Source organism: Stomoxys calcitrans, chromosome 3 (genome assembly GCF_963082655.1).
Source record: "Stomoxys calcitrans chromosome 3, idStoCalc2.1, whole genome shotgun sequence".
Taxonomy (NCBI): Eukaryota; Metazoa; Arthropoda; class Insecta; order Diptera; family Muscidae; genus Stomoxys; species Stomoxys calcitrans.
The window spans coordinates 175,996,204-176,129,956 of record NC_081554.1 but is presented as its reverse complement, the minus strand read 5'-3'; the positions used below and the strand labels follow the sequence as shown (position 1 = coordinate 176,129,956).

The window sequence follows — 133,753 nt, the reverse complement described above, 5'->3', positions numbered from 1 at the left end:
AGCGTATCGTCGTCTAAACGAAACGCTCCAGTAGAGAAGCGAAGGAATCCAAATAAGTAAAAGGGAGTTAAGTTTGGCTGAGCTAGGCTTAAAAACCCTCCACCATGGATAGCATTTGTCAAGTTCTTTGCCCGGTATCCCTTTAAAGCCAAACATGGGAAAATGGGTAAAAATTGCCATGCTATAGAGGTATATCATGTTATGGACCGATGTTGGAGACCTTAGTAGAAGCCATTGTGGAAAATTTCAGCGAAATCGTATAAGAGTTGCTCAAGAAGTTAAATCTGAATATCGGTCTATATGGGAACTATATCAGGTTTTTGACCGATTTAGACCATACCTGATGTAGTTTTTGGAAGTCAAAATTAAATATCTCATGCTAAATTTCAGCCAAATCGGAAAATAATTGCATGCTTTAAATGCGGTTTGGAACATACTTAGCACAGTTATTGAAAGTCAGCCAAATCGGATAAGAATTTCGCCGTCTAGGGGCTCAAGAAGTCACAGTCCGAGATTAGTTTATATGGTAGCTATATCAAAATATGGAACGATATAGCCCATTTACAATCCCAATCGTCCTACACAAGTAGGAAGAAGATGTGTAAAATTTCAAGCGTCTAGCCTTATTCCTCGGAAAGTTGGCGTGCTATCGACAAACAGGCGAACATGACCTAATCCACTTAGAATATCGAGACGAACATGAATATATTGGGTTGCCCAAAAAGCAATTGCGGATTTTTTATATAGTTGGCGTTGACAAATTTTTTCACAGCTTGTGGGTAATTGTCAGTTATCACCTGTTACTTTTAGCTTGCTTTAGAAAAAAAGTGTAAACAAGTAAAAGCGTGCTAAGTTCGGCCGGGCCGAATCTTATATACCCTCCACCATGGATCGCATTTGTCGAGTTCTTTTCCCGGCATCTCTTCTTAGGCAAAAAAGGATATAAGAAAAGAGTTGCTCTGCTATTAAAACGATATCAAGATATGGTCCGGTTCGGACCACAATTAAATTATGTGTTGGAGACCTGTGTAAAATTTCAGCCAATTGGTATAAGAATTGCGCCCATTGGGGCTCACGAAATAAAATAGAGAGAACGATTTATATGGAATCTGTATCGGGCTATAGACCGATTCAGACCATAATAAACACGTTTGTTGATGGTCATGAGAGGATCCGTCGTACAAAATTTCAGGCATATCGGATAATAATTGCGACCACTAGGGGTCAAGAAGTCAAGATCCCAGATCGGTTTATATGACAGCTATATCAGGTTATGAACCGATCTGAACCTTATTTGACACAGTTGTTGAAAGTAAAAATAAAATACGTCATGCAAAATTTCAGCCAAATCGGATAGGAATTGCGCCCTCTAGAAGCTCAATAAGACAAATCCCCAGATCTGTTTATATGACAGCTATATCAGGTTATGAACCGATTTAAACCATACTTGGCACAGTTGTTGGGTATCATAGCAAAACACGTTGTGCGAAATTCCATTCCATTCGGATAAGAATTGCGCCCTCTAGAGGCTCAAGAAGTCAAGACCCAAGATCGGTTTATATGGCAGCTATATCAGGTTATGAACCGATTTAAACCATACTTGGCACAGTTGTTGGGTATCATAGCAAAACACGTTGTGCGAAATTCCATTCCATTCGGATAAGAATTGCGCCCTCTAGAGGCTCAAGAAGTCAAGACCCAAGATCGGTTTATATGGCAGCTATATCAGGTTATGGAACGATTTGAACCATACTTAGCATAGTTGTTGGATATAATAACAAAACACGTCGTGCAAAATTTCATTCCAATCGGATAAGAATTGGGCACTCTAGAGGCTCAAGAAGTCAAGACCCAAGATCGGTTTATATGGCAGCTATATCAAAACATGGACCGATATGGCCCATTTACAATACCAACCGACCTACACTAATAAGAAGTATTTGTGCAAAATTTCAAGCGGCTAGCTTTACTCCTTCGGAAGTTAGCGTGCTTTCGACAGACGGACGGACGGACGGACGGACGGACAGACGGACGGACATGGCTAGATCGACATAAAATTTCACGACGATCAAGAATATATATACTTTATGGGGTCTCAGACGAATATTTCGAGTAGTTACAAACAGAATGACGAAATTAGTATACCCCCCATCTTATGGTGGAGGGTATAAAAAGTATATTTGATTAAAGTTCATTCTAAGTTTTATTAAAAATGCATTTACTTTCTTTTAAAAAATCCGCAATTACTTTTTGGGCAGCCCAATATATACTTTGCTGGGTTTTAGGTCAATATTTCGATGTGCTACAAACGGAATGATGAAATAAGTATACCCCCATCCTATGGGGTGTAAAAACCACGTACAACAGATGCAGTTCATTGATAGTTTTATACCAGCCATCATGGAACGGGGGTTATATTCATGCTGAAATTTGGAATGGTGGGTTGGAGTAAGCCCCTCTAAGGCATCTGAAACAATATTGACCAAAATTCAACTATATTATGATTTTGCTGCCTTATAGACTAATCTCTGGAGTTTGGGCTTAGAGCCAATAAAAGGAGTACTTATCCGATTTCATTGAAATTTTAAACTGTTAGTCGTAGTAGAGTACTCGTCACCCTAGTTCAATATGGTGCGCATAGAACCATTTTAGAATTTAGTATACCCCCGTCTTAGGGGGGAGGGTGTTACATGCACGTACACAAGATTTGAAAATTTTATACCCGCCATCATAGAATAAGGGTTATTTGCATGCTGAAATTTGGAACAGTGGTTTGTTGCAAGCCCTTTTAAGACTTCTAACCCATGAATGGTTCAAATCGGATTATATTTAGAAATAGCTGCCATATAGACCTATCGCTGTATTTTGGATCTTGAGCCCATAAGAGGAGTGTTTTTCCGATTTCACTGAAATTTTTAACAGTAAGTTGTAGTAGACCACTCGTCACCCAACTCAATCTAGTACACATAGGACCATTTTTGGATATATCTTCCTTATACACCAACATTTTCATGAAGGGTCCTGAACGAATAATAGGCGGATTACGTGAATTCGGTGAAACTTGGAACAGTGAGTTCGAGTAGGTGTATTGTCTTCCTTTCCCAATATGGCCTTCATCGGACCATATTTAGATATAGCTGCCATATATACCGATCCTGAATTTTAGGTCTTGAGCCCACGGTTTCGCTGAAATTAAGAACCGTGGGTTTTAGTAGGCCAATCGCTATCCACACATCATATGGTTCAGATCGGACTATACTTGGATATAGCTGTCATATAGCCCGATCTTTCAATGTAGGGTCTTATGTCTAATACCAGAGTCTTGACCTGAATGTACCATGCGTCTTTGTTATTCCTTTCCTTCGCTATTTTCTTTGTCTCTAGTTTAAGGAATTCACTTTTGTTCACCGTCTAACTCCTAGGACAGAGATACTCTACCCGCAGGTCCTAGGCCGTAAATTGCTTTCATTGCGTTTATTTACATTTACTCCCACTGTTCCCAACCATCATTATCATGATCGTTGACAGATCATTTATGGCCTTTTTTTTCGTTCGTTTTTCCCCCTTCCAATGTTTTGTTTTGTATTTCTTGGTTTAATTGCCACATGATTACAGTCACCATAACTGTCAGATTTGAACAAGGAATTAATGCAGCAGTAACAGCAGCATCAACTTTGTTTTTGTTGCCAACATTTTGCCATCTGAACTCCTGCCTCTCGCTTTGATGGCAGCCAACTCATAACCAATCATCATCGCGGCAATTGTGTTTTAAAATTAATTCGATATTTATGTTAATTGCTTTTGTTTTATATGATAGCAATACCCCAGTGACACACTGATAGCCGTAGTGAAAAAAAGAGAGGGAGATTTAGAGAGTGGAAGAGAGCGTTCTTCATCATTTAAAGGTTTTTATGGAAATTGATTGACACAGAGAAGCGTATGGTAGTTTTTGTTGTGGTTAGAGGAGTGATAATAAGACTTTCTAAAAAATGTATGGCCAAATTCGAAAGGCATGCCACAAAGCGACATCTTGTGGAACACCGATCAGAGCACAGATGGAAGGTGCTCAAACTAACCACTTTGACAATAGTCTTAGTATGAGAAATATTCTATCCAAAATAGCATGTAGACCCCCAGTGTGCGGATTATATTGTAATACCTCTAAGATTGGAAAGAGTCGATCGAGATAGTAATCAGTTATAGCATTATAGCCAAATAAAACTTTTGCCACTATTGCAAGACTTTGAGACAAGCGCCGTCAATTTGTAAGAGACTACTTTGTCTGGTATTGAATTAATACCAAATGGTATTAAAAACCAGTAAATAAGGGCAAAAGTCGGGCGGTGCCAACTGTATAATATCCTACTCCTACCCTTTAAGTACAATGTGGGAGTTATATCCAATTCTGTACCAGTTTTGATGGACTTCGGCGGATGTTTTCAGAAGGGTTATTAAACAATTCGTATCAAATCTGGAGCAAATGTGTTCAATTTGTTATAACTACGGTAGACAAATGACAACATTATTGCAAATTATCCAAAATCTGACGAACATATTTATGGAAACTATATCTACATCTGAACCGATTTCGAGCAATCTCAGATATTGTGGTAGTCGTCGTGGAAAGCGTTTTGGAAATTTTTTGGCAAGATTGGTCAATAAATGAGCATGCAGTGACTTTTGGAGTGAAAATCGGAAGATATACATATATGACATCTGAACCGATTTCTATGAAATTCACCAGTAATATTAATAGTCATAAAAAATCCTTCCTGCCAAATTTCGAGAGAATCGGTTATCAAATGATTACTTTATTGCAATATTTTTCAAAATCGGACGAACATATATATGGGAGCTATATCGAAATCTGAATCGATTTCGACTAAACCTTACGGATATAGTGGAAATCTTCTTGGAAAGCGTTGTACAAAATTTTGGAAAGATTGGCCAATAAATGCGCTTGCAGTGGCTCTAGGAGTGAAAATCCGGCGATATATATATGAGAGCTATATCTCAATCTGAACCGATTTCTATGAAACTCACCAGTAATATTGAGAGACCAGAGAAATTCGAGACAATCGGTTATCATATGACCACTTTATTGCATTATTACAGGAAATCGGACGAACGTATATATAGGAGCTATGTCTAAATCAGAACCGATTTTTGCCAAATTCAATAGGCTTCGTCTATAGGTCGAAAAACATGCCTGTGCCAAATTTGAAGACAATCGGATGAACATTGCGACCTGTAGTTTGTACACAAATTTACATGGTCAGACAGACAGATATAGCTAAATCGAATCAGAAATCAGTTCTGAGTCGATTGGTATACTTATCAATGGGTCTATCACTCTTCCTTCTGGGTGTTACAAATAAATGCGCTAAGTTATAATTCCCTCTACCACAGTAGTGGTGTAGGAAATAATGATGGGAATATAACAACAGCTTTGTTCAAAGTACCGTCTGTTTTTACCCTTCACCATAGGATGGCGGTACACTAATTTCATCATTCCGTTTGCAACACATCGAAATCTTGACCTATGACCCAACAGGGAATATGTATTCTTGATGGACTTGCCATTCTAAGTCGATTTAGCCATGTCGGTACGTCTGTCAAAAGCACGCTAACTATCGAAGGAATAAAGAAAGGCGCTTGAAATGTTGCAAAAATACTTTCTATTACTACTACTTCTACTATGAAAGCCACCGTAACGCTGAACACCTGGGTTCAAATCCTGACGACATCATTGGAAAATAAATTATCTGCGGTGGTTATCCCATCCAAATGCTGGCGACATCTGTGAGGAACAATGCCTTGCAGCGCAGAGGTTAGCATGTCCGCCTATGACGGTCAGAACAAATTTTCAGCGGTGGCTTACCCCTCCTAATGCTGGCAACATTTGCCATTTGCCATAAGAGGCGCATTTATTCTCCGATCTTGCTGAAATTTGAAACAGTGAGTTGCACTAGGGGCCTCAAAATCCGTCCCGAATATGGTGTATATCGGACCATATTTAGCGTCTTAAGCCTACAACAGGCGCATTTATTACCAGATTTCGCTGAAATTTGGCAAAGTGAATTTAAATAGGACCTCCAATATCCGATCAAAAAAAGGTCCAGATCGAAACATATTCGGATATAGCTGCCATAAAAACCAATTTGCCTATTTAGGGTCTTAGGCCTATAATAGGCGAATTTATATCCCGACTTCGCTCAAATTTGAAACAGTGAGTTGCACTAAGGCCTCTACATCCGACCTTAATATGGTGTACATGGGACCATATTTACATATAGCTGCCATATAGACCGATCCGACGATTTCGGTTCTTAGGCCTATAACAGGCGTATTTATTACCCGACTTCGCTGAAATTTGGAACAAAGAGTTGTATCAAGACTTCCGCCATCTCTCCCAAATATGGTCCAGATCGGGCTTTATTTAGATATAGCTGCCATCCGAATTAGGGCTTAATCATAAGAACGGCACTAATTACCCGATTTCGGTGAAATTTCTTGTTTTTATACCCACCACCGAAGGATGGGGGTATATTCATTTTGTCATTCCGTTTGCAACACATCGAAATATCCATTTCCGACCCTATAAAGTATATATATTCTTGATCAGCGTAAAAATCTAAGACGATCTGGCCATGTCTGTCCGTCCGTCTGTCTTTTAAAATCACGCTATAGTCTTTAAAAATAGAGATATTGAGCTGAAATTTTGCACAGGTTCTTTTTTTGTCCATAAGCAGGTTAAGTTCGAAGATGGGCTATATCGGACTATATCTAGATATAGCCCCCATATAGACCGATCCGCCGATTTAGGGTCTTAGGCCCATAAAAGCCTCATTTATTATCCGATTTTGTTGAAATTTGGGACAGTGAGTTGTGTTAGGCCCTTCGACATCCTTTGTCAATTTGGCTCAGATCGGTCCAGATTTGGATATAGCTGCCATATAGACCGATCCTCCGATTTAGGGTCTAAGGCCCATAAAAGCGACATTTATGGTCCGATTTCGCTGAAATTTGGGACAGTGAGTTATCTTAAGCCCTTTGACATGTTTCTTTAATTTGGTCTAGATCGGTTCAGATTTGGATATAGCCCCCATATAGACCGATCCGCCGATTTAGGGTCTTAGGCCCATAAAAGCCACATTTATTATTCGATTTTGTTGAAATTTGGGACAGTGAGTTGTGTTAGGCCCTTCAACATCCTTTGTCGATTTGGCTCAGATCGGTCCAGATTTGGATATAGCTGCCATATAGACCGACCCTCCGATTTAGGGTCTAAGGCCCATAAAAGCCACATTTATGGTCCGATTTCGCTAAAATTTGGGACAGTGAGTTGTCTTAGGCCCTTTGACATGTTTCTTTAATTTAGTCCAGATCGGTTCAGATTTGGATATAGCTGTCATATAGACCAATCCTCCGGTTAAGGGTCTTAGGCCCACAAAAGCCACATTTATTATCCGATTTTGATGAAATTCGGGGCAGTGAATTTTGTAAGGCCCATCGATATCCTTCGTTAATTTGGCTCAGATCGGTCCAGATTTGGATATAGCTGCCATATAGATCGATCCTCCGATTTATGGTGTAAGGCCCATAATAGCCACATTCATTATCCGATTTTGCTGAAATTTGGGACAGTGATATGTGTTAGGCCCTTTGACATATTTCTTCAATTTGGTCCAGATCGGTTCAAATTTGGATATAGCTGCCATATAGACCGATTTTTTGATTTATGGTTTTGGGCCCATAAAATGCTCATTTATTGCCCGATGTCCCCGAAATTTGGAACAGTGAGTTAGGTTAAGCCCCTTGACATACTTCTGCAATATTGCACAGATCGGTCCAGATTTGGATATAGCTGCCATATAGACCGAAGTCTCGATTTAAGGTTTCGGCTCCATGAAAGGCGCATTTATTGTCTGATGTCGCCGAAATTTGGGACAGTGAGTTAAGTTATGCCCCTTGACATACTTCTGCAATATGGTACAGATCGCTCCAGATTTGGATATAGCTGCCATATAGACCGATCTCTCGATTTAAAGTCTTGGCCCCATAAAAGGCGTATTTATAATTCGATTTCACTGAAATTTGACACACTGACTTATATTATGCTTTTCGACATCTGTGTCGTATATGGTTCAGATCGGTTTACTTTTAGATATAGCTACTAAAAAGACCAAAATTTTGTTATACACAATTAAACAATGACTTGTACTTATTAGTATTTGGTCCAAATCGGACCAAAACTGTGATTTCTATAGTCTTTAAAGGCCATACCGGTGGAAGATATAGGTAGGGGCTATATCTAAATCTAAACCGATTTTTATGAAATTCTACATACGTATTGGGACACCCAAAAAAACATCTCAAGCAAAATATTGTTAAGATAGGATCAAAACTGTGGCTTCTACAGTATTAAGGCTGCAGAAGCCAACGTTTTCATATCGGATGAAAGATATATTTGGGAGCTATTTCCAAATCTGGACCGATTTTTTTCTAAATCAAGGCCATATTGGGTGAAATTATATATAGGAGCTTTACCCTAATGCGATCCAATTTTGATGAAATTTTATACTTGTATTGGGACTTTGAATAAATACTTCACGCCCAATTTTTGACCAAAAATGTGGCTTGTGCAAAATTGTACGACAGTCGGACAACAAATGCGACTTGTGCCTCGAATACAAAAATACATGGACTGACAGACGGACAGACGTACATAGCTATATCGAATCAGGAAGTGATTCTAAGCCGATTTTCCTTCTCAGCAGTGCAAAGAAATGCACGAAGTTATAATACCCTGTATTACAGTGTTGGTGTAGGGTATAAAAAATACCCACAAAAATACCTACAAAAGGTCTTTGAAAGTCAAGTAGACCGACCACAACAATAAGGGACAGAGATGATTAACCTTTAAGGGTAGAATACGAACCTGATATCACAATTTAGAGCCAAGAGTCTTGAAGTCGTCCAACTCCCAAAAATACCCTCAAATGGACAAGTAGGCCAAGCAGGAGTCAAATGGAAGATCCATGGATGAGCTCATTCAAATTTGGAATTTGAACCCAAAAATTATTAAAAATACAAAAGCTTCAAAAAAGGTAATCCAAATACTAAAAGAATTTTCCTTATTTAAGCCAACTTTTCATTTTAAATTTCAAAATCATTGTGTTGTCCAAACCTGCTCTCATTTAATTAACTACTCGTATGTGGCCAATTAAAAGCGAATTTTGCAAAATTTGTTGCTTAATTGACTTTCTCTAATTTCCTTCTTCTAACAACTAGGGTGTGTTGTCTGTATGACTTCAGCTAGCAAAGCTGAATGGTAAGGCGTATTAAAATGAAAATTAAAGTTTAAACCCGAATTGTGACTAAGCCGAAATTAGTTAGGCATAAAAAGCAGGCGATTTGCAAGGCTTGCTAATTTTTCAAAAAAATGTTTTCCCGTCTTTTTTTATAACTGCAGCCCGTCCATGCATGACAGCGTGTTGTGTTTCAGATATTTTGACAATTTATCCCCAAATGTGGGAGTGTGTGGACATGAAACACTTTCGTACATGCAAGTTTCAAATATGTACGAGAAAAAAAAAAAAACAAAGAAACCAGTTCAAAATCTGTCATGTTTTAGCCAAAATGCCATAAAACTTAAAAACAATCTAATTTTTTGTTGATTTTTTTTACTAATTTTGCTTTATTTTGGTTATTGGGGAAGCTTTTTTTTGGCAAACTGGAAAATAATGAAATTTTGATTTTTGTTTAATTGCTTTTTTAGTAGTAAAAAAAAATTAAAATTTTAATCTAAAGGGTGGTCCTTAAATAAAGCTTGATATTAATTAGAAACAAGTAAAAAGGCATTAAGTTCGACCGGGCCGAACTTGGATACTCACCACCTCGGGTATATATGTAAACCCCCTTTCGTCACAATCCGATAAAAATTGGATAACTTATGCACCCAAATTCGCCACGGACATTGAGTGGTCTTATAAATTTAAGACACCGATGAATTTTGTATTTAAATTTTCAACAAAATCGGGGAATAAATAAAGCTTTTATGAGCTTCATACCCTTAACCGGCATATCGTTCTATATGACAGCTATATCTAAACACAATCCTGCTTTGACCATATTTGGGGCGGATGTCGGCAGACCTAAAACTACCCACTGTCTCAAATTTCAGCGCTATTGGGTAATAAATAGGGCTTTTATGGGCTTCTGACAACAATATCTGATGTCTGATGTTGGTAGGCCTGGAACTATTCACTGTTTTAAATTTCAGCGAAATCGAATAAAAAATAAAGCATTTATGGGCTTCAGACCCTTTATCGGAAGATCGGTCTATATGGCAGCTATATCTAAATATAGCCCGATCTGAACCATGTTTAAGTTATATGTTAGGAGGCCCGAAACTACTCGCTGCCTCAAATTTCAGTGAAATTGGTTTAAAAATAAAGCTTTTATGGCCTTCAGGCCCATTATCGGGAGGTCGGTCTATATGGCAGCTATTTCTGAATATAGTCCGATCGGAACCATATTTGGGTCAGATTTTGGTAGGCCTTAAACTACTCATTGTTTTAAACTGCAGCGAAATCGGATAACAAATAAAGCTTTTATGGGCTTCAGATCCATTTTCGGCAGATCGGTCTCTATAGATCGGTCTCTATATATCTTAATATTGGGTTGCCCAAAAAGTAATTGCGGATTTTTTAAAAGAAAGTAAATGCATTTTTAATAAAACTTGGAATGAACTTTAATCAAATATACTTTTTTACACTTTTTTTCTAAAGCAAGCTAAAAGTAACAGCTGATAACTGACGGAAGAAAGAATGCAATTACAGAGTCACAAGCTGTGAAAAAATTTGTCAACGCCGACTATATGAAAAATCCGCAATTACTTTTTGGGCAACCCAATATAATCCGATCTAAACCATCAGATGTTGGGAGGCTCAAAATGAATCACTCTTTAAAATTTCAACGAAATCGGTTTAAAAATAAAGCTTTTATTGGCTTTAGAAATTTTATCGGGAGATCGGTCTATATGGCAGCTATATATAAATATATTTCGATCTGAACCATACTTAGGTCAGAAGTCGGGAGGCTCAAAATAACCCACTGTTTCAAATTTCAGCGAAATCGGTAAAAAAATAAAGCTTTTATGGGCTTCAGACCCTTTATCGGCAGATCGGTCTATATGGCAGCTATAGCCAAATATGGTCCGATTTGGCCCGTTCAAGAACTCAAACAACGTGCATCAAAAAGACGTATCTGTGCCAAATTTCAGCTCAATATCTCAATTTTTGAAGACTGTAGAATGATAACAACAGACGGACAGACACCCTGACATCGTTAAATCGTCTTAGAATTTTACTACGATCCGAAATATATATATTTTGTAGGCTCGGCAATTGATATTTCGATGTGTTGCAAACGGAATGACTAAATGAATATACCCCCTATTGTACGGTGGTGGGTATAAAAACTAAATTTTTAACTAAAGGATGGTGCAGAACGAAAACGTGATATTAATTAGAAAAAAAAGTAAAAGCGTGCCAAATTCGGCCCGGCCGAATCTTATATACCCTCCACCATGGATCGCATTTGTCGAGTTCTGTGCATGGTATATCTTTATAGGCAAACAAGGAATATTGCATAAGAACTGTGATGCTATTGGAGCTATATCAAGTTATAGTCCGATTCGGACCATAAATGAATGCCGAATATTGTAGAAATCATTGTGTAATATTTCAGTTCATTCGGATAAAAATTGCGCCTTGTAGGGGGGCTCAAGAGACAAAATCGGGAGATAGGTTGATATGAGAGCTGTATCAAACTCGATCGATGATCGATTCAGACCATATTAGACACGTATGTTGAAAGTCATGAAAGAAGCCGTTGTACAAAGTTTCTGCCAAATAGGATGAGAATTGCGACCTCTAGAGGCTCAAGAAGTCAAGATCCCAGATCGGTTTATATGGCAGCGATATTAGGTTACGTACTGTATTGCGCCATACTTATTGGAAGTCATAAAAAAACACCTCATGCAAAATTTCAGCCAAATCGGATGAGAATTGCCCGCTCTAGTGGCTCAAGAAGTCAAGATCCAAGAACGGTTTATATGACAGCTATACCAGATTATGAACCGATTTGAATCATACTTAGCACAGTACTTGGAAGTGATACCAAAACACTACGTGCAAAATTTCAGTCCAATCGGAAGATATATGCGCCCTCTATAGACATATGAAATCAAGACCCAAGATCGGTTTATATAGCAGCTATATCAAAACAGAGACCGATTTGAACCATACTTAGAGCAGTTGTTGGAAGTGATACCAAACCATCACGTGCAAAATGTTAGTCAAATCGGACGAGAATTGCGCCCTCTAGAGGCTCAAGAAGTCAAGACCCAAGATCGGTTTATATGGCAGCTATATCGAAACAGAGACCGATTTGAACCATACTTAGAGCAGTTGTTGGAAATGATACCAAAACACCACGTGCAAAATGTAAGTCTAATCGGACGAGAATTTCGCCCTCTAGAGGTTCAAGAAATCAAGACCCAAGTTCAGTTTATATGGCAACTATATTAAAACATGGAGCGATTTGGCCCATTTACAGCCCCATCTGACCTACACTAATAACAAGTATTTTTGCTTAATTTCAAGAGGCTAGCTTTACTCCTTCGAAAGTTGGCCTGCTTTTGACAGACATACGGATGGATGGACAGACGGACGGATGAACAGACGGACGGACGGACAGCAGGGCGGACGGACAGCAGGACGGACGGACAGCAGGACGGACGGACAGCAGGACGGACGGACAGCAGGACGGACGGACAGCAGGACGGACAGCAGGACGGACGGACAGCAGGACGGACGGACAGACGGACGGATGGACAGACGGACGGACGGACAGCAGGACGGACGGACAGCAGGACGGACGGACAGATGGACGGACGGACAGACGGACGGACGGACATGGCTAGATCGACTTTAAATGACATGACGATCATGAGTATATATACTTTATGGGCTCTTAGATGCATATTTCGAGGTGTTACAAACAGAATGACAAAATTAGTATACCCCCATCCTATGGTGGAGGGCATGGGAAGTTATACGACAATGATCATATCTTAAAGAGGTTTAGAGATTATGTATGAAAAAAATATCGTCCCAAGACTTACCACTTGACTTTAATTCTAACCTCCAATAAACATCTTGCGCTTTGGTTGCAACACCCTTTCTTTAGAATAGCATTTTGAAAAATCATAAATTTTGTGTAAAAACGGAATACTAGTTTTTTTACTACATAAATTTGTTTATTTTCAACCAACTTTGTGGTTTTGTCCAGTGATACACTTTAAACGCAAAAATATCAGGGAGATTAAAACAAAAATGCTTGTAAATTTTATTTTATCCAACAGCGAATGCCTGCTGTTTTTTTGTTAGCTTCGTTAAGAGCTTGTCCAACAATTATCACAAACAATTTAGAGCGGCGATTTCTTTATGACATCGCCAACATTTGATGCAATTCGCGGTAGTTAAATATGTGACGCAATAAAGATATGAATAAAAGTTTTTTTTTTTATACATAAGAAAAAAATTAAGCTTTAAAGGATGGTGCTATAAAAAATAAGCGCTGGACGACTTCAAGAGGACGTGCAACATTTAAAGGGAATCCTATAGGCAAGACATACGAAAAAAAGGAGTTAAGTTCTGCTGTGAGTTCTTTCGAAGACAATTGTCTGCTTGAGAATGGATAACCGGGGAGATTTGCAACATTGGAAATCTTCCGTATTGGGTAAGAGGAGATATAACGGAGGACATGTTGAGGCTTCTGATGAAACCACATTTTACACCGTATACGACGGAACAAACAAAGACACCGGAATCTAGGAAGGCTTATCATTAAGGACTTTAGGGTAGTAAATGGAGCCTTAAGGAGCTTGCAGCCATTTATATCACTCGAACGTAATGGAATATTTACTACAGAAGGAGTTGGACTACCTAGCCCCATCTGGCCGTTATATTCACAGCGTGTCTAGGATTTACATATACTTCGAAACTCAGGCAAAAGGCAATGCAACACCAAAGACTCAGGCAAAAGGCAATGCAACACCAATATAACCAAAATTGCTTATTTTCCCATTAACATTAGAGACAAATTTCTCACATATAAGGGGCCTACTTTTTATAGCCGAGGCGGAACGGCGTGCCGCCGGATGACACCTCTTTGGAGAGAAGTATTTACAAGGCATAGAACCTCAAAAATATCGCCAGCATTAGGAGGGAATAACCACCGCAGAAAAAAATTATTTCACACCTTCCCAACCGGGCCCGCTCCGCTGTGCTTTCTTTTCATTATATAGAACAAAATTATCCTCTGAATATTTATTTTCAACTATTAAAGAGCTTTTAGTGAAATACCATGCTACATAAATGGTATGTGTATATCGTTTGACTAACAGTATAGCAATATAAATGATTTTATTTGCATTCCCTATGATCTTTATTGGTCTACGAATTCGCTTGAAGCTTGGATGTTAGATCTACTTCTAAGGCTAATTTTGCCCATGAACGTTCCACTAAGGAACAGGGGCAAATTTCTCACATATCAATGAGTGCAGTCCGATTAAAGTTTAAGCTCAACGATAAGGGGCCTCCTTTTTATAGCCGAGTCCGAACGGCGTGCCTCAGTGCAACACCTCTTTGGAGAGAAGTTTTACATGGCATAGTACCTCACAAATGTAGCCAGCATTAGGAGGGGAAAACCACCACTGAAAATTTTTCCTTATGGTCATGCTAGGATTCGAACCCAGGCGTTCAGCGTCATAGGCGAACATGCTAACGGTGGCATCCACATTAGATCTACTTCACTTTTTAAAAAACTTTATTTGATCTCGATACTCTCATGGGAATTTTGGGTGTGGGAAGGCCCCCAGGCTGGTGGTTTGTGAAATAGGGGGTGGTATTGTACCCCAGAAACTTGGCCCCTAAATTGGGTATCAATGTCGTGTTTTTGTCCCAAATACCTTTTGTTTGGGCCCCCATGGTCGGTAAATGTGTATGTCCCATTTTGTGGCTGTTTTGAGGGGTGGGTTGGCCCCGCAGGCACTTAGCCCTGAAAAACTATCAGCATCGTGGTCTACTCTAAAATACCACTTATTTACCTCCATACTGCCATCTGTTTCTGGGATGAGGCGTCCCCCAAACACGTGACCCCAAAAAAGGTAACCAAATTCATTATCTAATCTCAAATACCTCTCATTTGAGGTCCTTATTGCAATCGTCAGCAAATATGATCGGTTTGAGGGGTGGGCCCTAAAAACTATTAACATCGTGCTCCACTCTTTATAAGCCCCAACATGTCATGGTGAACAATAACGTAGTATTTGGTGTTTGTTATGGGGGTGGGTGGTCCCCTAAACAGTTAGTCCCGAATACTGACATCAGATTCGTACTCTACTCCCAAATACCTTTGAGCCTCATATTTCCGTAGTCGGCAATCATGTCCAGTTTGAGATTGTTTTGGGGGTTGGTTGAGGCGACGCAGTGACTTGGCACTGAAAATATATATCAGCTTCGTATTCTATTCTAAAATACCCATTATTTGAGCCCCATATTGCTAAGGTCGGTACATTTGCTCTCTTTGGGGGGGTTTCATTGGGGGAAGGGTGGCCATATTGGCACTTTTTACCGAATGTTGATATCAGACTCATGCTCTACTCCCAGAGACCTTCCATTTGAGCCACATATTGCAATGGTCAGTTCTCTTCGGGTGTTGTTTTGGGGGAGGGGCGCTCGTTATCTACTCCTCAATACCTTTTATTTGAGCCCCATATTGCCATGATCGGTAAATAAGTCCGATTTATGGGTGTTTTGGGGATGGGACGGCCCCCAAACACTTCATTCCATATTTGAACATCATATTCTTTTTCCACTCTCAAATACCTTTCATTTGAGTCCCATATTGTCGTGGTTGGTCTTTAAATATATTTGAAGGGTTTTTGAATGGGGCGGCCCCCTTTGGTACCCCATCCGAAATTTGCATATCAAATTTTTGGTTTTAGGTTACTATAAGAGAGCGCACAAAATTTCGCTTAAAACGCACCACCCATCTTCGAGATCTGGCGTTTCTGGTAATTAGGGTAAGGGGAGGGTCCACACCCCTTCAAATATCAAAAAATTTAGTGCCCTATTTTCATCACGGTACCCTATATGCACCATCTGTGAAAATTTCAAGAAAATCGGTTAAGCCGTTTTTGAGTCTATGCGGAACAGACAAACAAACAAACACAAATTGATTTTTATATATAAGAATATGAATATATCGCCAGGATTCGAACCTTTGCTATGCGGTTCCTTAGCATTGGATAAACCACATTCTAAGGAGCTGTTGAATAAATTTTTGGTTTATGACGAAAAGGTTAGGAGGAAATTGTCACAGGGCACGACAGTATTGACAGAGAAGTCGATACTAAAGGTGCTAAATGTGTTGGGGTATCAATACAATACCGTCTGGTATGAATAAAATATAAAATGATAAGTACCGTTTGGTATTAGATTCATTACCAAAGAGGTATTGCTTTTAATACCAAAATGTGGTTTTAAACCAAAAAAACCAAACCAAGATTATTTTAATACCATTCTTGCTATCACTAGAATAGTCCACCCCTATTGAATTAAACGAAATACACGGTGCATCATTTTCATGAAAAGGACATCGGCAAAATGGCTACCCTTATTGAGAATACTCTGATTTAGTCGAGTTTGGCTGCAGAAATTCCGTCCACTATCTGCAGCATATGTATCTGTATGTTGGCAACGGCGTCGAGAATGTTTCTCTTCAGGTGTTCTATGGTCCGTTGTCGATCGACATAAACCAGGGACTTAAAATAATCCCCTAATAAATAAAAGCGTGCTAAGTTCGGTCGAGCTGTATCTTATATACCCTCTACCATGGATCGCATTTGTCAAATTCTTTGCCCGATATTCCTTTATAGACAAACAAAGAATAACGGATAAGAATTGCTATGATATACAGTGTCATATTAGGCGCTGTTGTTGATGGTCAAACAAAAACGCTTCATGCTAAATTTCAGCCAAATCGGATAATAATTGAGCCATTTAGAGGCTCACGAAGTCAAGACCCGAGATCGGATTAAATGGGAGCTTTATCAGGCTATGAACCGATTTGGACCATGCTTGGCGTAGTTGTTAGATGATAGAGCTAATCACTTAATGCAAAATCTCATCCAAATCGGATAATAATTGCGCCCTCTATCGGCACAAGAAGTCAAGATCCGAAAACGGTTTATATAGAATATAGATCAGGTTATGTACCGTTTTGAACTATACTTGGCGTAGCTGTTAGAAGTTAGAGCAAAACACTTAATGCAAAATTTTTGCCAAATCGGATAAGTATTGCGCCCTCTAGAGGCCCAAAAAGTCAAGATCTGAGAACGGTTTATATGGGAGCTATATCAGGTTATGAACCGATATGAGTCATACTTAGCAAAGTTGTTAATGGTCAAACCGAAACACTTCACGCAAAATTCGGAAATCGGATTAGAAATGGACTCTTTAGCGGTTCGAGAAGTCAAGATCCGACATCGGTTTATATGACATATTTCAACCGATTTCAACAGTACCCTGTACAGTTGTTTAAAATCACAACTTAACACCCCATTCAAAATTTCAGCCAAACCGGATAAGAATTGCGCCCTCTAGAGGCCCGAATCCAGATCTGATATCGATCTAAACATACAAAAACATGGACCGATTTGGCCTTTTTACTATCCCAACCGTACTGCACTAATTTGAAGTATTTATGGAAAATTTCAAGCACCTAGCTTTACTCCTTCGAATGTTATCGTGCTTTCGACAGACGGACGGACATGGCTAAATCGACTCAGTATGTCAAGACGATTAAGAAAAAACAAGTAAAAGCGTGCTAAGTTCGGCCGGGCCGAATCTTATATACCCTCCACCATGGATCGCATTTGTCGAGTTCTCTTCCCGGCATCTCTTCTTAGGCAAAACAGGATATAAGAAAAGATTTGCTCTGCTATTAGAGCGATATCAAGATATGGTCCTGTTTGGACCACAATTAAATTATATGTTGGAGACCTGTGTAAAATGTCAGCCAATTCGAATAAGAATTGCGCTCTTTGTGAGCTCAAAAAGTAAAATAGAGAGATCGATTTATATGGGAGCTGTATCGGGCTTTGGTCCGATTCTGATCATAATAAACACGTATGTTGATGGTCATGAGAGAATCCGTCGTACAAAATTTCAGGCAAATCGGATAATAATTGCGACCTCTAGAGGCTCAAGAAGTCAAGATCCCAGATCGGTTTATATGGCAGCTATATCAGGTTATGAACCGACTTGTACTTTATTTGCCATAGTTGTTGAAAGTAACAATAAAAAACGTCTTGCGAAATTTCAGCCAAATCGGATAGGAATTACGCCCTCTAGAAGCTCAAGAAGTCAAGTCCCCAGATCTGTTTATATGACAGCTATATCAGGTTATGAACCGATTTGAACCATATTTGGCACAGTTGTTGGATATCATAACAAAATACTACGTGCCAAAATTCATTCCAATCGGATAAGAATTGCGCACTCTAGAGGCTCAAGAAGTCAAGACCCAAGATCGGTTTATATGGCAGCTATATCAGGTTATGGACCGATTTGAACCATACTTGGCACAGTTGTTGGATATCATAACGAAACACGTCGTGCAAAATTTCATTCCAATCGGATAAGAATTGCGCCTTCTAGAGGCTCAAGAAGTCAAGACCCAAGATCGGTTTATATGACAGCTATATCAGGTTATGGACCGATTTGAACCATACTTAGCACAGTTGTTGGATATTATAACAAAACACGTCGTGCAAAATTTCATCCCAATCGGATAAGAATTGCGCACGCTAGAGGCTCAAGAAGTCAAGACCCAAGATCGGTTTATATGGCAGCTATATCAGGTTATGGACCGATTTAAACTATACTTGACACAGTTGTTGAATATCATAGCAAAACGCTTCGTGCAAAATTTCATTCCAATCGGATAAGAATTGCGCACTCTAGAGGCTCAAGAAGTCAAGACCCAAGATCGGTTTATATGGCAGCTATATCAAAACATGGACCGATATGACCCATTTACAATACCAACCGACCTACACTAATAAGAAGTATTTGTGCAAAATTTCAAGCGGCTAGCTTTACTCTTTCGGAAGTTAGCGTGCTTTCGACAGACAGACGGACGGACGGACGGACGGACGGACGGACGGACGGACGGACAGACGGACGGACATGGCTAGATCGACATAAAATTTCACGACGATCAAGAATATATATACTTTATGGGGTCTCAGACGAATATTTCGAGTAGTTACAAACAGAATGACGAAATTAGTATACCCCCCATCTTATGGTGGAGGGTATAAAAATACTTTGCTGGGTCTCACATTGATATTTCGATGTGTTACAAACGGAATGGAAGCTTTAAAAAAAATCGCACGGACTCATATATGGACAGCGTGCCGGCAATTGAAGATCTCCTCTCAGAGAGATAATGCGGTCAGGGAGTCCATCTTGCTGAAACCACACGTTCTACTTTCATTTATTTGAGGAAGAAAGAAGAAAAAGCGTGCTAACTTCGGACGGGTCGAATCTTGGGAACCGACCACCAAGGATTTTGCTAAAATATGGGAGCTATATCTGGTTATAGACTGATTTGGACCGTACTTGGCACAGTTGTTGAGAGCCGTAACAGAACACTTTGTGACAAATTTCAGCCAAATTGGATAAAAATCGGGGCTTGTAAGGGCTCAAGAAGACAAATCAGGAGATCGGTTTATATGGGAGCTATATCATGTTCTTGACCGATTTGAACCGTACATGACACAGTTGTTGGATGTCATAATAGAACATCGCATGCAAAATTTGAGCCAAACCTGACAAAAATTGCGGCTTGTAAAGGCTCAAGAAGTTGAATCGGGAGATCGGTTTATATGGGAGCTATATCCAAATCTGAACCGATATGGCCCATATGCAATTCCCAACGACCTACATCGATATAAAATATCTTGACGTATTTAAACTGTACTTGGCACAGTTGTTGAAAGTTATAACAGAATACTACATGCAAGATTTTAACCAAATCGGCTTGTAAGGGCTCAAGAAGTCAAATCGGGAGATCGGTTTATATAGGAGCTATACCAGGTTCTTGGCCGATCTAAACTGTACTTGGCACAATTGTTGGAAGTCATTATAGAACACTATATGCAAAATTTAAACTCAATCGGACTATTGCGGCTTTCAGGGGCTCAAGAAGTCAAATCGAGCGAACGGATTATATGGGAGCTATATCCAAATCTGAACGGATATGGCCTATTTGCAATCCCCAACGACCTACATCAATATTTAGTATCTTTGCAAAATTCCAAGCGGATGGCTTTACTCATTCGATCGCTATCGTAATTTCAACAGACGGACGGACATGGCTATATCGAATCAGAATGTCGAAAAGAACCAGAGTATATATGCTCTATGGGGTAGCAGATCAATATTTCAATATATCCTATGGTGGTGGGTATAAAAAGACATAATCCCCAAAGAATCATATACGCCGTCATGACTTTGTAAAGCTGTTTTTATACCCACCACCATAGGGGGTACAAAAAATTTCGTCATTCCGTCACCCTGAAATATGCGTCTAAGATCCCATAATGTATATATAATCTTGATCGTCATTATATTTTAAATCGATCTAGCCATGTCCGTCCGTCTATCGAAAGCACGTCTACTTTTGAAGAAGTAAAGCTAAACGCTTGAAATTTTGCAGCCTCTAGAGGGCGCAATTCTTATCCCATTCAGCTAAAATTTTGCACGTGATGTTTTGGTATCACTTTCAACAACAGTTCTAAGTATGGCTTACATCGATTCATAACCTGATATAGCTGCCATATAAAACGATCTTAGGTCTTAAATTTTTGAGCCTCTAGAGGGCGCAATTCGTATCCGATTTGGATGAAATCTTACACATAACGTTGAGAAATGACTTCCAACAACTATACTAAGTATGGTCAAAATCAGTTCATAACCAGATATAGCTGCCATATGAACACATCTTGGGACTTGACTTCTTAGGCCTCTAGAGGGCGCAATTCTTATCCCATTCAGCTGAAACTTTGCACATGATGGTTAGATATCACGTTCACAAACTGTACTATGTATGGTTTAAATCGGTTCATAATCTGAACTATCTGCTATATAAACCGATCTTGGGTCTTGATTTCTTGAGCATCTAGAGGGCGCAATTCGTATCCGATTTGGCTGAAATCTTTCATATGACGTTGAGGAATGACTTCCAACAATTGTGCTTAATATGGTCTAAATCAGTCCATAACCTGATAAAGCCGCCACATAAACCGATCTCCGGATAATACATCTTCAGCTTCAAGAGAATGCAATTCTTATCAAACTTTGTAGAAATTTTGCATACATAGTTTTGGTATGACTTCCAATAACTGTGCTATGTATGGTCTAAATCAGTTCATAACTGCTGTATAAACCGATCTTGGGTCTTGAACTTTTGGGCCTCTAGAGGGCGCAATTATTATCCGAGTTGGCTGAAATTTTGCACGTGATGTTTTGGTATCACTTCCAACTACAGTGCTAAGTATGGCTCTAATCGGTTCATAACCTGATATAGCTGCTATATTAACCGATCTTTGGTCTTGATTTCTTGAGCCTCTAGAGGGCGCAATTCGTATCCGATTTGGATGAAATCTTACACATAACGTTGAGGAATGACTTCCAACAACTGTGATTAATATAGTCTACATCAGTCCATAACCTGATATAGCCGCCATATAAACCGATCTCCGGATTAGACTTCTTGAACTTCAAGAGGGCGCAATTCTTATACAACTTTGTAGAAATTGTGCATACATAGTTTTGGTATGACTTCCAATAACTGTGCTATATATGGTCTAAATCAGTTCTAAGGTGCTGCATAAACCGATCTTGGGTCTTGACTTTTTGGGCCTCTAGAGGGCGCAATTATTTTCCGAGTTGGCTGAAATTTTGCACGTGATGTTTTGGTATCACTTCCAACAACCGTGCTAAGTATGGCTCTCATCGGTTCATAACCTGATATAGCTGCTATATTAACCGATCTTAGGTCTTGATTTCTTGAGCCTCTAGAGGGCGCAATTCGTATCCGATTTAGATGAAATATTACACATAACGTTGAGGAATGACTTCCAACAACTAGGCAAACTATGGTCTAAATCAGTCCACAACCTGATATAGCCGCCATATAAACCGATCTCCGAATAAGACTTATTGAGCTTCAAGAGGGCGCAATTCTTATCCAACTTTTGAAAAATCCGCAATTACTTTTTGGGCAACCCAATATATATGGAAAGAGTAGTTCAAAGAACTTGACAAATGAAATCCTGGATGGAGGGTTTATAGAATTCGGCCCGTCCGAAGTTTTCTTGTTCTAGTTTAACTTACCTTGAATAGTATTCCATTAAAAAGACATCGATATTTGCAATTTTTTTAACTAATTTTATTTTTATCAGATATGTATATATATAATCTTAAAAACTTATTTGTATACCGAAAAAATAAAATAAATAAAAAATGGCTTTGATATTTGGATTTAACTGAAAATATATTCATCTTATAGACTTAATGTTTCGTATAATATAAAATGAATTTATATACAAATGCAGGATGAAAGTGTATAATTGGTATTAATTCATAATTTTTTTGTATTTAAATAAATGCCATACTGTACACACTAGTCTAATTATAAATAACAAGAGATTCTTAAAACTAAATGCTACCTATACATACAAACATTAAGGGATCAATGATGGACCGATTTCATAGATGATACATACATCAAAAGGTGGTTGTGGTCTAGGCTAAAGGGCAGAAAATTCAGTTTGTTTGAGGAACTTAAATGAAAATGGGGTACAAGGCACATAATTTATGAAGTCATATTCAGACGGTATTTTTTTTTTTAAATTCATATAAACAAGCTTTCTGTATAAAAGAAAACAAAAATTAAAAAAAAATAAAAAATAATAATAAAAATAAATAAACAAAAAATTCAATACAAATTAAACTCTTTGCCCTTTTTAGGCTTTTATAAATAATAATAAATAAAAATTATTTAAGTATAACAATAAAGCCTCTACTACTTAAACTATTGCATTTTGGGGGGGTTGGTTTTTTTTATATAAAAGCTAAGTTCTAAACCAAACAAAAAAAAAACTAAATACACTCTTATACATAATTCTTAAAAAAAAAACAAATACATAGTTGCAATAAACTGCAAACACTGGTAAAAAAAAAATATCGTAGACATCGATTTTGCATGGAAAGTAGTAACAAAAGGTAAATTTTCTTGTCAAAGCTTTTAATAATAAAAAGCTTTGGCAAAAAGCTTTTTTTCACAATCGTTGCCAGCAGACATAGAGCAAATAATGCATAGACATCTTGGAAAGGTTTTAAAAGAAACCGTCAACAGATGGCAGTACAGCGAAATAGTCAATTTGAGAGAGTGAATAATCGAGTATTACCTTAAGGATAACTTTGTGGCTAGCTTAGCTCGTAGTGACAGTAGGTAAATCAGAGTAAAAGTTTAGTCCAATCATATGTAGACTTCTTGCAAAGGTTTCAACAAATGGCGAAACAATAATTTCAAGTGAGTGAATAGTTGAGTGCCACCTAAAGCACAACTTTGTGATTAGATTAGCTCATAGTGGCAGTAGGAAATTCAGACTCAAAGTTTAGTCCAATCATATGTAGACTTCTTGCAAAGGTTTCAACAAATGGCAGTATATTGAAATAGGCAAGCTTAGTGAGTGAATAATGAAGCGCCATCTATAGAAGAACTTTGTGATATTGGAGTAGCTGAAAATGTCAGTAAAAAAATCGGACTCACTAAGGCAGATTTATTTACAGTAATATACAGGCGTTTTTGACGGGATTTAGAAAAACCCTAAACACATGATATTTTAATGATACAGACAAATATAGTAAGTGAATCATAGAACGCCATCTGTAGATGAACTTTGTGGTTAGATTAGTTTATAATGGATGTAGCCAAATCAGACTTACTAAGGCAACTTTTTGTCCATTGTGTTACCACAGCTCAGTTGTTGTAGCGGCAAAGCAAATACTTAGGGTAGAAATCGAACCCACTAACCCTGCACTAGTAAGCCCAGCTCTCTGCCAACTGAGTCATCAGGGTGCTTAACTTTGCAAAGAAGAAATTTTTCTTAATTTTTTTTAAATTTTTTCTTCAATTTATTTTATGATAACAAGGGTGCCATATATGTGAGAACTTTTGGATTTCTTAAAGAAAAAACTAACGGCCTTATTCACAAAACTTTATGAAGCCTTCAAATAGGTCCATTTCACAGTTCTATAAGGCAAATATGTCAAATAAAACTAGTAAGCCCTGCACTCTGCCAACTTAGTCATCAGGGTGCTTAACTTTGCCAATTACTTCGTTAAAAAACGAAATTTTTCTTTATTTTCTTTTTTTTTAGTTTTTTCTTTAATTTATTTTATGATAACAAGGGTTCTATATATGGGAGAACTTCTAGATTTTATGAGAAAAATCGAACGGCGTTATTCACCTAACTTTATGAAGCCTTAAAATAGGTTTACTTCACAGTCATATAAAGAAAATGTGTCAAATTATCCTATTTCAGATCTTTATGAAGTTTTGTGAATACCGGTGTAAGGGTTTATACAGTGCCCTTACAATTTTGCATTTTTCTCGTAGAGATTCACTTAAGATGTATGGTTAGGAGTACCAGCTTTACTGCATGTAGTCTTAACCGATCTAAATCATAGAGCGCCATCTATAATTGAGCTTTTGAATTACTTCTTTTACTTCATAAGATGGCAAAATTCGTAGACAAACTTCGTGTAAATGGAAAAATCATATGGCGCCATCTATGTAGGTAAGAAGGCGAATGACTCCATCACATAATGCCAACTATATATAAAAGCTTTTCAGTTACCAAAAGTACTCCATTACCTTAACCATTTTTCGTTAAGAAATAAACTTTTAAGAATGACCTGGAACTCATTTTGTTGGAGTTATGTATTCACAGGACGCCATTTGGGCAAGTAAGCAGGAAAGTAAATAAGTCATAGAGCGCCATCTATTGAATAACTTTTCAGTTATGGTAAGTACTATAGTTATGGGAAGTACTCTAGTTATGGGAAGAACTCTAACACCGTAACCATTTTTCGTTTAGAAAAAACTTATATATTAGACATACATGGAAATCGTTTGCCGAAGTTACGCAATCATAGGGCGCCATCTAGATAAGTAAGGAGTTAGGTGATTCAATCATAGATTGCCATATATAGAAGAGCTTTTAAGTAATTATCATTAAACTCACTGATAAAAGCTTATCATTTACTAACATTTTTTCGTTTAGAAATAAGCATTTATATGTGACATTGAACTTATTTTGTTAGAGGTATGCAATCACAGTACGCCGTTTAGGCAAGTAAGCAGGAAAGTTAATAAGTCATAGAGCGCCATCTATTGAATAAGTTTTCAGTTATTAAAAGCTCTCTAATCTCTTAAAGCTTTTTCGTTAAGAAAAAAATCTTTAATATATGCCATAAAACTCATTTTATTGAAGTCATGCAATCACAGGTAAATAAGCAAATGAGTGATTTAATTATTGAGCACCCTCTACCTAAGAGCTTTTCAGTTAATGGAAGTACTCAAACACCCCAGTCATTTTTCGTTTAGAAATAAGCTGTTATATATGACATACATGGATATCGTTTTGTCTAAGTTACGCAATCACACGACGCCATCTAAATAGGAAAGCCGGTAATTGATTTATAAAGCGCCATCTATAGAAAAGCTTTTTCTTTATTATAATTACATTCAAATTTGAAACCATTTTTCGTTCAAAAATAAGTTCTAATATGTGGCACAGTACTTATTTTTAAGGAAATTACCCAATTATAGGTTGTCCTCTATGATAAAGCTTAAAAGCTTTTTTTAAAGAAATATTCGAGGTCTATAAATTATTTGTTCTATGCCCAGCTTTAAATTACTCAAAACATTTTGCAAAGTTTTCTAGAAAGCTTTAAGAAAACCATTAAACTGTTTTGAGCAATGTTTCGCTTCAAAGCTTTTCTTAGCTTTTTTGTGAATATTAAGCTTTTATTTTAGATTTCAACAGATCTAAGCGTATATCTTTTGTTTTTTTCTCTTTACTATTCGTTTCGTTTGTTTTGTATGTATTAAAATTTAAGTATATGGCAGTTCTTTTTTTTTTAATATGGCATCACATTTCTATAGGCATCGTCTCTTTCTCATATCTCTCTCTCTCTCTTCCTCTAAGCTCTTTCAGCTCTGCTCAGCTATCAAGATTTCCCGATACTAGACACTCACTCAGCAGTACATTGTGCAGTACATCCATATCTACCCAATCTCGACGTTCATTGCGTATGGAGACATTACGTATGCAACCTTTGAAGTTTTCACGTGACAATAGGGAGCCACTGGAGGCGATATCTGAAAGAAGAGGAAGAGAAAGAAAAAAAATACAGAAGATGGTTTAAGTAAAAATTAATTTTGAGATGAGCTCTTACAAAAAATAAAAATTGTATATAACAAAAAGCTTTAAAGCAAAAGCTCAAAAGCTCTTGAACGTAAAAAAATCCAAGGCCTAAAAAAAATATGATTAAAAAATGTGTATGAAGATAAATTCCGAATAGAACTAGAAGAGACACAGACTTAATTAACAGAGCGCGAGAGAGAGTAACAAAAGAGTTAACAGATTTCCTCGAAAGCGTTAACAGAGCTCTGTTAATACTTTACATAACCAAAAAATATAGAAGTTTAATAATATTTAGTAATTTTTGTAAAGACTAGTAGGAAGAAACAAAACAAGTAAAAGCGTGCTAAGTTCGGCCGTGCTGAATCTTATACACCCTCCACCATGGATCGCATCTGTCGAGTTCTTTGCACAAAAACTTTAGAGTATTGCGTCAAAATCGTATAATTCATATCCAGAAAATATAACTTCATTAGTTTTGCAATCTTCAGAATTTTTCAAACACCACTAGATGGACGATTAGAGGACGAAACAATACTCTTTTCTGTTTCCTTCAAAACTTTGGAGAATTGTTTCAAAATCACATAATTAATATCCAAAATATTCAAAAAAACCAAAGTGAGTTTGCAAGTGCTGTAACTTCATTAGTTATGCAATCTTCACAATTTTTCAGACACCGTTGGATTTGTGAGGAAAAACTCTTTCCGTGAAGGTGCTGGATGAAGCAATACCGTAAAGTTTTCTGTAAAAAACATTGCTAAAACCAAAATTGTTTGGGCGTAAAAATTCAAGGTCGTTTTCAAGGCCAAAAACGCTGTAACTCCTTAATTTTTCCAATTTCGAAAATTTTCCAGCATTGCGCAATTCGAAATTCGAAGAAGATTCGAACAATTAACAAAATTACCTAAAATTTCACATTTTATTTTTTTTTTTGCATTTTTTTAGCAAAGGCTAACCCCTTATGAAAATTTGCAATTTTTGATGCGAAAAAATTTTTCGAGTTGAGTATACAGTATTGAAGATTATGGCAAAAAATTCGGATTAGTGCAACTCCTATGTTTTTTCTTCAAAAAACAAGCTCAAAATCGCATAATTAATATCCGAAAAATACTAAAAAAAAATCAAGGTGAGTTTCAAATTGTTGTAACATCTTTAGTTTTGCGAATTTCAAAATTCTGAGGACACCGTTGGATTCGCGAAGAAAATCTCTTTCCGTAGAGGTGCTGGATGAAGCAATACTGTAAAGTTTTCTGTGAAAAACGTAGCTAAAACCAAAATTTTTTGGGCGAAAAAATTCAAGGTCGTTTTTTAAGACCAAAAACGCTGTAACTCCTTCATTTTTTCGAATTTCGAAAATTTCCCAGCATTGCGCAATTCGAAATTCGAAGAAGATTCGAACAATTAACAAAATTACTTAAAATTTCACATTTTATTTTTTTTTGCATTTTTTTAGCAAAGGCTAACCCCTTATGAAAATTTGCAATTTTTGATGCGAAAAAATTTTTCGAGTTGAGTATACAGTATTGAAGATTATGGCAAAAAATTCGGATTAGTGCAACTCCTATGTTTTTTCTTCAAAAAACAAGCTCAAAATCGCATAATTAATATCCGAAAAATACTAAAAAAAAATCAAGGTGAGTTTCAAATTGTTGTAACATCTTTAGTTTTGCGAATTTCAAAATTCTGAGGACACCGTTGGATTCGTGAAGAAAATCTCTTTCCGTAATGGTGATGGACGAAGCAATACTGTAAAGTTTTCTGTGAAAAACATTGGTAAAACCAAATTTTTTTGGGAGTAAAAAAAAAAAGAATTTTTCGAGTTGAGTATACAGTATTGAAGATTATGGCAAAAAAATCGGATTAGTGCAACTCCTATGTTTTTTCTTCAAAAAATAAGCTCAAAATCGCATAATTAATATCCGAAAAATGCAAAAAAAATCAAGGTCAGTTTGAAATTGCTGTAACATCTATAGTTTTGCGAATTCTGAGGACACCGTTGGATTTGGGAAGAAAATCTCTTACCATAATGGTGCTGGACGAAGCAATACTGTAAAGTTTTCTCTGAAAAACATCAGTAAAACCAAAATTTTTTGGGAGTAAAAAAAAAAAAGAATTTTTCGAGTTGAGTATACAGTATTGAAGATTATGGCAAAAAAATCGGATTAGTGCAACTCCTATGTTTTTTCTTCAAAAAATAAGCTCAAAATCGCATAATTAATATCCGAAAAATGCAAAAAAAATCAAGGTCAGTTTGAAATTGCTGTAACATCTATAGTTTTGCGAATTCTGAGGACACCGTTGGATTCGTGAAGAAAATCTCTTTCCGTAGAGGTGCTGGATGAAGCAATACTGTAAAGTTTTCTGTGAAAAACATAGCTAAAACCAAAATTTTTTGGGCGAAAAAATTCAAGGTCGTTTTTTAAGACCAAAAACGCTGTAACTCCTTCATTTTTTCGAATTTCGAAAATTTCCCAGCATTGCGCAATTCGAAATTCGAAGAAGATTCGAACAATTAACAAAATTACTTAAAATTTCACATTTTATTTTTTTTGCATTTTTTTTAGCAAAGGCTAACCCCTTATGAAAATTTGCAATTTTTGATGCAAAAAAATTTTTTGAGTTGAGTATACAGTATTGAAGATTATGGCAAAAAATTAGGATTTGTGCAACTCCTATGTTTTTTCTTCAAAAAACAAGTTCAAAATCGCATAATTGATATCCAAAAAATGCAAAAAATTTATGTGAAAAATTGCTGTAACTTCCTTGGATTTTTTCTGGTTCACAAATCTGAACCGTTTTCTTCTGTTGCTTACTGTTTGTATTTTTCGAAAAATAAGCATACTACCATTTTTTAATGATTAAAAGTCCTATTAAAAATACTGCGAATTCTTTGTATTTTTGGAAGGCATTCTGGATGAGACCGCAAATATTCTTTGTTGGTTGAAGCAATACTTAACAATTGAAAGCTTTACATCAATCTACTATTCCAACTTTTCGAAGCTTTTCAGTCAAAGCTTTTGATTTTCCAAACCACCATGTTTTTTTATTTTTTCATATTATTCTTACCTGGAATCCCACCTATGTACAAAGGTGACTTCGTTTGTACCTTTCCAGCTGTCCTTTGCTGCGCCACCGCTATTGTTGCCGGCATTTGATCTATCCTTAAGGCAATTTGCTCATAATCGTACAGGGCCGATATATTATGCCATTTATTGTCACACAAAGCATATTTGGTGGGCAATAATGATTCGACGCGGAAGGGATTACCATCACCCAAATCACAAGAGAAGACCACCTAAAGAAAATTTTTAGTAAAGAAACAAGTAAAAACGTATTAAGTTTGGATGAGATGTACTTTAAAACCCCCTCAACATGATGAGGGCGGAGAGGAAGCAGTGAAATAGAGACACTGAAGGGTAAAAAATTGATGATGGGTACAAATAGTGAGATTTAAATCGGGACGTCGGCTTACATTGCCATTCGAAACTTACATTGCCATTAAAAATCTCTAGTGATAGAGCCGGAAATCCTGTAGACTCTGAAATACTTAATAATATACCGGAGAGTTCCGAAGTCCTAAATTCCATTTCTAATTCCAAATATTTGCCAACGTGGAAGTTACGTTCTATTATGTAATTAAAGAAAGAGAAAAGAAAAAATATGAATTAAAAAAAAAAAAAAACAAGTAAAAAGGCGTTAAGTTCAGCTGGGCCGAACTTTGGATACCCACCACCTCGGGTATATATGTAAACCACCTTTCGTCAAAATCCGGTGCAATACTAATACCTTATGTCCCATAGCAGAAATATGTGGAGGGGCTTAACTTAACTCTTTGTCCCAAATTTCGGCAACATCGGACAATAAATGCGCTTTTTATGGCCCCAAAACCTAAAACCGAGAGATCGGTCTATATGGCAGCTATATCCAAATCTGGACCGATCTGTGCGATAATGCAGAAGTATGTCAAGGGGCTTAACTTAACTTACTGTCCCAAATTTCGGCGACATCGGACAATAAATGCGCCTCTTATGGGCCTAAGACCCCAAATCGGAGGATCGGTCTATATGGCAGCTATATTCAAATCTGGACCGATCTGAGCCAAATTGACGAAGGATGTTAAAGGGCCTAACACAACTCACTGTTCCAAATTTCAGCAAAATCGAATAATAAATACGGCTTTTATGGGCCTAAGACCCTAAATTGGAGGATCGGTCTATATGACAGCTATATCCAAATCTGGACCGATCTGAGTCATATTAACGGAGGATATTGAAGGGCCTAAGACAACTCACTGTCCCAAATTTCAGCAAAATCGGATAATAAATGTGGCTTTAATGGGTCTAAGACCCCAAATCGGAGGATCGGTCTATATGGCAGCTATATCCAAATCTGAACCGATCTGAGCCAAATTAACGGAGGATGTTGAAGGGCCTAACACAACTCACTGTCCCAAAATTCAGCAAAATCGGAGAGTAAATGTGGCTTTTATTGGCCTTAGACCCTAAATCGGCGGATCGGTCTATATGGGGGCTATATCAAGATATAGTTCGATATAGCCCATCTTCGAACTTAACCTGCTTACGGACAAAAAATGAATCTGTGCAAAGTTTCAGCTCAATATCTCCAGTTTTGAAGACTGTAGCGTCTTCAAAAATGTCTAGATCGTCTTAGATTTTTACGCTGATCAAGAATATATATACTTTATAGGGTCGGAAATGGATATTTCGATGTGTTGCAAACGGAATGACAAAATGAATATACCCCTATCCGTCGGTGGTGGGTATAACAAGTAAAAAGGGTAATTTCAGTGAAATCGGGTAATAAATAATGCTTTTGTGGGCTTCGGACCCTTTATCGTCAGATTGGTCTATGTGGCAGCTATATCTTAATAAAGTTCAATCTGAACCATACTTAGGTCAGATGTCGTGAGGCTTAAAATAACCCACTGTTTCAAATTTCAGCGAAATTTGGCAATAAATAAAGCTTTTATGGGATTCAGACCCTTTATCGGCAGATCGGTCTATATAGCAGCTATATCTAAAAATAGGCCGATCTGAACTACATTTTGGTCAGATGTTTGTAGGCCTAAAACTACCCACTGTTTTAAATTACAGCAAAATCGGATAATAAATGTATCTCTTATGGGCCTAAGACCCTAAATCGGCGGATCAGTCTATATGACAGCTATACCCAAAACTGGACCGATCTGGGGCAAATTGAAGAAGGACGTCGGAGGGCCTAACAGGTTATAAGCCGATTTGAACCATACTAGGCACACATGTTAAAAGCCATAACAGAACACAATATGCAAAATTTCACCCAAATAGGGCAAACATCGTCGCTTCCAGGGGCTCAATAAGTTTCATTGGGACGTCGGTTTATATGGAACTATATCAGTTTATAGACCGGTTTTAACCGCTTTTGGCACATTTGTTGGAAGTCGTAACAGAACACCGTACGCAAAATTGTAGCTAATTCGGACAAAAACTTGCGGCTTGTAAAGGCTCAAGAGTCAAATCGGGAGATAGGTTTATATGAGAGCTATATCAGGTTATAGGCCGATTTGGACCGTACCTGGCACAGTTGTTGGAAATCATAACAAAGTACTTTACGAAAAATTTTAGCAACATTGGATGAGAACATTGAGGCCCTCTATTGGCTCAAGAAGTCAAGATCCACGATCGGTTTATATGGCAGCTATATCAGGTTATGGACCGGTATGAACCATACTTACCACAATTGTTGCAAGTCATAACAGAGAACACTTTATGCAAAATTTCAGCCAAATCTGATAAGAATTGCGCCCTCTAGTGGCTCAAGAAGTCAAGATCCAAGATCGCTTAATATGACAGCTATATCAGGTTATTAACCGATTTGAACCATAATTGGTACAGTTGTTGGAAGTCGCAACAAAACAATTTGTGCAGAACTTCAGCTTAATCGGATAAGAATTGCGCCCTCTAGTGGCCTATGAATTCAAGATCCCAGATCGGTTTATACGGCAGCTGTATAAGATTATTGATCGACTTAAGCCATACTATGCACAGCTGTTGAAAGTCATAACAGAACCCCTCATGCATTATTTCAGCCAAATCGGATAGGAATTGCGCCCTCTAGTGGCTCAAGAAGTCATGATTCCTGATCGGTTTATATGGCAGCTATATCAAGTTATGGACCTATTTGAACACTACTTAGCACAGGTGTTAGAAGTCATAACAAAGCACCATAAGCAATATTGCAGCCAAATCGGATGAGAATTGCGCCCTCTAGTGGCTCAAGATATCCAAGATCGGTTTATGCGACAGCTATATCAAAACATGGACCAATACGGCCCAATCCCACCGACCTACACTGATAAGAAGTATTTGTGCAAAATTTCAAGTGCCTAGCTTTATTCCTAAGAAAGTTTGCCTTCTTTCGACAGACGGAAGGTCGGACATGGCTAGATCGACTTCTTAAGGTGGAGGGTATAATAATATAAAATAATGTAAAACAAAATAAAATAAAATAAAATAAAATGAAATAAAATAAAATAAAATAAAATGAAATAAAATAAAATAAAATAAAATAAAATAAAATAAAATAAAATAAAATAAAATAAAATAAAATAAAATAAAATAAAATAAAATAAAATAAAATAAAATAAAATAAAATAAAATAAAATAAAATAAAATAAAATAAAATAAAATAAAATAAAATAAAATAAAATAAAATAAAATAAAATAAAATAAAATAAAATAAAATAAAATAAAATAAAATAAAATAAAATAAAATAAAATAAAATAAAATAAAATAAAATAAAATAAAATAAAATAAAATAAAATAAAATAAAATAAAATAAAATAAAATAAAATAAAATAAAATAAAATAAAATAAAATAAAATAAAATAAAATAAAATGAAATAAAATAAAATAAAATAAAATAAAATAAAATAAAATAAAATAAAATAAAATAAAATAAAATAAAATAAAATAAAATAAAATAAAATAAAATAAAATAAAATAAAATAAAATAAAATAAAATGAAATAAAATAAAATAAAATAAAATAAAATAAAATAAAATAAAATAAAATAAAATGAAATAAAATAAAATAAAATAAAATAAAATAAAATAAAATAAAATAAAATAAAATAAAATAAAATAAAATAAAATAAAATAAAATAAAATAAAATAAAATAAAATAAAATAAAATAAAATAAAATAAAAAAAAATAAAATAAAATAAAATAAAATAAAATAAAATAAAATAAAATAAAATAAAATAAAATAAAATAAAATAAAATAAAATAAAATAAAATAAAAAAAAATAAAAATAAAAATTTAAAATTTATTAATTTTATCTTTTCCATGTTCACGGTTTTTCTTTCTTATAAAGTTTTTAAAAGTTTTTTTTTTTCAAGAAAAAAGTAGCATACTTACTATATACCGCATAGGCATCTCCAGGAAAATAGGACCCTCTCTCTACCTTGGGGAAACATTGACCCACATGCAGATGTTTCCCAGGCTTAGCCAAATCTTGTGTGCTATTTGCTATGGAAAATTTCCTTAGGCAACCCTTGAACGGCTCTAAACGTACCAAAAGCTCTGAAGGTATTTTTGGCGGATTCTCTGGCAAACCTCCAACAAACACCACATTGGAAGCAGAAATCTTTTTGGGAACTTTCATCTGAGCCGAAGTCTTTTGATCTGTTCTTCCAATCTCCACAGACATGGTCACTTTGCGATCAATGCACAACAAGGTGACATGATGCCATTCGCCATCATTTAGCTTGGCATGTAAAGGCAATTCTTCTCTTCTTCTTCCGCGCACCACCAATAGAAGATGACCATCCTTGAGAACTAAAGCTAGATAATGTTTCTGCTTCTCTTTCATACCGGGGGCTAGAAAGATCAGACCATTCGGATAGAAGGAACGAAAATCGAAGGAAATATGGAAATTCTTTTGCCAATAGTTACGGATTGGAGTTTGCAATTGAGCAAAGCTATAGGGTTCATCGCCAAATTTAAAGGCATTTGGCTCGTAGGAATAGCTGCCCACCTAAAAACGATTTGGGAGAAACAATCAAAGAGAGTGAAGGGAAAAATTAGCAAAAATATAAAATCATGAGCTTTAATCATAGCAAATATTAAGCCAAAATCAAAGGTTTTTGAATACTGTTGGCGTTAAAAGCTTTTTTTTTTGTAAAAGCTAAGCTTTAAACTTTGCAAACTATAGTTTGCACTTTTACTTTAAAAGGCTTTAATTTTTTAAAGCTTTTTATTTCATGTAGCTTTTCCTGGTCTTCCAAAATCTTTTGCCTACTACCTGAAAGCTTTCAATGTTTGTTTATATTTAAAAGCTTTCCCACTTACCAAAGATCTTCGAGTTTTATATGCCAAAGCTTTGTCATTTACCAAAAGCTTTGTGGGTTAGTTAATGCTAGAAAGCTTCCCTTTTACCCAAGGCGAAATCCAGTGCAATTTAGTAGTGATGAAAGGCCAAAAGTGAGGTTAATATTTTTTGAAATAAAAACACTTTGTTTTGTGATGTTTTTGTTTTGTAAAATAAAAAATTTTATTTAATAAAACCAAAAATTAGGATTAGCAGGTTACTAAAAACAAAAATAATTAACAAAAAAAAAATAGTACAAAAATTTAAATTTGTTTTAAATGCGAAAACCTTACCTAATGATATATGAAGTAAATGACAATGAGATTTTTAAAATAATTATAACTTATCGAAATGATTAACCATTTTCTTCATTATAAGTATGAAAGCTTTTAAACATACACAAAAAAGCATGTCACAATAGAGAAGAGCTTAGTGAAAAATGTAAATGAAAATGAATATTAAAAAAACTTAAAACTAAATAAACTATATTTACATAAGGTTTAAATTAATTTTCTCTAAGGTTTGGGTTAATTTAATAATAATTGTTTTATTCGATGTAATTTTAGTCAAAACCACCAATTTTTATTTTAGGGTGCAATTAAGAAATCTAAATATTTATGGACATAGAGAGCTTATAAAATAATATTGGCACATATTAAATTGATATAGATTTGTTTTTGTTATTATTATTTTTGTATGTTTATGGTGATGAATTAATGTTCATGACAAAAATTTTGTATTACACCCCATTCGAGTTATTTATGTATTAAATTTTTTATTCGAGTGTATGATTTGGTTTTCTTTTGGCAGCAGTTAGTAACAATGATCGTATAGCTTAAAGCTTTTCTCTTAAATAAAAAAAAAACGAATTTGTGTTTTAATTGTGTGTTTGTGTTGTGTTTTTGTGTGCGACTTTTTGTGTGGATATGGATATTAACTTTGGATTAAATGCTTAACAACTAAAATCCTATAAAAAGAGAAAAAAAAATTTTGTAAAAATACAATTTTCATATTTACATGCAGAATTTTGGGAGACAAGTCTTGAAAGCTTAACAAAAAGAATGTAAGAAAGGTAAAAGCAACAAAGAAAGAAAATCAAGAAGTATATAGTCCTGTAGTTTGATTGGGAGAAAATTTTTCCCTGCCCTTCGGCTGGGATAATTTTAGTAAACTTTCCTAAGGGGAGTGGTATTGGTACCCATTCCTAGGAGAAAGGCTAGTTTTAGTACCTATTCCTAGCGGAGAGGGGAGTTTAAGTACTCTTCCCTCAGAGAAAGGGTAGTTTAAGAACCCTATCCCAAGGGCAAAGGTAGTTTTAGTACTATTTCCTAAGGGAAAGGATAGTTTTAGTACACTTTCCTAAGGAAAAGTGTAGTTTTAGTACATCTACCTTTCCTAAAAGAAGGGGTGGCTTTCGTACCCTTTCCTAAGGGAAGGGGTAGTTTTAATAGCCTTCTCTAAGGGAAAGGGTAGTTTTAATACCCTTCTCTAAGGGAAAGAGTAGTTTTAATACCCTTCTCTAAGGGAAAGGGTAGTTTTAGTACCCTTTTCTAAAGGAATGGGTAGTTTAAGTACTCTTTCCTAAGGGAGAGGGTAGTTTAAATACCCTTTTCTAAGGAAAAGGGTGGATTTAGTACCCTTTCCTAGGGTAAGGGTAGTTTTAGTACCTTTTCCTAAGCGAAAGGAAAGGGTAGATTACGTATCCTTTCATAAAGGAAAGAGTAGATTTAGTACCCTTCCATAAGAGAAAGGGTAGTTTTAGTACCGTTTCCTAAGGGAAAGGGTAGTTTTAGTACCTTCCCTAAGGTAAAGGGTAGCATTAGAACCCTTCCCTAAGGGAAAGGATAGTTTTAGAACCCTTTCCAAAGGGAAAGGCAAGTTTAATTACCCTTTTCTAAGAAAGAGGGTAATTTTAATACCCTTTCCTAAGGGCGAAGGTAGTTTTAATACCCTTTCCTAAAGGAAAGGGTAATTTTTTAAACTTTCCTGATGGAAAGGGTACTTTAAATACCTTTCCCTTAGGAAAAGAGAAGTTTTAATACCCTTTCCTTAAGAAAAGAGAAGTTTGAGTACTCTTTCCTTAAGGAAAGTTTAGTTTTAATACCAATTCCTTAGGGAAAGGGTAGTTTTAATACCCATTCGTTGGGGAAAAGGTAGTTTAAACACCATTTCCTTAGGGAAAGGGTAGTATAAATACCTTTTCCATGGAGAAAGGGTAGTTTTAATAACCTTAGGGAAGGGGTAGTTCTTTTACCTTTAGGATAATTAAACTATCCTTTTCTTAAGGAAAGGGCAGTTTTGGTACCCTTTCCTTAGGGAAAGGATAGTTTTAATACTAATTTTTTAGGGAAAGGGTTGTTTAATACCCTATCCTTAGAATAGGAGTAGTTTTAATACCCTATCATTAAAGAAAGGATAGTCTTAATACCCTTTCCATAGGGATAGTGTAGTTTTAATACCCTTTCCTTAGGCAAAGGTAAGTATTAGTACCCTTTCCATAGGGAAAGGGTATTACCTTTTCCTTAGGGAAAGGGTAGTTTTAATACCCTTTCCTAAGCAATGGGTAGTTTCAATACCCTTTATAAATACAAAGGGTAGTTTTGATACTCGTTCCTTAGGGAAAGGGTAGATTTAATTCCCTTTCCTAGGAAAAAGGCCATTTTAATACCCTTTTTTTTGAAAGGGTCATTTTAATACCCTTTCTTTAGGGAAAGGGTAGTTGTAATACCCTTTGCTTGGGGAAAGGGTAGTTTTAATACCCTTTGCTAAGGGAAAAGGTAGTTTTAATACTCTTTCCTTAGGAAAAAGGAAGTTTTAAAACCTTTCCTTAGGGAAAGGGTAGTTTTATTGTAGTACCCATTTCAATACCCTTTCCTTACGGAAAGTTTAGTTTAAATACTAAAGGAAAGTGTAGTCTTAACACCCTTTCCGTAGGGAAAGTGTAGTTTTAATAACCTTTCCAAAAGGAAAGGGTAGTTTTAGTACGCTTTCCTAAGGGAAAGTTTTGTTTTAGTATCCATTTCTTAAGAAAATGGTATTTTTAATACCCTTCCTAAAGGAATGCGTAGTTTTAACACCTTTTCCTTAGGGAAAGTGTAATTTTAATATCATTTTCCTGAGGGAAAGGGTAGTTTTAGTATTTAGGGTATTATGAATACATTTTCCTTAGAGAAAGGGTAGTTGTAGGTGTAAATACCCATTCCTAAAGGAAAGGGTAGTTTTAACAAACTTTTCTTAGGGAAAGGGTTGTTTTAGTACCCACTCCTTGTAATACCCTTTCCTCAAGAAAAGTTTAATCTTAATACCATTTCCTCAAGGAAAGTTTAGTTTTTATACCCTTTCATTAGTAGTTTTAATACCGTTTTTATAGTGAAAGGGTAGTTTTAGTACCCTTGCCTTAGGGAAAAGTGGTTTGAATACCCTTTCCTAAAGGAAAGAATAGTTTTGATACCATTTTCCAAAGGAAAGGGTAGTTTTAACACCCTTTCCATGGGAAAAGGGTAGTTTTCTTTAGGGAAAGGTTTGTGTTAATATCCTTTACTTAGCGAAATTATAGTTCTATTACTTTTTCCTTAGGGAAAGGGTAGTTTTAATACCCTTTATTTTTATACCCTTTCCTAAGCAAAGGGTAGTTTTAATATCCTTTATAAAGACAAAGGATAGTTTTGATACTTGTTCCTAAAGGAAAGGGTAGACTTAATTCCCTTTCCTAGGGAAAGGGCAATCTTAATACCCTTTCTTTAGGGAAAGGGTAATTTTAATACCCTTTCTTTAGGGAAAGGGTAATTTTAATACCCTTTCTTTAGGGAAAGGGTAGTTTTTATGCCTTTTCCTTAGGGAAAGGGTAGGTTTTACACCCTTTTATTAGTGAAGGGGTAGTTTTTTTAATCTTTCTCTATGGAAATAGTGTTTTAATACCCTTTCTTTATGGAAATGGTAATTTTAATACCCTTTCCTTAGGGAAAGGGTAGTTTGTTCCTTAGGGAAAGGGTAGTTTTAATTACCTTTTCTTATGGAAAGGATAGTTTAAAGACTATTTTCTTAGGGAAATGGAAGTTTTAATACCCCTTTCCTTAGGGAAAGGGTAGCTTAAATACTATGTTCTTAGGGAAATGGTAGTTTTAATACCCTTTCCTTAGGCAAAGGGTAGTTGTAATTCCCTTTTCTAAGGAAGTACCTTTTAGATAGGGAAAGTGTAGTTTAATACCCTTTCCTTAGGAAAAGGGTAGTTTTAATACCCTTTCTTTAGAGAAAGGATAGTTGTAATACCATTTCCTTAGGGAAAGTGTAGTTTTAATACCCCTTCCCTAGGTAGTACTTTTTTCTTAGGTAAAGGGTAGTTTAAGTGCCCTTTCCTTCGCGAAAGCGTAGCATTAGTACCCTTCGCTTAGATAAATGGAAATTCTAGTATTTTTTTCTTTGCGTAAGGGTAGTTCTAGTACCCATTCCTTGGGGAAAGGATAGCTCTGGTACCCCTCTCCTTTTTAAAAGGTAGTTCTAGTACCCTTTCCTTCCCCTTGGAAAAGGGTCCTACTTCATCACACCAAGTTAACTCATTTTAACCTAAATAGGATGAATATTTAGTGTCGTCTTTGGATCTTCTCTGACTCCCTATAACGAGTCTTTCTTCTTTTCTGAACAGCTTTCCACAGTAGCAATGATCTTTATGATGTCACCGTGGTGTTGAGGTGAGGGTGGTTAACTGTCTCATTAACCTCTAATTAGTGTTTGTGGTATTTGAAGGTTTTCAGCTGGGTAGATCTTTATTACGAAGCGGGTCTTTCAACGTTATTGTTGAGCAAAAAAAAAAACTCGCATAAAATTAACTGAGGTGGAAAAAGTTATACCCGTTTCTTAAAGGGTTATTCTTGGGAAAGTTTTGAATGTCCAGTGCTGGGTTTAGGATTGTCTTATGCATCAGATCATCCTTTGGGCTAACTTCCCACCTACTACCAAAAATTCTTCAGAAAATTTCTCACGCTGCCTAGGCAAATGCATTTCGCCTCCATCGACAGTTACAGAGTGTGCCATTTTGCAATAAGCAAGAATTTATTTAAAATTTTGAATCAAACTTTCAAAGTTTCCTTCCAAAGCTCTCAAGACTTTCTCCTTTACTATCCTAAACCATTTAACATGCCTTCTTCCAAGTTTAAAATTAGTAACATTGTCCTTGACTTACCCTTTTACATCCTTCGGGAGCTGCCGTAAAACTTTTACCAATCATGGGTTCAGTCTTCATCAAAATATCGCTAAGGCCATTCACACTACCCATAGCAGGGCCATTGCGTCCAATTTGCACATTGACAAACGATAAGGCTTGATTGAAGTTAATGGTACGATTATTGAAGACCACATCACGTATGGCCCCTTCCAACTTATTAAAGGTAGGAGCCAAGGGTGTATATTCCTCATGGGGAGGCGAACCCCCTATGTATAGACCACCAGCATCTCTGGGCATACTAACCAAGGTGGGAGAGCCCATAAGATTTTTACTCTCTTGCAGTTCATCATCAACCATCAATTCAAGATGACGACCATTCTTCAACAGATTTACAACATGAAATTCTCCATCATTAAGGGAGACATTGGATTTCATTTTAACCAGACTGCGTCCAGAGTTAACCCAAACTTGCAGATGACCATCTATGAGAGATATGGAATAGTTGCCCTTAATATCTTTGGCATCATAGTCCTCTTGCACTTCGGGAGGATAGGCGGCCAACATGAGCAAACAATCGGCTTGTAAAGTGCGGAAAACAAAACCAGTATTGGCACGCTTGCGTAGAGATTGAGAGGGCAGTTCTATATAGCCTTGGCCCCTGAAGCCAGCTCTAGAAATTGAAAGTAAAAAGAAATAAAAAGAAAAAAGCAACAGAGATTAGAAATTGAAAGAGATGTGACAATTAAGGGCCAGGACCCTACAAATATTTTGCTGCCCGATTTGATTGCCAATTCATTCCCTCCATAAAATCAGCTGATATTGATGAGCTGGTGAACAAAGCGAATTACAACATGTTAGAGGTCCTGACTCTCTCAAGTTTCGTTTGGTCCTTTTTTTGCCCTTTACTTACTTGGTTATCATTTCCTTGCAAGAAGACTCCACCCCGAAATGTGTGGAACCCTCCAAGGGATCATAAGTCTCACCATTAACCTGCACATCCATCATGCAACCCAAGAAGGGATTATCAGCCCCTGGAGCCTTAGAAGTGGCTGAAGTAAAGCCCGGTGGCACACCTCCCAAATAGTAGACAGCCTTGGAGAGATCTGGCAACATGTGACTCTTTATAGGCACAGTGGGGGAACCTGTTATGGGCCGATCATTGCTGACACGCAAAATACCATTCTCAGTGCCACGCTTGGGCACAAATTCTCTGGCGGCCTCGATTTTAACCCATTTGCCGGTGTTGTATTTATTGGTGGTATTGATTTCCAACTTGGATTCATCGCCATAATCTATGCGGAACATAATGCGACCACGACTAAGTGTTACAGAAACAGAGCGGTTCTACAAAAAAAGTTTTACAAGTTTAAGATAATGTTAAGCGAAAATTTCTACCCAAACTTACATTCTTATCATCCACTGCCAGGAATAGCAACGCATTCTCATCCAATGTCTTGAAGGTCATTTGTAAGGCAAACAAATTCTTACGATAAGGTCTTGGCCTTGATTTCTTAACTTCCGCATAGCCTAGGCCATTGAAATGTCGGGCCACTGAGGAGGAGGTTGATTCTTGAGCTCCTATCATGGCGCCTCCACATTTTCCCTCACTTGTGGCAAAATTCCATATACCCATGGGTTTATTATCCACCTCCACACTGTGGACCACCACATTTAGCCCTGGGTTGAGCTGCAAATCCTTGGTTCTTAAAATCTTGGGATAGCCACCCAAGAATATGCGATCCTCGGGGGTTTGTATAAAGCGTGTGAACTCCACATCTGTGCTGCCTGTCACCGGGGTCTGAGGCACCAGGGCTCCATAATTATTCATGCGCCTCACCAAAAGACTGCCCACATTCAGAGTGCGATTAACCTCCACATGATACCAGGCATCATCGTATTGGGGATCTCGTGTCTGTATCTCCAAGGGATGGGTGATAATTTCCGTAGCTCCTCCCAAATTCCACAGCAAACGCACATGACGCTTAAACAAATCCAAGGCTATGTAACGATCATCATTGCCTTGTATATACAACAGGGGAGAGTTGCCATTGCGATTGGCCAAGGCAAAGCTGATCTTTATGCTATTCGAAGTGGTCAGACCATAGGAAGTGGGCAAATAGGATCTGATACATTTAGGACCCATCGATTGTAGGGAAATTTTAATGGTCTCTGCCGCATGTTTGGCTTTGGTTATTTGATCACGCAGCTTCTGCATCTGCTGGGCCATGGTATTATTCCATACATCAAATTCATTTTGTTCCCTCACCGCCTGCTCCTCCACATAGGTCAGCGAGATATTGGCCAGACGCACATTGGTCTTGGTCAGCGAAATATTCTCCTCAGCCATGCCTAGTTTAATTTCAAAATCAGGTTCAAGTATGGCGAACTTATCGCGCAATTTTCTGATGTCCTCATGCAACTCTCGAGTTTTTTGGGTTACTGCTCTCATTTCTTCTGAGGTAGTGGAGGCGCTATCCAAACTTTCTACAGCATTTTTACGAGCCGTGGTACGCTGCATGGGTGGTATATAGGAGGAGATGTTGTTGGTGCGTATGCCAGCTTCCAAAATGCGTGATTTAATGGACTCGACTTTGTTCTCATGGAACTTTAAGCGATTATCTAGAACTAAGGGAACATAAAGGGGGAGAGGAAGCGATATTAGAAATTCCTAAAGGGTTGAAAAGGAGTTTGTGGGGAAATAGCCAAAAGCAGAGTCTTCTGCAATAATTTTGTTAGATGATCCCAGAAACTGGAATATGAAAAACGAAGTCCATCATCTGATATGGCTTAGAAATTCCTACAGGACTGAAAGGAATTTTCTAAAGCACAGTTGTTGGAAATCATAACAAAACACCTCATGCTAAGTTTATAGCAGCTATATCGAAATATGGTCCGATTCGGACCAAATTTGGCACGCACATTAAATGGTCTAAGAAGTACAAGCCATTGTTCAATTTTGTAGGACAAAATATTGGTCTTTTTGGGAGCTATATCCAAATATAGATCGATCTGAACCATATACGACACGGATGTCGGAAAGCCCAACAAAAGTCACTGTGTCCCAATTTAAGCTCTTGGGCCCATAAAAGCAGCGTTTATTACCCGATATCGCTGAAATTTGGCACAGTGAGCTGCCTTTGGCCCTTCATACTTAGTATGGTCAAGATCGGTCTATATTGGAATATAGTTGTCATACGTACTGATTTTTAGGTTTTAAGTCTAGAGGCCAAAAAAAAAATGCCCTGGCGAGTTTGGTTCAGATTTGACCATTTTTCGATATAGCTGCGGCAGTTAAATAAACATTTCCACCGGACTTGACGTAATGAGCTTATTAAGTATATCCGAAGTGGTGAGTATCCAAAGATCCGTCCGATCGACGTAATGATTTTTTATTTGTTTTAGTACCACTTCGAACTGTGTACCCACCACCGTAGTAATTTCGTAATTTGTCATTACGTGTGTAACACATCGAAATATTGCCCTGGGACCCAACAAAGTATATATTGTGGCTGGTCTTGACATTCATAGTCGATTAAGCGCTGCCCGTACGTCTGTCGAGAGCATTCTACCTTTCGAAGAAATAAAGCTAGGCGTTTGAGATTTTGCACGAATACTTCTTATTAGTCTAGGTCAGTTTGGATTGTAAATGGGCTATATCGGTCCATATTTTGATATGGCTGGCTTATAATCCGATCCTGGATCTTGACTTCTTGAGCCGATAGAGGGAGCAATTATAATCTCATTTGGTTAAAGTTTTTCATGAAGTGTTATGGCTTGACCATCAATAATAGCCCAAATCGGTTCATTACCTGACACTGCCACCATATAAACCGATATCGGATCTTCACAACTTGAGCGGCTAGAGGGCGCAATTGTTAACCGATGTGGCTGAAATATTGCAAAAAGTGTTTTGGTTTAACCATCAACAACTTTGCTAAGTGTGGTTCAAATTGGTTCATAACCTTATATAGCTTCCATATAAACTGATCTCGCACCTTGACTCTTTGAGGCGCTAGAGAGCGCAATTATTATCGGATTTGGCTGGTTGTTTGTTTTGACTTTCAACAACTGTGTCTATTGTGTTTCAAATCGGTTCATAACCTGATATAGTTCTCATGTAAACCGATCTTGGATCTGGACTCCTTGAGCCGCTATAGGGTGCAATTATTATCCGATTTGGCCGAAGTTTAGCATGAAGTATTTCGGTTTGACCATCAACAGCTGTGCCAAATGTGGTCTCATATAAACCGATTTCGGATCTTGACTTATTGAGCCGCTAGAGGACTCAGTTAGTATCTGATTTGGCTGATCAAGTGTTTTGGTTTGACCAGGAAAAACTGTGCCAAGTATAGCCTAATACAGTTCATTACCTAATACAGCTCCCAAATAAACCGATCTCGGATGTTCACTTCTTGAGCCGCTAGAGGGCGCAATTGTTATCCGATTTGTCTAAAATTTAGCATGAAGTGGTTTGTTTTGACTTCTAACAACTATGTTAAGTACAGTCTATATCGGTTTATAACCGGATATAGCTCCAATATAAGCCGATCTCCCGATTATACTACTTGAGCCTCTAGAGGGGGCCATTCCGACTTCATCTATAATCTTAAACGTACGAGTTAAATTTGGCCCGAATAGGTCCATAACCTGATGTAGCTCCCATGTAAACTCATTTCCCTATTTTATTTCTTGAGCCACTAAGGGGCGAAATTTTTATCCGTTTGGGCTGAAATGTTGCACACTGACTTCTACAATACAATGGTCTCCAACATTTAACCCAAGTAGGGCTCCAATCGGTTTATAATATGGTTAAGCTCAAATAGCATAGCAATTCTTATCCATTATCCTTTGTTTGTCTATAAAGAGATATCGGCCAAAGAACTTGACAAATGGGGTCCATTGTGTAGGGTATATAAGATTCGGCCTGGCCGAACATAGGACGCTTTTATTTGTGTTCACTCATATCGACTTCTATTTCTTATTTGCTTTAATTTAAGTAACATGTTATCAATATTCTGTAATATTTTATTAGTAAGGAGCAAGGGGAGATTCCCTGGGTCCTTGCTAAATTTCCCTTTGTTTTGAATTATTGAACTCATACTCGTCTTCTTAATGGAAATTTCCTTTACCTTAAGTACCATTTGGCCTACATTCTATACCACTTCAACAGGCAGGAGCAAGGGGGAAATTTGGATATCCCTTAGGCTGGAGCTTATTAATTTCCTTAGAAGAAGGACAATTGCTGGCGGTATGAAATAAGACCCTAATGCAATAAAGCCCAAAAGTGAAAATGAAATATAAACCCAAAAATCGGGCTTTACTGTATACTATAAAAAGACCACAAAATTAAAAATAAAATAGGGCCGCAAGGAAAAAAGTCCCCAACCTAAAATAAAAAAGGCCCCACAATTTGGGGCATAATTTCATATGAAATAAAGTCCTGATTTTAAAAATAAATAATGCCTCAATAAGTGGGCAATTGACTTATGTCTGGTAAATTTTTTAAGTTATGCTGCTCTCTCTGTTTTAATTTGTAATCTTTGTAAAACGAAATAAAGCCCCGAAAATTAGTTAAGGGGTTTGTTTCATATCCAAATTTGGGGTCCTATTTCATATGAAATTAAGACCTAGTTTTTAAAAGAAATAAAACCCCAAAAAAAACTAAATAAAGCCCCAATTATCGTTGTTTTTATTTTTTTGTACACAAATTTGGGACTTTTTTCATTTTTCGTTTGGGGCTTTATTTCATTTGGGGCCTTTTTTTATACAGCCCAATTATTGTATTTAAATGTTTTCTATGCCCCAAAAAGCTAAACTTCAAATCCCAGTTTCTGGTTTCATTTTCGTAGAGATTTGTAATTTTTTCTAATTTTTTCCACAATCTTCTCTTTTCCCACTTTTTTTAACATTTTTGGTTGACACCATATGAATACTTACCTCCTGTATCCTGAATCTTATCCATGGCTTGTTTCTTTAAAATCTGTGAATTATGCAAAGAGAGGCGGGCCCTTTCGATGACCGAAAGCCCCAGACGGGGATATAATTTATGATGGGCAGAATATACTTGCTCACGAGCCTCCTTGGAGGCCAAACGAGCGGCCTCAATGGCATCGGAAATATTTTTATGGGCAGAACTAAAAAACCATTAAAAAACTTAAACCCTTCCTTTTCAATTCTCTTTTTTCATTCTCTCCCCCCCAACTTACCTGGCCAACATGGCTATGCGTGCCCCCTGCCTGGTGGGCTGAAATTGTCGGGCATATTCATTGGATCTTTCCAGCAAGCGGGCAGCATGTTTCTGGGCCTTGGGCAACCAATGCTTGCGTACCTCCCTATGCATTATCTCATTGCTCTCCTGAGTTACATTCAACATGGTGCCTAGTTTGGTTACAGAATCCACGGTATCACTTAACAGCTCCAGGCGATCTATATTCAATTCTATTAAAACCGATGTCTGGGGCATAAGAGTCTGTTTGAGAGTGTCCTCCACCAAAGTTTGCTGATCCTGAATTTGTTGATAATCCTCCAAAGTGTAAATCTTGAGATTCTTTATGTGCTCCAGAACATCATCGATTTCGTTTTGCATTTCCACAGTGCGATCAGCCTGTAGACGCATATCCGATATGCGAAAATTAGAGTGATTTAGATCTCTCCAAAACATTTCAATTTTGCCTTTCTGATCGAAGGCCAAATCGGAGGCATTGCCAAATTTATAAAAATAATGCCAGGCACAAGCGGAGGCCGAGCGTATATCCTCAAACGAATCGCGATGCTGTTTAATGGAATCCAAATAGAAACGGGCCTGCTGCAAGGCGGAAGGTAGACTCAGATGATGAGCACCACGCCCATAATTATCCAAAGTGGCTATGTTTTGCAGAATGTCTGTCTTAACGGAGTCCAAGTCCTGGTACAAAACAGTGGCATCCTGCACCAGTATGGCCATGGCATAGGTACGCTTTTCCGCTGTGGCCAAGGCCTTGCGATTTTGAAATTTCTGATTTTCAGCATGAGAATCCAATTTCAGCAAGGCTTTGCTGTCATAGTTCAATAACAAACGGCGAGCATCATTGAAGTCCTGATAGCGAACATCCTCTTGATGAAACAGCAGCTCATATTCCTCCACTTTCTTGTAGGGCGCCGGTATGCCAGTCAAGTCCATGTTGTGCAAACCTCTCCTCAGCTTGTGGCCTATCAGTTGCACATAGTCCATTAGCAGTAGAGTGCAGTTGTCGCAGACTAAAAGGAAGCGGCTGGGGTCAGAGCTTATTTTTAGCTTAGCCTAGATTTACTTACTTTTACAACCCTTTTCCTCTAGATGATGGCGTTCCGCCATACATTTGTCACATTTTAGGCCTGTAATTCCAGGCTGACAATAACATTGCCCTGTTTTGGCATCGCAACCCTCCTGACTCACGCCATAGAGATTGCAATCACAAGGCTTACAGGTACTATTGGGGGAGGCCATGGGATTGCCATAGAAGCCAGGACGACATTGATCACAGAGTTTGCCCATATAACCAGGACGACAAACACAATTGACTTCACCCTGCCATACGGTGCAGCCTTTGGCAAAGTTACGATTTGTCTCGGGACAAGGACAGGCCTGACAGCCATAGGGGGAATTGGGATCACCATAAAAGCCCTCGGCACATTGTTGACAATGGCGGCCACCAGAGTTCTCAACACAATTCTAAACACAAAGGGTAAAGGTTAACCAAAAATAGGGAATATAAGGACATCAGAACTCCTTGGACCTACCATACATTCCCCAGTCTCTCGATTACATTGATTACTGCGCCCATTGCAGTTACAGGGTGCGGCCCTGCCTATCATCTCCTCTATGTATATGGTCTCTGAAATGGTTTCGGTGACATTGCGCCATCTGTAATAGCCCTGGCCAGGATCCTGGCAAGACAAACCATCATAGCGTTTGGGACATTTACATTTCTCCACACCTTTGGCCAGCATGCTGGTGGAGCCGTGGACATAAATTGCCGAGTCCATATGGACATTTTGCAAACTTTAAAACAAAATTTTCAAACCTTAAACTCAGCTCCCGAGAAAACAAAAAATTTTTAACTACTTACATGATCTCCGTAAAATCGGCAAAACAGGATCCTCGTATAAACACATGCCTTACATTCTGCAACGCCGCCATCAGTGTACTCCTATCCACCGCCTGACCATTATGATGCAGCTTCCAATAGGACTCATGCAAAGGCACTCTATATGTCTCATTACGCGAATACTCAAACGACTCATACTCATAGAAATCCAATATCATTCTACTATGGGCATGCATTTGCACTAAAGGATAACGCCCCAATATCTTACGATCCAAGGGCGTCGAGCCGCCCTCAGTGAGCAGAGTGAAATACAAGTTGCCACCATAACTGTTGGTACGATCACCATAAAATTGTGGCGGCAATTGGAAATACAGGGGATAATACAATTGGCTATACGAGCCCATGGTCACATTGCCCGTGGAGCGGGGTATCAAATTCAAGCCGTTCATATTTTGTATTTCGGCATCCTCGCGATATGTTTGCGAGCCACTCATTTGCACCACCACAATGTATTCGAACTCCGTGTTGGTGACATGCGAAGCCCTGACATATTGCACAGTCAAATTGCGGGCCTCAGACATACGCACATGACCCCAAGACCAATCACTCTGCTCACATTCGGTGGCTCGGCCAAAACAATAGCAGCGAGTACATCCCTCAGGGTTCAAGGCGGACAAGCCAAAGGTGGACTGCATACAGGTATCACACTTCAGGCCCACCACCAAACTCTTACAAGGGCACTGGCCATTCGCATCACAGGCTATAAGACCATCACTTCTCACAAACGAACCATCCACATCACAGTTACAGCGCCGACACTCGGGATAGCCAAAATAGCCTATGGCACATGAATCACAACGTCTGCCTGTGTAGCCTTCTCTACATTGACATTGCCCTGAAATGGTGTGACAATATTTTCCTATGGAACCCACACGATCACATTGGCATTCTCGACAGCCCAGCCTTGGTTGCCAACCCCAGGTACCACTCATACATTGGCTACAACCCAAACCTCTGCTATTGGGTGGGCAAACACATCTGCCATTAATGGGATCACATACTTGTCCCTCGCCCGGACAGGGTGCACACCTCTGACACCCATCGGTGGAGAAGCCAAAGAAACCATCGGTGCATTCATTACAGCGTTGACCTCCCACACCAATCTTACAATCACACTGACCAGTCCATGGATTGCACTCATGGCCACGCGATCCCGAGGGATCACAACGACAATCATGACATCCCACATTTTGTGTCAAATTCCAATGGCCCGATTTGCATTTATCACAACGGCGTCCGGTAACATTTGGCAGGCAAGAGCATTGACCCGAACGTTTGTCGCAGGTATTACCGATTGAGCCCAAATGACTGCATTGACATTCTGGAAAAAAAAGAGAGATGACCAAAAAGAGTATAAGATAAGGAATTTATAAAAAATAATGAGTATAATCAATTATATCATATAAAGTGAGGACAATTAACCCCATGTAGATAATCAAAAACCGGTTACATCACCAGTTTAGAAAAAAACATCAATTGCTCGGTTTCAAAAATCTAACCAAAGCAAATAAAAAGGCATAAATGTTGGCCAGGCCGTTAGTTTACTCACACCCCACCACAGATATATATTAACCACATTTCGAAAAAATCCATTGAAAACGCACCATTTATGGTGTAATTTATATCGAAAAAGCGTTCATTCTAGACCAAACACAAAATGAACATCGAGGATTCTACCATATCTTACTAGGCCTGATTTCAGAAAAATCGGGTAATAAATGGGCTTCTTATGGGCACAAGACCTAAAATCGGGAAACCGGAACCAGACCGGAATATAATCCGATCCTGATCATACTCGGTACTGATATTGAGGTTCTCAACTCGCTATGCAAAATTTCAGTGAAATTGGGTAATAAATGTGGGTTGTATGGGTCTTATACCCTAAATAGGGAGATCGGTCCATATGGGGGGTACATCAAGATATTGTCCGATCTCAACCATATTTGATGACGATGTCGAGGAGGACGACGGGGTCGCTGAAACCTCGCTGAATATGATCGCTGTCGCTGAATATGACTCGATAACACAAGGATCTCAAAGTTAGCCTGAGTGGCCGAAGACTTGTCTAAAAAAGATGGACTCTTGCTTGAGAGGACGGAGACCTGATAATAAGGATAAGTACGGTCTGCCGCAGGGCGCCCCGGTAGCCGTGTTGGTAGCGTGCTTGGATTACCAGTGCAGGGGTCGTGGGTTAGATTCCCGCCAGAAGCCTTGGTCTGTCGCTACTCTGGTATCACAATGGACTTAAAAAATTGTCTAAATGAGTCTTTAAAGGACTGCCACTCTTACCTTACCTAACCTAACCTAGGTCCGCCGCCACTGTGGAACCGCAATGGACAACAAATGTCGATGGGAGTCTTATAGGGCACTGGACTTTAGGTGCACTTTTATCCTTAGGATATAAGGCTAAAAGTGCACCAATCCTCGCAATGGCAGGACAAAAGACAGGATACCTAAGATGACGATTGATTACGGGTGTGAAGGCATAGAATCAATAATTAAAATAAGACCACAATTTCTATACAAGAAAAATTTTACAAAACTTCCTATGGAAATAAAACTTTTGAAAAAAAATGTATAGAAACAATTTTTGTTCGTGATTTCTCGAACAACTTCCAGCTCAAAATCATACTCAATGCTTTCTATTCAGAGAAAAGCATAGCAAAGAACTTATAAAAGTTGAACAAGTGTGTGTTATTATTCAAAACAGTTTGACTGGCTAGTGGGTCATGATTTCGGAAAACGGCTAAAGCGATTATCTTGAAATCTTCACAGATTGTGTGGGTCGGTGTGGAAGAAAACAGGCTATATACTTTTTTTGATATCGGGAGGGGGGCGGACCCTACCCCTTAGCTCAAAAGTACTACCCAAAAATAAAAGTGAACCGATAGGGGCAATATGGGACTTAAATGAAAGGTATGCAGGAGTAGAGTACGAATTTCATATTGAAATTTGATCCAAGAAACTGGGGGCCGCCCCCACACCAAAAAACACCCTAAAATAGGTTTATTGAACGATCATGACAATATGGGACTTAAATGATAGGTATTCGGAAGTAGATTGCGGATATGGGCAGGAGGGAGGAATAGGCTTTATAATTTGTTGATATCGGAAGGGGGCGGACCCTCCCCCGTTAGCCCAAAAAACCACTCAAAATCAAAAATGGACCTATCAGGACAATATGAGTATCAAATGAAAGGTATTGAAGAGTAGAATACGGATATGGTTTTAAAAGTTGGGTCCAAGTACCCAGGAAGTCGCCCCAAGCCCCAAAATTTCTAAAAGCAGACAAAGTGAACGTCTATATCAATATGGGGCTCAAATGAAAGGTAATCGGGAGTAGATTACGAATCTGGCATACAACATCAGGTCGACCCCCTAAAAAAAAGCTTTATGAGACTCGGTTTGTTTGTTTGTTACGTAGAATCAAAAACGGCTGAACCGATTTTCTTAACATTTTCACTTATTGTGTAGGTTTATGTGGAAGGAAACATAGGTTACATAATTTTAACATATCGTATTGTGGCGGACCCTCTCCCTTACCCCAAAAACGCCAACCAAAACCAAAAGTGTACCGATCGGAACAATATGAGTATCAGACGAAAGGTATTGGAGACTAGAAATCGATTGTCGTATTAAATTTTGGGTCAAATTACCCAGCGGGCCGCCCCAAACCTAAAACTCCTCTAAACATCCTACCAATATGGGATTCAGTTGAAAAGTGTTTGGCAGTAGATTACAAATATAGCATAAACAAGTAAAAAGGTGTTAAGTTCGGCCGGTCAGAACTTTAATACCCACCACCTCGGGTATATATACAAACCACCCTTCGTCATAATAAGAGAAAAATTATTCCCCCAAAACAGCTGTTTCGAAATATGGAACGATTTTGGACCAAATTCGGCAAGGACATTGTGAGTGGTCTAATAAGTACAAGTCGTTGTTAAATTTTGTAGAACAAAATATTGGTCTTTTTGGTAGCTATATCCAAATATAGACCGATCTGAATCTTATACGACACGGATGTCGAAAAGCCTAATATAAGTCACTGTGTCTAATTTCAGCGAAATGGAGTTATAAATGCGCCTTTTAGAGGGCCAAGACTTTAAATCAAGAGATCGAACTATATGGCATCTCTATCCAAATCAAAACCGATCTGGGCCAAATTGAAGAGGGATGTCGAAGGGCCTTCGGCAAAATCGGACAATAAATGCGGCTTTTATATACCTAAGACTTTAAATCGAGAGATCGGTCTATATGGTAGCTACATTCAAATCTGGACCGATCTGAGCCAAATTAAAGGAGGATGTCGAAAGGCCTAACACAATTCACTGTCCCAAATTTTGGCGTAATCGGATAATAAATGCGTCTTTTATAGGTCGACGGATCGGTCTATATGGCAGCTATATCCAAATCTGGACCGATTGGGGCCAACTTGAAGAATGATGTCGAGTGGGCTTACTTAACTCACTGTCCCAAATTTTCGGCGAAATCGGATAATAAATGCGCTATTTATTGCCCTAAGACCTCAAATCGAGAAATCGATCTATATGGCAGCTATATCCAAATCTGGACCGATCTGAGCCAAATTTAAGAAGGATGTCGAAGAGCCTAACACAACTCATTGTTCCAAATTTTGGCAAACTCGTATAATAAATGTGGCTTTTATGAGCCAAAGACCCTAAATCGGAGGATCGGTCTATATGGGGGCTACATCAAAATATAGTCCGATATAGCCCATCTTCAAACTTAACCTGCTTATGGACAACAAAATAATCTGTGCATAGTTTCAGCTCAATATTCTATTTTTAAAGACTGTAGCGTGATTTCAAGAGATAGACGGACAGACGGACGGACATGTCTAGATCGTCTTAGATTTTTACGCTGATCAAGAATATATATAAATACACTTTATAGGGTCGAAAATGGATATTTCGATGTGTTGCAAACGGAATGACAAAATGAATATACCCCCATCCTTCGGTGGTGGGTATAATAAATGTATACCCTGCTTCAGTGCTTAGCAACGGAAAAAGAAGCAAGTTAGACTACTCTTTGCAATAATACAGGCTCTGTGTCTCCCATTCCCCGTATCCTTGAGTAGTTTAAATCCCGGAACTCTTAGTCCACGAAACATTCCTCCACACTCCCATGGTTCCTGGATAAGGACCACGTCAAGTACTCCTGCCATCAGGAGGACCTTTAGTGCTGCTGAAGGGGCCTTACAGTGGTGGAGATTTATCTTTAGAAACTGGACTATAGTCAGGATTCATTACTTCCACCACTGTTGTGTTAGCCTCGTCTTCTGATTCCGCCAGCAGTTCATCCTCACAAGATTCGTTAGATCTTATCATAATGAGCTACCGTTAGCAAACAGGCGCAGGTGAGAAAGCAGCGGAATTACTCTTCCTCTTGACTCTGGACACTTACGGTGTGGACGATTCCTTCTTAGATACTTCAATAGCTGCTGCTGTCGAAGTACTTTTTGAGTTCCGTCCTTCTCCGCTGGCGTACACCTTGAGCCCAGTCCAACCGGATGACCCACGCACACAGAGCTTGTTGGGTCCCATTTCGATGCCTTCCCCTCCTGTCTCTATTGTACCAGGGGGATTTTCAGTATCCCGCAATCCGCCAGACTTTAGCGATGTGGTCTATAGTTCCTCAGGCAAGTGTTCAGCAACAACTGCTGAGTCGTCTTCTGATTCCCAACCCCACCGCCTCTATAGACCTTCAGTTTCAACTTGTTGAATCTGTAAGATACAAATCCTTCAGACTTGTTGAGGTCTGGAAGACAGCCGGAGTTTAGTACAAATACTGCATGTCTACGGTCACCATCAGCCTCATTCAATCTTTCAGTCGGTGGTTGAAAGATTGGGATTACATTTCCTTAGTCTTCCAAGTATGGATTCAGGATTTGAGGGAATCCTTGGTATTCAAGCATGCGCCATTGGTCGAGATGGAATATCTTCCTTCTTAACTAAATCTAGTGCTGTACCTGGCCAGATCTCACCAATCTTTTTTAACGCACAACGAAACATTTCGATTGAGCGTTGATCCCCGAAGGCAATTAGCCTGTATCCGCCCCGATACAAGGTTTCATCGTCACAAACTGGAGGAGACCCAGGAAATTCCGCGAGGACATCGGAGTATATTGATGACAGCCCATTGATTATTCCAGTCCATTGACTACTCCACTCCAATTATTCCTAGGTATGCAGACCTGTTCTTTTCCCTTGTCGACAATTGGCATCACCAAACTGTCCCTGGCGACATTAGCAAAGGTTCTTGGACCCATTTAACTATTGTTCGCCCTAGTTCTTTTAGGCATGGGGTGCCCTCCAGGCATGGGGTGCCCTCCAGGGGTGCCTCTCAATAAACCTGAGAGCGATGCGTCTTCTATTATTTCAACTTCTTAAAGAGCGTGTTGGATTGTCGGGGAAGCCCGATGACCTAGGCAAATTATAGGCATGGGAATATAAAATAGGTTCGGACTTGTTCTTAACACTCAAACCAGGTGTCTTCGTCAAAAGCCCCTGCTGACCAGCCTAGAGCAGCCGCTCCACCAGTCGAGGTTTTAGTTGCAGACAACATGCTACGGCCTGATACCACCACCGCAGCTGTTGGGTGTTTGGAGTCCATTCTAAACCTACTCCCGGGTTCTAGATCTGCCACTCCACTGGAAAAAGACGCAGATCATCAACCGCCTAATGGATAAAACTATCGTAGCTATGTTTGAGTGGTGTAGGGTATAGGAATAAAATTTTTACAACATTTTCAACAAAAATAAAATTTCAAAAAAAATTTTCTATAGGAAAAAATTTTTTTCTACAGAAATAAAATATTGACAAAATGTTGGCTAGAAAAAAATGTTGTCAATATTTTCTATAGAAATAAAATTTTTTAAAAATTTTCGCAAATTATTTTTACAAAATTGTCAAAGGAAATAAAATTTTGAAAAACATTTAATTTTTATATATTTTTTATGATTTTTTATCTTTTGTTTTAGGAACCTGTTCTCAAAAAAGGGAAAGTCCCACTCTCTTAGATATTTGATACTTCTTCTGAGAATGAAGCACGTTTTGGTTCACCACAAGCATGCTTGCAAAGCAAAGTCAGAAAAAAAACAAATCACGTTTTTGACTTCATAAAGTCAAAAAAGGCAACGACCGGCAATATATCTCCATTTTAAATTACAAAAATAAAAAAAAAAAATAAAAACAAAAAAAAAAGACGAACTCCTTTGGAAGACAGTAAGAAAAAGAATCGCATGATTTAAGTTACCATTTAGTCCTCACCGAAAATGAGTCTTTAAATGGAACTCTTTCAGCTTGTTTTGCTTTTGTCATATCTTAAAGCCATGATATAAATTTGTGGTGATCAACTTAAATTAATTTGCATATGACAACATTTTGTTGCAAAGAAACAAAAAACAAAATGGAAAAAAAACTTGCTAAAGAATGGCAACAGGTCCCTCATCTCCCATAACACAAATCACGAGCAGAGTGTCAGTCTCTCTACACTCGACACTCTCCTTAAGTTGTTTTAGTTTTTTTTTTTCTTTTTGAAAGCCACGCGATTCATGCCACAGTTTAGCGGCATGCTGCACAATTTCACTGGTCTGACTTGCAACATGTTTCATTTGTTTTGGCAAAATTATGAATGAAAATATTTCGTTCACCAAAGTGTGATCACCACTAAACGGCTCAGACGATGGAACTAATGTGCCTCGTCAGCCTCAGCCTCAGTTCGCCTTGAGACTACAGCAAGATGCCGCAGTGACTATGGCACCGCAGTTGATTGCTTGTTTGCCCCATGGAGGACCATAAGTCTGCTTGTAAGTGGCCTACATTGAAGATAATTTGCATGGCAGGGAGATTTTCGATTTTCTTGAGGGGTAAGGCGTCTTCGGTCACAATTGGAGTTTCTTTATGAGACATTTGCCAAAGTGTGGGCGCTCGTCTCCCAAGGCATGAATGGGTTGGATGGATGGAATATGGAGTGTTTATGCAAATTTCAAGTCTCGTGGTCAAACCGGCCATTAAATCATTAAAAAAAAAACAAAGTGTCTTACTTCATTCATTTACGAAGAGGAGTGGAAGGAGTTTGAATATCAATTGTCTATAAAAAAATAAATATAATAAAAAGAAAAACAAAATGTGAACAAAAATTTTTTTAAATTTTTTAGAAAAAATTACAGATTATTAAAAACCAAAGAAAAAATACTAAATTTTCTAAAAAAAACAAGTAAAAAGGCGTTAAGTTCGGCCGGGCCGAACTTTGGATACCCACCACCTCGAGTATATATGTAAACCACCTTTCGTCAAAATCCGGTGCAAAACTCAGAGCAGAAATATGTGGAGGGCTTAACTTAACTCTTTGTCCACAATTTCGGCAACATCGGACAATAAATGCGCTTTTTATGGCCCCAAAACCTAAAACCGAGAGATCGGTCTATATGGCAGATATATCCAAATCTGGACCGATCTGTACGATAATACAGAAGTATGTCAAGGGGCTTAACTTAGCTCACTATCCCAAATTTCGGCGACATCGGACAATAAATGCGTGTTTTATGGGCCTAAGACCCCAAATCGGAGGATCGGTCTATATGGCAGCTATATCCAAATCTGAACCGATCTGAGCCAAATTGACGAAGGACATTGAAGGGCCTAACACAACTCACTGTCCCAAATTATAGCAAAATCGGATAATAAATGTGGCTTTTATGGGCCTAAGACCCTAAATTTGAGGATCGGTCTATATGGCAGCTATATCCAAATCTGAACCGATCTAAGCCATATTGACGAAGAATGTCGAAGGGCCTAAGACAACTCACTGCTCCAAATTTCAGCGAAATTGGATAATAAATGTGGCTTTTATGGGCTTAGGACCCTAAATCGGAGGATCGGTCTATATGGGGGCTATATCAAGATATAATCCGATATAGCCCAACTTCGAACTTAACCTGCTTATTGACAAAAAAATATTCTGTGCAAAGTTTCAGCTCAATATCTCTATTTTAGAAGACTGTAGCGTAATTTCAACAGACAGACGGACGGACATGTCTAGATCGTCTTAGATTTTTACGCTGATCTAGAATATATATACTTGATAGGGTCGGAAATGGATATTTCGATGTGTTGCAAACGGAATGACAAAATGAATATACCCCCATCAGACCATAATAAACACGTATGTTGATGGTCATGAGAGAATCCGTCGTATAAACTTTCAGGCAAATCGGATAATAATTGCGACCTCTAGAGGCTCAGGAAGTCAAGTCCCCAGATCTGTTTATATGACAGCTATATCAGGTTATGAACCCATTAGAACCATACTTGGCAAAATTGTTGGAAAATAGGATATCATAACAAAATACTACGTGCAAAATTTCATTCCAATCGGATAAGAATTGCGCACTCTAGAGGCTCAAGAAGTCTAGACCCAAGATAGGTTTATATGACAGCTATATCGGGTTATGGACCAATTTGAACCATACTTGGCACAGTTGTTGGATATCATAACAAAACACGTCGTGCAAGATTTCATTCCAATCGGATAAGAATTCCGCACTCTAGAGGCTCAAGAAGTCAAGAATCTAGATCGGTATATATGGCAGCTATATCAGGTTGTAGACCGATTTAAACCATACTTGGCACAGTTGTTGGACATCGTATCAAAACACGTCGTGCAAACTTTCATCCCAATCGGATAAGAATTGCGCACTCTAGAGGCTCAAGAAGTCAAGACCCAAGATCGGGTTATATGGCAGCTATATCAAAACATGGACCGATATGGTCCATTTACAATCCCAACCGACCTACACTAATAAAAAGTATTTGTGCAAAATTTCAAGCGGCTAGCTTTACTCCTTCGGAAGTTAGCGTGTTTTCGACACACGGACGGACAGATGGACAGACATGGCTAGATCGAGATAAAATGTCGCGACGATCAAAAATATATATTCTTTATGGGGTCTCAGAACATTTCGAGTAGTTACAAACAGAATGACGAAGTTAGTATACCCCCCATCCTATGGTGGAGGGTATAACAAGAGCTTGACGCCCTGGTGAAAATAGGGTACTTAATTTTTTGATACCCGAAGGGGGACGGAGCCTCCCCCTTACCAGAATTTTCAAAAACTCCAGATCTCGGGGAAGGGTGCAGAGATTTTAGCGAAATTTTGCATGCCACCTTATTCTACCCCAAAAACACGAAGTTGATATAAAATTTTGAGGTCAACTAAACTGGCGGGACGCACCATCCCAAAACCCACCCGAATGGACATGTTTACCGACTGGGACAATATCAAGTGGGTATCAAGTGTCAGGTATTTAAGAGTAGAGAACGAACTTGGGATAAAAATTTCGGCCTTAGTGTCGGGGGGGCCCGCACCCCCAAAAACCCTCCCCTTACCCTTATTTTCAAAAACGCCCGATCTCGGAGATGGGTGGTGCGATTTAAGCGAAATTCTATGTACCGTCTAATAGTAATCCAAAAACAAAAATTTGATATCTAAATTCGGAACCTAGGGGGCCGCCCCACCCCTAAAACCTACCAAATATATATATACACCAATCACGACAATATGGGACTCAAATGAAAGGTATTTAAGATTAGAAAACTTTTTTGATATACAATTGTCGGACCAAGTGTTTGGGGGACCACATCAACCCTAAAAACACCCCTAAATCGGACATATTTACCGACCATGGCAATATGGGACTCAAATGAAAGGTATTTGCGAGTAGAATTCGAATCTGATATCCAAATGTGGGACCAAGTTTCTGGGGGTCCTCCCCTTCCCCAAATATGACTTTTTTACTGGCCATGGCAATATGGGTCTCAAATAAAAGGTATTTGAGTGCAGAATATGAATCTGATATCCAAACAAGTGGAAACAAGTGTTTAGGGGGCACTTCTCTCCCAAAACAACCCTCAACCGATTTAAATCAGACAAATTTACCGACCATGGCAATATGGGGTCTCAAATGAAAGATCTTTGGGAGTAAAGCACGAATCTGATATCAATATTCGGGAAAAGTGTCTATGGAGCCACTCCACAACACCACCCAAATAGAACGTATTTTCTGACAATTGCAATATGGGGCTCAAATAAGAGGTATTTTGGAGTAGAACACGAATCTGATATATATTTTCAGGGCCAAGGCACTGAGTAGCCGACTATCCCCCAAACCGGTCATGTTTTTCGACTATGGAAATATGGGGCTCAAATGAAAGGTATTTGGGATTGGAAAACGAATCTGATATCAACATTCGGAACCAACTGTCGTCCCACCCCCACAACAACACACAAATAAGACGTATTTGCTCACCACGGCAATTTGGGTTTTAAAGAGAGTGGAACCGGACCGGACATACTGCTGACTTTTGCAATAAGGGGTTTAAATGAAAGGTGTTTGAGATTAGAAAATGAATTTGATAACCAATATTGAAGCAAATGGCAATTTTGGGTTCAAATAAATGATATTTGAAACTAGAGCATAATGCTGATATAATGGGTTGCCCAAAAAGTAATTGCGGATTTTTCATATAGTCGGCGTTGACAAATTTTTTCACAGCTTGTGACTCTGTAATTGCATTCTTTCTTCTGTCAGTTATCAGCTGTTAATTTTGGCTTGCTTTAGAAAAAAAGTGTAAAAAAGTATATTTGATTAAAGTTCATTCTAAGTTTTATTAAAAATGCATTTACTTTCTTTTAAAAAATCCGCAATTACTTTTTGGGCAACCCAATATTTTCAGGGCTAAGAGTTTGGGGGACCACCCCACTCCCCAAAACACCCCTAAATCGGGCATGTTGACAGTCCATGCCAATGTGGGGCTCAAATGAAAGGTATTGCGGAGTAGATGATACCCACTTTCGGGGCTAATTTGCTGGGGGTCTACCGCTTTCATAAAACTCCCGACAAACAGCAATTATTTTCTGACCATCGCACTATGGGGCTCAAATTAAGATATTTGGCAGTAGAATACGAATCTGATATCCAAATGTGGGACCATGTATTTGGGGCACCGCCCCTTCCCCATAACACCTCCCAAAGAGTAACAATTTACCGACCATGGCAATATGTGATAACCAATTTTGTGGTTAAGTATTTGGAGGACGCCTCATTCCGTAAACTCTCCTTAAACAAATGGCAATATGGGGTTTAAATAAATGATATTTGAAAGTAGAGTATGATGCTCATATTTTTTTCAGAGATAAGTGTCTGGGGAGTACCTCACACCCGAAAATACCCCTAAATCGGACATACATATTTACCGATCATGGCAATATGGGGCTCAAATGAGAAGTATTTGGGAGTAGAGCACAAAATTCATACCCACTTTTGGGAGTCCACACTGGGGGTCCACACCATCCACTAAACCCACCAACCACCAACCTGGGGGCCTTCCCACTCCCAAAATCCCTATGGGAATATCGGGCTCAAAAAAAATCTTTTAAGAGTGGAGTACATCTAACATCCAAACTTAAATGACTCTAAACCCTTCGGGCGAATTCGTAGACCAATAAAGTTAATATGGGATTCAGATATATTGTACATAAACTATTTTTCGAAGCATGGTAGTTTACTAGAAGCTCTTTATTTGCCGAAAATAAATTTGCAAATGATAGTTTTGTTCCATATAAAGAAAAAGAAGGCGCAGCGGAGCGGGCCCTGACCAGCTAGTCTGATATAAAAATGAATTCCTTGGGACCTCCCCAGTCTTATTTTATGTGTCCCGTTATGATTCCAAAAACTATGCTGACCTCTTTCTTACTTCCTTTCAGTAATAGCCTCGTCTTCTCACGATCTGGATCTTCCCATAGGATTTTCACTGTCCTACCGACCGTTTCGATGTTCCATAGGGTTACATTCGCATTCGTCGCCAACGCCCTAAACTGGAACTACGTCGACCTGAAAGGCTTAACCACGTTTATTGACCACAGTTCTCTGGGCTTCACTGCCAAATCGTGTGCTTTCTCATTCCCAGTGACTCCGCTATGGCCCGGCACCCAAACGATGCCGATCGCGGCATGCGCAGAGAAGGCGTTTATAGTTATAGTATGGGCGATTACCGCACACATACTACGGCATACTAAACCCATACCATAACTGTTAATCTCCTTCTTATAGTTCAAGATCTTACCGACCTGGTTGTTATTGCTCTTATGGCCATTTTGCAAATTTGCTAATTTTGAAAGCTGAAATTTAAAATTTTTTTTTGTACTTTTTTTTTGTGATGGTCTCGCCAGGATTCGAACCCAGGCGTTCAGCGTCATTGGCAGACATGCTAACCTCTGCGCTACGGTGGCTTCCGATGGCCATTTTACTGTCCTTAAAGATGTTCATACTCGACGTCCTTGCGTTAGCACCACATCACCTCACGCATTCCGTGATCGCCCGCATCTCCACCTGCAGGACCGTATTATTGTCAGGCAGTCTTAAACAGATCTCAGTCCCTGGGTTCTCAATATAGACCCAGCTTTGATGTATCCGTGTAAGGTGATCTTCCAGGCGGCAATATTTGGTTAGCAGGCTGCAGTGCCTTGAACTTGACCTCAAGTGTCGTCTCAGGTAATCGATCGGAAATCTCTTCCATTCTTAGCGACCATCTTCCCCCTTCTGTGATGGCTGTGGACTCCTTGTGGAAGTCACAGTCCTCTATGAAGACTCAGCGCCCGTGCTCGTTTCCTTCGTTCCTGTTTCGACTTTATCAACCTCTGCAGGACACTGTCTGGAGTCTCCATTGCGGGATGGCTGGCTTGGTTTTCCCAGAGTACTTGAAAGAGGGGAGTTCTCTTTCTTCTTCTTCAGCATTTAAGCAGTGTTATGCTCTTCGGGAGATCTGATTATTTTTCCAGCTTCCGTAGAAGTGCTTGGAAAGTCAGTTCTATCCCTTCCAGCATCCTTGAACTTTCGCTTGTATGGGTGGACCCTCTTTCATTTGTATGGGTGTACCCTCTGCAGAGTTCCACACATGTCCGAAAATCCGCTCATTAACCAGGTCCTCCACTTGAACCGTTGATCTGGAGGAATCCTACAGGATACACTGCCGATATTGATGACGGCGCAAGGATGCAATACACAGATGAGCTGACTTATGCCGTCATCAATATCGGCAGTGTATCCTGTAGAATTCCTCCAAATCATCGGTTCAAGTGGAGGGCCTGGTTAATGAGCGGATTTTCGGACATGTGTGAAACTCTGCAGAGGGTACACGCATACAAATGAAAGAGGGTCCACCCATACAAGCGAAAGTTCAAGGATGCTGGAAGGGATACAACTGACTTTCCAAGCTGGAAAAATAATCAGATCTCCCGAAGAGCATAACACTGCTTAAATGTTGAAGAAGAAGAAAGAGAACAACCCGCTTTCAAGTACTCTGGGAAAACCAAGCCAGCCATCCCGCAATGGAGACTCCAGACAGTGTCCTGCAGAGGTTGATAAAGTCGAAACAGGAACGAAGGAAACGAGCACGGGCGCTGAGTCTTCATAGAGGACTGTGACTTCCACAAGGAGATCTTCCGATGAGCATAACAATGCTAAAATGCTCTGGCGTAAGAGGGCGGCTCCTTACAATTCTCAGTGATCATCTACCCCTTCCATGATGGCTGTGGCCTCCTTTTGAAAGACCCAGTCGTCTCTATTGCGGGGTATCTGGCTTGGTTTTCCCAGAGTACTTGTTCTATCCCTCTCAACATCCTGCACTTTCGCCCGATTGCGCTGCCGGTACATACTCCTCTGTCTCCTTCGTCGTGCCCCGAATCGCTTTCTCGGTCTACTTGTGAGCTTAGCATGGCCATCGCTCATTTCGCCCGTCATCCCGCTGCCCTCATATCTCTCGATTCGGCTGCGATGAATGTTTCATTGACACTATCCCTGTCTGAATCCGAGTCGGAAATACCACCTTAAGGGCTGGTACGAACTATGGGTCCTTTTGGTTTATCCGTGTCTTCCTCATTTATAAGTTTGACGACTAGGTGTGCGCTTGAAGCATTGCTCTCGTCTACAGGTGTCAAGGCACCCACATCTATAGGAGGGGAGTTAGGGTCTGTTAGGGCCTTTGGAGTTCATTTTGAGCCTACTCACAAAATGCTTTAACATTTTTCGTAATCGGTAGTACCTATTCCGAGATACGGATATTTTTCTTTGAGAGGCGAAATGAAAACACGTCCCCTCCACTCAACGGCTAATTATTTTCTATATATGCTGCGAATATGTTTTCAATTATAGTCAACTGTTTAATATTTCCTTTTAATTTTGTTAAAACTCCTCCATATGACGAAAGATTTTACAAAAATTACACCCAAACAAATTTTGTTTGATAGGAAATTATGCAGAGCAGCCTCGAAATGAGGAAAAGCCAATAGCCAATTTGTTTTGGTTACCAAACTGGCTGACAAACGAAACAAAATTCAGGTCGTTTGTGGGCAACAACACTTCGCTAGCAAACATAATCACCAACACTAGCGCGATGTCATTCCAATAGGTAGACAGCTTGCCTGCTGGCTCTGGTGGACCGCTTCAACGGCTCTTTGCCATACAATATGTTTGTCTGTCCTTCCGTCCGTCAGGCCATAGTTTGAGGTCTAAAACTGAATGGATGGATAGATGATGGTATCGACCGAGACCGAAAAAACGGAAACTAAAGTTTATGGCAGCCAAGAGATGGGGAAAATTGCAAAAGCAACCAAAATACAAAAAAAAAAAAAACAGCGGAAAAATAGTGTCTGAAATGTAAATAAAAGATCAAATTTAAATAAAACGAAAAGTACACAACACGATTTACAGTGGTGGGTCGATCACTCTGTCTGTCTGTGCTGCCTTTGGTCGCGAAAATCAACTCTTTAAGTTGGCGTAAAATAACGCCTACATTAACCGCAAATCGTAAAGTAAAAACGTTAAGATGAAGAAAAAAAAAACCTTCCAAAAGTCAACAACCAACAACCGCCACCATAAGAGCCGCATCAACAAGATTTTCATTCATAAAACCCCAAGACGTTGTGGCTTAAAGAAAAAAGTTATAAGAAAAAAAAGAGAGCAGCACTCGAAACTCCACTCCACTCTATGCTATGGCGATGTGGCTGGAGTAAATCCGCATTTAAAACGACAGCAGCAGTTGCGGCTCTTCAACATTTATGGGTTTTTCAAAAGTAAATAAGCAATTATGGTTGTTGGCCATGATGTTGGTGGCTATGTGCTGCCGTGGATGTTGTTTCATTTGATCTTTAGATTAAGTTTAATGGATTCCTTCCTCGCTCACTGCTTGGCATGGAAAACCTCTTAAGAATCTTGACTGCTGTTTGTCTGTCCGTCCATTCGTCCGTCCGTCCATTCGTTCATTGGCCAAACTGCCTCTTGAATGGCCTATATTTGTAAGCGCTCTTAATATGCCTCTGCTTTGGCCAATTTTCGTTGATTAAAAGCATTTAAGAAAGTCCGTGAAAGACAATTTTAATTATCTTACTTTGTATTTGTTTGCGCATGCGCACTAGCAAGGATCATCCTTGGCAGCTCAATGCCTATCAGCCGCATCACAATAATCGCTGCCATCATTTGCCTCCTTATTTATTCATATGGCATGGCTGGGAATGTATTTTGTTATCATTGAGTGGGGGTTTATATGCAGCGATTTTAAATTTAGATTAGAAGAAAATGATTTTAAGCTTCCTAAGAGCTATAAAACATTGCCACAAGCTTAACTCTACGATGCCGAGAAAATCATGAAAGCAAACAAAACCTGAATAAATTTTCAATTTTTTGAGTCAATCGATATCCTGACTAAAACTAGGAAAAGCCAAAAATATTTAAGAAAAATACCACAGCTAACGTTTCTCATAAAAAAACAAGACAACAAGAGTGTGCTAAGTTCGGTCGGGCCGAATTTTATATACCCTCCACCATCGCATTGTCGCGGTATCTCCTTTTAGGCAAACAAAGAATAAATTCGATCGGACGAAATTCGGTCGGGCCGAATTTTATATACCCTCCACCATCGCATTGTCGCGGTATCTCCTTTTAGGCAAACAAAGAATAATGGATAAAAATTGTTATGCCAATGGAGCCGATGGTCCGATTCGGGCCATAGGTTAGGTTAGGTAAGAGTGGAGTCCTTTTCAGACTCACTTAGCCAATTTAAGTCCATTATGATACCACAGTAGCGACAGACCAAGACTTCTGGCGGGAATCGAACTCACGACCCCGGCACTGGTAATCTAAGAACGTTACCAACTAGGCTACCGGGGCTCCCGATTCGGGCCATAAGGGAATTGAATGTTGAAGACCCTAGTAGAAGTTATTGGGTAATATTTCAGTCCATTCGGATAAGAATTGCGCCTTGTAGGGGCTCAAGAAAAATAATCGAGAGATCGGTTTATAAGGGAGCTGTATCAGGCTATAGATAGATCAAAGCCATATTAGACATGTATATTGAAAGTCATGGGATAAGCCGTCGGACAAAATTTCACCAAAATCGGATAAGAATTGCGCCCTCTAGAGGCCTAAAAACAAAATTTCAGCAAAATCGGATAAGTACTGTGCCCCGTAGAGGCCTAAGAAGTCAAGATCCCAGATCGGTTTATGTGGCAGCTATATTAGGTTATGTAGCGATATGAACTATACTTTCCACAGTTTTTGAAATCAATGACACAACACTTGATGCGCAATTTCAGCCAAATCGGGTAAGAGTTGAGCCCTCTAGATGCTCAAGAAGTCAAGACCCAAGATAGTTATAAAGGGTGATTTTTTTGAGGTTAGGATTTTCATGCATTAGTATTTGACAGATCACGTGGGATTTCAGACATGGTGTCAAAGAGAAAGATGCTCAGTATGCTTTGACATTTCATCATGAATAGACTTACTAACGAGCAACGCTTGCAAATCATTGAATTTTATTACCAAAATCAGTGTTCGGTTCGAAATGTGTTTAAATTTTGACAAATTTTGTTCAGCGATGAGGCTCATTTCTGGTTGAATGGCTACGTAAATAAGCAAAATTGCCGCATTTGGAGTGAAGAGCAACCAGAAGCCGTTCAAGAACTGCCCATGCATCCCGAAAAATGCACTGTTTGGTGTGGTTTGTACGCTGGTGGAATCATTGGACCGTATTTTTTCAAAGATGCTGTTGGACGCAACGTTACGGTGAATGAACACATTTCGAACCGAACACTGATTTTGGTAATAAAATTCAATGATTTGCAAGCGTTGCTCGTTAGTAAGTCTATTCATGATGAAATGTCAAAGCATACTGAGCATCTTTCTCTTTGACACCATGTCTGAAATCAAACGAGATCTGTCAAATACTAATGCATGAAAATCCTAACCTCAAAAAAATCACCCTTTATATGGCAGCTATATCAGGTTATGGACCAATTTGATCCATACTTAGCCCAGCTCTTGAAAGTCATAACAAAACACCACGTGGATAAGAACTACGCCCTCTAGTGGCTCAAGAAGATCGGTTTATATGGCAGCTGTATCAGGTTCTGAACAGATGTGAACCATACTTAAAACAGTTGTTGAAAATCATAACAAAATACTTTCTGCAAAATTTCAGTCAAATCGAATAACAATTGCGCTCTCTAGAAGCTCTAGAAGCTTCAGAAATCAAGATCCAAGATAAGTATATATGGCAGATTTATCAGGTTATGGAACGATTTGAACCATACTTAGCGCAGCTGTTGGAAGTAGCAACAAAACACATCTTCCAAATTTTGAGCCAAATCGGATGAGAATTGCGCCCTCTAGTGGCTCAAGAAGTCAAGATTCAATATCGGTTTATATGGCAGCTATGTCAGGTTATGAACCGATTTGAATCATACTTAACACAGTTGTTGAAAGTGGTACCAAAACACCACGTGCAAAATTTCAGCCAAATCGGATAAGAACTGCGCCCTCGACATGCTTAAGAAGTCAAGACCCAAGATCGGTTTATATGGCAGCTATATCAAAACATAAACCGATTTGTCCCATTTACAAACCCAACCGACCTACACTAATAAGACACATTAGTACAAAATTTCAAGCGTCTAGCTTTACTCCTACGAATTGCTTTCTGATTCGATTGAGCTCCGTCTGTCTATCTGTCTCTCTATCCGTCTGTCCATGTTAATTTGTGTACAAACTACAGGTTGCAGTTTTCGTCGGATCGTCTTCAAAGACAAAGTCTATTGAATTTGGAAAAAATCGGTTCAGATTTGGATATAGCTCCCATATATATGTTCGTCCGATTTGCAGTAATAATGGAATAAAATGGAAATTTGTTAACCAATTCTCTCGAAATTTGGCAGAAAGGATTTTCTCTTGACTCTCGACATTAGTGGTGAACTTCCTGGAAATCGGTTCAGATTCGCATAAAGCTCTCATATATAAATCGCCAGATTTTAACTTTTGCAGAAATCGTGCAATAAAGTGCTCATTTTTTAATCGATTCTCTCGAAATTTTGCAGGTAGGATATCCCTATGATTCTTAATATTACTGGTGAATTTCTTAGAAATCGGTACAGATATAGATATAGCTGCCGTATTTGACCAATCTTGCCAAGATTTTGCACAACACTTTCCGCGACGTCTACCACAATATCTGAAATGGGTTTAGATAAAGTTATAGCTCCCATCAGGGCCCTAGTCACTGGGGGTCCCTCTGGCCCGAGCCAGAAACGCCTAAAGCTATAGTCATGAAATTTGGCACGAATGTGGGTCTTGGGTCGCAGGGGTGCGATAAGATGGGGTTTTGTGATATTCGTACGTTTAGGTACAAAAGTGTACGAAATGGTGACTTTTTACCCAGCGCGAACGGATGTGGCTAGAATTATGAATTTGGCTCAAATTAGAGAGCGTCTCGAAAAAATATTTGGTGACAAAACTTTCCCAAAATAGTACCGGAAGTGGAAAATGGTACGTTTAGTACCACAATTGGTACCTTTTGGTACATTGTTTGTTAATTGAGCTTGAGCTTTGAATTTTGGTACACTTTGGCAACCTAAATTGGGATGCCAAAAGAGTTTTTGGACATGTAGAAACAAAAAAAAAATACAAAAAAGGGTATGGCTACCGAAAGGACCAATATTTTGTTCTACAAAATTGTACAATGACTTGTATTAATTAGACCGCTCAATGTCGGTGCTGAATTTGGTCCAAATCGGACCGATTTAGCTGATATGGGGGCATAAATTAAGCAGTTTTTACAGGATTATGACGAAAGGTCGAGGTGGTGGGTAACAAGAGTTCGGCCCGGCCGAACTTAACGCCTTTTTTATTTGTTTTTGTTGGCTTTTTTCGAGACGAGCAACACAGGGATTCGAACCTGGGCACACGAAACAGCAGTGAGAGCCGTCTGTCTAGTGTTCGAAGCCATCAATACAACTTCCAATAGATGCACAGAATCATGTGTATACTATGGGAGTAGTGTAATTGTGTGGATGCAAAATCTGCCATTACACAAAAACACATGCATTGGGATAAGTAAAGCTAATAGACAGGGTTGTCGGGCGTAGTTAGTGTGGTATTAATATCACAGAGGCGTTTTCGCAATAAAGTCGGTATAAGTATAAAATACCAAGGTACGGCTCTTGAAACCTTCACTTCTAATAGGGCTGATGAGTAATTTTAACAAAATTACAAAATGCGTCCCATAGTGTTTGGTGAGTGTTGCGATCTCGCGCTTTCCTTTTCCATTTGCAAAGAAAAATCTACGATCATTCAGCTCGTCTTGAAAGAGAAACAAACAAAAAATTTGCACAGATACGTCTTTTTGATGCACGCTGGTTAAGTTCTTGAACGAGCCAAATCGGACCATATTTGGATATAGCTGCTATATAGAGCGATTTTCGGATAAAGGGTCTAATGCCCATTAAAACTTAATTTTTCATCCGATTTTGCTGAAATTTTAAAAAGTGAGTAGTTTTTCCCGACAATTGGCCTAAATATGGTTTAGATCGGATTATGTTTAGATATAGCTACCATATGGACCGATTTCCCGATAAAGGGTCTGAAGACCATAAAAGCTTTATTTATTACCCGATTTCGCTGAAACTGACCTAAGTATGGCTCAGATCAGACTATATTTAGATATAACTGCCATATAGACCGATTTTCGGATAATGGGTCCAATGCCCATTAAAACTGCATTTTTTTATCCAATTTTGCTGAAATTAGATAAAAATTAGTAGTTTTAGGCCTACCAACACCTGACCCAAATATAGTTCAGATCGGCGTATATTTAGATATAGCTGTCATGTAGACCCATCAGGCCATAAAGGGTCTGAAGCCCTGACCCTTTATAAAAGCTTTATTTATTGCCCAATTTCACTGAAATTTGAAACAGTGGGTTATTTTAAGCCTGACCTAAGTATGGCTCAGATCGGACTATATTTAGATATACCTGCCATATAGGCCGATCTGCCGATAAAGGGTCTGAAGCCCATAAAAGATTTATTTTTTAACCGATTTCGCTGAAATTTGAAACAGTGAGTAGTTTAAGGCCTCCTAATATAGAACCCAAATATGGTTCAAATCGGAGTATATTTAGATATAGCTGCCATATAGACCGATGTGCCGATAAAGGGTCTGAAGCCCATAAAAGCTTTATTTTTTATCCGATTTTTCTGAAATTTGAAACAGTGGGTTATTTTAAGCCTTCCGACATCTGTCCCAAATATAATTCAGATCGGCCTATATTTAGATATACCTGCCATATAGGCCGATCTGCCGATAAAGGGTCTGAAGCCCATAAAAGATTTATTTTTTAACCGATTTCGCTGAAATTTGAAACAGTGAGTAGTTTAAGGCCTCCTAATATAGAACCCAAATATGGTTCAAATCGGAGTATATTTAGATATAGCTGCCATATAGACCGATGTGCCGATAAAGGGTCTGAAGCCCATAAAAGCTTTATTTTTTATCCGATTTTTCTGAAATTTGAAACAGTGGGTTATTTTAAGCCTTCCGACATCTGTCCCAAATATAATTCAGATCGGCCTATATTTAGATATACCTGCCATATAGGCCGATCTGCCGATAAAGGGTCTGAAGCCCATAAAAGATTTATTTTTTAACCGATTTCGCTGAAATTTGAAACAGTGAGTAGTTTAAGGCCTCCTAATATAGAACCCAAATATGGTTCAAATCGGAGTATATTTAAATATAGCTGCCATATAGACCGATGTGCCGATAAAGGGTCTGAAGCCCATAAAAGCTTTATTTTTTATCCGATTTTTCTGAAATTTGAAACAGTGGGTTATTTTAAGCGACATCTGACCCAAATATAATTCAGATCGGCCTATATTTAGATATAGCTGCCATATAGACCGAAGTGCCGATAAAGGGTTTGAAGCCCCTAAAAGATTTATTTTTTAACCGACTTTGCTGCAATTTGAAACAGTGAGTTTCATTTAAGGCCTCCTAACATAGAACCTTAATATGGTTCAGATCGGACTATATTTAGATATAGCTGCCATGTAGACCGATGTGCCGATAAAGGGTCTGAAGCCGATAAAAGCTTTATTTTTTATCCGATTTTGCTGAAATTTGAAACAGTGAATAGTCTAAGGCCTCCTAACATAGAACCTTAATATGGTTCAGATCGGACTATATTTAGATATAGCTGCCATATAGACCGATGTGCCGATAAAGGGTCTGAAGCCGATAAAAGCTTTATTTCTAATCCGATTTTGATGAAATTTTAAACAGTGAGTAGTTTAAGCCTCCCGACATCTGATCTAAGTATGACTCAGATCGGACTATATTTAGATATAGCTGCTATATAGACCGATCTACCGATCTGAAGCCTATAGAAGCTTTATTTTTTCAAATAGTGATTAGTTTTAGGCCACCCGCCATATGACCCAAATATGGTAAAAATAGGACTGTATTTAGACATAGCTTTCATATAGAAGGATATACCTGTTAAGGGTCTGAAGCTTATAAAAGCTTTATTTATTACCCGATTTTGTTGAAATTCGAAATACAAAATTCAACAGTGACTTATATTTATAAGACCACTCAATGTCCATAAGTTAACCAATTTTCATCGGATTGTGACGAAAGGGGGTTTACATATATACCCGAAGTGGTGGGTATCCAAAGTTCGGCCAGGCCGAACATAATGCCTTTTTACTTGTTTTTAGTTTTGATTTTGATTTTCTCCTTATACTCCACTTTATTTTATACCATCACGCACTTGTTCAATGAGCGTTTATTTCCAAATTCTTTGTCAATAATTAATAATTGTCCCAAATTTTTCAAATTCCTTACTTTTTTATAAATTGTCTAACATTTAACCTCTTAACTCTTTGTTTCTAATATGAAGCAATTCCCCCAATTTGTCAATTTACAGGCTTGTTGTTATGTTTCCCAAAAAAAAAAAAAATCTCCAGGCAATCAGTCATCCGCTAAGCATGACTAATGAGACAAGACCACAAACATTTTGTGGCTTCCCCCCATCAAAGTCACTTTGGTGGATTTTTCAAAATATTTATAATAATAAGTTTTTTATGTTTTACTAAAAAAAAAACTGTTTCAACAATTTTTGCTTTTAATTAAACTGTCAATCTTCATCATGGCTATTTATCAGCAAAAAAAAAAAAACATAAAACACAACAACAAAAGTAAGAGGCCGGCAAAATTATTAAACAATCGCACAAAAAACGACATCATAAACTAAAAAAAAAAATAAGAAATATGTTTAAACGCTTATCTTGACGTCTAAAATCATAAATTGTTGGAATGAAGAAAAAAAGACAAATCATAGTTTTTTTCTTTATTCCAAAATAAAAACTTTATAAATGAAACCTGATCTGGGCGAGTTTTAAAGGAGTTTAGCTGCAAGTAGACAGAGGAGGAGATCACTATCAAAATCGCTCATAATTACATGAAAATAAATATTTACGAAATATGTGTTTCGACATAAATTCCTTAAAGTGTGATTTTAGACAAAATGTTTTTTAATTGTGTTTATTTTTCTTAATTTATTTACTTTTTTTTTACACTCCGCTCCACTACTATCCCCTTTTATCCGAGTTGATCTCAGACTTTATAGTGCAAAGCTGTTGTTGTTGGTTGACTTACTGGTCTGATATCTTAATCTGGGTTTAGCCATTCCTGTTTTTTCAGAGATTTTAATGATTTTCAAAACGGAAACCATTAATTTTTCTCGTTGACTTTAGATGTCATTACATGGGGTGCCCCCACCGCCATTCGTAGTAAGATTGCATTTTGGTATCTCCATTGGCTTTTGATGAAGGAGAAAATTGTTGCAAATTATATGGCATGAATCGCAATGGCTCGAAAGACAAATGTTCACATATTCAAATTGTCAGCAATTGGATGTGCAAAATTTATAGGTTTATGCGAATGTTTTCGCCTTGTTGATATGTTCGAAGAGGAGGAGGAGGAGGAGGAGGGGGGTAGAAAAAGGTGATAGACATTGAAATATGTGACTAATGGTAATTGGGAGCAATGATGCCGGTATGTGTTAACAATCTGAGAAAAATCATAGATAAACAGCATTGGAATGTAATAAAATTTCATTTGGCCATGGAAATATAGATTCTGACTTTAATTGCCTAAGTAGGAAAAAAACGTTTAGTTGAAATCTTAGAGTTTAGTAAGAGTGAGAAGTTAGTATATTGTGCGCAACATTGCATTATCATACAAAAGTTGTGCAACAGTTTGAGTTAATTCTTGAAAAATAACTTCATTTAGAGAAAAAGTGGTTATAGAAGCTTGTTTCTTAAATAAAAGTGTAAAACAACATGGGATAAAGTTTGGCAACATGCAAAAAATGTTGCTCAACATGTCTTCATTCGATTAGGTCATAAAAATTTTCAATACAAATCGTTCATCACACCCAGTAGTGATCCATCAAGTTTAAAAATGACAGTTTGATAAAAAAAAAAAATTGCACAGCACAAATGAGCAACGGTCCAACAAATCGTTTAAATACTATGCAACATTATTTTTCAACAAAGAAAATTCGGATAAAGGGGGCAGTGGCTAACAAATGTTGTGCATCAGTTTGAGTTAATTCTTGAAAAATAACTCCATTTAGAGAAAAAGTGGTTATAGAAGCTTGTTTCTTAAATAAAAGTGTAAAACAACATAGGGTAAAGTTTGGCAACATGCCAAAAATGTTGCTCAACATGTCTTCCTTCGATTAGGTCATAAAAATTTTCAATACAAATCGTTTATCACACCCAGTAGTGATCCATCAAGTTTAAAAATGACAGTTTGATAAAAAAAATTGCACAGCACAAATGAGCAACGGTCCAACAAATCGTTTAAATGCTATGCAACATTATTTTTCAACAAAGAAAATTCGGATAAAGGAGGCAGTGGCTAACAAAGCTGAACAAATTTACTAAAGAACAATAAAAACAAAATGCAAGTTAAGGAATACCAAGCTGCGAGGAAAACTTTTGTTGCTATACAAAGATTTTTTTGATGTGCAACATTTATTTCACACAATATGTTGCTCAACATTCTAATGTTAATTTTGTTGGCAACATTTTGCAACATAAACCAAGAAAATGCCATGGAGGAATTATTGACAGTACATCAACATACACAGAAGCTTAGCCACATGTTGCGCAACATATGTAAGTTTTGATAATCGTTCATCAAACCCAGATTTGCTACTTTGGTCAATGAATTGGGCAAAACTAATGGATGCCACCAAAAAAAAGACAAAAAATTTCTTATTTCGATAAACAAAATATCGAAGTTGAGAGCCAATGGTTACCAAACCAACAAAAAGTATAAATTAACAATATTCGTATGAAATAAATATTAGAGAAGAAAATTTTTGTTTCTGGCCATAACTTAAAATGTTGCGTAACATTTATTTTCCATAAAATGTAGCTCAACATTTAAATTTGTTGTGAACTTTTTTCAAATGTTCCCACAAATAAGACATTAAAGAAAATTAGTACTATCAAAACGTAAGCAAATGTTAGCAACATGCATAAAATGTTGTGCAGCATGCATAAAATGTTGCGTAACATATTGTGGTTTTGATTCGATCAACATAATAGCCATTCGTAATAGTTCAACGAGCTCAGATAATGTCTAATGAACTTGAAATGCCAAATTGGTGAATCAATTTAAAAATTCTTATGAATGCCAATGACAACGAAATAGTAAAAATGTTGCACAACTTTTGTTTTACCATAAGAAAAGTCATAAAGCCATAAAGAGGCAGTGATTAACAAGCCTGAGAAATATCTGCAATAAATCATATTGTAATGAATTAAATATTAGAGAATAACAAATTCGCTTTAAATTTCAGTTGATTGATGAAGACAACATAATAATATGTTGCACAACATTTGTTTTACCATAAGACAAGTCGAAGTAAGGAGGCACAAATTAACAAATCTGAGAAAATTCAGCAGCGAATAACATTTGAATGAAACAAATTTTAGAGAATAACAAATTTGAGGTAAATTTCAGTTGCTAATAGAGATTTTAATTTTGCAAAACATTTGTTTAACACAAAATGTTGCTCGAAATTTATTATTGATTACCAATTTTTTTTTTAAATTTGATATGAACTAGCCCCAGAATAATGGTTAATAGTATCACTATGTGGAGAAAACTTGCATAAAATGTTGCTCAACATATAAAAAAATGTTGCGCAACATACAAAAATTTTGGTCATGATTGGGTCATCATAATAACCAATCACAATCGTTCATTAATTCCAGATAAGTTTATTATTCAACAACATAAGCGAAAGCATAGCAACATTGCTAAATGTTGCCTAACATTTTGGAATTTCATTAATGTTTAGTAGGATTTAAATGCAAATTTGGTTAAGAAATTAAAATAAGAAAAAATAAATTAAAAAAAATAAAATAAAAATAAATAAAATATAAATAAATAAAAATAAATAAATAAAAATGAAATAAGAAAAAGAAAAGAAGAAAAAAGAAAACAGACAAAATTAATAAATTACAATTTTTTTTACAGATGGTGGTATAAAAAACTGAAAAAAGCGACTGTCAATGCTGTTTAATTGAAAAAAGGTTAAAGGAATTCCATTTTATACATATATTAAAGGTTTTCAAGTTGCGCACCATTTATTTATAACAAAATGTGGCGCAAAATATAACACATTAGCGCCTGTTGCGCAAAATTTTGAAGTTTAAGTAATGTTTCAAAAAGAAATTTGACGTAGATGTGTTTTTCCGTAAAAAAAACTATTTTTATTTGGCACTCATAGGTCCACAACATAAACGAAATCTAAGCAACATTCAAATAATGTTGGGCAACATATTAAAGCTTTATAAAGGCTTTCTTAATAGTTATTAAAAACTGTTTATTGATCCAAAATATTGTTCCATAACATTGAAATCCGAAATTTGCTAGAGAAATTTTTCCTACGAAATCCTAATAGAATTATAAAAATGTAGCACAATTTTTTGACAAAAAAAGTTGTAGCGGTGGTTAACAAAACTTGGAGCAATCTGTTATGTGCGATTGGCATGAAAACTAATTAAGTAATTCTAGGTAAATTTAATTAGTTTGTTGAACTTTTTAATGTTTAGCAAAATTTTTTTTTACTTATAATGTTGCGCAACATTTACATTTGATATTTGTGTGCAATTTGAGGAAAATTAACTACTACTACACCAATTTAAAACTATAAAGTTGCTGGGAAAATATTTATCAATGTTGCGCAACATTTAAGTTTGGGTTTTGTGACTAATTTTAGGAAATTAAGTGATAGAAAAGTTTGGAAATTAATAAAATTTTGTTAATAAGAAGTTGAGTAGAAATATTAGTTGCGGGGAAAATTTTTCTCAATGTCTCACAATATTTCTTAAACTTTTAAAATGTGGGCTTGATTTTATTGTTTTTTTGGCATTTTTTATTTTTTTAAATATTAAAAGCAGACCCATATCATTGAGCTTAAACTTAAAAGGACATAAGTCATTGGTATGTGAGAAGTTTGCCCCTGTTCCTTAATGGAATGTTCATGGGCAAATTTGCATTAAAACAGACCATGTCTGTCACTCTTCCTTATTTTCTAAGCTTTGAAAATGTATAAATTATGTTTAAAAATAAAAACCCATGTTTCTTATTAATGTTGATGAGCTATTAAAACTATCTGCCTTTGGTTGATCTGTATTGAGTCGTTGTCGTTTCATTTCTTTTTTTATTTTTAAGGGTGGTCTTTAATTCATTAAAATTCATCCTAAAGGCTTTCGCAGCTACAAAACCACCAACAAGATTTTTCAATAAAGATATAACAGCCCAAGGAAATGCAATAACAAAAAAGAAGAGAAAAACTGCTTTAGAGGAGTGTTATGTGCCTTGAAATTGGGTCAATTGTTTAAAAGACTAAAGAGCAACTGCATTGAGGATGTAAAAGAAGAAAAGTGCAACTCCAATAACAATGGGAGTGAGGGAATAAATTAAAAAATAACAATAAAAAAAATAGTTCTTAAAGAAAATCTAAAATTAATTTTTTTCATTCCGTTGAAGGCAGGGGCTAGTAAAAATACATCTTAAAATTCTTATTTAAAAAAATTACTTTAAAAAATGTAGCGCAAGCCATTAAAGAAAATGTACAAAAAATTCTGTAATTATACTAAGCTGATATATGTATCTTTCCAAAATCTTAATATCTCTGCAACATATTAACATCTCTGCAACATTTTATTTTTTGTAAAAAAATATAGGATGAAAAGTACAATCCATATATAACAAAACATTGAACACAACTTAAAAAAACACCTGAAAACACTTATATTAAATACTGCTGCAATATTCCTATGAACGTTGAAAAAATTGTTTTTAAAGGAAATTTTTAAAAAATACTGCAACATGTTGCTAAGCTGATATATGAATCTATACAGGTTTCTAATGTTTGGTTTATTTTTTTGGTTAAAAAAATATAAGTATATAACAGAAAAAAGGTGCACTCCGTTTTTGACAAAACCTTTAATACATTAGCAATATGTTGCTACAAAATTCTTATGCCAAAGGAATTTAAAAATGCATACTCCACATGCATTGAGGCAACATTCTTACAATAAGTAGATGGTATTAATCCAACATCCCAATTTTGGTTCAGAAGAAAAAATATAAACTTTTTAATAGGAAAAAATGTTCAATCCATATTTAACAAAGCCTTAAATACACTCGCAGCATGTTGCTGCAACATCATAACAATAGAAATTACTAACAAACAAGCGTTCCAAGTTCGGCCGGAACGAATCTTACATACCCTCTACCACGGATCGCATTTGTCAAGTTCTTTGCTCGATATACCTTTATAGGCAAACAAAGGATAATGGATAAGAATAGCCGTACTTGGTTTGAGCTGTAGATTAAAGTGGAGTTCATTGTGCAAAATTTCAGCAAAATCGGATAAGAATTGCGTCCTGTAGCGGCTAAAGAAAAAAATTGGAAGATCTGTTTACACGGGATTTATATCAGGTTGTGGACTGATATAAATGCGGGCGATTCAGACCACAAATGTATATAAAAGGCCATACAAGAAGTCGTTATGCAAAATGGCAGCCAAATCGGATAAGAATTGCGCCCTCTAGAGACTCAAGTAGTCAAGATCTGAGATCGGTTTATATGGGAACTATATCAGGTTATGAACCAATTTGGACCATACTTGGCAGAGTTGTAGGAATACAACACTTCGTGTAAAATTTCAGCCAAATCGAATAAGGATTGCGCCCTTCTTTACAGGCTCAAGAAGTTAAGATTCTATATCGGTTAATGCAGCTATACGAAAACATGAACCGATTTGCCTCATTTACAATCCCAACCGACCTGCACTAATACAAAGTATTTGTGCAAAATTTCAAGAACCTAGCTTTACTCCTTCGAAGTAAGGGTGGTTTATGGGGATTAGACCCTTTAGCGGCAAATCGGAGTATATGGCAACTGCATTTAAATATTATCCGATCTGAATCATAATGGGTTTAATTTGTCGGCAGGCTTAAAACTACTCACTGATTCAAATTTCAGTGAAATCGGATAAAAAATAAAGCATTTATGGGCATTAGACCCTTTATCGGCAGATGGGTCTATATAGCAGCGATAACCAAATGTGGTCCAATTGACCAGTTCCAAAACATAAGCATCGTGCATCAAAAAGATGTATCTGTGCCAAATTTCAGCTCAATATGTCAATAAGGATTGCGCCCTTCTTTACAGGCTCAAGAAGTTAAGATTCTATATCGGTTAATGCAGCTATACGAAAACATGAACCGATTTGCCTCATTTACAATCCCAACCGACCTGCACTAATACAAAGTATTTGTGCAAAATTTCAAGAACCTAGCTTTACTCCTTCGAAGTAAGGGTGGTTTATGAGGATTAGACCCTTTAGCGGCAAATCGGTGTATATGGCAACTGCATTTAAATATTATCCGATCTGAATCATAATGGGTTTAATTTGTCGGCAGGCTTAAAACTACTCACTGATTCAAATTTCAGTGAAATCGGATAAAAAATAAAGCATTTATGGGCATTAGACCCTTTATCGGCAGATGGGTCTATATAGCAGCGATAACCAAATGTGGTCCAATTGACCAGTTCCAAAACATAAGCATCGTGCATCAAAAAGATGTATCTGTGCCAAATTTCAGCTCAATATGTCAATTTTTGAAGATTGTAGAGTTATTACAACAGACGGACGGACAGACGGATAGACAGACAGACATCGTTAAATCGTCTTAGAATTTTACGACGATCCGAAATATATATACTTTGTAGGGTCGGAAATTGATATTTCGATGTATTGCAAACGGAATGACAAAATGAACATACTCCCATCCTACGGTGGTGGGTATAAAAATAAAGAAACACTTAAAAAAAACTAAAAACTCAAAATATTGTTGAAACATTCTGGAGGCCAACGTGGCGTAGGAGTTAGTATGTCCGCATATGATGCCAAACACCTGGGTTCAAATCCCAGCGTGAATCGGAAACATTTTCAGCATTGGTTATCCCCTTACTAATGCTGGCAACATTTGTGTGGTAACCTGCCATGTTACAACTTCTCTACTAATTGGTGTAGCTATGGGATACGCCGTTCGGATTCTGCATACAATAGGCCAATAGGGACTGCACCCATTGATATAAGAAAATTATTCCCTGTTCCTTAACGGAAGTTCTTGGGAAATTTAGTTAGTTGGAACATTCTTACAATCTGTAGCTTCATTAGCAACATGTCCCTTCAACATTTTTACTATTTTTGCAACATGTTGCTAATCTGATATACATATATATGCAACATTCTAAAGATGAAAGTAGATGTTTCACCTTTTAACAGAAAAAAATCTACTTGCAACATGTTGCAGCAACATACTAGCACCCAAAAAATCATTAAAATTCGAATACAGCATGTTGCTGCAACATTCTTCAATAAGTAGCTTAATTAGCAACATGACCCTCCAAATTAAATTCAATATATATCTATAAATAATTATAATTTTTTTTAGTATTTAACAAAGTTAACTAACTTCGACATTCCGTTTGCAACACTCCTTTATGGATTTTTATTGTTCATAATTTTTTCCCCAAATATTTTCTATGGCTTTATTAAAACTTTCTCTCCAACCACTCCCATTGGACATTCAGCTAGCCAACCTCCCCATGGCAAGCGGGTGAAATATTCAAGTATTTCGAATTTTCCTTTATCATTATCAAAGCGATCATAAAGAAAATACTTTCCTAACACAAATGTTGAAAGCATAAGTCGTTTAAATTCTTTACATTTTTCTATGCAACATTAACAATTAATTTCCATTTAATGGATTTAGGCTAAAATAAACACTCCATTGTGGCTATGCCAAGATAATGGGTGGAGACAGCAAAGGCTCAGACATAAGGGAGGGTTGGATGACGGCAGGTTTGGAGCCTGGCAAAAGACATTGCTCTTGCTGTAAGTCTAGGGGAATGTTAAACAAATGCAAAAGCTTTTGGGTTTTTTGCTCCCCGTCAGCCTAGGAAACTTGAGCAGCAATATTATGATCATTTATGTTGCTTCTGATCAAGTCAGACATAAATTATTTATAAAACGAATCAATGCCGCCAAAACAATAGACCCAATAGACCATCCATGGTCTAACAATGAGGGAGTTTGGCTACTGAGACGACACCAATACATAATGCCTTGAATTGTATGTGGTGTTGGTGCAGCAGTAGGTGGAGAAGGTTGCATGCTACTTCAAAGCTTAGGAATGGAACGCGTGTCGGTCTGTCTGTCTGTCTGTTCGCCCAATGGATTTATTGATGTGGAAAACTGTAATACTTGTAGTACAACCATAGAGGCTACTGTTTTTTTTTTGCGTCCAACATGTCCGTCCTTCTGTCTTGGTAGCCGCTTTATAAAAGACTTTTTTAAAAAAAAAATAGTTTTTTTGTTAAATTGAAAAGCCTTGCGATGCTCACGATTGGCAGCGTAACCGCCTCCATGGCACTTCATTTAAAATTGAAAATTTCTATGGAACGCGGAACATAGTAAGGCAATTGCTAAGGCCAGAGGTGAAGGCTGGATAAAAGTAAAGAATAATAGAAAATTGTACATGAAATATGAGTAGTAAAGAAATAAAAGATTTTAAACCAACAAAAACAAAAAGGAGAAATGAAATAAAATAAAAATGATGTAAAAAAAAAATGAAAAAAAAAATTTGGGAAAAATTTTCATAGATATCAAATTTTACAAAATTTTTCTATAGAAATAAAATTTTGAAAAATATAATACCCTGAACCATTACTGTGGTACAGGGTTTTATAACATTGGACATTAGTTTGTAACGCCCCTTCGATCGGTATAAGGAAAGGCTTAGAATTTCTTTCTGATTCGATTTTTTATAAAAATTTTATGCGAAAAAATTTTAAACATACAAAAATTGTTTTTTAAGATTTTCTGATTTTTATATATGAAATTTTTTTTAGCATATTTTTATAGAACAATTTTTGTAAATTTTCGTTTCAAAGCTCTTTAATTTTAAATAATTTTTTTTTTTTTTTCAATAATTAATTTTGTTTGACATCTTAAAACTGCTGCAAATTGTCCCAGCCACGACTGTCCCTTTTATTTTGTATTCGATGTCAATCTACTATGACCATTGCTCCACTTGTTCATTGTTGTTTGGTTTCTTACATTGCCTGATTGTATCTTAAATGTTTGTTTTTACTTCGATTTTGGATGATTTTCTGAAGCCATCTGTGACTGCTGTTAAAATTTATTGCAATTTGTGTTAAATATTTATTTAACACTTGACGTGGTGTCGTGTCGAAACCATTAAGAGCAGAAACATCATATTTGAGTTCGCACAAAAACAAAATTTAATTTTTTTTTTTTTTGTGTCTGAATTATTATCCAAGCATAGCTCATAAATTTCATTTGGTTTTTAGTGAATATTTTGCTTTTGGGTGTTTTTTTTTTTCTGTTTGTGTATTTTTTAATTTTTCATTTATTGGCTGCACTTTTTGCAGTAGAAGTAGCTCCAGACACTTTGAGTTTATTTGACATGCTTATTGGGTTAAATGAGGTGTTAATAGCATTTTGCTAAATGGGTTAAAATCAATCAAACATGAATGCGACACAGAATAGGGTTGCCAAATGTGAGAATATTTAAACATTTTTTTAAATATAGCAATTTTTATAAAAATATATTTCAGGAACAAATTTGGTAAAAATTTTACTTTTAAAATTTTTTATCAAAATTCATTTAAATGAAAACAATTTTTAAAATCTTGTTGTAAAAATATGCTAAATTTTAATGTATATGCAAAGTAGTATTGTATTAAAAATATTGCATACTTATAGGAGTTGAAAAAAACTTTACTGAAATTTTTTAAATTACTAGGATATTTATACCTTTCACAATAGGATGAAATTTTTCGAAATATTCTTCTGAGGTATATATGTATATTCGTGATCATCATGGCATTTTAAGTCGTTCCAACCCTGTCAATCTGTTTGTCCGTCCGTCCAACAGGTCGTCTGTGAAAAGCACGCTAACTCTCGAAACAGTAAAGTTAGGCGCCTGAAATTTTGCTAAAATACTTATTTTTTATTTAGGTCTGTTGAGATTTCAAATGGGTCAAAACGGTCCACGTTAAGATATAGCTCGCATACTATCCGATCTCCTGAATATATTTCTGGAGCCTATAGAGGGCGCAGTTTTTATCCAATATTAATGAAATTTTATATGATGACTTCTCCTATCACCTCCAACAGGTGAACTGAGTATACTCGGAATCAGTCTATAGTCTGATATAGCTTAAGCCTATAAAGGTCGCAATTCTTATTCGATTTGGATGAAACTTTGCACTATAGGTTTTCCTACTACCTTCAACAGATGCACTTAATATGGTTCAAATCGGTCTATAACCCGATATCTCCAATATATTTTTTGATCCTCTTAGGGACAAAATTCTTATTCGATTTGGGTGAGGATTTGCACGATTTTTCTAAAAATAAATTTTTTCAAAATATTTTTTTTTCTTGGAAAATTTGGTTAAATTTTGATTCGTATATAACATTTAATAAAAAAAATATTGCATAGTTATAGGGGCTGGTGAAAAACCTTTATAAACATATGCGTTTTTTCGAACATCATTCGACATTTGATATCGCATGACCAATAAACACTAGAAATATTTAAGCAAATCTTAAAACAAATATATATACAAATAAATATAGGAACAAATTATATTTCTATAAAACTATTTAAAATTCTTTAAAATTCTTTTTTATATCCAACACCAAAGGATGGGGGTATTCTAATCTAGTCATTCCGTTTATAACACCTCGAAATATTGATCCAAGAAGTATTGAGCCATGTCCGTCCGTCCGTCTGTCGAAATCACGAAAGCGGTCGAACGCGTAAAGCTAGCCACTTGAAATTTTGCACAGATACATATTATAGATGTAGGTCATTGAGGATTGCAAATGGGCCACATCGGTTCAGATTTGGATACAGCTCCTATATAAACCTATCTCTAGATTTGACATATTTAGCCCCTAGATGCCGCAATTGTTATCCGATCGGACTGAAATTTTGAACCCCTGCAGAGCGTAATTTTTGTTCGATTTGGCTAAAATTTTGCAAGTAGTGTTCTGTTACGACTTCCAAAAACTTTGCCAAGGACGGTTCTAATCGGTCTTTAACCTAATGTAGCTCCCATATAACCCGATCTCGCGATTATCGTTGTTCGGTTCGTAGAAGCCTGGTTTGACAGAAATTTCAACTAATTTTGGTTTGTGACAATTTTACAAAGAATCCATGGTGGTGATGGTTTTCAAAGATTCGACCTGGCCGAACTCACCACATTTTACTTGTTATACCCACCACCATAAGATGGGGGTATACTAATCTAGTCATTCCGTTTGTAACACCTCCAAGTATTGATGTAGGAATCCATAAAGTATATTTTTTTTTATTTATTAAAAATAATTTTTCATTCGTTCGCTTAAATTATGCAACATTTTTGCAAAGTTTATGGGGAAAAGGATATGCTTGTGAAATCTTTACTTTTAACTTCGACTTTAACACAATTTATTTGTTAACAAAAAGTAAGCACATTTATTAGCATATTATATAAAGAAATTATGAGGCATATTTTTAGGCGGATGAAAAATACCTTTTAGTAATATAAAATATAAAAAGGTCTGAATTTTTTACACATACAACCAAATTTTAATGAGCGATAAATAACATGGAAACATTTTTCAGAAAAAGAAAATTAATGATACTTGCATTTTTAAACAATTTGTTTCTATGTCTTTTCGAAAATATTTTTATAAATTTTTATCTGTTCTATTTTTATAGATTTTGCCATATAATTTAAACTCCAATTAGATTTCCGTTTCAAAATAGTCATTTTAAATGATCCCAAAATAGCTTGAGGTGGGTATAATAAGCAAAAATCACTAGCATATTTCTAAAATTATATTAAGTGGCATATTTTTAGGCGGATAAAAATTTTTCAATAAACAATATGAAATATCAGATTTTTTTTAGCAAATACAAGCAAATTATAATAAGCAGTAAATAACAGGACAATTATTAATTATTAATTATATGAATTTTTTAACACTATTTTTCCTTTTTTTCTAATTTTTTTCCAATATTTTAATTTTTTAGATTTTGCCTTATTTTTTATTTATACTTTAATTAAATTTCTATTTCGAAGAAGCCATTTTAAACGACCCCAAAATAGCTTATGGTGGGTATAATAAGCAAAAATCACTAGCATATTTCTAAAAAATATATTTTGTGGCATATTTTTAGGCGGATGAAAATTTTTCAATAAACAATATAAAATATCAGAATTTAGTCAATAAATACAAGCAAATTATAATAAGCAGCAAATAACAGGACAAACGTTTTTAGAAGTGAATTTTGAATTTTTTTCTAAATGATTTTTTTCTTTTTTTTTTACTTTTTAGATTTTGCCTTATTTTTTATACTTTAATGAAATTTTATTTCAAAGCAGCTATTTAAAATTACCCCAAAATAGTTTGTCAATTTTCACAAAATTTCTCTATGAATCATTTAATAGCTCTAATCACCTCCTTCTTTAAATTTGTTGCTGTTGTTGTTGTTATTTTCCCAAAATGTCGATGGCGGCGGTTCTGTGAAATATCAAAGAATGACAAAAAAATACGCAAATAAAATATAGATCAAAGTGATGAGTAGCGCCGAACTTTGTTTGGTTAATGATTTGTAACACCAACACCAATTCGGGTGATACCTCGTTTACTTGCGGTTTCATTTGTATGGATCAAAGACAAAACGAAACAAAAAAACGCTGCCAAAAACTAATTGCTAAATTGTGAAATATGGTGCAAATACCAAACAAGCACTCATCGTTTATAAAAGATTAGAGATGCGTAGCTGTGTGATACCCTTGTGGTTTTAAGGGGAATAAAATATAATAAAATATGGTTGATTAAAAACGCGTTACTGCTATACCCATGCAAATTTCAGGGGAATAAAATAGAATAAAAAATATGGAGTATTGAAGATTGAGGTTTTTAAGGGAAACTAAAGCAATAAACTTTGACCTTGTATTGACAATAAGAGAATATACTCATTATACGGCTGCTCATTCAGCTATTAGCTCTTGGTTGATATTGTAGACTAAAACGAAATACATAAGCTCATACTAAAATTTATTTTTTCTGGTTTTTAAGAAACTTGAAGAAAAATTTTTCAATTGTCTTCTGTAGTGCCAACGTTTAGCTAAAAACTATCTTACATCTCATAGCAAATGAAAACAGATGCTCTTGATCTTAGAAATCTTCACTTGACCCTTTGTAATGTCTATAGTTTTTCTCGCATCGATGGCATAGATTGAATGATGAATGCCTGGCGATTGTTTCCAGATATTTTCTTTGATGTTCGCCAACGAAATCATGTGCCATTCATTGAGAAGTGTTGAAATCTTAGCAAATGTTAGCTTCGAATACTACAGACACGCAGTCAGCAAACGTATCATTCAAAAAATGCTCTGAAATGAGATAACAAACATTCGTACTGACCTGACAGAATATCGAAGATACATCTGCTAAAGTTTTCCAACGAAATGAATTGAACAAAGCATTGCTTAATAGGTGAGTAAAGCAATACATTTTGTGTATTCCAGAAAAATTACAAAAGGTCGCTTCTTTCGAAAATTTTATAAAAATTTAACTTCAAGTCAAAATACGAACTATGTCAAAATATAATTTTTAGAGACATTTTTAAAAAAAAAATTTTTTTGTCCAGGCTGCACAGGACCATCAGCACTTCTCCTTACAACATCAGGAAAATTTTGTTCCAAATATTTCTATTAAAATTTTTTATTCAGTTTTTAAGTTTCTAGCTAAATTTTCGTAAAAACTTTTTAAAAAAATTTTAATTAAAAATTTCCAAAAAGATTTTAACAAAAAAAAATCTAAAAAATTTTTTAACAAAATATTAAAAAAAATTTAATAAAAAATTAAAAAAAAAAAATTATAATAAATTTTATAAAAATTTTTAGTAAAAATTTAAAAAAAAAAATAATAAAAAAATTCCAAAAACTTTTTCCATAGACATTTCGAATAAGTTTTCTTTGTAAAAATTTTATAAACGTTTGTATATAAGTTTTTCTTCAATCTCTGCGAAAAATATCTAATAAAGTTTTCCATATAAATTTGTTATTACAATTTTTCCTACAAAAAAAACCTTAAAATTAAAAAAAAAAACTATACAAATTTCGAAAAAAATGTTTATTGAAAAATTTAAAAAATTACCAAAATTAAAAAAAAAAAAACATGTAAACAGGCATTAAAATCGGCCGGACCGAACTTTGTATACCCATCACCTCGGGTATATATGTAAACCGCCTTACGTCATAATCCGGCCAAAATCATAATTTATGACCCAATAGCAGCTAAATCGAAATTTAGTCCGATTTGGACCGAATTCGACACGGACATTGAGTGGTCTAATAACTACAAGTCATTGTTAAATTTTATAGAATAAAATATTGGTCTTTTTGGTAGCCATATCCATTTATAGACCGATCTGAACCATATGCGACACGGATGTCGAAAAGTCTAACTTAACCCACTATGTCAGGTGGCTACCGTAGTGAAGAGGTTAGCATTTCCGCCTGTGACGCTGAACGCCTGGGTTCGAATCCTGGCGAGACCATAAGACAAAAAATTTTCAGCGGTGGTTTCCCCCTCCTAATGCTGGCAACATTTGCAAAGTACTATGCCATGTAAAACTTCTCTCCAAAGAGGTGTCGCACTGCGGCACGCCGTTCGGACTCGGCCAAAAAAAATGGACGCCCCTTATCACTGAGCCTAAACTTGAATCAGACTGCACTCATTGATATGTGAGAAGTTTACCCCTGTTCCTAAATGGAATGTTCATGAGCAAATTTTGCATTTTGCAACCGACTGTGTCAAATTTCAGCGAAATCGGGTTATAAATGTGGATTTTATAGGGCCAAGACGTTAAATCGAGAGATGGGTTTATATGTCAGCTATATCCAAATCTGAATCGATCTGGGCCAAGTTGAAGAAGGATGTCGAAGGGCCTCACACAACTCACTGTCCCAAATTTCTGCGAAGTCGGACAATAAATGCTCCTTTTGAGGGCCCAAGACCTTAAATCGAGAGATCGGTCTATATGGCAGCTATATCCAAATATGAACCAATATGGGCCATATTGGAGAAAAATGTTGAGGGGCCTTATTTAACTCACCGTCCCAAATTTCGGTGCCATCGGACAATAAATGCCTCTTTTATGGGACCAGAACCTTAAATCGACAGATCGGTCTATATAGCAGCTATATCCAAATCTGAACCGATCTGGGCCAAATTGAAGAGGTATGTCAATGTCCCAAATTTCGTCGAAATCGGACAATAAATGCGCCTTTTATGGGCCCAAAACCTTAAATCGAGAGATCGGTCTATGTGGCAGCTATATCCAAATCTGAACCGATCTAGGCCATATTAATGTCGAGGGGCCTAACTTAACTCGTCGTCCAAAACTTCGGCGACATCACACAATAAATGCGTCTTTTATGGGCCCAAAACCTTAAATCGAGAGATTGGTCTATATGGCAGCTAGGTCCAAGTCTGGATCAATCTGGGCCAAATTGAGGAAAGATGTCGAGCGGCTTAACAAAACTTACTGTCCCAAATTTCAGCAAAATCGGATAATAAATATGGATTTTATGGGCGTAAGACCCTACATCGGCGGATCGGCCTATAGGGGGGATAGATCCAAGTCTGGATCGATTTGGGCCAAATTGAAGAAAGATGTCCAGCGGCTCAACAAAACTTACTGTCCCAAATTTGAGCTAAATCGGATAATAAATATGGCTTTTATGGGCCTAAGACCCTTTATCGGCGGATCGGTCTATATGGGGTCTACATGCTATTCTGAACCGATCTGTGCCAAATTTAAGAGTGATGTAGAGTGGCCTAACACAACCCACTGTCCCAAATTTCAGCAAAATCTAATAATAATTGTGCCTTTTATGGGCCTAAGACCCTAAATCGGTGGATCGGTTTATATTGGGGCTACATCAAGATATAGTCCGATATAGCCCATCATCGAACTTATACTGCTTATGGACAAGAAAAAGAATCTGTGGAAAGTTTCAGCTCAATATCCGTTTTTTAAAGGCTGTAGCGTGATTTCAACAGACAGCCAGACGGACGGACATGTCTAGATCGTCTTAGATTTTTACGACGATCAAGACTATATATACTTTTTAGGGTCGGAAATGGATATTTCGATATGTTGCAAACGGAATTTCAAAATGAATATACACCCTGTGGTGGGTATAAAAATATTTAATAACCCTATTGGACACGTATATTGAAGGTCATGGGAGAAGCCGTTGTACAAAATTTCAGCCAAATCGTATAAGAAAAGCTCCCTCTAGAGGCTTAAAAAATCAAGATCCCAGATCGGTTTGTATGGCAGCTATATCAGGTTATGGACCGATTTGCACAGTTGTTGGAACTTATAATAAAACACCTCATGCTGAAATTTTCACCAAAAAATCTCGCAAAACTGCAACCAAATCGGATAACAATTGCGCCCTCTACTGGCTCAAGAAGTCAAGATCCATACTCGTCACAGGTATTGGCAGTCATAACAAAACACTTCGTGCCAAATCTCAGCCAAATCGGATGCGAATTGCGCCCTCTATAGGCCTAAAAAGTCAAAATCCAAGATCGGTTTATATGGCAGCTATATCAGGTTATAGACCGATTTGAACTATACTTAGCAATGACGTTAGAAGTCATAACAAAAAACTTCCTGCCAAAAATTCAGAAAAATTGGATGAGAATTGCGTTCTCTAGAGGCTCAAGAAGCCAAGATCCCAGATCAGTTTATATGGCAGCTATATCTGATTATAGAACGATTTAAACCATAATAAGCACAGTTGTTGGAAGTCACAAAAAATATCCCCCATGGAAAATTTCAGGCAATTAGGATGAGAATTGCGCCCTCTAGAGGTCTAAGAAGTCAAGATCCAAGATCAAATTATATAGCAGCAATTCTCATCCGATTTGGCTGAAATTTTGCACGAACTGTTTTGTTATGATTGAAAATAACTGTGATGAGTATGGTTCAAGTCGGTACATAACCTGATGTATGTACCGACTTGGACCATACTCCTCACAGTTATTTTCAGTCATAACAAAAACACTTCGTGCCAAATCTCAACCAAATCGGATGAGAATTGCGCCCTCTAGAGGCCTAAGAAGTCAAGATCCAAGATCGATTTATATAGCAGCTATATCAGGTTATGAACAAATTTGAACCATACTTAGCAATGATGTTGGAAGTCATAACAAAACACTTCGTGCCAAATTTCAACCAAATCGGATGAGAACTGCGCCCTCTAGAGGCTTAAGAAATTAAGATCCCAGATCGGTTTATATGGCGGTTATATCAAAACCTTTACCAATAGGGCCAATCCCAACCGACCTTCACTGGTAAGAAGTATTTTGTGCAAAATTTCAAGTGCTTAGCTTTACTCCTAGGAAAGTTAGCGTGCTTTCGACAGACGGACGGACATACGAACGGACATAGCTAGATCGACTTAAAACGTCATGGCGATCAATAACATTTATTTTCTATGGGGTCTTAGATGAATATTTCGAGGTGTTACAAACGGAATGACGCAATTAGTATACCCCCATACTATGGTGGAGAGTAAAAATTCAAATTTTGCCCATGAACATTCCACTAAGAAACAGGGGCAAACTTCTCACATATCAATGAATGCAGTCCGATTCAAGTTTAAGCTCAATGATAAGGGGCCTCCTTTTTTTATGGCCGAGTCCGAACGGCGAGCCGCAGTGCGACACCTCTTTGGAGAGAAGTTTTACATGGCATAATACCTCACAAATGTCGCCAGGTGGGGAAAACCACCACTGGAAATTTCGTTTGATGGTCTCGCCAGGATTCGAACCCCGGCGTTCAGCGTCAGAGGCGGCCATGCTAACCTCTGCGATACGGTGGCCCATGGTGGAGAGTATAAAATGTAAAAAAAAAACAATTAAAAGCGTGCTAAGTTCGGCCGGACCGAATTCATGGACTCTGCTGGAAGCCGCAATTTTTGTCCGATTTGGCTGAAATTTTGCAACAACTGACCCAAGTACGGTCCAAATCGGTCTATAACCTGATATACCTCCTATATAAACCGATCTGGGATCCTGACTTTTTGAGGCTCAAGAGTGCGTAATTATTATCCGATTTGGCTGAAATTTTGTGCAACGGCTTCTCCCATGACCTCCAACATAAGTGTCAAATATGGTCCGAGTCGGTCTTTAGCCTGATACAGCTCCCATATAAACCGATCTCCCTATTTCGCTTATTGAGCCCCTAAAAGGCAAAGACCAACGGCTGCGCCAAGTACGGTCTAAATCGGTCAATAACCTGATATAGCTACCACATAACCCGATCTCCCCATTTGATTTCTTAAGCCCCTGAAAGCTGCAATTTTTGTCCGATTTGGCTGTAATTTTGATGATAGTGTTCTGTTATAACTTCCAATAATTGTGCCAAGTACGCTCCAAATCGGTCTATAACCTGATATAGCTCCCATATTTTACCAGAATCCATGGTGGTGGGTTCCCAAGATTCAGCCCAGCTGAACTTTGCACGCTTTTACTTGTTTTGCTTTAGTAGTGGTTCTCATATCCCAAAATCTTTGTCGCTTTTAACTCCGGGGTCACTTAACACTGACTTTTGCCTTTCACATTAACATGAGTTTTTAGCTTAACTCATGTCTTGCCTGACTTAACTCTTTGAACGACGTGCCCTTATGTTAATGCATGAAAAGCAAGCAAAAAATTTGAAAAAAAAAGCTAGTAAATGTGGGCTAAGTCACCATTCTATGATACGAGTATTCTGCAGAAACAAAAAAAAAATGTATTCTACTTAACAAACAAATACTTTGTATGATACTATGGTACTCTACAATGACAGCCATTGATTTATGGCTTCATATCAAAAATTTTCTGTTCCAAGTCAAGTTTTACGATGCTTGAATTTTGTTTTGAATATTAAAAGTCAAACACTTAGCAAATCACCTCACATTTGTCAATGGACAATTAATGTTGTTCTCTCATGAGGTGTCCCCTTCCAACCAGAGGCGCCAAAGTTGGGGTGGGCATGGAAATGGTATTAAGATTGCTGCTCCACCTACCCCCCACCCCGGGTGCGGGTGTAAGACAACCTTTTCACACCTCTTTCATGGGGGACACAAACAATTCCAAACAAAAACTTGGATGAAAGAAATTCCCAAAATCAACTGGAATAAGATTCAATCAATCAAATTCTGTAATGACATGGCTGCTCTCAATGATTATGCAATGGCTGTGCAATAAAAATCGAAATATGGTGCGGGAAACACACAAAAGAGGCCCATGGTTGCCCGCTTCATTTTACCCCCGGTAAGTGTCTGGGCAAATTAAATTACCCAAAAAAATCGTTAAGCATTAAATTAACGATTTTCCATTTAACACCCTTGGTGGAGATGGAGAGTGAGTAGGGTGGGGGGGGAGGTGTAGAATGGCAAACAGCATAACACAAGTTCCAGGCAGTAATCGAAGACTGAAACTCAGACTCTACAATGTTTGGCTGTCTGTCATCCAATCTGTCTCCCACCCAACCAGACACCTTACAACTGTCCGTCCCTCGGCAGCTCAGACGGCTACAATGGCGTGTCTATTGAACTTTTAACTGCCAAATTGGAAAAGGAATGAACTGCTGAAGTTTAAAACCATCCATTGGAATGAATTTTGGAAAAAAAAATTTTATATTTTTTTTTTCAAACGCCTATGCAAAGAGCAGAGGGAGTTGGAGTTACAAATCCAACTTCAGTGAATGGCAATTAAGGTTAACAAGTGCAGACATTCATGCATTAGCCGAATAAAGAGGGAAGAAGAGGAAGAAGTAGGAGAGGGTGTTGTCGGTGGAGCCTCAATTAGCATACAACAACGTTAGGCAATGAAATACCTAAGGAACCAAAAAACTATTAAATTTTCGACAACCAAAGGAATTTTGACCATATTATCAAACCAACCAGATTTGTCGGCTTTTAAATTTAACACCACAAAGCGAACGAGCCAGACAGACAATGGGCGTGTTTTTCTTTGAGATGGGAATTTTGAGCAATGTGTGAGCTTTCAGGGATTTATAAATGAATTACATGGCAAATCAGCGATTTCGTAAGTCATGCAATTACCACAGAAAATTCTCAGGAGACTAGTTGGCTATTTGGTGATTTGACAGCCTAACGTTTGTTAGATGTCAAATTAAACCCATAAAACTGTCATGATAAGCAAGCAATCAAGCACATAAAGAACAGGGAATACAAAATAGGCTAAAAATCAACTAAAAACAAGTAAAAAGGGGTTAAGTTAAGAACTTTGGATACCCACCACCTCGGGTATAGATGTAAACCAACTTTCATCAAAGTCTGGTGAAAATTGCATACCTTATGTCTCATAACAGTTTTATCGAAATATTGGGTTGCCCAAAAAGTAATTGCGGATTTTTTATATAGTCGGCGGTGACAAATTTTTTCACAGCTTGTGACTCTGTAATTGCATTCTTTCTTCTGTCAGTTATCAGCTGTTACTTTTAGCTTGCTTTAGAAAAAAAGTATATTTGATTAAAGTTCGTTCTAAGTTTTATTAAAAATGCATTTACTTTCTTTTAAAAAATCCGCAATTACTTTTTGGGCAACCCAATAAGATCCGATTTGGACCAAATAATATTAAGTACAGTTGCTTTATCTAAAAACAAACCGATCGGAACCATATACGACACGGATGTCGAAGAGCCTAACACAAATCACTGTCACAAATTTCGGCGAAATCGGAAAATAAATGTACCTTTTATGGCCCCAAAACGCTAAACCGAGAGATCGGTCTATATGGCAGCTATATCCAAATCTGCAGCGATCTAAGCCAAAATGAAGAGTAATGTCGGAGGGCTTAACCTAACTCACTGTCCCAAATTTCGGCGACATCGGAAAATAAATGCGCCTTTAATGAGCCCAAAACCTTTAATCGATAGATCAGTCTATATGACAGCTATATCCAAATCTGAACCGATCTAGGCCAAATTGAATAAGGATGTCGAAAGGCCTAACACAACTCACTGTCCCAAATTTTGGTAAAATCGGACAATAAATGAGCCTTTTATGAGCCCAAAACCTTAAATCGATAGATCGGTCTATAGGCAGCTATATCCAAATCTGAACCGATCTAGGCCAAATTGAAGAAGGATGTCGAAAGGCCTAACACAACTCACTGTTCCAAATTTTGGTAAAATCGGACAATAAATGCGCCTTTTATGGGCCCAATGCCTTAAATCGAGAGATCCGCCTACATGACAGCTATATCCAAATCTGGACCGATCTGGGCCAAATTAGAGAAATATGTCGAAGGGCCTATCACAACTCACTGTCCCAAATTTCAGCAAAATCGGATAACAAATGTGGCTTTTATAGGCCTAAGACCCTAAATCGGCGGATCGGTATATATGGCAGCTATATCCAAGTCTGAACCGATCGGGGCCAAATTGTAGAAGTATGTCAAGGGCCTTAACTTAACTGGCTGCCCCAAACTTTGGGGACATCGGACAATGAATGCGCCTAAATCGGTCGATAACCTGACATAGCTCCCATAGTTTAGCAGAATCGATGGTGGTGGGTTCCCAAGACTCGGCGCGGCCGAACTTAGCACGATTTTACTTGTTTTTGGATAACTTATGCACGCAAATTCGACACGGATATTGAGTGGTCTAATAAATATAAATCACTGTTGAATTATGTATTTCAAATTTCAACAAAGTCGGGTAATAAATAAAGCCTTTATGAGCTCCAGACCCTTAATCGGTCTATATGGCAGATATATCAATATACAGTCCGATCTTTACCGTATTTGGGTCGGATGGCGGGTGGCCTAAAACTACTTACTGTTTAAAATTTCAACGAAATCGGATAAAAAAATTAAGCTTTTATAGGCTTCAGACCCTTTAACTGGAGATCGGTCTATATGGTAGCTATACCTAAATATAGTCCGATTTGATACATATTTAGGGCAGATGTCGGGAGGCCCAAGACTACTCACTGTTTCAAATTTCAACGAAATCGGATAAAAAATTAAGCTTTTATAGGCTTCAGACCCTTTATCTGGAGATCGGTCTATATGGCAGCTATACCTAAATATAGTCCGATGTGAACCCTAGTTTGCTCAGATGTCGGGAGGCCTAAAGCTACCCACTGTTTCAAATTTCAGCGAGATCGGAAAATCGGTCTATATAGCAGCTATATCCAAATATGGTCCGATTTGGCCCGTTCAAGAACTTAACCAGCGTGTATTAAAAAGACGTATCTGTGCCAAATTTCAGCTCAATATCTCAATTTTTGAAGACTCTAGAGTGATTACAACAGACGGACGGACAGACGGATAGACGGACAGACACACGGACATCGTTAAATCGTCTTAGAAATTTGCGACGATCCGAAATATATATACTTTGTGGGGTCGTAACTGATATTTCGAGGTGTTGCAAACGGAATGACTAGATGAATATACCCCTATCCTACGGTGGTGGGTAAAAGAAGTAACCTCGAGAAAGAAAAAAAGAAAATCTTAGTTTGGAACTCCGTGCTTTTTACAAAATCCTTAATTGTTTTCCATGTCACGCCCTTAAATTGGTTCATGTCTGGTATTGTGTCCCCACCTAAGTGCCGACATCTATTGCCGCACCGATTTTGCATATGTGAGCTCGACATGATACCAATAGCTGACCAATACCAATACCAATACTGACCTCCTTCTTACTTCCTTTCAGTAATGGTCTCGACTTCTCATGATGCGTATCTCCCCGTAGGATTTTCGTCGTCCTATCGACATTTTCGCTGTTCCACAGGGTTGCATGCGCATTCGTCGCCCACACCATTAATTTAGACTGAGTCGACCCAAAAGGGTTCGGGACCTTCACTGTCAAAACGTCTGCTCTTTCATCCCCCCTTTTTCCGCTATTTCAAACAGTTATCTCTATCCGTTTTCAAATATTTTTGACTATTTTTTTTCGATTAAACCCCACTGTACAGCGTCTTATTTTCCCTTAATTCGCCATGGCCCCGCACCCAAACGATGCAGATTGTGCCATCCTTAGAGAAGGCGTTAATCTCCTTCTTACACTCCAAGACTGTTCGTGACATTACCATTCTGGTTGTTATAGTCCTGATGGTCAATTAACTGTCAGTAAAGAAGTTCCCACTCGACGTGCTCGCGTTATAACCACACCACTTCACCCATTCCGTGATCGCCCGGAACTCTGCCTGCAGGATCGTATTAGTTCAGGGAGTCGAAAATAGATCTCATTCCCTGGGTTCTCAGTGTAGACAACTAGGCACTCTCTGTCCTCTAGCTTTGATCCATCTGTGTAGCATGATCTCCCAAATGGCAATACCAGAATTCCGTCAATTCAAGACTGTGCCGCTGGCCCCATAAAGTATATATATTATTGATCGTCGTGACATTTTATGTCGATCTAGCCATGTCCGTCCGTCTGTCCAAATTTCGCCACGCCAACTTTCGAAGGAGAATAGCTAACCGCTTGAAGTTTTGCACAAATACTTCTTATTAGTGTAGGTCGGTTGAGATTGTAAATGGGCCATATCGGTCCATGTTTTGATATAGCTGCCATATAAACCGATCTTGGGTCTTTACTTCTTGAGCTTCTAGAGGGCGCAATTCTTATTCGATTTGAATGAAATTTTGCACGAAGTATTTTGTCATGTTATCCAACAACTGTGCCAAGTATGGTTCAAATCGATCCATAACCTTATATAACTGCCATATAAATCGATCTTGGGTCTTGACTTCTTGAGCCTCTAGAGAGCGCAAATCTTACCCGATTGGAATGAAATTTTGCACGACGTGTTTTGTTATGATATCCAATAACGGTGCTAAGTATGATTTAATTCGGTTCATAACCTGATATAGCTGCCATATAAACCGATCTGGGATCTTGACTTCTTGAGCCTCTAAAGGTCGCAATTATTATCCGATTTGCCTGAAAGTTTTTACGAGTTTTCATGACCATCAACTCACGTGTTTATCATGGTCTGAATCGGTATATAGCCTCATACAGCTCCCATATAAATCGATCTCTCTATTTTACTTCTTGAGCCCCTAGAGGGCGCATTTCTTATTCGAATTGGCTGACATTTTACACAGGTTTCCAACATATAATTGTTTAATTGTGGTCCGAACCGGACCATATCTTGTTATCGCTCTAATAGCAGAGCAAATATTTTCTTATATCCTTTTTTGCCTAAAAAGAGATGCCCGGAGAAGAACTCAACAAATGCGATGGTGGAGGTTATATAAGATTCGGCCCGGCCGAACTTAGCACGCTTTCACTTGTTAGTATTTAGAGCACACAACAAGCCGATAACCGGCTTGGGTGAATGTTAATATTCCCGCTCTCTTTTCAACCTAATTTTCTAAAAAAATATTTTTGAAAATTAGGTTATGTTAGGTCTATGACTGGCTTGAGTGAATGTCCATAGTGACATGGGGCGCATTAATATCCCCCGCCCTCTTTGCAACCTAACCAAACATAATTTCCAAAAAAATACACTGTGGCGAAAATTTCTATAAAAATTAATGTTAAAAAAAAATCTACTGTGGAAAAAATACCGACAAACATTTCTGAAAAAATGGAACTTTGAAAAATCATTTTTTGGTAACAAAATGTTTACAATTTTTTTTTTACCAAATTTGTTCTACAGAAATTGAATTTTATTTTCTATTGAATTAAAGTTAATGCTGCAAATATATATATATATTTTTTTTTTGTATATATTTTTGAAAGTTTTTCTCATCTTATTTAGTAAATTTATAGACTATTTCAAGATTTATTATGACCCTTGCCAACCTTGTAGCACTGATGTCCAACATACTCAATTAGACACAGGCATAGTGTTGCAATTGTTTACGCAAAGCTTTAAATTTAAATTTAAATAATTTCCATGTTTCTGTTTATTTTGCTGTTAAAATGTTGTAATGACTCTGCATGGTGAGCATCTTGAAATGTAAATGGAATTTGGTGCGTGTGTGTGTGTGTGTGAGTATTGTTAAAGAGCCTAATTAATTGAAATTTTATTGTAATTTGATATTGAAGCGATTATTTTGTGTATTTATGGATGGGCCCATAGTTCATAGAGCGCTTACTTAAACGATAAGTACCAGAAAAACACATTTGTCATCATTTAAGTGATTTTTAATTAATAATACTCTTGGGATAGTCTACGGTATATTTTTCATTATTTTGAATTGCCTTAGAACCATAATTCATTTCTACCCTCCCTTTCCCTTATATGTGGCCAGTTAGCCAGTATTTAGAGATGCCAAATGAGAAATAATTGATGGCTACATAACATCATGTGGGTTGATTTGATTTTCCAATGTCTTAAAGTTAATTTCGAGGAGTTGTCATTTTTTTTTTTTTTTTGTCTTTTGAGTTATGATGTTTTTTCGGCTATTTTTATGGCACATTTTTGGCTGCTTTTGATTGCGTTAGTTTTTTTTTTTTTTGACAAACCATAGCAATTGCCAATATTTTTATAAGCATTTTCCGGTTGTAAACATTATTAGAGGTATAGGTATATGTGTGTGTGTGCGTGCGCAATAGTGTTGCCAATGTAAAGAATAGCAAAAAATTTTAATAAAAAGTACTGCAACTTTTACTAATGCTTACGGTAACTGTTAGACAGCAATTTGTGCAAAATTTCAGCCAAATCAGAAAAATTGCGGCTCTTAGGGTCTCAAGAAGTCAAATCGGGAGATCGGTTTAAATGGGAGCCGTATCACCGATTCTTGACCGATTCGGACCGCACTAAGTTGTTGGAAGTCATAACAGAACACCACATGCAAAATTTCAGCCAAATCAGATGAAAATTGAGTCTTCCAGTGTCTCAAGAATTCAAATCGGGGGATAGGTTTATATGGGAGCTTTATCAGGTCCTTGTCCGATTTGGACCGTGCTAGGCACAATTGTTGGAAGTCATAACAAAACACTATGAGTAACTATTCAGCCAAATCCAACAAAAATTATGGCTTCCAGGGGCTCAAGAAGTCAAATCGGGAGATCGGTTAATATGGGAGCTATATCATATTCTTGACCGATTTGGACCGTTCTTGGCACAGTTGTTGGTCGAAGTCACAGCAGAACACAAGCTGGACAGGGTCCGCTCCGCTGCACCTTCTTTAACTCTCTAATATCTTTTTAGAGTGGGGACACTTCGCCCTTAATGTGGATATCGTGCCACTGTAGTCTATGCCCGCCTATGACGCAGACCGCCTGCGTTCGAATCCAGGCGAAACTTTGGCCAAAATTTAAAGCGGTGGTTATCCCCTCTTAATGCTGGCTATATTTGCGAGATACCATGCCATGCATGGACATTTAAAAAATTCTCCCCAATGAGGTGTCGGCTATAAAAACGGTCCACTATCGTTGATAAACTCAACTTGAATCGGAAAGGACTCACTGATGTGTGAGAAGTTTGCCCCTGCTCGGTTCCTGAGCAAATTGTTACCCTACTCCCGAATGTCTTTACTGTGTGTCCTATATTATCGTCTTTCTAAATATTTCCGTTTTCAAGGGTATTTCGGGGATCTTATATTAAAGTTAATATAAGATTCGTGCTCTACTTTCAAAAACATTTCATATGAGCCCCATAATGGCATGATCGGTAAAACCGTTGTGTTTGACGGTAGGGTGGACACCAGGGTCTTTGTAACGAAAATGAATTTTAATTTCCCGAAAATCAATAAATTTCCACCCCAATAGCTTTTATATAATAGGGAGCTATTTTGGGGTGGGCCGACCCCCCAAACACAGGGCTCTATATTGTGGTGATTGGTCTATATATCCATTTGACTGGTTGTGGGCGGCCCTCGTGGCACCCGTCCCCAACAATAGAAACCATGTTTTCTTCGTGACTGTTAGAGTGCAAAAAATTTCGAACGAATCGCATTACCATTACATTTCGACTCAAATATGGATATCAAATTCGTGCTCCACTCCCAAATCCCTTTACTTTGAGCCCCATATTATCATGGTTGGTAAATATGAACCGTTTGGAGGGTGCTTTGGGACTGGGGCGGCCACCGTCACTTTGACCTAAAAATAGATATCAAATTCGTTCTTAACTTCCAAATACCGTTAATTCGAGCTCAATATTGCTGTAGTCGGAAATAAAGTTCATTTTAAGGGGTGATATTTAGGGCCTACCCCCAAAATTGGATATCAAATTTGTTTTCTACTCTCAAATACCTTTCATGTGAGTCCCATTTTGCCATAATGGGTCAATTAATCTATTCGAAGTACATTTTAATGTCATATTTTTAACCAACTCCCAAATAGCTTTTATTTGAATCCCATATAGACATGGTTAGCTGATATGCCCATTTGGGGGTGGGGCGACCTCCCATTACTTGGACGTAATTTTTTATGCAGTATTTGCAATCTACTGCCGTATACTTTTCATTCGAGTCCCATATTGATAGGAACGTCGAATATTTCTGTTTAGAGAAATATACGCCCACCACCGACGGTATATTCATTTTGTCATTCCGTTTGCAACACATCGAAATATCGATTTCCGACCCTATAAAGTATATATATTCTTGATCAGCGTGAAAATCTAAGACGATCTAGACATGTCCGTCCGTCTGTCTGTTGAAATCACGCTACAGTCTTCAAAAATAGAGATATTGAGCTAAAACTTTGCACAGAATCTTTTTTCGTCCATAAACAGGTTAAATTCGAAGATGGGCTATATCGGACTATATCTTGATATAACCCCCATATAGACCGATCCGCTGATTTAGGGTCTTAGGCCCATAAAAGCCACATTTACTATCCGATTTTGCTGAAATTTGGGACAGTGAGTTCTGATAGGCCCTTCGACATCCTCCGTCAATTTGGCTCAGATCGGTCCAGATTTGGATATAGCTGCCATATAGACCGATCCTCCGATTTAGGGTCTTAGGCCCATAAAAGCAACATTTATTATCCGATTTTGCTCAAATTTGGGACAGTGAGTTGTCTTGGGCTCTTCAACATCCTCAGTAAATATGGCTCAGATCGGTTCAGATTTAGATATAGCTGCCATATAGACCTATCCTCCAATTTAGGGTCTTAGGGCCATAAAAGCCACATTTATAATCCGAATTTACTGAAATTTGGGACAGTGAGTTGTGATAGGCCCTTCAACGTCCTTCGTTAATTTGGCTCAGATCCGTCCAGATTTGGATATAGCTGCCATATAGACCGATCCTCCGATTTAGGGTCTTAGGCCCATAAAAGCCACATTTATCATCTGATGTTGTTGGTATTTGGGACAGTGAGTTGTGTTAGACCTTTCGACATCTTTCGTTAATTTGGCCCAGATCGGTGCAGATTTGGATATAGCTGCCATATAGACCGATCGTCCGATTTAGGGTCTTAGGCCCATAAAAGCCACATTTATTATCCAATTTTGCTGAAATTCGGGACAGTGAGTTGTCTTACGGCCTTCTACATTCTTCTTTAATTTGGCGGTGATTGGTTCAGATTTGGATATAGCTGCCATATAGACCGATTTCTCGATTTAAGGTTTTGGGCCCATAAAAGGCGCATTTATTGTCCGATGTCGCCGAAATTTAAGACAGTGAGTTACGTTAAGCCCCTTGAATTATTTCTGCAATATGGCCCACATCGGTCCAGATTTGAATATAGCTGCCATATAGACCATTCTCTCGATTTAAGGTTTTGGGGCCATGAAAGGCGCATTTAAGGTATGCATTTTTCACCGGATTTTAACGAAAGGTGATTTACATATATACCCGAGGTGGTGGGTATCCAAAGTTAGGCCGCCTTTTTACTTGTCTAGTCTCCAATACCTTTATTTGATACCCATATTGTGCCTATCAATCCACTTCTGGTTTTGGGTGGCATTTTTGGTGTAATGGGGAGGGTCAGCCATTTGGGGCGTTTTATGGGACCCAATTTTTAATGTGAAATTCGTATTCTACGCCTGAAAAACTTTCATTTGAATCCCATTTTGCCCTGATCGGTACATTATTATTTTTGGGTGGTAGTTTTAGGGTAAGGGACCCGCCCCCTTCCGATATTAAAAAAATTATATAGCCTATGTTTCCTTCCAGACCAACCTACACAATCTGTGAAAATTTCAAGATTATCGGTTCAGCCATTTTTGAGTCTATACAGAACAAACAAACACAATTTAATTTTTATATATAAAAAGAATGGGGTGCTAGTTCAATATTTCGAAGTGTTACAAACGGAATGGCTAGATTAGTATACCCCATCCTATGATAAAATATTATAAAAATTTTTGGCAAAAAATGTTTTTAAAAAAATTTTTCGTAATTTTTTATTTTGAGGAAATTTTTTCCATGCCAAATTTTTTTGGTTTAAAAATTTTTAAAAATTATTTTTTTAATTTGTCCAAATTTTTGTTCCACATAAAATTTGTCATTTTTTTCCCATAGTAATTTTTATTTTCAAAATTTATTTTTAGTTTTGTAGCAATTTTTCTTTAAGAAAATGCCACAATTAATTTTTTTTTGTTATTATATATCAAAATTTTTTTATATGAATATTTTGTCAAAATTGCAAAAAAAAATCTTTAGGTCAGCTATTCTCATAAAAATCAAAAAAGTTTTTTTATACAAAACTTTTCAGAATATTATTTTTTAATAAAATTTTGTCAAAGATTTTTTGTCAATATTTTGTTCTTTATAAGACTTTGCCAAATTTTTTTTTTTCCTTAAAAACTTTTTCCAAATTGTATACCTTTAGAAAACTCTTCTTTAACGGTTAGACTGGTTCTTGCTTCTTCGCAATATTCTTGGCAACCTGGTGTGTTTTTATGTCCGCTATGTGTAGGAAAATCCAAAGTGTGCTAGAAGTAGTCCGTCCGTCCGTCCGTTCATCTATCCATCTGTCTGTCTGTCTGCCTGCATGGTATTTGTCGTTCAATCAGTCCGTCTGTCCCTTAGTCTGCTTGTCTACCATTGCTGAAATTGCTGTGTAATGTTTGATTGTCGTCCCACTTGGCATGCGTTTAACAGGTTTTTCATGTTCCAACTCCTCGTGCTCACGACTGACTCGATGTTATATGATGTTCATATTTACCTCCATGGATGTTGGGTGTAATTTTCATTTTTGCCTTCTGCGTACTCCTGCTTTTTCCTCTATGAATTTATGCTTATAAATATATCGTTAGATGATGTATACATATTTCTACACACATATATGGTAGATATACGATCATTGGAACGTGGGCCGAGATGTCTGTATAAAATTTTTTTTCCTACTTCTTGATAGAAAAAAAGAGGAAAAAAAGAGCAGAAAGGAGTAAAAACTAATTCATTGGAAGAAAAATCAATAAAAGACACTAAATAACCTGTGCAATTTATTTCTGAGCAGATATTTTTTTGTTTTTTTTTTTTTGTGTTTAATGTTAAGGAACTGTGCTTGGTTAAAATTAATGTTCTTGAACTGCCACACTTTCATTGATGAGGGCTGTGAAAGCAAATTCAAAATCCATAGAAATTGTCATATCAAACAAGTAAAAGCGTGCTAAGTTCGGCCGGGCCGAATCTTATATACCCTCCACCATGGATCGCATTTGTCGAATTTTTTTCCCGGCATCTCTTCTTAGGCAAAAAAAAGGATATAAGAAAATATTTGCTCTGCTATTAGAGCGATACCAAGATATGGTCCGGTTTGGACCACAATTAAATTATATGTTGGAGACCAGTGTAAAATGTCAGCCAATTCGAATAAGAATTGCGCCCCTTGGGGGCTCAAGAAGTAAAATAGAGAGATCGATTTATATGGGAGCTTTATCGGGCTATAGACAGATTCAGACCATCATAAACACATATGTTGATAGTCATGAGAGGATCTGTCGTACAAAATTTCAGGCAAATCGGATAATAATTGCGACCTCTAGAGGCTCAAGAAGTCAGGATCCCAGATCGGTTTATATGGCAGCTATATCAGGTTATGAACCGACTTGTACTTTATTCGACATAGTTGCTGAGTAAAACAATAAAAAACGTCTTGCGAAATTTCAGCCAAATCGGATAGGAATTGCGCCCTCTAGAAGCTCAAGAAGTCAATTCCCCACATCTGTTTATATGACAGCTATATCAGGTAATGAACCGATTTGAACCATATTTGGCACAGTTGTTGGACATCAAAACAAAATACTTCGAGCCAAAATTCATTCAAATTGGATAAGAATTGCGCCCTCTAGAGGCTCAAGAAGTCAAGACCCAAGATCGGTTTATATGACAGCTATATAAGGTTATGGACCGATTTCAACCATACGTGGCACGGTTGTTGGATATCGCAACAAAACACGTCGTGCAAAATTTCATTCCAATCGGATAAGAATTGCGCACTCTAGAGGCTCAAGAAGTCAAGACCCCAGATCGGTTTATATGGCAGCTATATCAGGTTATGGACCAATTTGAACAATAATTGGCACAGTTGTTGGATATAATAACAAAACACGTCGTGCAAAATTTCATTCCAATCGGATAAGAATTGAGCACTCTAGAGGCTCAAGAAGTCAAGACCCAAGATCGGTTTATATGACAGCTATATAAGGCTATGGACTGATTTGAACCATACTTGGCACAGTTGTTGGATATCGTAACAAACCACGTCGTGCAAAATTTCATTCTAATCGGATAAAAATTACGCACTCTAGAGGCTCAAGAAGTCAAGACCCAAGATCGGTTTATATGGCAGCTATATCAGGTTATGGACCGATTGGAACCATACTTGGCACAGTTGTTGGATATCATAAAAAAACACGCCGTACAAAATTTCATTTGAATCGGATAAGAATTGCGCACTCTAGAGGCTCAAGAAGTCAAGACCCCAGATCGGTTTATATGGCAGCTATATCAGGTTATGGACCAATTTGAACCATACTTGGCACAGTTGTTGGATATCGTAACAAATCACGTCGTGCAAAATTTCATTCCAATCGGATAAGAATTGCGCACTCTTGAGGCTCAGTAAGTCAAGACCCCAGATCGGTTTATATGGCAGCTATATCAGGTTATGAATCGATTTGAACCATATTTGGCACAGTTGTTGGATATCATAACAAAATACTTCTTGCCAAAATTCATTCAAATCGGATATGAATTGCGCCCTTTAGAGGCTCAAGAATTCAAAACCCAAGATCGGTTTATATGACAGCTATATAAGGTTATAGACCGATTTGAACAACACTTGGCACAGTTGTTGGATATCGTAACAAAACACGTCGTGCAAAATTTCATTCCAATCGGATAAGAATTGCGCACCCTAGAGGCTCAAGAAGTCAAGACCCCAGATCGGTTTATATGGCAGCTATATCAGGTTATGAACCGATTTGAACCATACTTGGCACAGTTGTTGGATATCGTAACAAAACACGTCGTGCAAAATTTCATTCCAATCGGATAAGAATTGAGCACTCTAGAGGCTCAAGAAGTCAAGACCCCAGATCGGTTTATATGACAGCTATATCAGGTTATAAACCGATTTGAACCATATTTGGCACAGTTGTTGGATATCATAACAAAATACTACGTGCAAAAATTTATTCAAATCGGATAGGAATTGCGCCCTCTAGAGGCTCAAGAAGTCAAGACCCAAGATCGGTTTATATGACAGCTATATAAGGTTATGGACCGATTTGAACCATACTTGGCACAGTTGTTTGATATAATAACGAAACACGTCGTGCAAAATTTCATTCCAATCGGATAAGAATTGCGCCTTCTAGAGGCTAAAGAAGTCAAGACCCAAGATCGGTTTATATGGCAGCTACATCAAAACATGGACCGATATGGCCCATTTACAATACCAACCGACCTACACTAATAAGAAGTATTTGTGCAAAATTTCAAGCGGCTAGCTTTACTTCTTCGGAAGTTAGCGTGCTTTCGACAGACAGACGGACGGACGGACAGACGGACGGACATGGCTAGATCGACATAAAATTTCACGACGATCAAGAATATATATACTTTATGGGGTCTCAGACGAATATTTCGAGTAATTACAATCAGAATGACGAAATTAGTATACCCCCCATCTTATGGTAGAGGGTATAAAAATGGTTCCCGTAAATCAGGGAATCTTTTCGAAACCAACAATGGATTGTGGTTAATGGACTTTACCGCTTTAAACAATGGTGCTTAGCAGCACCAGATTTCAACATCGCGATATTCACAAGGCCTAGAGATGGCAAAGTATTGATGGCATTATCGATATTTTATTTTTTGTCCGAATATCGATTGATATTCTTTCGCAAATTTTTTACGAAATTAAGCAAAAACAAGTCAAATCTTGGTAAGTTTGGCAGTGCCGTACTTTCGATACCCATCACCATGCATAAATTAACCATCCTCTTTTATAACAACTCCACTAGCAAATCCATAGAAATATGCAAATGGGGGCTGGTCTGGATCATATTTGGTTCAGGTCCCGAGAACTCTTATACAAGTCACAGTTTCAACGAAATCTGTCAACAAATCCGCTTTTTATGGGACTAAAACCCTAAATTTGAAGATCGGTCTATATGGCAGTTATATCCAAACATAGTCCGATCTGGCCCCTATGCTGGTCGGATGACGGTAGACTTAATTAAGTCACTGCGTCAAATCCAAGCAAAATCGGTAGATGTACGATCGATCCGTGGAGCGAATATAGATTCGGATCATTACCTTGTTGCAGCAAAGGTTCGCACCCGTTTGAACATGACGAGGAAAGTACGATCTGACACTGTACGGAAACTGGACATTAAAAAGCTGCAGACACAACAAATGGCAGCGGCATACTCCACTCCACTGACCCAACTGCTTGATGAAAGCACTCCTTGTTCCGATGATATAAGGGCGCAGTGGCAAACAATTGCCCACTCCATGGAAAATGCCGCGAAATCCGTTCTTGGGTACCGAAAGCCTCCTCCAAAAAACCCATGGTACGACCAAGAGTGTCGAGATGCTACTGAAGCCAAGAATGCGGCATATAGAGCAACCCTGCAATCAGTAGCAACGCGCCAGATGAAGGAGAGGTATCGGGAGAAAAGGAGCGAGGAGAAACGTCTATTCCGCAGAAAGAAAAAAGAAATGGAAAGACGTGAGTGCAAGCGAATTGAGATGTACAGGAGTCAGAATGAAGTCCGGAAATTCTACCAAAGAATTAAACACCAAACCGATGGGTTTGGTGCAGGCACATCCTCCTGGCACAGAGACAAAGAAGGAAATCTGGTAACTGACACAGACAACATGCTGAGGATATAGGAAGAACATTTTACCCAACTGCTAGTGTTCGATGTTGGCGGCGAAGAGGATACCGCAGAACCAATTCCTGATGATGGTATAGAATGTTTACCTCATAGTCAGAATGAGGTCCAAGTAGCAGTAACCCGACTTAAGAACAACAAGGCAGCAGGAGCCGACGAGTTACCCGCTGAACTATTTAAGACCAGAGGCGACATGCTAATAAGGCGTATGCATTAGCTTGTCTGCGCAATCTGTCAGAAGAACACATACCCGATGATTGGCACCTCAGCATACTATGTCCCGTACACAAAAAAAGGAGACAAGACGGTATGTGCAAACTACAGAGGAATACGGCTCCTCCCCATCGCATACAAGATACTCTTGAGCGTACTGTGTGAAAGATTAAAACCTAAAGTCAATGAGCCCTATCAATGCGGCTTTAGATCTGGTAAATCCACTCAAGACCAGATATTCACACTGCGCCAAATCCTGGAAAAGACCCGAGAAGGACAAATCAACACCTACCACCTCTTTGTTGACTACAAAGCCGCCTTCGATACTCCTTTACGTTCAAAGGTATTTCAAGCCATGTCTGAGTTTGGTATCCCTGCAAAATTAATAAGACTCTGCAGGATGACACTTGCTGATATGCGTTCCTCAGTAAGAATAGGAAAGAATCTCTCCGAACCATTTAATACCAAACGAGGTTTCAGACATGGAGATAGCCTAGCGTGTGATCTCTTTAATATCCTGCTGGAGAAGATTATACGAGATGCAGAAGTAAATAGATATGGCACACTAATCACAAGAGAGCACATGCTACTCGCCTATGCCGACGATATCGATATCATAGGTCGGTCACTGGAAGTAGTAACTGCAGCCTATGAAAGAATCGAAAGAGAGTCAGTGAAAATGGGTCTGGCAGTAAATGGAGATAAGACGAAATGGATGGTTTCCACTCCCAAAAAGTCTTGCACAACCGCGCAGATAAAGAACATGGAGAAAGTTGGGAACCGCAACTTTGAGATAGTCAGTAACTATATCTACCTCGGTACCGCCGTAACCGAAACGAATGACACCAGTTTTGAGATCAAGCGAAGAATAATACTGGCAAAGAGATGCTACTTTGGACTAAGTAAGCAGTTTAGAAACAAGGCCACCTCTCGACAGACGAAGACTACACTTTACAAGGCACAGAAACTACCCGTGCTGTTATATGATTCTGAAGCATGGGTACTCGTGAAAGCAGATGAGGCAGTGCTTGGACTATTTGAGAGAAAGATTCTTCGTAAAATATATGGACCAGTTTGCGTTAACGGAGAATATAGGCGAAGTATGAACCACGAGCTGGATGGCGACGATAGCATAGTTACGTGCATCAAAATACAAGGGCTGCGTTGGCTAGCTCATGTTGTCAGAATGGAAGCTCCAGAAGCTCCAGCAAAGAAGTCTTTTGAAGGCAAACACGGTGGTACACGCAAACCGGGAAGACCAAAAGCCCGATGGAAAGATCAAGTTGTGGGAGACACTTCGAAACTTGGTGTCGGAGATTTTAGAATGAGCGCAGAAGATCGAGGCGCTTGAAAAGCTATTCTACGTTTGGCTAATGGAACAAATGATCTGTCATAGCCAATTAAATTAAAGTAAGAATGTGTCCCTTGGAAAACAACCCTCTTGCTTTGCACCTGAAGAAATTGACCTCCCCCGGCAAACCGTGGTAGTTGTGGCTCAATTACGATCCAGCAGATGCAGCAGTCTCAACTTCTACAGAAGAAGGATTGATGCCGAAGTGCAGGATTGTGACAAGTGACCACATGACACACGTCACCTGTTTAACTGCCCAGCTAGATCCACTCGTCTCAGGCCAAGATCCCTCTGAATGTACTCCATCTTAGTCGCAGAGTTCCTGGTTCTGGATATTCAACAGAATCAAGCAGACGAAAGCTAGAACACAACAAACGGCTACAATAACAACAACAACTAGGCAGACTTCAAAAATGGTGGCAGAGACACCGATGTTGCAGAACTGATATTGCATTTGAGATTGCTGACAAAGAGTAGACAGACTTTGAAAGTGGTTGCAGAGACACTGATATTGCAGAACACCATTATGTTGCACTAGCGATTGTTTACAAAGAGTAGGCAGACTTCAAAAGTGGTCAGAGAGACACTGATGTTGCAAAAATCATTATATTGTATTGTTTCTAAAGAGTTGGCAGACTTCGAAAGTGTTTGCAGAGACTCTCATTTTGCAGAACGCCGTTATATTGCATTAGCGATTGTTTACAAATGGTAGGCAAACATTGAAAGTGGTCGCAGAGACACTGATGTTGCAAACAAACAAAGTCGCTTGTTTACTAATGCAAAAAAATCCACACGGTTGCAGAGACACTGGTGTGGCAGAACTAATATTGCATTTGCGATTGTTGACAAAGAGTAGGCAGACTTTGAAAGTGGTTGCAGAGACATTGATGTTGCAGAATGGATATTGCATTTGCGATTGTTGACAATGAGTAGGCAGACTTCTAAAGAGGTCGCAGAGACACTGATATTGCAGAACACCATTATATTGCACTAGCGATTCTTTATAAAGAGTAGACAGACTTCAAAAGTGGTCAGAGAGACACTGATGTTGTAAAAATCATTATATTGTATTACCGATTGTTTCCAGAGAGTAGGGAGACCTCGAAATTGGTTGCAGAGACTCTCATTTTGCAGAACGCCATTATATTACACTAGCGATTGTTTATAAAGAGTAGACAGACTTCAAAAGTGGTCAGAGAGACACTGATGTTGCAAAAAGCCATTATATTGTATTGCCGATTGTTTCTAGAGAGTAGGCAGACTTCGAAAGTGGTTGCAGAGACTCTCATTTTGCAGAACGCCGTTATATTGCATTAGCGATTGTTTACAAATGGTAGGCTAACATTGAAAGTGGTCGCAGAGACACTGATGTTGCAAACAAACAAATTTGCTTGTTTGCTGATAACAAAACTACATGCAACAAATTGGGCATTCTGAAAACTTTCAGAACTCACATAGATTACCAGTTAAAAATTTCGATAGGATGAAGAACTCATTGTTGTGGTCTATTTGGCACCAAAAGATAAGTTGGTCGACAATAAAAGTGTTCAAATTTTACTACGGCGCTGAAATTATTCATTAAGTCTTGATGAAATTCGGAAGGGGAAGTTTTACTATTTTCTTTATCCTTTGTATTAGGCACAAAAATTTCTCATACTCTTTGGCCTATATTTTCAGTTAAAGCCCCCAAAAGTTATCATTTGATATTTTCATTTCATTTAAACCATTTCCCCCAACCAAACAAATCGAAATGAAAACAAAATTAAATGGAAAATCGTGATTTGATATTTTTTCCCCAAAGCCTTTTCCAGGCCCTTCTTTTGCAAGTTTTGTTTGTTGTGGGTCTTAGCCTAAAGTCAACAAAGACATTATTTAAGCCAAGGCTTTTAAGACAGATAGAGCACGTTTTTACTATAACAAAGGCTAAAATGTCCCAAAGGCCACTACAGTTCAATGGCAAAGGCAAAAAAAAAAAAAAAATCAATTGGCTTTTAAGAAAATAATAAAATAGATTTTTTTTCTCTTTATATTGGTTAAGTGTTCCTGCTTACCCCTTTGACGATTGAGCCGAGGATCTGGTGTTGCCGTTATGACCCTATGAGGCACCAAACGTACCCCCGGAGGACAGGGTATGGGTCCTATATTGCGATACACCACAATATCGGTGACCACATGATTTTGATTTTGCACCGACTGATGATGCTGGGCAGGCGGAGCTGAGGGTGGATATTTAATTTCATGTATATTGGTGGTATTGACACCAATATAATGTTGAATATTGGTTGTGCTGGTAGCAGTAGGATAAAATCGCGTTCCATTGCCATAGGATTGTGGTTGATGCTGATGTTGACTGCCAGCCTGATTACGATGCCCATGGGGATGTTGGTGCTGCTGATGGTGATGATGATGATGATCTATGGTCGAGGTCACACTTATGGTGGACGAAGGTATTTGGACACTTTGCTGTTGATACTGATGTTGACGTTGATAGGTACGATTCGTATAGGAAAATTGTTGTTGTTTTTGATGCATATAAGGACGGGCGGCATAATGGCTGGCCAAGGTGGTGGCCATAGTGGGTGATGTTGAAGGCGCCGCTGATGGTGTTGGCTTAGATGGTCTTAGCGTGGCTAAATTCTTTGGTATTGAGCTGTTTGTATGGCTATTTTGTACGGGTCTGTGATATTTTCTACGTTTTCCTTTGTAGCGTGTAGTGTGAGAAAGGCCAACGCCGCCACCACCACCTGCTCCACCTGTTGACATCATGCCATGGCGGGTTCTGTTATTAACATTACTGCCCAACTCTTGCTGGCTGGGTTTGCGTCTCAGCTTACGTTTTGTAGCCGCCAAATTTTGCGTTGCCATATTTTGACGCACTATCAAATTTTGTTGATTATAACTATTATTTACATTAATACTACGAATTGATTTTTGGGCTTTTAAAAAGCTGTTGCTGCCATTTTGGCTTTTTTGCATTGGATGTTCGAGTGTTTTGGAATCACTCAAAGTCTTTGCTAAGGCAGTTGTGGTGATGTTAAAGTTGTTGGCATTTTTTGTAGAATTTTTAGTTGCATTGTTGTTGCTCTGGTTGTTATTGTTGGCACTGTGGGCTTCCACACTTATTTTGATTAAATTTAAATGATATAAAATATTCACTAAACAGACTAGTATCACCAGTATTTTTAACATTTTATTATGATAGATCCCTCGGAGTGGGGGAAATTTTCGTTTTCGTCGTTTTTGCAAATGTTTGGGAAACGTTTTTTCGGGCATTTTATCAAAGCTGGATTTGGAACACATTTTTCTCGGTTTTTGATCGGAAGTTTGTTTGATAACAAAAACAAAATCTTTGAATTGCTTAGCAATTACATGGCGGAAGGATTTTTTTTAGTTTTTATTTTACACATGGCTGAAAACAACTAGAAAATTTTCAAAACAAAATCTAGGATAAAATTAAAAAAAAAATTTTTCTTTAAAAAAAAAGAAAAAAAAAAAAAACAAAAATATGTGGATGGTAGTGTTAAGCACCCTGAAATATTGTATGAATCAATCTCATGGCTCTTTAAGCAAAAGTTTCGATGGCTTTTAAGAATAAAAGGAGTTACATGCATTATAAGTTATTCCTAGGGGCGATTCCAGAGTTAAAAAAATATAATAAAATATTTTAAAGGAGACGCAAACATTTTAAGTTATTTGGGAAAAAAAAACTTTGATTAACTCCTTTGTTCCGTAGAAATCAATTATTTAATCAAAATATTCTTCTAGCTTTTCACTTCATTATATTTTATTTATCTTTTTATACCCACCACCATAGGATAGGGAGGATATTCATATAGTCATTCTATTTGTAACACCTCGAAATATTCGTCTAAGACCCCATAAAGTATATATATTCGTAATCGTCTCGACGTTCTAAGTCAATCTAGGCTTCCGTCCGTTCGTGCTGTTTCGAAATCACGATAGCGGTCGAACGCGTAAAGCTAGCCGCATATACTGAATATTGATGTAGGTCGTTGGGGATTGCAAATGGGCTATATCGGTTCTGAATTAGATATAGCACCCATAGAAACCGATCTCCCGATTTGAAATCTTTTACCCCTGGAAGCCACAATATTTGTCCGATTTGGCTGAAAGTTTACATGTAGTGTTCTGTTGAGACTTCAAACAACTTTGCCAAATACGGTTCAATTCATTTCATTTTATTTTATTTTCTTTTTATTTTTTTTTTATTTTAGTTTATTTTATTTTTTTATTTTATTTTATTTTTTGTATTTTTATTTTATTTTATTTTTTACTTTATTTTATTTTATTTTATTTTATTTTATTTTATTTTATTTTATTTTATTTTATTTTATTTTATTTTATTTTATTTTATTTTATTTTATTTTATTTTATTTTATTTTATTTTAGTTTATTTTAATTTATTTTAATTTAATTTAATTTAATTTAATTTAATTTAATTTAATTTAATTTATTTTATTTTATTTTATTTTATTTTATTTTATTTTATTTTATTTTATTTTATTTTATTTTATTTTATTTTATTTTATTTTATTTTATTTTATTTTATTTTATTTTATTTTATTTTATTTTATTTTATTTTATTTTATTTTATTTTATTTTATTTTATTTTATTTTTGTTTATTTTGTTTTAATTTTATTTAATTTTATTTTATTTTGTTTTAATTTTTTTTTATTACATTTTGGGTTTTTTTAATATAATTTATTTTCTTAATAATTTTGTAACATTTATTTCTTTGTTTCTCCATGACCTAATTTTTCTACGATTTTTTTTTTGTTTGCCGCTATTTTGTTTTCATGTAAGCCAACACCACAGGACCAATTTTTTGAGCTTAACATGATCCCCCATTCACCCATAGCCATATGTATATGTGTTGATTGAGGATTTGCCATGGCATCTCCTGCTGTTCCATTGAGGTTACACTGCCCCCTCCAACTCCCTTGAGTTGAGTGAGCGGCCCCACATGGAGTAAGTGCCAAAGTAATTGTTTATTGATGTAACAAAACCAAAAACAAAGCAAAAAATTAAAATTTTTCCACATAAAAACCTATGCGATAATTTTTTTTTTATTTTTCTTCAAAACATGCAATCATTGAAGCATTAAAATGGAGAACCAAACTATCCGAATCATAGTGGGTACATACATGTCTTAGCCTCAAGGAAGATTTGTTGTTTTGCGGAAATTCAAATTTATTATCTCATATAGCAAAGCGAACAAAATTTTAACGCCAAATAATATTTAAAGAAAAATAAACGCACCCCAGTTTTCAAAGATAATGTTGCTAGGCAAATTGAGGCCCAGCAAATACATGGAATATTCGCAACATTAAGTTATTAAAGCAAGAAATTGGTTTTGGGGCATGAAAAATTAAATCGGGTGGGAGAAAATCGTGATCATGAGATGTTTCATAAGAAACGATTTTTCTAAAAAAGATTGTTTTTTTTAAGACTAAATAGATTCTTGGTTAAAATGATTTTTGGAAAAAAATTGTTTTTGGAAAAAATAATTTTTCGAAAAAATGATTATAAGAAAAAAAATTTTGAAAAAAATTTATTTTTGGAAATAATTATTTTTGGGAAAAATCATATTTGGAAACAATGGGTTTTGGTAAAAAATGATTTATGGCACAAATGGTCTTTGGAAAAAATTGATTTAAAAAAAATTGGAATATTGATTTTCAAAAAAAATATTTTACCGAAACTTTTGATTTTTACAAAAACAAAATTGCTAAAAAAAAATTATTCAACAAGAAAATTTTCTTGAATACTACAAGAAAAATTAAAATTTATTAATTTCTAATTCGCAGTGACTGGAAAGTAAAATATTTTAACTTTCGGCAGTATAACAGTTATACACAAATTTAATTATTGCTTATAAAATTGTTAAAACAAAAATAATTTCTATACATTTTATTTGTGTTTCTACAAAAAATGTTGGCGAATTAGTTGGACATATTGATGAACTTTGCTTTCAGCTTAAACCATTCCCATAGCTTTCTGCAACTGTAAAAAATCTTTCACATCTAATCACTCTTTGGATATCTTTCAACATTATATCAAAATCACGCCTTTTGACCATTTTTGTTTGCGTTTCTCTACATTCGTACAATGCAATAAATCACGCACTTGTCTTCAAATCAATCAAAATAGTTTAAAATAATTGTGCTCAATTAATGTAATTCACTTCATTTTTCTCTTTCTTGTATGGCCAATAAAGAAAAACAAATTGATTAGTATCGTTAAGAGGAATGTATGTTGTCTTTAATCGAAATAATTACTCAAATGTTATGGCTAATTAATTAAAATTGCCATAATGGTCAATATGCATAAAGTGGCCAGCCTCGTGGGAGGTGGTATGGATGAGTGATTTGTAAAACATACTAGTGGGTATGTAGGGTAATTAAAATCAATGTGGGCTGATTTCATAAATTGCTCAATATAAAGAAAAACAAACATGTTGAAATGTGATGTTATTAATAGGTCAACAAATGGCTAGCCTCATTCGTATAAAAAAAGTTCTACCATAAAGTTTTTTACTGTTACACTGGGATATGACTAGCAAATATTTAGATCAGTGATCACCAGAGTCCCAATTTTTATGCAAAATCGAAATATTGACATACCTTATTTTCCAAAAGCGGTGATATTTTGCAAAAATTTTAAATTTTGTAAACATATAATGGCTTCAGAACTTCGATTCTGCGTGCATATATACAAAATATCAACGCATAACCCAAATAAATGATGGCAAGATTTCAATTTTGCATAAAAATCTTGACTCTAGTGATTACTAACACATGGGTACACTATTTATTATAGACATATTATTTAACCTATTAAAACAATACAAGATCGATAACTAAATTTTCAAATGCGCAGTGACTAGAAACTGAAATATTCAAATTTTCAGCAGTATAACAGTTTTCCATAAAGTGTTATACTGTGGGATATGGTGTGTTCTCAACTGTTATACCTATAAATTCTCCGAATTTTAAAGATACTATGAGAATTTTTTAAAATCATGTTTCACAAAATGTTATACTGAAATACTAAAAACCAAAAAAAAAATCATTACCATTAAAACTGTTATACAAAAGCTTACAGTTTTCGTTAATGGAGTTATGCAAGAGTACAGATACATAAGACTGTTGAACAATTGTAATAAAAAAATTGTCAACAGGTATAACAGTTTTAGCTAAAGTGTTATACTGTTATACATAGGTTATTTTAATGTGTTTCGTTATTAAAGTTTAAAAAAATCATATGAGTGTATGTTAAAATGCAGTATTTACAATGTTGTACTGATATTATTACATGGTTAAAATTGAGATATTTGAATTGAGATATTTGAAAAATATTCCAAAGTCTAATGGGTTTTCCTCTAAAACTGTTATACCATGGCTTTCAGTTTTAGTTTGATAGAGTGATTAAAGGTTAAAGACGATTGAAATATTTAAATTTCCATCAAGCATGAGTCAAGTTTTATAACAGAAATTTCAAAAGTATTTCAAAATCTTAGCATATTTCCCTAAAACTGTTATACGTAAGCTTGAAGTTTTGTTCGATAAAATGATTTAAGGTTAAAGACGTCTAATAGTGTGACTATACAACAGAATTATTCAAAACTTCCAAAAGTATAACAGTTTTAGACAAGGTTTTATATTGTTATGCACTGAGTATTTTAATGTACGCCGAACTTAAATCCTGAAATTTAAAGCATAAGAGTTTAATATAAAGTGTTATACTGTTATACATAGTTAATTTAAAAGTCCGTTCAATTTCAAGTCATCAAATTCTAAAAACCATGGGAGTGATATTCGAAAATCGTTTTAAGGCGATTGAAATATTAAAATTTTCATTAAGTATACCAGTTTTATATAAAGTGTTAGACTGTTTTAAGTAGTTAATTTAAAAGTCTGTCCAATTTCAAGACATCAAATTTTAAAACTCATGGGAGCGATATTCGAAAATCTTTTGTAAACAATAATATTAAAAACAATGTAAAGCTCTATTATATAAATTTCAAAAATATTCCAAAACCTTATCATATAACCGTAAAACTGTTATACGTAAGCTTGAAGTTTTGTTTGATAAAATGATTTAAAGTTAAAGACGTTCAACAGTGTGACTAAACAACAGAATTATTCAAAACTTCGAAAGGTATAAATGTTTTAGCTCTGGTTTTATACTGTTATACACAGATTATTTTAATTTACGTCGAACTTGAATGCTTAAATTTTAAAAATCATATGAGAATAATCATATATATGAGAAAATCAGTTTAACAATGTGTTATACAGCTATACTGACAGTTAAAAATCGTTTTTAAGCATTCAAATTAGAGAATATGTAAGACGTTATTAAAAAAAATTTCAAAAATATTTCAAAACCCAAAGGTTTTTCTCTAAAAAGTGTTTTACCAAAGCTTTCAGTTTTATAGATAAAGATTCAACATTAGGAAAACGCTAAAACAACGAGTATAAGTTTTATCTAAAGTGTTATACTGTAATTATTTAAAATGTTTCAGTGTGAGTCGAGTTAGAAAAATTCAACTTAAAAAAGATATATGAGTATAAGTTAAAACAATATTTGACAATGTGTTATACTCTTATTTAAAAGAATTTATATTTTGAAATTGCAAAAATTATTTAAAACCGAAATTCAAAACATTATTTCTGGAAGAACTGTATTACGACCATAAACAGTTTCAGTTTGATGGAGTGATTTAAGGATAAATGCTTTTTACTATTGACCGACAAAGTTATCGACATTTTTTTAAAGTATAACAGTTTTCTCTGAAGTGTTCTACTGGTACACATATATTATGTCTATATTTGTTGAACTAAAAGTCTTCGCATTTTAAAACTAATTTGAATAAAGTAAAAATTATTTTTTTCACAAAGTCTTATACTGTTATACTAGTATTTTAAATTTGTTTTAAAGTGTAAAATTTAAGGAAAATCATATTGTTGATAATCCCCATTTTTGATATCGCTTGATTTCTTTTTATGTTATTTTTTTTTAAGCACTTACTCCCTTGTGGTAAAAACTGTTATACTAGAGCTTCTAGTGTTATACTAGAGATTTTACAATATCATTCAAAGAAAAAATCTAAGAAAATGTTTTAAGTTTTATAGAGTATGATTTATTACTAATAAAAAGTTAAGCGATAGATTGAACTATTATCATTTTCAAAAAGTATAATAGTTTTATATAAAGTGTTATACCGTTATTATTTAAAATGTTTTGTGTGAGTCGAATTTATAGTCTTCAAGCTAAAAAGAAATATGAGCATATGTTAAAAAAATTTTGTTGCAATGTGTTATACGGTTATATTCTATTTAAAAAATGAATATGTCGAAATTGCAGACAAGCTTTAAAACTAATGTAAATAAAAGTAAAAGATTTTTTTTTTACAAAGTATTATACTGTCATATTGGCATTTTAAATTTGTTTTTAAGTGTATGATTTAAGGGAAATCCACCTATAGTTCACATTATAGATACATCTCCTTTGTTTTTATCGCTTGATTCCGTTTATGCTCTTTTTTTCTTGTCATTTACTGGCTATCTATAAAAACTATTATACTATAGCTTCAAATAAACTTAAAAGTGTTATATTAGAGCCTTTGCAATATAGGTCAAAGAGAAATTTTAAGAAAATACATGCAGTCTTATAGAGAATGATTTATTACTTAGAAAACGTTAAGCTAGTATAACACTTTTATTTAAAGTGTTATACTGTAATTATTTAGAATGTTATAGAGTGAGGCAAATTTATAGTCTTCAACTTAAAAGAGAAATCGGAGTATACGTAAAAAAAATTTGTCACAATGTGTTATACTGTTATGCTCCGACCAATAATATTATCAGTTCGATGGAGTGATTTAAGTGTAAAAATGCTTTTAACTATTGACCGACAGAACTATCCAAATTTTCATCAAGTATAACAGTTTTCTCTGAAGTGATCTACTAGTATACATACATTATTTTAATGTGTGTTGAAATAAAAGTCTTTAAACTTTAAAACTAAAGTGAATAAAAATCAGAAATCTCTTTTTACACAATCTTATACTGTTATACTGGTATTTTAAATTTGTTTTTAAATTTAAAATTTGAGGGAAATCCACCAATAATTCACATTTGATAACGCTTGATTTCGTTTTTTGGTCTTTTTTCTTGTAATGAACTACCTATCTATAAAAACTGTTATACTAGAGCTTCAAGTAAACTGTTAAATGCGTTATATCATAGCTTTTGCAATATATTTCAAAGAGAAAATTAAAGAAAAGGCATGCAGGAATTTTCGTGCATGAACAATTTTTATGCACAATGTTTTAAACTGTTATAAATTATATAAACTGTCTTAACTAGCGCTTTCTAGACTGTCATAATATGCCTTAATCATTTGAAATACGAATTTATAGAAGCCGAAACTTCACAATTCCAAATACAAGTAAAAGCGTGCTAAGTTCGGTCGGGCCGAATCTTGGGAACCCACCACCATGTATTCTGCTAAAAATGTATACATAATAAATTTAGTTGTAGAGCATAATTTTATTCTACATATCAAACTTCTGTCAAACCAGCAAAAATTAAAGCTTCTAGGAACCGAACAAGGATGATCGATAGACCAGTCTACATGGGAGGTTTATCAGGTTATAGACTGATTTTGACCGTATTTGGCACAGTTGTTGGAAGTCGTAATAGAACATCGCATGCAAAATTTTAGCCCAATCGGATAAAAATTGCGGCTTGTTGGACTCATGAAGTCAAATCGGGAGATCTGTTTATGTGAGAGCTATATCTCTTGGATCGAACTATATCATTTGGATCGAACTTGTCACAGTGTTTGGAAGTCAAAAGAGAACACTATGTGCGAAATTCCAGCAAAATCCGACAAGAATTGCGGCTTCCAGGGCCTCAAGAAGTCAAATCGGGAGATCGGGTTATATGGAAGCTATATAAGGCTATATAGACTGATTAGGACCGTACTTGGCTCAGTTGTTGGAAGTCATAACAGATCACTATGTGCAAAATTTCAGCCAAATCGGACAAAACTTGCGGCATCCAGGGCTTAAGAAGCCAAATCGGGAGATTGGTTTATATGGGAGCTATCCAGATTAACGACCGATTTGAACCGTACATAGTACAGTTGTTGGAAATCATAAGAGAACACCAGGGCCTCAAGAAGTCAAATCGGGAGATCGGTTTATATGAGAGCTATATCAGGTTATAGACTGATTTGGAACGTACTTGCCTTAATTGTTGATAGTCATAACAGATTTCAGGCAAATCGGACTTTGCACATAGAGCAAAGCCCGGGCTTCCAGGGGCTCAAGAAGTCAAATCGAGAGATCGGCTTATATAGGAGCTATATCTAAATCTGAACCGATATGGCCCATTTGCAATCCCCAAAAACGTACATCGACATTAAGTATTTGTGCAAATTTCACTTTACGCGTTCGACCTCCAGCGTGATTTCGACAGACGGACGGACGGACATGGCTAGATCGAATCAGAATGTTGAGCCGATCCAGAATATATATACTTTATGGGGTCGCAGATTAATAATTCGATGGGTTACAAACGGGTATACTAATGGACTAGGTTAGTATACCACCATCCTATGGTGGTGGGTATAAAAAGAAACAAAGTTTAATGCCAAGCTTACTGTGATCGACAGTATCAAAGGCCTTGGAGTGGTTTAGAAGGACAAGAAAACATGCTTTGTTCTCATTGATATCACTCCTTATTGACTCAGACACCTCCAAAACGTGCTGATACAACTGTTGACTATTCGGATTCCTTACTGTACATTAGACAGCAAATGATTGATTTGAAGGTATTCCTACATTTGACTTTGGTTATAAACGGTAAAATCGCTATTGGACGGTATTCCAAATTTGATTTCGGAACAGGAACAACTTTAGCATGCTTCCAATGAGTGGGAAAAGAACTAGTGGTTAATATAGTATTGAACAAAATGTCAAATAAGGTAAAAGATAGGGAAGAAGAATATGAATGAACTTTGGATCAATGCCCAAAGCAGCAATGACATTAGATTTGACGCTACCAAAAGCATGAAAAACTTCATCGTTGGGTACATTCCCCGCAGTTGCATCAGAACCGCTTTAATAAGAGGGATCTAATGGAATGATTGCAAAATTTGGGAAAGATTTGTTGAGATCATTCATCAATGACCGGGGAACAAACCTTTGGTTTTCCAGCACCAATCTCATGAATGACTCTCCACTTACTTTTACGGTCTATATATAAGTGCTTACTCCCTTCCGAACGCAGCGAAATTCATTGTACAACTCCGTCGTCTTGTAACGTTTCCACCTGTTACAAGCTCTATCTCTATTGACAATATAATCCTAGATAGTCGAGTCAAACCTGGACTTATTAGTTGCAGTTACACGTTTAGTTCTCTACGGAACCGTATCATTATAAAGTTGATGAACGTTTTGTTGAATAAACTGTGATTAAAGTCAACGGAAGTTAAAATATAAACGACATTCCAGTCGATGTGACGAAGATTATCCTCCAAAAACTCTGTAATTTTTTCAGAAGAGGAAGTATCAAACCTAGATGTGAGAAATATGACATAATTTATGGAGAAGCACGGTGCCAAAACCTGATCGTAAAGCACAATATGGGCGAGATTATTAACGAAGAATAAATTTAGAAGTGTGTTATTAGTCGAGGAGAAGTGAGTGGGACTAGTACTATTCACCGCATATAATGGCCAACATGTTGTTCGCCAAATCGGGTTCGATGAGTATGTTCGAGTTCAAGTCGCCTTTTAAATAGATCATCTTAAATGTTTTTTCCAAAATTGTCACAAATTATTCCCTATTTCATAGCACAAATAAAATTTGATATGTTATATGAATTTAACAAAAGTGTACAACAGTTTTGTTTCCCTAATATTAAAGCTAAACATTCCCCTCTACCCTCTACCCTATGCCTTGTTATTATTATCAATGATTAACTCCTCTCAAGTTACACTTTTCATATCTTTCCAATGAAATCTATTTTTTAGTTTCGGCCCTTTTTTATTCCCTGGAATTTATTTGTAGGCATTTTAATTTTCGCTAGAACTGGTCACCTTTTTGGCTGGGTAGCTACAACTCCATTTCCCTAGGTTTTATTTTACCAAAAATTCCAAATAATTTTCAAAAGCCATGGAATTTTACGCAAAATTACGTGATTATGAATTTTGAGGTTTTCTTTGTAACACACCTCACCACATTTTGGGATTTGTGATCACTAAACAAAAAGGCCAGCGGTTAGTTAAGCTAACTCAGACGAATTAGACCATGCAAAAAAAAATCTCCAACAGAAAAATAAGAATTCCTAAGAAAATTGTTGGATTTCGTTTGATTTATAGCCCCGAGGAAGGGAGTAGTGTTAACACAAAATGATGATGAAAAGCAAAAACATTTCAAATGTCTTACAGAGAGTTGTAACGAAACTGTAAGTTGGTATGAAAACAACAACAGCAATGTGTCCATTAATTTTTTGTTGTTGTTGAAAAGTTACAACAAATAGAAACAATAAAGCTCTACACTCCATGAAAGCTGAGTAAACATTTTGAAAGAAACAAAACACACAAACACAATACTAATTAAAACATGTAACAACTCAATTGTAAGCAAACCACAGGGGGTACTCGCTATACCGAATGGTGAAGAGTGTTTTAAGCTACGAACTCAAATGGCCATCAACAATGACCACTACCGCAAAAATCAAGTGGCTACAGCTAATCATGATGATGATGTAAAATACGTCAAGGGTTGCCAGAGTAAAACACTAAACATAAAAACTTTTTAGCAAAAAATATTGTATAACAAAAATTTTTTAAATAAAAAAATTTTTTTTTTATAAAATTTTTTTTTTTATTAAAAATTTTTTTTTTTTTAATTTTTATAAAAAGTTTTGTAGTAAAAAATTTTATAAAAAAATTGTATCAAAGACTGTTTTTAATATTAATCATAATATTAAAGATATTATAAAAATTATTATTTTTTTACAAAGCCGAACTTAGGCTACTATCGGGGTCGGTAGGTGGTGGATAGCTGAATGACCTATAGGTCAGCTGTGAAAAATAAGCAGCTCCGACCATGAGCGGCGAAGACCGAGGATATGCTACAAAAAGCCATTTATACCCGACGACGTCTTCGCGATATGGCGACCGTATTCCCCCAGTTGCCTAATTATCTACCAACAGGTGTGCTCTACTGATAGATGTAGTCTGGGAAGTGATGCCTCCGTGGATTCCCCAATAAAGTGAACCTAGAACCTGACACGCATAATGATTGACGCCACGGACTAAGAGCTTTGGTATTCTGTCATCTGAGTAGGAGGGAGTGACATCTTTCACGAAATGGCTTTTAGGCTAATGCCACCGCTGTCCCCAACCCACTAAACCTCTGGTAGAGCTTAGAGAACGCGCTGTGCCTCATAACCATTAAACTGGTAATGAAGGTTCTATTGATACGATATCCAGACTAATGCCCGATCTGGTTTTGAACGCAAGTATTTATAAGGTTTTGCGTCAACCTCTGGCGAAGTTCTCACCGCTTGCAAAGGCACCCTCGGGGTCAACATGAAAGGCTAATACATTTTCGGACTCAGCTAACGGCTCTAAGTTGGGAACCAATCAAACTGGAGACACCAACCGACACAGCATCAGAGGAGATGAAATTGATCTTTGTGAGTAGATCGAAAGTAGACCGATCACTGGTGAATTCTCCACGAGCCTCGGGGTCCAGTGTCAAGAAGGAAAAGGAAGTAAGAAGTATGGCGTTATACTGTAGCCCAGCAGAGAATAACGCTGAGGCCTGCGAGAACAGCACCATTTCACCCTAGACTAGAGTTCATCTTGAAGATGCAACTCTCAGTAGGAGAAGAGCTTGGGAAGTGCAAAAAAGTCCATTGCCAGTTGCGATTGACCATAGGAAGGCAGAAACATATCAGCAGTGATGTCCAAAATGGTGTGTCAAAGATAGAGAAACTCTTGGACATTATATTGGGTTGCCCAAAAAGTAATTGCGGATTTTTCATATAGTCGGCGCGGACAAATTTTTTCACAGCTTGTGACTCTGTAATTGCATTATTTCTTCTGTCAGTTATCAGCTGTTACTTTTAGCTTGCTTTAGAAAAAAAGTGTAAAAAAAGCATATTTGATTAAAGTTCATTCTAAGTTTTATTAAAAATGCATTTACTTTCTTTTAAAAAATCCGCAATTACTTTTTGGGCAACCCAATAGAAAGCTAACGCATAAATTGGAAATCGGCGGAGAAGCAGAAGCAGCTTAGCAGGTCAAGAACGGCAGAGGCACCCACGAATAACATGTCTACTGACGCCTTCCACGGTGCAAAATAAGAGGAGCGCACCGAGTTCAGCCGATGAAAACCCCGGCAAGAAGAAGAAAGAAAAAGTTGCAGAAACCAGACCAACAGCGAAAACGAGCGAAAAGGAGAATCCCGATAAAGAGGCAAAGACGCGGAAGAGGACCCCGCCACGAAAACCGCTAGCCCGGAAACCTAAGTGGCGACCAGAGGCCAATATAAGCTTAGTAATCTCAGGCGAAGCGCGAATCCAAAGGAAGCTGAAGTCACCATCCGCTCCGTCCAGAAGACAAAAACGGGTGCTATTCACCTCGTATGAGGCCACCGTAGCGCAGTGGTTAGCATGTCCGCCTATGACGCTGAACACCTGGGTTCGAATCCTGGCAGGAATATCAGCAAATTTTTCAGCGGTGGTTATTCCCTCCCAATGCTGGTAACATTCGTGAGGTACTTGGCCATGTAAAAAAACTTCTCCGTAAAGAGGGGTCGCTCTGCGGCACGCCGTTCGGACTCGGCTATAAAAAGGAGGTGCCCTCTCATTGAGCTTAAAATTCAATCCGACAGCACTCATTGATTTGTGAGAAGTTTGTCCCAGTTCCTTAATGTTCATGGGCAAATTTGCATTTGCATTCTCCTCGTCATGGGCAGAGGTGGGAATAAGGAGCTGTTCTGCGAGTCCCTCAATAACACTCTTGAGGAGACTGCAGTCGTACAGGACTTTAAACCAAAGGCGAAAAAAAAGGGATCCACAACCTGGATTCCTTCTCCACCGCCGAAGAGATCACCGATGCAGTGATCAAGGCAACGGGAACAACAGCTGAAGAAGTGACTGTGTAACTTACAGCAAAATATTCCAGAGAGCAGAAAAAGGCCTTCGTCTCCCTACCAGCTAGCTGCGGCAATGAGTTGCTAAAGTCCAGCAGGCTCCTGGTTGGAATGACGAACTTTCAGTTGAAATATTGGGATAAAAAAAACGCTGCTTCAGTTGCTTTGGAGAAGGACATCTACATTGGCAATGCAAGGGACCCGATAGAAAAGGAATAGGACTATACATTAAATGGCGGCAAGTGTGGATACAAGATGAAGAAGTTCACTAACCTAACCCCCTGAAATGCTCGCATAGCGGAAAACGCCCGATAAATAACCTTTCGGACTCAGGAAGATGTAAAGGAGGCACAAAGCAGGCATGCTAAGAATACTACAGGCCACATGCACAAGAATAAAGTCGCACATGACGCAGAACCACGTGCTGACAATGTGGTTATAAGCGAGCAATGTGGAGAAAGTGATCAGGGGTCCTGTCTTGAGGATCCCACGAATACAGATGATATCTGGATTCCAGACCGCAATGACACATCACCAGTAAGCAGCAGAAATTGCAACGGATACACCTGGGTGCAGCAAAGCTCACTTAACGTTGTTTAGCTGCTATCTCACCCCTGGTGACAGTATCTATACCTTCGAGGAAAAATTTGGCCTTACACAGTAACTGGCGATTTCAACTCCCGAGCGGTAGAATGGGGCATGCCAAGGACCAACTCAAGAGGAAGACGAGTTATAGGACGCAATAAATGGTTAACTCGTTGCGAACACTGGAAAACGTGCCAACCTTTAGGCATCCCAGGTTCGATGGCACTATACCTGATATCACCCTTGCATCCGAGGGAGTCATTGGAAAGATAACAGAGTGGAGTGTACTTCTTTAATTTTAAAAAGACATAGCTAATGAGAGTTTGAGCAATTATATTATAAAAATAGTTTTATTGGGTTGCCCAAAAAGTAATTGCGGATTTTTTAAAAGAAAGTAAATGCATTTTTTATAACACTTAGAATGAACTTTAATCAAATATACTTTTTTACACTTTTTTTCTAAAGCAAGCTAAAAGTAACAGCTAATAACTGACAGGAGAAAGAATGCAATTACAGAGTCACAAGCTGAGAAAAAATTTTTCAACACCGACTATATGAAAAATCCGCAATTACTTTTTAGACAACCCAATATATGAGAAAATTTTACATATAAACAAATAAAAATGTGTTAAGTTCGGCCGAGGCGAACTGCATATATGCGCCCATAGCAGCTATATCGAAATATGGTCCGATTTGGACCAAATTCGGCACGGACATTGAGTGGTCTTATAAGTAAAAGTCTTTGTTAAATTTGTAGTCTTTTTGCTAGCTATATCCATATAGACCGATCTGAACCTTATACAACCCATATGTCTAAAAGCCTAATATAAGGCTTTTTTTAGCGAAATCGCATTATGGGCCCAAGACCTTAAATCGAGAGAACGGTCAATATGGCAGCTATATTCAAATCTGGATCAATCTGGGCCAAATTGAAGAAGGATGTCGAAGGCACTAACTCAACTCACTCTCCAAAATTTCGGCGACATCGGGTAACAAATGCGCCTTTTATGGGCCCAAACCCTTAAATCGAGAGATCGGTCTATATGGAAGCTATATGCAAATCTGGATCGATCTAGGCAAATTGAAGAAGGATGTCGACTGGCCTAATTCGGAGATCGGTTTATACGGGAGCTAAATCAGGTTATATATATGCAAAAAAATTAGATAATTGGAGCTTTCAAGGGCTCAAGAAGTGAAATCAGGTTTATAAAGGAGCTATATCTAAATCCGAGAAGCTTTAGCCCATTTGCTACCCCGAACGACCTACATCAATATTAAGTATCTGTGCAAAATTTCAAGCCTCTGGCTTTACGCGTTCGACCGCTATCGTGATTTCGACAGACGGACCAACGTGGTTAGTTGGACTCAGAAAGTCGAGACGATCAATAATATATATAATATAATATATACTTTATGGGGTCTTAGACGAATATTTTGAGGTGTTACAAACGTAATGACTAGATTAGTATAGTATAAAAAGGATATAAAAACCATGAATGAAGTCTTAAGGAATGTCAATTAGTCAACCAGTCTCTTTATCTGTATGACTGTCCATACCTCCGTCCGTCCATCCTTTCATCTGGCCATTCAACCCTTTCTGATCATCTACGAGTGTCTCTAATTTTGTGTGAAATTGTTTTATTCCCCCCGTCTTGTTTTATTTTGTTTTTTTTTTTTCATTTTTGTTTCCTTCCACGTTTTTGTTTTTTTTTTTTGTGGCCATGTTTCCAAAACCCACTAAAATGTGTCTTTTTGAATTATTAATAAAAATATCTCAAATGCACTTAAGACCATAACTGAAAGCAAAAACACAGAAAAAAAAACACTCTTAAACAAAATGAGAGGACCAAGTTATTAAACATTTTGTGGAGTAAAGTCGCGCATGCGCAAACGCCCCTGTGTATGTGTCGTCTTTAAGTTTGAAGTTGGCTAATAAGCCCACTGTTATAAAAAAAACGAAGGGATTTGGGGACAAAACCCAAACTCAAGAAATCTGATACTAGTGCGGTAGCTGCTACTAACGATCCAATGTGGTTGCTTAATTTCAGGAACAATAAAGAGTTTTTTTTTTTTCAATACAACAAACTGCTGGCAACAGCCATTTGGGCTAACAAGATAAAGATGAAATATGATAAGAAATGGCCACTGCCACTAATTAACTGGAATTGTCACTTTTAATAAAACTAACATCATAAAGGGAAAATCAACCAAAACAACAAAAAAAAAGACTTTTGTGGAGAATAAGAAATATATATAAAAACACTACAAAATATATTTTAGTTTATGATGTTATTTTACTTTAGATGTTTCTAGAATATTTTATTTAATTATTATTTTATTTTATTTTATTTTATTTTATTTTATTTTATTTTATTTTATTTTATTTTATTTTATTTTATTTTATTTTATTTTATTTTATTTTATATTATTTTATTTTATTTTATTTTATTTTATTTTATTTTATTTTATTTTATTTTATTTTATTTTATTTTATTTAATTTTATTTTATTTTATTTTATTTTATTTTATTTTATTTTATTTTATTTTATTTTATTTTATTTTATTTTATTTTATTTTATTTCATTTTATTTTATTTTATTTTATTTTATTTTATTTTATTTTATTTTATTTTATTTTATTTTATTTTATTTTATTTTATTTTATTTTATTTTATTTTATTTTATTTTATTTTATTTTATTTTATGTTATTTTATTTTATTTTATTTTATTTTATATTATTTTATTTTATTTTATTTTATTTTATTTTATTTTATTTTATTTTATTTTATTTTATTTTATTTTATTTTATTTTATTTTATTTTATTTCATATTATTTTATTTTGTTTTGTTTTTTTTTATTTTATTTTATTTTATTTTATTTTATTTTATTGTATTTTTTATTTTTTTTTCGAACTTCACATACCTTATAGTTTTTGGTTTAAAAATCCAATTCTTCAAGGTGAAAAACATTAACATTATTTACATTTTTATTTAATCTCCCTATGCTAAAATAACCAAAGGCTCCGTTTGCACATTGAAAATAGAGCCAATGATTTTTTTCTGTAAATCATTCAATGCCTCGTTGCGACTAACAACTTTTGACACCATAATTACCTGTCAAGGTAACTTAAGTCACTGCATTTAGAATTTTCGTAGATGGAAACTTGAGTGAGCAAACAAAAACAACGATAAATATTTAAAGTCAAAATACATCGAATTGTTTTTAAAAATTTGCTAATGTTACAGTGGTCATAGTAAAATTTGGAAAATAAGCACTAGTCTGTGAATCATCAGCCGAACTGAGGGGAGTGGAGGTATTGTAACGGCATTCGGAAAATTTACCCAAAGTCTGAGGCCCGTACGGAGTTAAGCAAGCTCGCTTCGACGCGTCGAAGTCGAGGTTAGACTCCGCAGGCCTGGCTAAAAGCATGGCCAAAAGGTATACAGATGTCGGAGGCCCTAGTAGAAGTCATTGTTTAAAATTTCAGCCAAATCGGCAAAGAATTGTGCCTTATAGAATAGAATCAGAAAATCGGGTTACATGGGAGCTATGCCAGGTTATGAACCGATTCGGCACATATGGTATGTTGAAGGTCATAGGAGAAGTAATTGTGCAAAGTCTCAGCCAAATCAGACAAGAACTGCGTTCTCTAAAAGCCCTAGAAGTGTATCGGTAGACCGGTTTATATGAGATTCAGACAAGAGCAACTCCCTCTAAAAGTTCAAGAAGTGAAATCGGGAGATTGGTTTATATGGGATTTAATGTATGTTGAAGGTTATGGAAGAAGTCGTTGTGCAAAATTTAAGCCAAATTAGATGAGAATTGCGCTATGAAGAGGTTCACGAAGAATAATCGGAAGATCGTTTTATATGGGAGCTACATGAAAACATCTTGTGCCTCTAGAGAGCGCAATTCATATCTGATTTGTCTAAAATTTCACATGAGGTGTTTTTTATGACTTCTAATAACAGTGCAAATTATGGCCATAATCAGTTCATTATCAGGTAATGAACCGATTTTGACCATACTTAGCTGCCATAAGGGCGCTCCGGTAGCCGAGTTGGTAGCGTGCTTGGATAATCAGTGCAGGGGTCGTGGGTTCCAGAAGCCTTGGTCTGTCGCTACACAATGGACTTAAAATTGTCTAAGTGAGTCTGTAAAGGACTGCCACTCTTACCTAACCTAACCTTGCAGCCATATAAACCGATATCAGATCTTTCCTACGGGTGTAATTCTTTTCTGTTTGGCTAAAATTTTGCATAATGAATTCTGCTATGGCCTTCCACGTGCCATACGTGCCGAATATGGTCTGAATCAATTCATAACGTGATACAGCACCCATACAAACCGATCCAAGCTTTTGGGTTCTTGATTGTTCATTCGATTTGTTTGAAACTTGGCACAAAGATTTCTGTTCTGACTTCCAACTTCATTGTCGAGTATGATCGGAATCGGTCAGAAAGTATGGCCCCACCTATTACTGATTCCAAGATTTTACTTCTTGAGCTCATAGAGGTCTCAATGTTGACCAGATTTGGCTGAAATTTAAAACAAAGACATCTGCTATAACTTCCAACATAAGTGACGAATGTGATTCGAAACGGTCCATATACTAATATAGCCCCATATAAACCGATCTCCGGATTTGACTTCTTGACCACCAAGGGGTCCCAATTTCCACTTGATTTGGCTGAAATTTCACACAAAGACTTCCAGCGTCCGTGCCAAGTATGATCCGAATCGGTCTATAAGTATGATCCGAATCGGTCTATATACTGGCATAGCCCTAAATTCACTGATATGACTACTTGAGATCATAGCAGCCACAATAAAAGCATGATCCGAAATGGTCTCTATGCTGACATAGGCCGGGATTCCCCGATATGATTCTCGATTTGATTGTTGTCGAGAATCAAATACTAATTGAGTTGATAAAGGGAATTTTTAGTAGAATCCGTGGTCGTGGGTACCCAAAATTCGACCGGCCAAACTTAGCATGTTTTTACACTTTTTATTTTGGTTAATAAATAGTTTTTTAAACTTAGTTTGTCATAGAAATTTTGTCGAAATTTTATTTTGATATCAAATTTCGACCGAATTTTATTTCTATAACAAATTTTATCACAATATTTTTATACCCACCACCGTCATTCCGTTTGCAACACATCGAAATATTCATTTCCGACCCTATAAAGTATATATATTCTTGATCAGCGTAAAAATCTAAGACGATCTAGACATGTCCGTCCATCTGTCCGTCTGTCTGTTGAAATCACGCTACAGTCTTTAAAAATAGAGATATTGAGCTGAAATTTTGCACAGATTCTTTTTTTGTCCATAAGCAGGTTAAGTTCAAAGATGGGCTATATTGGACTATATCTTGATATAGCCCCCATATAGACCGATCGGCCGATTTAGGGTCTTTGGCCCATAAAAGCCACATTTGTTATCCGATTTAACTGAAATTTGGGGCGGTGAGTTGTGTTAGGCCCTTCAGCATCCTTGGTTTATTTGGCCCAGATCGGTCCAGATTTGGATATAGCTGCCATATAGACGGACCCTTCGATTTAGGGTCTTAGGCCCATAAAAGCCACATTTATTATCTAATTTTGCTGAAATTTGCGACAGTGTGTTGTCTTAGGCCCACCGACGTCCTCCATCAATTTGGCTCAGATCGGTCCAGATTTGGATATATTAGGTTGCCCAAAAAGTAATTGCGGATTTTTTAAAAGAAAGTAAATGCATTTTTAATAATAATTCAGATCGGTCCAGATTTGGATATAGCTGCCATATAGACCGATCCTCCGAATAAGGGTCTTAGGCCCATAAAAGACGCAGTTATTGTCCGATGTCGCAGAAATTTGGGACTGTGAGTTAAGTTAAACCCCTTGACATACTTATCGGTCCAGATTTCGATATAGCTGCACTATAGACCGATCTCTCGGTTTTTGGTTTTTGGGCCATAAAAAGCGCATTTACTGTCTGATGTTGCCAGAATTTGGGACAAAGAGTTAAGTTAAGCCCTTCCACATATTTCTGCAATTTGGTCTAGATCTATCAAGATTTGCATATAGCTGCCATATAGACCAATCTCTCGATTTAAAGTCTTGGCCCAATAAAAGGCGCATTTTTAATCCGATTGCACTGAAATTTGACACACTGACTTATGTTATGCTTTTCGACATCCGTGTCGTATATTGTTCAGATCGATTTATTTTTAGATATAACTACTAAAAGGACCAATATTTTGTTATTTACAATTGAACAATGACTTTTACTTATTAGTATTTGGTCCAAATCGGAACATATGTTGATATAGCTGCTATGGGGCGTAAGGTGTCAGTTTTGCACCGAATTTTGACAAAAGGTGGTTTACATATATATCCGAGGTGGTGGGTATCCAAAGTTCGGCCCGGCAGAACTTAACGCCTTTTTACTTGTTCTGTAGAAAATTATATCAAACATTTAGTTTTTTTTTTAGCCTCTAGAGCGCGCTCTTCTCATCCGATTTGGCTAAAATTTTGCATGGAATGTATTATTATGACTTCCAATAAAGGTGCTTAGTAAGTTCAAATCGGTCCATAACCTGATATAGCTGCCTTATAAACCGATCTGGGATCTTAACTTCTTCAGCATCTAGAGGGCGCAATTCCTATCATATTTGAAGTATTTTGTTATAACTTTCAACATCTTTGCTAAGTATGGTCGAAATCGGTTCATAACCTGATACAGCTGCCATATAATCCGATATGGGATCTTAAATTCCTCAGCCTCTAGAGGGCGCAATTTTTATCCTATTTGGCCGAAATCGGTACATAACCTGATATAGCAGCCATGTAAACCGTTCTTGGATCTTGAATTATTAAGCCACTAGGGGACGCAATTCTCATCCGATTTAGCTCAAATTGTTCAAGAAGTGTTTTGTTATGACTTCCAACAACTGTGCCATGTATGGTTCAAATCAGTCCAAACCTGAAATAGCTGCCATATAAACCGATCTTCGATCTTGACTTTTTGAGCCGCTAGAGGGCGCAATTATTATCCGATTTAGCTCAAATATTGGTACATAACTTGATATAGCTACCATATAAACCCGTCTGGGATCTTGACTTCTTAAACCTCTAGAGGGCGCAATCCGATTTGGTAGAAATTTTGTACAACGGCTTCTCCCATGATCTTCAACATACGTGTTCAATATTGTGTGAATCAATATATAAACCGATCTACCGATTTTGCTTCTTTAGCCCCTACAAGGCGCAATTTTTATCCGAATGGACTGAAATATTGCAAAGTGGCTTCTACAATGGTCTTCAATATTCAATTTATTTATGGTCCGAATTGGATTATAATTTGATATAGCTCCAATAGCATAACAGTTCTTATTCATTATTCTTTGTTTGCCTAAAAAGAGATACCGCGCAAAGAGCTCGACAAATGCGATCCATGGTAGAGGGTAGATAAGATTCGGCCTGACCGAACTTACCACGCTCTTACTTGATTTTAATTTTTTTTTTTTTTGTTAGAGAATAAATTTTAAATTTTACTTTCTTTAGAAAAATGTTGTCAACATTTTTTATATAGAAATTTATGTAAAAATTTTTTATCAAAATTTTATTGCTACAAAAAATTTTGTCATTGAAATTTTTCTTAATTTTAGTATTACTAATTATTTGAATGTCATTATGCAAGAATCAAAATTTTTATTTGATTATTTAGTTTTTTATTAAAATTATCAATTGAGCTATTTCAAATTATCTTTTTTAAAAAATAAAGATTACATAAATAATTTCACACTTCTTTCTTCGCTAACCAAACGCCTACTTAGGCAAAATTGAACGTGCTTTGAAGTAATTTTGAAATATTAGGCATTTGGAATGTTAATAACCTCTTTTCCGGGGTATTTTTTCTGGTTTTGATTCGCTTTTTAATGAGATTTGGTGGTCAAACATCATAATGAAAAGCAAAAACAATGAAGAAAAAAATGAAATAAAAAAATAAAAAATTGGTCACGCTTAGCATTGTTTGCACCCACCAAAAAGTGATTTGATAGATTAACTTAAGTGGTTAGAATCGAAATGGAGTTTTAAAGAGCTCAGGGGCATAATGAGAGGTATAAGACAATTAAAGGAAGTACCATAAAAAGTTTGAAGTGTCTTTTGGCTATATAAAATGTTTAAACAAAAAATTAAAAAAAAATTTTTTGTTTATTTAAATTTGTTTTTGCTTTTTTTTTTTTCTTTCACTTTTTTTGTTATATAAGAAACTATCAAAGTTTAATTATAATTTTTAAAAATTTTATTTTTATTAATTTTTTTTTTTTTTTTTTTTTGCATGTAGGTTAACTTTTCATATCATACTCTCCACCATAGGATGGGGGTATACTAATTTCGCCATTCGGTTTGTAACTACTTGAAATATTCGTCGAAGACCCGATAAAGTTTATAAATTCTTGATCGTCGTGTCATTTTATATCGATCTAGCCATGCCCGTTCGTCGGTCCGTCCGTCCGCCTGTCCTTCCGTCTGTCCGTAGGTCTGTCTGTCCGTCCGTCTGTCTGTCAAGCTAACTTACGAAGGAGTAAAGCTAGCCGCTTAAAATTTTGCACAAATACTTCTCATTTGCGTAGGTCAGTTGGGATTGTAAATGGGCTATATCGGTCCATGTTTTGGTATAGCTGCCATATAAACCGATC

The 133,753-nt window shown here is 36.9% G+C and overlaps 1 protein-coding gene across 1 annotated transcript; it reads right to left on the bottom strand.

The window, feature by feature from the left end:
- Positions 1–24,989: 24,989 nt before the first annotated feature.
- Positions 24,990–111,577, bottom strand: LOC106092610 (laminin subunit alpha-1). Its single transcript, XM_059365170.1, has 13 exons — positions 110,322–111,577; positions 48,259–49,618; positions 47,930–48,191; positions 47,465–47,861; positions 46,378–47,407; positions 46,109–46,305; positions 41,577–42,796; positions 41,082–41,515; positions 40,190–40,841; positions 34,059–34,677; positions 30,130–30,263; positions 29,705–29,933; positions 24,990–26,595 (listed from the first exon to the last, which is right to left on the bottom strand). The coding sequence occupies exons 1-13, from the start codon at positions 111,568–111,570 to the stop codon at positions 26,438–26,440; spliced, it is 7,941 nt and encodes a 2,646-aa protein (XP_059221153.1). The 5' UTR covers positions 111,571–111,577; the 3' UTR covers positions 24,990–26,437.
- Positions 111,578–133,753: the final 22,176 nt, after the last annotated feature.

Excerpts from the sequence above, each read along its gene's own strand:
- LOC106092610 (XM_059365170.1), bottom strand. The coding sequence starts at position 111,570 with ATGTGTTCCAAATCCAGCTTTGATAAAATGCCCGAAAAAACGTTTCCC. Across the intron at positions 46,306-46,377 it reads CGCATAGCCATGTTGGCCAG|TTCTGCCCATAAAAATATTT; the intron begins GTAAGTTGGGGG and ends ATGGTTTTTTAG. Across the intron at positions 29,934-30,129 it reads TAGAGATTTTTAATGGCAAT|GTGGTCTTCTCTTGTGATTT; the intron begins GTAAGTTTCGAA and ends AATTTTCTTTAG.